Here is a 144,179-nt window from a genome sequence, read left to right as displayed (position 1 = left end):
CTCAACATTTGTTTGTTTTGGCCTGAACAAGGACAGAAACTGTTTCCAGGCCAACCAGCATGCAAAATAAAATAAAGGGACCAATAAAGGCTCCATTTAAAAAAAAAAACACATTCTGACAATTATTGATGGTTCAAGCAAGTTGTATTTAAAGGGGAAGTGAATAAGAATTCAATATTACTCTGAAAATGTTTGAATTTACCTTGTAGTCCTCGATGAGTTCCCCTGTAGACTCCCCCAGGGATCCCATCAGGGCGCGAATACGGCCTCCCGTCTCGCTTCAATGTGTCACTGTTTTAACAGACAGAAGATATTGTGTAAGAAGTACTATAGAATTCACTACTCTATACATGTTGTCAATAGAAACAACATCAAATTCATACAAAACATGATCTAACTAACTAACTAAACTACTGGATCTGCATTGGTTGGTCCTCTGAGGGCATTACTCTTAACTGCTGGAGGTTAATCCACTTCAAAGTAAATGTATGCATTTGAAACTTAAGTCAGCCTTTCCCAAACTATGGGTCAGGACCCAAAGGGGTTACCTGGCTGAGTGGGAGGACAGAGGTGCTCAAAAGGTGCTCTCTAACTTAAGAAAAAGGCTGCCAAACTTCTCCTTATGAGCCGAGATAGATCCTTGTCTTCCTCAATCAAAGGTGAGGATCCTCCTCCTCAGTGTCAAACAATGGCTCATCCTGAGCAACAACTGGATCCGAGTATTTTTTCAATAGTTCATCTTTAAAGTCTTCAAGGCCATGTGGAGAATGTTCCTAGGTCTGTGCGAGGCGAAGGTTGAATATATGTTTGAGCTGAAGGTGCAGTTTTTGAATACACATGCAACTACTTCAAATCTCCTCAAATGGCTTACAAGATGTTCAAAATTGCCTCTCTGAATCAAAACAAGCGGAACTGTACAGGACACAACTGAAAGATAGAATCTTTTGATGTCACTGCCTCAGGGTGCTGCTGGATAAATGAATATTAAGGGCATTGAACGTCTTAAATGAACATGGGCAATCCTTATAAAGGCAAGGCACTGTCTGGCCACGGCTAACCATTCCATGTCTTAGTCTGTAGTGTTTCAACAGTTCTGTCCGTGTGTCAGCTTCAAATCTACATGTTTTACAAGGCCATTTCATCTTTTTTAAATCTGAAAAATACAGACAGAAATAAATCAAACTTCATCTGAACTAGATTTTCATGTCAGTATAAAGTGAACTTAAAACTAAGAATGAGAGGTACCTAGGTTTTTAGATTTACCTTACATTAGCCGTTCAAATCAAATACTGTAGCAGGAGAACTTTTCCGGTGGAGGCTGTAAAATACAAAGAAATCTATTAATGCATCATACTCAAAGTTACTTTAATGCCAGGGATAATGGAGAAGCAGCATTTCTTGGGCTATATTCATATCACTAGAATAGATATAACATCAGATTGTCCTTTCAACTTTTGTATACATTACATTTTATGTAATTTTTTTTTACCTGAATAGCCAGATGGCTTTGCTTGTGACACAGCTTGCTGTAGTTGCTGCTTGAGAGGGCACTGTGTCAACTGTAGAAAGTTGCTGCTTGGGCTTAAGGACGAAAAACACAAGAAAAATTAATACATTAAAACTACAGAATCATGTAACCAAAATAACTGTGCCACTGTCAAACCAATGTATTTTTTATAGTATGCTGTCAAAATATTTGAAAATATCGCTCTGATCTTAAAAATTACACATCTTTCATACAGAATCGGAACCATTTCCACATATGTTAAATCTTAAATTAAGAAAATCCTGCATTTTGCCGCTGTGATTCTGTTCCTCTCCTCAAAAAAGCAGTAGAGCATTGCTGGTCTAGATTCACGTTGTTGAGAGAGACCTGTCATATGTATCAAGAATAATGCAGAATCAAAATTTAAACAGGTAAACGGAATCAGAATAGAGAACAATGAGGCTTCAAATCATAAGCAAAATATAGACGAGGGAATTAGAAATAAAGGGATCCAAAGGTGATGGTCCTTAGGAAGCATGTGGAAGCAAATTATCACACCAAATGTTTTTGGATAGATCATTTTAATTTTTTCAAATTCCCATAAATTAATCTGAATTTCAGATACTTAAGGCTAATCAGTAGCTCTACAACTACTAAAAAAATGGAAACTGCATCATTTCAACAAGTGGTGGTTCTTTTAGTTGAAATATGACACATACAAAGCATTTTCATATATGGAATAAAAATATACAGCCACAGTAAGAATCAAATCTGAAATGCCAATAAATTAAATCATTTAACATGATAAATGTGAAAAGTCTCTCCTGTCCTCTGTTTGCTCTGCAGATGCATAGACTGTCTCAGTAAGATTTTAGATGTGTGGCAAACTAAGAGTACACTGCAAAATAACAAAAACGATAGCTTCCTCTTTAGCTTATTTATGATAATTAGCATCAGGGTTGTGGTGAGGTCTGGCAGAGGCTGCTGTGAAGCTCGGCCTCTCCAACCGACCTAGACACGCTGCAGATATTTGAACATTTTTTTTCTCCTCCCTTCCCCGCTCCTATGTGTAGCGTTGTGTACTCTGTCGTTGCCTTGTGTTAATTGTGCGAAGAAAACTCTAATCATTTTTGCAAACCCGCCATTTATTCACAGCATCTAGCGAAGGATTAATCATAGTCAGTCCCGGTTTACACACACACACACACACACACACACACACACACACACACACACACACAGACATAATGTTACGTCTCACTGCAAGTACAAAATAAAAAGAGGTTAGCTGGTTAGCTAGCGACACATTATATAAACAAATAAAGAAAACCACCGTCAACTTTACATTGAAAGAACGTGCTCGACTGTTCGGGAGCTATACGTTTCATAAACAGAGTCATTGTATAGAACTAAGATAATTAATAAAAACGATGGTGGAGCTGATAACTTGTGCACTTCCCAAAGGGACAGCAAGGCGTGACTGCTGTCCCCTCGGGTGCACGACCCAACTCCACAGGTACGTTGCGTTTAGGGACCGTAGTAAAATTAAGCTAGTGATACGTGATGTGGGTTCATATTATATTTTAACTCCGTTACATATGCAGGAAAAACCCTGAATGACTTACCTTCAAGATGATTGAGCTGCTCCTGCCTCCATTACACCTGACCGCCGTCGTTGTCTTCTCGTGTTTTGGCGGACAACGAAGCGCATGCGTCCCGTGTGCGCGTCACAGGGCGCATGCGCGGATTCAAAACACCCAACACTACCAAAACTTACTTGGTATTTCTAAGTTCATGTGCAATGACTATGAAACCTTTGAATATTATGTGAAAAAACATAATAAAACGTACTCTTCACATTCAGTTTATTTATTACATGAATGACATATATAGTTTTTACTTGAATAATTCCAGTTCTCACCGATACTTACAATTAGAAAATAAAAATTGTGACAGTTAGCCTAATAAATATTACTACACCACAAAATCATTTTTTTGAGTGTAGATGTCATCACTTTATCACTACTAACTAATTGATACATTAACAGCATCATTTGCTGAACTTATAAATGTCAGAGTGATGTTTTCCAAATGTTGGAGATGTGACTTTGGAGCAGCGGTGTAAATCTAACATGTTGTTTTCCTCACTAGGTAACACGATGGAAGATGAGATTACTGCCAGCAGTGCTGAAGTGTTTTCATCAGAGGGCCGTAGTGCTACTCTGTCCTGTACCTATTCAGTTAAAGCTGATCATCTCCAGTGGTATCGACAGGATCCTGGATCAGCTCCTCAGTTCCTTCTCCTGATCACTGATACAAAACCACCTTCAGTAGTGGAAGCAAAACCTCCTCACCCTCGACTGACTGCTATACTGAATGAGGAGAGAAATCAAGTTGATCTGAAGATCTCCTCAGCTAAGCTGTCTGACTCTGCTGTGTACTACTGTGCTCTGAGGCCCACAGTGACAGGAAACACCAAAACTCTGTACAAAAACCTTTGGAGCAAAGACAACACAATACTCCACAACGTCCACCAGAGGGAGACACACTCTGTTACACTTCAATATGATGTAGTCTAGAATCACTTTACCTTAGAAGTGTAACTGAGAGAAGAGAAACTACAGAGCTACGAGGAGACGGAGAGACTCAGGGAGGAGCTGAGCTGTTACTGAACTATAGAAGAGAGAGGAACTTCTAGATTCAAACAGAGTCAATACACACACATCAACATTACCTTTATTCAACATGCTGCCACTGCAGCATTGGGGGTTTCTCTGATGTTTCTCTCCATCCTCACAGGTATTTTAGTTCATGCAGCTTAAAAAGATTCTTGCAGAACTTTAATTCCAATACCATCTCAATGTGAATCATTCATTATGTCTTCTACAACATGAATAACAGAGTTATCTCTTCCTTTAGGAGTCAGCTGTGAAGAACTCACTCCAGTAGAGAAAGAAGAGAACAGTTTAGAAGACAGCTCTGTTACTCTGTCCTACAGATACTCAAAGGGTTCTGCTGATTATTTCTTCTGGTATCGACAATATCAAGGAAAACCACCAGAGTTCCTCATCTCTCATCTGGAATCAGGAGAAATAATGCAAAATACAAAGTCTGGACTGTCTGTTTCAGTGAGTGAGGATAAAACCAAAATGGATCTCCAGATCTCCTCTGCTGCAGGGCCAGACTCTGCTGTGTACTACTGTGCTGTGAGGCCCACAGTGACAGCAAACCCACAGTCTCTGTACAAAAACACAAGCTGACACACTGCCAAGCTGCTGGAAGCCTTTTTTCTACCCTGTTGTAGTGAACCTTGTAGCTCCACTAGAGGGTGACATTTGTTGAGCTGTTCCTGTCCAGAGTAACAATGTACAGTTGACATTTTCCTCTGTCTTCTCCTCTCAGCCTCATGAACAATGTTAGTCTAATGGCTTCATTTTCTCTACTTTTTCAGGATTAATAGCAGGAGACAAAATCTCTCCTGTAGAAGATGAAGTCAGTAAAAGAGAAGGAGAACCTGTCTCACTCAGATGTGACTTTGAGACAACGTATGATAGTCCTGTACTCCACTGGTACAGACATCATTCAGACCTTCAGGCGCCTCAGTTTATTCTCTGGAAAGGAGCAAGTCGTGGTGAATATATCCCAGATGAGCTGAAATATAAATCCAAAACATCAGTGAAATCGACTGAACTGACCATAAAGACCCTAACCCTGGCAGACACAGGTCTCTACTACTGTGCTCTAGAAACACAGTGATACAAAGTGTAGAAGAGGCTGTACAAAAACCTGAACACAGATATGGGACTACTCTTCAAAGAGGAGGGAAGTGGTATTCAAACCACAATATCTTATCAGATGGATTCTGATTATTCCAGTTTTATCAGAGTCCCTGTGGTTCCAGCTGCTAGTGTAACACTGTGGGAGGACTCACATGAGCAGCAAATCCACATCAATGACAAACCAACTGCATGTCTAAGTAGAGACCAGAGGGAGTGCACCACTCTTTTTTTCATTGGTGCGTGACAAAGCAAAAACAGGAAGCATGTGGACAACTGGATGCCATGCAGGACTCTTAGAGGGACTACAAGTCTCTCTTGTAAACCTGCTGGGTTAAGATGAGTTCTTTTAAGGTGAATGAAAAGCTCGATACTGCAAAGTAGGTCATCCAATCAAATCCAGTTCTGCCACTGTTTACCTTTTACTTCATTTTTTTGTGATAAAAGTTTAATTTTAATTTTTATACTAAGAAAAAATATCAATGTAAATATGTTCACAAACAGTTCCAAACAACACACTGGGACATACAAATGCGTCCCAGGGCCACAGAATCACAGAGAGGAAAAATAGGAGGGAGGGGGATAAAACAACACATTCAGAAACAGACTGACACAAGACAAGGGACCAATCACAAACACACAAAGAAAAGGCTACAGCATTGTCATCAAGGACTCAGCAGAGCTGTGCCACGTCTCCAAAGTCTTCCCCGGGGCTCCATCCACACGAGCCGTCAAAGGTTCCATGTACGTGATATAAAAAAACAAACAGATCCATGAATGAACAGATAAGTTCTGAAGTGGCTTCCAAAGGGTCTCCATCATCCTCTTAGCAGCTGGAAGTCCAGCAAACACAGCACGTTAGAGCTTTAGAGAGCTGGAAGGTCGACAGATCATTCAAAATCAAAACATTGACAGTAACAGGCCCAGTAACGTTAATCAAGGTGGACATGTTGGATTCAATACTGTTCCAGAACTGACCAATGGGAGAGCACTCCCAGAACATGGGAAGATATGTGCCTTATGCTTTAATTGGGCAGAAAGTGCATAAAGGGCTGTTAATTATTTTTATGTGATGCATTTTCATGGAGGTGAGACATGTCCTATGAATGAAATTGTAGTGGATTGCAAGATAATTCTGGGATGTCAGCGCCTACATTATGCCAGTCGAGATCGATACCCAGGCTCGGGCAATCACGTGCCCAGATCCTCTTAATATGAAGGGCAGAGCGTCCAGATTTCACCAAGAACTGATAAAGCTTTGACACCACAAAATTAATCCTGGGTAAAACATTAATTTTAACCAGTGAGATACAGGCTTGAATCGACATGGGGAGACCTATCCTTCTTTCCATGTCTTTCAAATCATTGTTCAGGGCAACAGAAGAGTTTTGTTTAATGATCTGGTTTAAGCAGGGGAAGACCTCAATGCCTAAATATTTAAACTGCTTAACAATTGGGATGTTGGCAGAGACGGTTGAGTTGCGGGCAGAATCATTTAAATTAAGTAGTGCAGACTTTGACCAGTTCATTTAAAGCCTGATAAGCTTCCATACTCCTCGCATAATGACAGAAGGTGAGGAAGAGACAGAGGGGTTTTCTAAAAAGATCAAAACATCATCCACAAATAGAGAGAGATGATGCCGTGTACTACAAATGCATGTTGGTGAGGCCATAATCAATTGGAACCTTGGCGGAAAGATCTAGAGACGGGAAATATAAGAGGAAGTGGGTCCGGTTAAGACTCGGACTGAGGGATTAGAATACAAAGCTTTGATCATGCCAATGAAAGATTTACCAAAGCCCATCACCTCTAAGACTGACCATAAAAATGCCCTCTCAAGTCTGTCAAAGGCTTTTATTGCATCAAGGGAAAGAAGTGACATTGGGTTCTGACTGTCTTCTGCCACATCAACAATGTGGAGAAGGCGTCTAACATTGTCTGCTGATGGTCTTGTTTTTATGAATCCTGTTTGGTCAGGGTTCACTAATTTTGACATATGGGACTGCAAAGATTTCTATGTGGGCGTTAAGCAGACGGCTGAAAGCCAGAACATTAGGAAAATGATTCTTATATTTTTTTCAGGAGTAAGGAAGGCTGTGTTAATGTAGCACCTGGAATTAACCTTATCGAAAGTATTTTGTTCGGTTTACAGACAACACATAATTTAGCTGCATTCTGTTTAGTAATGCATTGAAGTATGTAGTTCTATTATAAATTATGCAGTTCTTCATCCTGCCAGTAGGGGGCTAGCTGTGTAGTGGTTTGTGGTTCAAACTTACTGTAATACATTGTAAGAAGAAGACACTTTTGGCAGAGAAGTTGAGGCCGTGTAGAAAAGGAGAGACACGTTTGGTGTGTGTCCGCGGTAGTGAACTCGAACTCGCTGTGTGAACAATCCTACTGTGAAGGAATAAACTGAACTTTTATACACTACTATCAGCGTCTCCGTCTGAGTGGTGTAACATTAACATCCCTTGAGAATTCAACCCTTTTCAATAGATAAGTTAATCATGTCAAGAAGGAAAGGGTCCAACAGATCCCCAAAAGTTGCCGAAGATTCAGGGGGAATCCCATCAAATCCCGGTGATTTTCCTTTTTGCATATTCTGTACTGCCAGGCTTAATTCTTAAATAGAAACTAATTTGTCCAAGCCAGCTGATTCCTCTGCTGATAACTGAGATAAGTCAAGCTGATTTGACCAGCTGTCACAGTTTATCCAACGTAACCTCAGATTCGTTCAGATTGGAATAAAATGTCTGAAAGGATTTATTGATATCGACAGGGTTAGTTCTAATATTACCATCTGAAGATTAAATAACGGGAATGTCTTCAAAATCGTCACTGGTTCTTAATCTCATAGCAGGAAGGTGACTAGGTCTAGCGCCCTGAAAGCTTCTTCTTCTTCTTCTAGTCCTTAAAAATAGCAAAGTCGGTAGCCATTGCTAATTAGCACCACCTCTGTTCAGGGGAAGACTGCAGCTAGAAACAGTTAGGGCGCTGTCTTGATGTCACATTTGGGCTTAGCTGCGGCAACTGGGGGGGGCCTCCAAATTAACATATATAGATATTAACATTAATATCTACCTATCTAGGCTTACTCCACCCTAAGTCAAATTCCTCGTTTGTGTCCTCAAACCTGGCGAATAAAGCTGATTCTGATTATAATTGCTTAATATTCTATGCAAAAAATGTATGTATAAAGGTTTAGGCCACCCTACATGTTATTTTAGGAGCAGTTTTATATGCAACTTCATTTTATAAAATAATGTAGAAGGGGGGACCCTGATCAGTCTCTTTCAGTTAAGCTTGGCTTGGCTTAAAAAATGTTAAAGACCTCTAGAACAAAGACAACATGATAGTCCACAACGTTCACCAGAGGGAGACACACACTGTTGAACTTTATATTAAATAATTTTCATGATGTAGGTTTGTAAGAAGTGTAACTGAGAGAAGAGAAACTACAGAGCTACGAGGAGACGGAGAGACTCAGGGAGGAGCTGAGCTGTTACTGAACTATAGAAGAGAGAGGAACTTCTAGATTCAACAGAGATCAATACACACACCATCAACATTACCTTTATTCAACATGCTGCCACTGCAGCATTGGGGGTTTTCTCTGATGTTTCTCTCCATCCTCACAGGTATGATAGATTATGCAGCATTGAGAAATTTTATTCTAATAACATCTGAATGTGAATCATTAATTGACTCTGTTTCTATAGGAAATAACAGAGTTATCTCCTCCTTTAGGAGTCAGCTGTGAAGAACTCACTCCTGTAGAGAAAGAAGAGAACAGTTTAGAAGACAGCTCTGTTACTCTGTCCTACAGAAACTCCAAAATTTCATCTAATGATTATTACTTCTGGTACCGACAATATCCAGGAAAACCTCCAGAGTTCCTCATCTCTCATGTAGGATCAGGAAGAATATTGACAAGTCTAATCCCTGGACTGAAGATTGAAGTGAAGGACAAAATAATCCATATGATCATCTCCTCAGCTAAGCTGTCTGACTCTGCTGTGTACTACTGTGCTCTGAGGCCCACAGTGACAGGAAACACCAAAACTCTGTACAAAAACCTTTGGAGCAAAGACAACACAATACTCCACAACGTCCACCAGAGGGAGACACACTCTGTTAACCTTCAGAGTATTTCATGAGCCAGTCAGGATTCTTTTCACTAATGAAACCCAGTTGTGATGAAGACTTGGAGAAATGAAAGTAAGTCAACATCTGAGTCTCCTCCTCCTGACTGCAGAGGTGGCTTCATGACAGACAACTGTTTGATTCCAGCTGTGAACATCAGACCAAACAACTCACAACACTTATTCATCCTGAACCTTCAAAAACAGCATTTCACCTCTGCAGACATGGAAAAACTCACTGCAGTTCTGTTCTGCTTCTCTCTCATAGGTACGGATGGTTTGGATTATAAATCCTGAAATATAAAGACATTTTCAAGGTTTTACAGATCCAGTTCAGATTTAGATGGAGTTCAAAGTTACACATTTCTAAAGCATCAATCTATATTGCATCACTTTATCACTAATAACTGATCAATACATTGTTAACAGCATCATTTGCTGAACTTAAAAATGTCAGAGTGATGTTCTCCAAATGTTGGATATGAGACTTGGAGCAGCGGTGTAAATCTAACATGTTGTTTTCCTCACTAGGTAACACAATGGAAGATGAGATTACTGCCAGCAGTGCTGAAGTGTTTTCATCAGAGGGCCGTAGTGCTACTCTGTCCTGTACCTATTCAGTTAAAGCTGATAATCTCCAGTGGTATCGACAGGATCCTGGATCAGCTCCTCAGTTCCTTCTCCTGATCACTGATACTAAACACCTTCAGTAGTGGAAGCTAAACCTCCTCACCCTCGACTGACTGCTATACTGAATGAGGAGAGAAATCAAGTTGATCTGAAGATTCCTCAGCTAAGCTGTCTGACTCTGCTGTGTACTACTGTGCTCTGAGGCACAGTGACAGGAAACACCAAAACTCTGTACAAAAACCTTCAAGAGTATATGGCTGCAGCCTGGAGCGTCCCATGTCATCCGTCCCGTCTCATGCGGTCTGTCTCACGCGGAGGCGTGTCCAACGGTAAATCCAAGGGTCCAAAAATGTAAAATCGCGAATCATTTTTTTAAAATTCAGGAGCGTCGGCAATCATATAGATTTTTTAAGTAAACATGTCTATAAGATAAAATGCAGACTACCATACTGATGAATAAAAACACTTAAAATATCGTTTGTCTATAAAATAAATGCAGATTATAGGCAAACTAAAAAAATCCTTCTGCCATCTCAGAGTTTCTACTTTTCAAAATAAAAGCTTGCATCTGGAATAAAATACTAATATCTCTCTTACTTTTCAAAGTAAAAGCTCAAGCCAACTATTATGCTAATGAATAAAATATTTGGTGTGTTTTTAAATATTTAAAACTATATGTCCGTCACTATAAAATAAATGCAGATGATAGGCAAACAAAAAAATTCCTTCTATAGCTGCAACTTTATCCAAGTTGCAGCTGTAGAAGGAATTTCTCTCCCGACAGAGTTCATTTGGTGTTGTTTTAAATTTTTCCCCCCCTTTCATACTATACAACACAAACTACAATAGAACCGCTGGCGGAGGTGGAAGAAAAATTCAATCGCATCCTGGCCCAAGACCGTGGCAGCAGAGATACGCAGTCGAATGCAGGACGGGTCCCAGAGACCCGAAGGCCGAGGCCACGGTAGTAGAAAACTACAACCGCATTCTGCCCCGGGTCCCAGAGACCCGACAGCATTCTGCCCCGGGTCCCAGAGACCTGACAGCATTCTGCCCCGGGTCCCAGAGACCTGACAGCATTCTGTCCCGGGTCCCAGAGACCTGACAGCCGAGGCCGACAGCCGTTCTCGCCATGCTGATAATCAGTTTAATTTGCAGCCATGTCCCAGTGAAGTGTGAAAACAATATAGAATATACAATTAAAAAGTCTTGGAAAGCGTGTAACATGTTTATTTTTGTAGTCTTGTTGTGTGTGCAGATCGTGGATTGTCTTCCTCCTCAGGAGATCCTGCTGTTAGTCGCATAAACGGCTGCGTCGCTGATACAGGTTTCATCAGAAGTAACAACACAAGCATAACATTCAGAAATGAACAAACTACATGTAGGCTATGGCAAAATGGTTACTTTAACAGTTTTAACGTTTTTCAATTGATTGCAACAAATGTGGTCACGAATTTACCCGTGACTCCATCTGGAAAATTATTTGCGATATCGTAATTTTGACCCTCTGGATTTACCGTTGGACACACCTCTGTATGAGACGAGACCGTATGAGACGGGACGGATGACATGGGACGCTCCAGGCTGCAGCCATACCCGTCTCAAAACCTTTGGAGCAAAGACAACACAATACTCCACAACGTCCACCAGAGGGAGACACACTCTGTTACACTTCAATATGATGTAGTCTAGAATCACTTTACCTTAGAAGTTGTAATGGGAAAATTACATAGACAATGATTTCAAACATAGACAATGATTGTTTATCTGTGTTTATTCAGTTGTACTCATTCAAAAGTAAATCTTTCTTACAAGGTAGATCCTCCACATATGCCTGTCCCCTGTTTCACACTTGCCCAATAAACAACGTATCTACTTCCTCTGACACCTCCTGTTTTAGGGCCCACTTTCTCTCAGGGACAGCAACAAGTGTGACTCTGTTTATCACCGAAATAAACAAATGGCACACAGATGCAGGCGCCCGTGAGATAGGCAAAGTTCAGGTTGCCCAAACTCTAGGTCAGAAGCGGCGCTAAACTATGCAAAAGATAAATCTCTGAACTTCTAAGGTAGAATGACAGCGACGGACATCTGTTAATGCGTCAACAGATGTACAGGGTCGGCAACTGGCTCCGGGAAGTCTGAAGAAATGAGATGAAGTGTTTTGTTTGGGTTCAAAGTGTTTTTACAGACATGATAGGGGTTTTGCTTCTGTTGGGGCAGGAGAGAATATAAGGAGTGGTTTAGTGTTACACGGACACCAGAATGCGTTACTCTGTTTCATTGTGAACTGCGATTCTCGTCATTTTGTTTGATTGTTCTCTCGAGAAAATAATTAAACTCTTTCACCGAATATCCAAACTTTTAATCCAGTCTACAGCCTGTGTTTTATTTTTGTTTCAACAAGGTCTCTTCTTCATCACAAATTCCTCCCTCGCTGAACAGAAACTTCCACAACAAAGTGTAACTGAGAGAAGAGAAACTACAGAGCTACGAGGAGACGGAGAGACTCAGGGAGGAGCTGAGCTGTTACTGAACTATAGAAGAGAGAGGAACTTCTAGATTCAACAGAGATCAATACACACACCATCAACATTACCTTTATTCAACATGCTGCCACTGCAGCATTGGGGGTTTTCTCTGATGTTTCTCTCCATCCTCACAGGTATGTTACATTATGAAGGATGAAAAGGTTCATGCAGAACTTAAATCCCAATACCATCTGAATGTGAATCATTCATTATGTCTTCTACAACATGAAATAACAGAGTTATCTCTTTCTTTAGGTATCAGCTGTGAAGAACTCACTCCAGTAGAGAAAGAAGAGAACAGTTTAGAAGACAGCTCTGTTACTCTGTCCTACAGATACTCCAGACAAGCAACTGGTGCTGATTATTTCTTCTGGTATCGACAATATCCAGGAAAACCACCAGAGTTCCTCATCTTTCACTTTGGAACACAAAATGCAACAAAGTCTGGACTGTCTGTTTCAGTGAGTGAGGATAAAACCAAAATGGATCTCCAGATCTCCTCTGCTGCAGGGCCAGACTCTGCTGTGTACTACTGTGCTGTGAGGCCCACAGTGACAGCAAACCCACAGTCTCTGTACAAAAACACAAGCTGACACACTGCCAAGCTGCTGGAAGCCTTTTTTCTACCCTGTTGTAGTGAACCTTGTAGCTCCACTAGAGGGCGACATTATCAAGTAGGAGGTGCACTACTTGTGCACTGTGTTCAACCATTCAGTCAATAAGAAGTGGAGCTGTGAAGAGAACAATTCTCAGACTGGATGTTGAACATCAGCTAGTTTCTCCTGTTGATTTAACCTTGTTGTAGAGATGGAACATTGGCTGGGATATTCTTGCTGCTCTTTTCTTTGGTAAGATACAAAGAGGTTTTAATGCAGAAAGAAGCAAAAACAGATCATTTGTGTTGGTATCTCGTACATGCTAAATAACACGTTATGTGGTTTTCTCTGAAATAAAACAGAAGTAAGGGACAATCCAGATTATTTACTCTTTAATCCTACTGTTCTTTAATCAATCATCTTTATTGATTCATCTCTTCCTCTGCATGTTCTCTTCTTCCCCAGAGTGTAAAGGAGAAGACAGAGTGATCCAGCCACCAGGAGATGTCATTACTACTGAAGGAGAGATACTTACTCTTGGCTGTACATTTGAGACCAGTGACCGAACTCCCACTTTGTTCTGGTACAAACAAGAAGAAAATGATTTCCCAAAGATGCTGCTGCAACGCTTCTCTGTAAAAGCTGGTAATTCTAAAGAGAAAGAGAGAGTTGATGCTACAATAAAGGATAAGTCCTTTCCTCTGGAGATCCAGGAGCTTCAGCTGTCAGACTCTGCTGTGTACTACTGTGCTCTGCAGCCCACAGTGACAGGAAACACCAAAACTCTGTACAAAAACCTTTGGAGCAAAGACAACACAATACTCCACAACGTCCACCAGAGGGAGACACACTCTGTTAACCTTCAATATGATGTAGTCTAGAATCACTTTACCTTAGAAGTGTAACTGAGAGAAGAGAAACTACAGAGCTACGAGGAGACGGAGAGACTCAGGGAGGAGCTGAGCTGTTACTGAACTATAGAAGAGAGAGGAACTTCTAGATTCAACAGAGATCAATACACACACCATCAACATTACCTTTATTCAACATGCTGCCACTGCAGCATTGGGGGTTTTCTCTGATGTTTCTCTCCATCCTCACAGGTATGTTAGAGTATAAAGCTTCAAAAGGTTCATGCAGAACTTTAATTACAAAACCAGCTGAATGTGAATCATTCATTATGTCTACTACAACATGAAATAACCGAGTTATCTCTTCCTTTAGGAGTCAGCTGTGAAGAACTCACTCCAGTAGAGAAAGAAGAGAACAGTTTAGAAGACAGCTCTGTTACTCTGTCCTACAGATACTCCAGACAAGCTACTAGTGGTGATGATTTCTTCTGGTATCGACAATATCCAGGAAAACCACCAGAGTTCCTCCTGTACATTTCAGGGCTTGGTTTTACGAGACCAGGAGAGTCTCTCCAATCAGACTCTAGGTTCTCTACTAAACTGTCTGAAGAAAAGCATGGTGTGGATCTCCAGATCTCCTCTGCTGCAGTGCCAGACTCTGCTGTGTACTACTGTGCTGTGAGGCCCACAGTGACAGCAAACCCACAGTCTCTGTACAAAAACACAAGCTGACACACTGCCAAGCTGCTGGAAGCCTTTTTTCTACCCTGTTGTAGTGAACCTTGTAGCTCCACTAGAGGGCGACATTATCAAGTAGGAGGTGCACTACTTGTGCACTGTGTTCAACCATTCAGTCAATAAGAAGTGGAGCTGTGAAGAGAACAATTCTCAGACTGGATGTTGAACATCAGCTAGTTTCTCCTGTTGATTTAAACCTTGTTGTAGAGATGGAACATTGGCTGGGGATTATTCTTGCTGCTCTTTTCTTTGGTAAGATACAAGAACAACGTTTTATTGTTTTCTAAAGATTATATAAACTGCAGTTCAGAGCAGAAATCTCTCAACAGTTGAGCTGTTCCTGTCCAGAGTAACAATGTACAGTTGACATTTTCCTCTGTCTTCTCCTCTCAGCCTCATGAACAATGTTAGTCTAATGGCTTCATTTCTCTACTTTTCAGGATTAATAGCTGGAGACAAAATCTCTCCTGTAGAAGATGAAGTCAGTAAAAGAGAAGGAGAATCTGTCTCACTCAGATGTGAATAGAGACAACGTATAGTGATCAAACCTTCACTGGTACAGACATCATTCAGACCTTCAGGCACCTCAGTTTATTCTCTGGAAAGGAGCATTAAGTGGGTGAATATATCCCAGATAAACAGAAATATGAAACCAAAACATCAGTGAAATCAACTGAACTGACATAAAGACCCTAACCTGGCAGACACAGGTCTCTACTACTGTGCTCTAGAAACACAGTGATACAAAGTGTAGAAGAGGCTGTACAAAAACCTGAACCCAGATATGGACTACTCTTCAAAGAGGATGGAAGTGGTATTCAAACCACAGCTTGATATCAGATGGATTCTGATTATTCCAGTTTTATCAGAGTCCCTGTGGTTCCAGCTGCTAGTGTACACTGTGGGAGGACTCACATGAGCAGCAAATCCACATCAAGAAAAACCAACTGTATGATGGTTCAAACACAAGACACCATGACAACAGATACATGGACAATGACTTACATACTAGCATGCAAGCTAGCAAAGTTCATGTAATAGCATCTTCACAGACATCAGTTTCCTAGTGCTTCACAATCAAATAATACAGCAAAAAATTACCAATCCAACATAATCATCAACAAAGCAGAAGTGAAAACACTACACAAAATTAAAAAGAAAAACAGTAGCAGTCACAGGTTTAAAATGCTACCTAAACGCCTGCGTGAACAGATGGTTTTTTGGCTGCTCATTAAAAAAAAGGCCACGGCGTCCAATGACTTTAAGCGTATTGGAAGACTATTCCACAGCTTAGGAGCCACCGACTGAGAGGAACAGTCTCCTCCAGTTTTAAAACCAGTCCAAGGTACACTCAAATGGCGTTTTTCCATTAAGGGTACCTGCTCGCCTCGACCGTGGTACCCCGTCCTTCTTCCTCCATTGCAGATTAGAACTGCCTCATGCGTGAGTCGAGCCGTGGCTGGTCGTCATAGCGACTGCTGCCGGACCTAACGCGACACACACAGAAGGTGTGTTTTGATTCTCGTTTCCACAGACAGAAGCAAACTGAATTTAGCCCCCCCGCCGTCTGTCCGTAGCAATGATGATGCAGTGATTAGTGACGATTCTCTCCGACCAATCAATGGGATCTCCTCAGCATATTTGAACCTCGACTGAGGTAGTACTACAAAAAATACCTGTTAGCAGGACTTTGTTTTTTCGTAATGGAAAATTTTAGAAAATGTAACTCTCTAAGGTGAATATTTTTGAACCTTTACTGGCTTATAGTAACCATCTTCACGAACCCAGAGCCACATACCTCCCCAGCTATCTTCAGACACTCAAGACTAAACTTCCCCCTTTCCTGTCTTGACTGCTTCCTTCCCTTCATAGGTCAGGTAGAGTTTTAATGAGCTTTGAGACAGTGTAGCTGTTTGGGGCATTGGAGCAAGGAGGGGAGATTTCTATGGAAAAAGTGAAGACTGTGGAGTTCGCTCTTCAGTCAATCTCTGTACCTACTGCAGTGTGTTGGCTCCATGCGCAAGTCAAAATATATTGAAAATGATTCCAGTGACTCTTGTCGTCTTTTGGTAATAATTTAAGTATGCTAAGGACCGTGCAGCAGCATTCTGAACTGTTTGTCATTAGAGTACAGAATGGATTAAGACATGTAAAAAGAGACTTGCGCAGTCTAATCGTGACAAGATAAGGTAGGTATGAGCCTCTCCTTTCATTTTTGACACGGACCAGAGTTTGCTATGTTTCTCAGGGGGAAGAAACATGATCGAATGAATGTCTAATATAGGCATCAAAAGCTGTTGATTGGTCATAAATCACTAAGAAGAGATCCGACTAGATCTAGAAGATTAGGACCAGGCTCCCAGGATCTGCTGATCGCTGATTGGAAGTTATCAGGGACACATAAAAAAAACAAAAAAACAAAACTCCTGTTTCGTCTGCATTAACTGCAAGCAATTGTTTATTCAACAAGTTTGTAATTGCATTTAAACTGTAATCATAGTTTAGTACAGTAAGTTTATTAAGCCCTTCAGGTTTAAATAAAAAATACAGCTGGATGTCATCTGCATAGAGATGATAAGATATGTTCTGAAGCTATGATGATCTGTCCTAAGGAATGAGTTTTGAATTCACGGCACGAAAACCCACAAAAATCTAATCAAATCTAATCAGTTCATCCTTTAGTTCAAGTGAATGTTTATTCAAAGATGAAGAAAGTTGGTCAGACATTGCTGAGATATGAGTTCATGAGGAGAAAGGGATGGACTGACGACCCCCCCACCCCCCCAACAATCCTTTCAGTTACTGCCATCAGGTCGACACTAGAGGTCTCTTTGCACGGAAAACACGTAAGGAACCTTCATCCCACTGCCATGAGCACATGAAAGCCAAACATAGACGGAGTCCAACAGCTCCACTCAGACTTCTTCTTGCTCTGTTTTTGCATTTTGTAGTCTGCACAGTCAATGATTGTTTACTGTTTCTATATGTACTGTATCTTTATGTTCTTATAGGTATCTTATGTCATTTGAGCATGCCCTGTCAAAGACAAATATCTGTAACATGACACAGAAAATAAAGTTTTTCTTGTCTTAATACTATAAAAAAATTTTATAAGAACTACCAAGCAGGGTAGCAGGTTCACAGACATTTTTATGTTGGGGAATAAACAAGAAACAAGCCACATGAACATTTTAAAGATCACTTCATACAAGACATGTTACACCGAGAAAGGAGAGAGGACCAACATGTGTGTGGTGTAAGTTGTCAGCAGGGGAATAACCCAGGGCGTGTGAATGAGCCCTGTCACTGTGATCAGTTCCTCCTTCTAATCCACCAACTTAGTGTTGATGAAGACCTAAACAGAGAGATCCCAGCCTTCTTTCTACTTGCTGTAGCTCAGAGTTACTCCACACTGCAGATATGACGCCTCTGTTAATCTCAGTGCTGCTGGCTGCTAGAGCTTGGTATGAACACAACTCTGTTTCTTTGATATCAATCCAACATTGATATGATTCTTTAACAGCACACTGATTCTGTTTGTTGCTGTTTTACAGAATGCAGAGCACAACCAGACAACGTGCTGCAACCAACAGGAGATGTGACTGCTACTGAAGGAGAGGCAGTAACACTTGGCTGTCAATATAGCAGCAGTTCAACTAATGATTATCTCTTCTGGTACAAACAGGATGGAAACAACAGACCCAAAATCATTCTGATGCGCGTTCAAGGGGATGAAGGGAACACAGCGGACGAGTTCAGGGACCGATTTTCATCTACACTCAATTCCAAGATAAGATCAGTTCCTCTGAAGATCTCCTCAGCTGAGCTGTCTGACTCTGCTGTGTACTACTGTGCTCTGAGGCCCACAGTGACAGGAAACACCAAAACTCTGTACAAAAACCTTTGGAGCAAAGACAACACAATACTCCACAACGTCCACCAGAGGGAGACACACTCTGTTACACTTCAATATGATGTAGTCTAGAATCACAATTTATTTTAATTATAGCAGGTATGTTACATTCTGCTCCTCAGCTTCTAGGCGCCGCTGCATCACCTCCTCTTCAGCTGGAGAGTTTGCCTCTGCGTTTGTGGGCTCACAGTTTTATGTAAAGAATGGTCTGGTCTCTCCCTCTTCCCCAGATAACATTCTCTCTGAGTTCCAATCCACATGCACTGAAATCCTAGACTCTATTGCCCCTTATCGTATTAAAGCTGTTAAACCTAAGGAGGACCCCTGGCTAAATGACACCACAAGGGCCCTGAGGCAACACTGCAGACAAGCTGAACAAAGATGGAAGAAAGACAGTGTACAGGTGTCCCTGGGTGTATTAAGGGACACTCTAGCCACATACCAGAATGCTGTGAAGGTGGCGAAGAGACAGCATCTCTTTCTGTCATAGCTAGCAGTTGCCATGAACCTAGATTTTTATTTAATATTACTAACTCTGTCATAAATCCATGCTCCTCTGGTTCATTTCCTAACTGTCAAATAGGAGCTTTCTTTATGATTAGGGACCTATTCTCATTAGTGCTCCTCTCTTGTGGGGTACCACAGGGATCAATTCTTGTCCCTATTCTGTTTTCTTTGTACATGCTGCCTTTAGGGGCAATTAAAGGAAAGCACAACCTGTCTTTCATTGCTATGCAGTGATTTGCAAATCTATTGCCTATGAAATCAAATGACAATGTCGCACTAGACTCCCTGCTTAGTTGTATCGTGAATTAAGTAAAACAGAGTATTATTTCAGTACTCCAGGCATGAAGAATGGTCCAGCTTTGTGTTTGAGAGCTTGGCATCTTACACTAGATCAGCTGTCAAAAACTTGGGGTTACACTTTGTGGCATTGCAGCATGAAATTTTGATAAGCAGATCAGTAACGTTGTTAAAATGAGCATTTTCAAACTTTGCCTGCAGCTAAGTTAAGCCCTTTCTGAGCAGACACAACCTAGAAAAGGCCATTCATGCTTTTACTAGTTCAAGGTTGGAGTACTGTAACGCTCTCTATGTGGTGTGTGTGTGTGTTTGTGTGGTTTGTGTATGTCTCTATGTTAGTGTGAATCAGACCTCCATCTCACGTCTTCAAATTGTTCAGAATGCTGCTGCTCGCTTTTTAACAAACACATCTAGACGTGCACACATCGTTACATTTTAAAGATCACTTCATAAAAGACAGATACACTGAGAAAAGAGGAGAGGACCAACAAGTGTGTAGTGTAAAGTTGTCAGCAGGGGAATAACCCAGGGCTGTGAATGAGCCCTGTCACTGTGATCAGGTTCCTCCTTCTAATCCAACTTAGTGTTGATGAAGACTAAACAGAGAGATCCCAGCCTTCTTTCTACTGCTGTAGCTCAGAGTTACTCCACACTGCAGACATGACGCCTCTGTTCATCTCAGTGCTGCTGGCTGCTATGAGCCTTGGTATGAACACAACTCGTTCATTGATATCAATCCAACATTGATATGATTCTTAACAGCACACTGATTCTGTTGTTGCTGTTTACAGAATGCAGTGACAAACAAGACAAAGTGCTGCAACCAACAGGAGATGTGACTGCTATGAGGAGAGGCAGTAACACTTGGCTGTCAATATAGCAGCAGTTCATCTAATGATAATCTCTTCTGGTACAAACAGGATGGAAACAACAGACCCAAATTCATTCTGATGCGCGTTCAAGGGGATGAAGGGAACACACCGGACGAGTTCAGGACAGATTTCATCTACACTCATTCCAAGTTAAAGTTCAGTCCTTGAAGATCTCCTCAGCTAAGCTGTCTGACTTGCTGTGTACTACTGTGCTCTGAGGCCCACAGTAACAGGAAACACCACAAACTCTGTACAAAAACCTTTGGAGCAAAGACAACACATACTCCACAACGTCCACCAGAGGAGACACACTCTGTTAACTTCAATATGATGTAGTCTAGAATCACTTTACCTTAGAAGTGTAACTGAGAGAAGAGAAACTACAGAGCTAGGAGGAGACGGAGAGACTCAGGGAGGAGCTGAGCTGTTACTGAAATATAGAAGAGAGAGGAACTTCTAGATTCAACAGAGATCAATACACACACCATCAACATTACCTTTATTCAACATGCTGCCACTCAGCATTGGGGGTTTTCTCTGATGTTTCTCTCCATCCTCACAGGTATGTTAGTTTGTACAGTTTGAAAAAGTTAATGCAGAACTTTAATTACAAAACCATCTGAATGTGAATCATTCATTATGTTTCTAGAACATAAATAACAGAGTTATCTCTTCTTTAGGAGTCAGCTGTGAAGAACTCACTCCAGTAGAGAAAGAAGAGAAACAGTTTAGAAGACAGCTCTGTTACTCTGTCCTACAGATACTCCAAAATTTCATCTAGTGATTATTTCTTCTGGTACCGACAATATCCAGGAAAACCACCAGAGTTCCTCATCTCTCATGTAGGATCAGGAAGAATATTGACAAGTCCAATCCCTGGAGTGAAGATTGAAGTGAAGGACAAAATAATCCATATGATCATCTCCTCAGCTAAGCTGTCTGACTCTGCTGTGTACTACTGTGCTCTGAGGCCACACAGTGACAGGAAACACCAAAACTCTGTACAAAACCTTTGGAGCAAAGACAACACAATACTCCACAACGTCCACCAGAGGGAGACACACTCTGTTACACTTCAATATGATGTAGTCTAGAATCACTTTACCTTAGAAGTGTAACTGAGAGAAGAGAAACTACAGAGTACGAGGGAGACGGAGAGACTCAGGGAGGAGCTGAGCTGTACTGAACTATAGAAGAGAGAGGAACTTCTAGATTTCAACAGAGATCAATACACACACCATCAACATTACCTTTATTCAACATGCTGCCACTGCAGCATTGGGGGTTTTCTCTGATGTTCTCTCCATCCTCACAGGTGTGTTAAATTGCGCAGTTTGAAAAAGTTCATGCAGAACTTAATTACAAAACCAGCTGAATGTGAATCATTCATTACGTCTAATACAACATGAAATAACAGAGTATCTCTTCCTTTAGGAGTCAGCTGTGAAGAACTCACTCCAGTAGAGAAAGAAGAGAACAGTTTAGAAGACAGCTGTTACTCTGTCCTACAGATACTCCAGACAAGCAGCTGGTGCTGATAGATTCTTCTGGTATCGACAATATCCAGGAAAAACCCCAGAGTTCCTCATCTCTCATTTAGGGACAGGGAATGCTGACAAGTCCAATCCCTGGACTGTCTTCTTCAGTGAGTCAGGATAAACCAAAATGGATCTGAAGATCTCTCAGCTAAGCTGTCAGACTTGCTGTGTACTACTGTGCTCTGCAGCCCACAGTGACAGGAAACACCAAAACTCTGTACAAAAACCTTTGGAGCAATGACATCAAATACTCCACAACGTCCACCAGAGGGAGACACACTCTGTTCAACTTCAGAGTATTTATGAGCCAGTCTGGATCTTTGCACCAATGAAACCAGTTGTGATGAAGACTTGGAGAAAAGAAAGTAAGTCAACATCTGAGTCTCCTCCTCCTGACTGCAGAGGTGGCTTCATGACAGACAACTGTTTGATTCCAGCTGTGAACATCAGACCAACAACTCACAACACTTATTCATCCTGAACCTTCTAAAACAGCATTTCACCTCTGCAGACATGGAAAAACTCACTGCAGTTCTGTTCTGCTTCTCTCTCATAGGTACGGATGGTTTGGATTATAAATCCTGAAATATAAAGACATTTTCAAGGTTTTACAGATCCAGTTCAGATTTTAGATGGAGTTCAAAGTTACACATTTCTAAAGCATTAATCTAGATGTCATCACTTTATCACTAATAACTGATTAATACTTTGTTAGCAGCATCATTTGCTGAACTTAAAAATGTCAGAGTGATGTTTTCCAAATGTTGGAGATGTGACTTTGGAGCAGCGGTGTAAATCTAACATGTTGTTTCCTCACTAGGTAACACGATGGAAGATGAGATTACTGCCAGCAGTGCTGAAGTGTTTTCATCAGAGGGCCGTAGTGCTACTCTGTCCTGTACCTATTCAGTTTAAAGCTATAATCTCCAGTGGTATCGACAGGATCCTGGATCAGCTCCTCAGTTCCTTCTCCTGATCACTGATACAAAACCGCCTTCAGTAGTGGAAGCAAAACCTCCTCACCCTCGACTGACTGCTATACTGAATGAGGAGAGAAATCAAGTTGATCTGCAGATCTCCTCAGCTAAGCTGTCTGACTCTGCTGTGTACTACTGTGCTCTGAGGCCCACAGTGACAGGAAACACCAAAACTCTGTACAAAAACCTTTGGAGCAAAGACAACACAATACTCCACAACGTCCACCAGAGGGAGACACACTCTGTTCAGGACAATCACAAAATGTTGAGAGTTCCTCAACAGATGATGAAGAGGAAGGAGCAATGATGTGAAGGCCCAGATCCCTCAGAGTATCAATGCTCTTCCTCTCTCCCCCCCTCTCACTGCAGACATGAAACACTGGCTGACTAACATCCTGATTCTGACTCTCTGGCTAGGTAACTATTGAAACATACTGATTGTTCTCCTTTAATCAATCATCTTTATTGATTCATCTCTTCCTCTGCATGTTCTCTTCTTCCCCAGAGTGTAAAGGAGAAGACAGAGTGATCCAGCCACCAGGAGATGTCATTACTACTGAAGGAGAGACACTTACATCTTGGCTGTACATTGAGACAACTTATACAGGTCCCACTTTGTTTGGTACAAACAAGAAGAAAATGATTTCCCAAAGATGCTGCTGCAACGTTTCTCTGTAAAAACTGATAATTCTAAAGAGAAGAGAGAGTTGATGCTACAGTAAAGGATAAGTCCTTTCCTCTGAAGATCTCCTCAGCTAAGCTGTCAGACTCTGCTGTGTACTACTGTGCTCTGCAGCCCACAGTGACAGGAAACACCAAACTCTGTACAAAAACCTCTGGAGTAAAGACAACACAATACTCCACAACGTCCACCAGAGGGAGACACACTCTGTTAACCTTCAGAGTTATTTACGAGACAGTGTTGATTAATTTCATTCATTATCAGGCTGTTACAAAAAGTCCATAAAGACTCTTCAGTTGATCCAGAATTTTGCAGCACGTGTTCTGACAGGAACCAGGAAAAGAGATCACATCTCTCCTGTTTTAGCTTCTCAGCATTGGCTTCCTGTAAAATCCAGAATAGAATTTAAAATCCTTCTCCTGACCTACAAAGTCTTCATGGTCAGGCACCATCTTATCTTAAAGAGCTCATAGTACCTTACTACCCCACCAGAGCACTACGCTCCCAGAATGCAGGGTTACTGGTGGTTCCTAGGGTCTCTAAAAGTAGAACGGGGGCCGGAGCGTTCAGCTATCAGGCTCCTCTCCTGTGGAACCAGGTTCCAGTCTGGGTCCAGGGACCAGAGCGTTCAGCTATCAGGCTCCTCTCCTTTGGAACCAGGTTCCAGTTTTGGTTCAGGAGGCAGATACCGTCTCCACATTTAAGAGTAGGCTTAAGACTTTCCTATTTGATAAAGCTTATAGTCAGGGCTGGCTCAGGAGAGTCCTGGACCATCACTTAGTTACGCCGCTTTAGGCCTAGACTGCTGGGGGACTTCCCGTGATGCACTGAGCACCTCTCTCCTCCTACTTCTCTCATCTGTATACAACCTCATCCCATTAATACATGTTACTAACTCGACTTCTTCCCTTTCCAGAGTCTTGTGCTCGTTCATATCACTGATTGATCAAAGGGGCATCTCAGCGGCAGACAAGTTGTACTATCTGAAAAGATATGCAACGGGTCCAGCTCGAAAATGCCTTGAAGGGACTTTCTTTAGAAACCATGAAGAGGCTTACAAGGACGCTTGGGACAAACTAAATCAAAGGTACGGCCAGCCAGTCGTGATTCAGAAGGCATTCAGAGAAAGGCTATCAAACTGGCCTAAAGTGCAGTCTAGAGATGCTGATGGAACAAAGGGCATTTGCAGATTTCATAAATGCATGCATGCTTGCAATGCCTCTTGTAAAGGGTCTACAAATACTCAATGACAGCGAAGAAAACCAGAAACTGCTGCACAAACTACCAGACTGGATAAACGCAAGATGGAACAGGCAGGTAACAAAAACTTTAATGGAGGGCGGGAGTTTCCAAGTTTACTGCTTTTGCCTCCTTCCTCTCAGTAGAAGCTGAAGTCGCCTGCAACCCAGTCACCTCCATTTCTGCACTTCGCGGCACTGAAACAAACAGCGACAGAAGGAACACAAAGGAAATCAAAAAAAACTTATAGCGTAGCTATAATCAAAATAGTGTTTAATACTCTATTGGCCTTTACAAAATAATATGTAGTGAAGTGTATAATTAGGTGTATATATTGGCCAAAATAGATGCTTCACACACATATTCAATCTAGCAGCGCAAATCTATACATTCACCTCAATTTAAAGACTAGTATCACCAGTTCAGTACATGACACAGTGTCTAGCCCTGTGGATCTCATTCATCGCGTTGTATATTAGCCATTAAAGAATTCTTAGATAACAATTTGGTAGCAGAGTTTTGATAGTTACCTCACCTATATGTTGAGGAACAAATTGGTGACAACTCACCAGAATGTTTTCAATGATGACTACTAACAAGACATGTTACACTGAGAAAGGAGAGAGGACCAACATGTGTGTAGTGTAAAGTTGCCAGCAGGGGGAATAACCCAGGGCTGTGAATGAGCCCTGTCACTGTGATCAGGTTCCTCCTTCTAATCCACCAACTTAGTGTTGATGAAGACTAAACAGAGAGATCCCAGCCTTCTTTCTACTTGCTGTAGCTCAGAGTTACTCCACACTGCAGATATGACGCCTCTGTTCATCTCAGTGCTGCTGGCTGCTATGAGCCTTGGTATGAACACAACTCTGTTTCTTTGATATCAATCCAACATTGATAGGATTCTTTAACAGCACACTGATTCTGTTTGTTGCTGTTTTACAGAATGCAGAGCACAACAAGACAACGTGCTGCAACCAACAGGAGATGTGACTGCTACTGAAGGAGAGGCAGTAACACTTGGCTGTCAATATAGCAGCAGTTCATCTAATGATTATCTCTTCTGGTATAAACAGGACGGAAACAACAGCCCCAAATTCATTCTCAGCCGCTTTAAGATCGGAGAGGGGAAAACAGAGCACGAGTTCAGGGACAGATTTTCATCTACACTCAATTCCAAGATAAGATCAGTTCCTCTGGAGATCCAGAAGCTTCAGCTGTCTGACTCTGCTGTGTACTACTGTGCTCTGCAGCCCACAGTGACAGGAAACACCAAAACTCTGTACAAAAACCTTTGGAGCAAAGACAACACAATACTCCACAACGTCCACCAGAGGGAGACACACTCTGTTACACTTCAATATGATGTAGTCTAGAATCACTTTACCTTAGAAGTGTAACTGAGAGAAGAGAAACTACAGAGCTACGAGGAGACGGAGAGACTCAGGGAGGAGCTGAGCTGTTACTGAACTATAGAAGAGAGAGGAACTTCTAGATTCAACAGAGATCAATACACACACCATCAACATTACCTTTATTCAACATGCTGCCACTGCAGCATTGGGGGTTTTCTCTGATGTTTCTCTCCATCCTCACAGGTATGTTACATTATGCTGCATGAACAAGTTTTACTCAATAACATTTAAATGTCACTCTTGTATCAAGTCTTCTACAACATGAAGTAACAGAGTTATCTCTTCCTTTAGGAGTCAGCTGTGAAGAACTCACTCCAGTAGAGAAAGAAGAGAACAGTTTAGAAGACAGCTCTGTTACTCTGTCCTACAGATACTCCAAAGGTTCTGCTGATTATTTCTTCTGGTACCGACAATATCCAGGAAAACCTCCAGAGTTCATCATCTCTCATTTAGGAACAGGCGGAATAATGAAAAATCCAATCCCTGGACTGTCTTCTTCAGTGAGTGAGGATAAAACCAAAATGGATCTGAAGATCTCCTCAGCTAAGCTGTCTGACTCTGCTGTGTACTACTGTGCTCTGCAGCCCACAGTGACAGGAAACACCAAAACTCTGTACAAAAACCTTTGGAGCAAAGACAACACAATACTCCACAACTTCCACCAGAGGGAGACACACTCTGTTAACCTTCAGAGTATTTCATGAGCCAGTCAGGATTCTTTTCACTAATGAAACCCAGTTGTGATGAAGACTTGGAGAAATGAAAGTAAGTCAACATCTGAGTCTCCTCCTCCTGACTGCAGAGGTGGCTTCATGACAGACAACTGTTTGATTCCAGCTGTGAACATCAGACCAAACAACTCACAACACTTATTCATCCTGAACCTTCTAAAACAGCATTTCACCTCTGCAGACATGGAAAAACTCACTGCACTTCTGTTCTGCTTCTCTCTCATAGGTACGGATGGTTTGGATTATGAATCCTGAAATATAAAGACATTTTCAAGGTTTTACAGATCCAGTTCAGATTTTAGATAGAGTTCAAAGTTACACATTTCTAAATCATCAATCTAGCTGTCATCACTTTATCACTAATAACTGATTAATACATTGTTAACAGCATCATTTGCTGAACTTAAAAATGTCAGAGTGATGTTTTCCAAATGTTGGATATGAGACTTTGGAGCAGCAGTGTAAATCTAACATGTTGTTTTCCTCACTAGGTAACACGATGGAAGATGAGATTACTGCCAGCAGTGCTGAAGTGTTTTCATCAGAGGGCCGTAGTGCTACTCTGTCCTGTACCTATTCAGTTAAAGCTGAGAATCTCCAGTGGTATCGACAGGATCCTGGATCAGCTCCTCAGTTCCTTCTCCTGATCACTGATACTAAACCACCTTCAGTAGTGGAAGCAAAACCTCCTCACCCTCAACTGACTGCTATACTGAATGAGGAGAGAAATCAAGTTGATCTGAAGATCTCCTCAGCTAAGCTGTCTGACTCTGCTGTGTACTACTGTGCTCTGAGGCCCACAGTGACAGGAAACACCAAAACTCTGTACAAAAACCTTTGGAGCAAAGACAACACAATACTCCACAACGTCCACCAGAGGGAGACACACTATTAAACTTTAAGACAATCACAACAACTCAAGAAACATCAGAAACATGCACCAAAGGTCTGTAGGCACATCAACACAGCATCAACATCTATACTCAAACAACAGCAATACAAATGTTTAAAATACCGCAATAACTTTATCTCTCCTAAACAGTAAGAAGAAACACTCGCCCATTACTTGTAAATGAAATCCGTCCTCCAATCCTTTCTGATGAAACGTTCATTGACCTCCTCATACAGTTGAGCGTCCTGCTAAAGATGAATGAGCAGCTCCTTCTCTATGGCATTAGATGCTGGTGCAGAGAGTCCTGTTTGTCCTGTTGCATTTTTGAACACGTTGTGATGCGCTCGAGAGCTGTTTCGGGAAATGTTTGCTTCAACTTGGTAAACAGCTGTGCGTCAAGAAATGCAGTAGTTGCTGGTGACCCTCAAATCGATTCCTGATTTCGGTGATAATGCTGTCGATTAGCGCTGTGTATAGCTGTCTGTTGTGCGTGTGCGGGTCTGTTCGGTCTAGCTGCGCTCGGCTGAACCGCGACCTCCCTGGTCCTCTCATAGATGGCATCTGTTTCCACGCTCACCTTCAAGTGCCCACCAACCTGGAGTTGAAGTTCCATCTCACCTGAGAGACCCGTGAGGTTCTTTTGCAAAACTCATCCAACAGCTTTGTTTCGCGTGGGAGAACGTGTAGAAAATGCAGACAATCCTTCCAGATTTGCAAAATAGATTTTGAAGTCCTTTATTGTTGACGCTCCCTGAGACATCACAAGGTTTCATGTATGTGCATAACCGTACACAATCAGAGCCTGAGTTTTTCTTTTTTTACGGGTGCGTACGCCATTAAGTCCCGATGCCATGACAGCGGCTCCGTTATAACACTATGTCACTATCTTTGATTTGCAGTCGTAGCTGCCCAACACTTCAAGTACTGAAGCTGCTAGATCATGAGCTCTTTTTCTTTCTGTGACATTCTCAAACTTAAAAAATCTCGCTTTTACTCCGGTGTCAGTACCAAAATACAAAAGACAGCTGTGACGTGAAATTGTTGGTCTCATCCACCATAACTGTGACAAACTTGGTGTTGTTGATCTCTTTTTGAAGGCATCATTTAGCACGTCAGCAACCGCACTTATGAGACCATGTTGAATTTTCCCAGATGTTCCTGTAAAAACGGTGGCCGTGGCCAGGTAGTGTCGGAGGTCAGCATCATACTCTAATAACAGAGATAATATTTCCAAATGATTACCTTGATTCAGGGACTCTTTCCCCTCGTCATGTCCCCTGGAAGACAATTCTTACTTTCCCAAAAAGATGACACAATCAATGAGGTGCTTCAGTATGTCCCGTTTCTTCTCACTCTCTCATTGTGCCGGCTCGTCTCTCATCTCTGCTGCTCATCCAGTTGCAAATCCAGCCTGGACTCGGCAAAGGTCTTAATGTACACCATCGTGAGGGGTCGCTCGGATGCCTGAAGTTTGCTAGCTGCCCTGGTGACCCTATTAAGGCTGTTAAAACCTGTGTTGTTCCATGTTCCCTGTCTGGTATTAAAAAGCAAACACAGCCAGCAAAATAGCTTGTTCCGCTTGGTGCTAGCTGTTAAAACCTTGGCAAGCCTTGGTCAGCCCCTCCAGTTTAGGTGTAGGTCTTCATCTTAAAACAGCTATTCTTCTCTCCAAATGATTGCCTTGAAAAAGTCACATGAAGGAGATCGGAAACAGGATTGTTAGGAGGTGTGATGGCAGCGGCCATAGCTAGTTAACTCTTGGTTCACTCACAACCCGCTAAAAGGTTCAAGCTTTGATGACATCAGCGGGGGCTAGCGCCGACACAATGCTGGGCCCCTAGGGAATTCAGTCACTATGCACCAAATTTGATTGGCTAACGACACACGTCACTCAAAGTTCTAATCAAATGGGAAATGGCAGGTTCAATGAAGGGCTAGCAATGCTACTAGTGCTGGTCCACGGAGCTGTGATGCATTTAGATGACATGGAAAAATCAGCTACCACATTCTTTCTGGAAATATAATCGTACTGTACTGAAAAAGTAATTGATTTTTTCACACATTAATTTAATTATTTTGACAGGGCCAGCAGAGAAGGCCCTGACAGCCCAACACCATTTTAACCTTTCAGCAAAAAGTTATTCTCTGGTCCCGCCCACAGACCTTTAACTCAACCAATGAGATGATTTGTGTCTCCAGAGCAGAAATGTCTGAGGAAGTAAACGCCCAATCAGCTGGATGTTGAGAAGAAGGGCTGCACATCAGAGAGGCTGTTTAGTTGTTCATTCTACTGCAGTGGAGGAACATTGCTCATCTGCTGTCTGTTTGGCTTTAACAACTCCAAAGACATGTTGCTTTACCTCTTTTTACTCTTCTCTCCCTTTATAGGTGAGTGTTAGAACAGAGATCACAGTCTCATCTAAGCTGCTGTATTAACCACATATTTCACAACTAGAGGTTCATCTGTGGAAGGTAATGATAACTGACGTGAATAATACTCATTTTGCAGCCCTGGGTTCCATGAACAGCATAAAGCCAGAAAGTAGTGAAGACCATGTTGCAGAGGGCAGAACCATCAACCTGACCTGTACATATGAGGGAGCTATCTACAGTATCCAGTGGTACCGACAATACCAGAGATCCAGACCAGAGTTCCTGCTCTACATCACAGAGGGAGGATCAATTCATCCAACTGGTTCTGATTTCTCAGCTCACAATAACAAGACAAGGAAACGTGTTGATCTGGAGATCATCTCAGCTAAAGTCACAGACTCTGCTGTGTACTACTGTGCTCTGAGGCCCACAGTGACAGGAAACACCAAAACTCTGTACAAAAACCTCTGGAGCAAAGACAACACAATACTCCACAACGTCCACCAGAGGGAGTCACACTCTGTTACACTTCAATATGATGTAGTCTAGAATCACTTTACCTTAGAAGTGTAACTGAGAGAAGAGAAACTACAGAGCTACGAGGAGACGGAGAGACTCAGGGAGGAGCTGAGCTGTTACTGAACTATAGAAGAGAGAGGAACTTCTAGATTCAACAGAGATCAATACACACACCAGACTACTTTATCCAGCATGCCGTCATTGGATCATTTTGTGTTTTTTCTACTTTTCAGTTCAATTATAACAGGCAAGTTATATTCTGCATTTTCTAGGTTTGATTCCAATGTTTCATAACTGAATCTTTTCTCGAAACCTTTATAAAAATAAAATTTGTCCAACTGTTACATCTAATAACAGAGTTATCTCTTCCTTTAGGAGTCAGCTGTGAAGAACTCACTCCAGTAGAGAAAGAAGAGAACAGTTTAGAAGACAGCTCTGTTACTCTGTCCTACAGATACTCCAGACAAGCAACTGGTGCTGATCGATTCTTCTGGTATCGACAATATCCGGGAAAACCTCCAGAGTTCCTCATTTCTCATTTAGGAACAGGAGGAACACTGGAGAGTCCAATCCCTGGACTAAAGATTGAAGTGAAGGACAAAATAATTCATATGATCATCTCCTCAGCTGAGCTGTCTGACTCTGCTGTGTACTACTGTGCTCTGAGGCCCACAGTGACAGGAAACACCAAAACTCTGTACAAAAACCTTTGGAGCAAAGACATCACAATACTCCACAACGTCCACCAGAGGGAGACACACTGTGTTACACTTCAATATGATGTAGTCTAGAATCACTTTACCTTAGAAGTGTAACTGAGAGAAGAGAAACTACAGAGCTACGAGGAGACGGAGAGACTCAGGGAGGAGCTGAGCTGTTACTGAACTATAGAAGAGAGAGGAACTTCTAGATTCAACAGAGATCAATACACACACCATCAACATTACCTTTATTCAAAATGCTGCCACTGCAGCATTGGGGGTTTTCTCTGATGTTTCTCTCCTGCCTCACAGGTATGTTAGATTATGCCTTCATAATAAGGTTCATGCAGAACTTAAATCCCAATACCATCTGAATGTAGATCATTCCTTTTGTCTTCTACAACATGAAATAACAGAGTTATCTCTTCCTTTAGGAGTCAGCTGTGAAGAACTCACTCCAGTAGAGAAAGAAGAGAACAGTTTAGAAGACAGCTCTGTTACTCTGTCCTACAGATACTCCAGACAAGCAACTGGTAGTGATCAGTTTTACTGGTATCGACAATATCCAGGAAAACCTCCAGAGTTCATCATCTCTCATTTAGGAACAGGAGGAATATTGCAAAATACAAAGTCTGAACTGTCTGTTTCAGTGAGTGAGGATAAAACCAAAATGGATCTCCAGATCTCCTCTGCTGCAGGGCCAGACTCTGCTGTGTACTACTGTGCTGTGAGGCCCACAGTGACAGCAAACCCACAGTCTCTGTACAAAAACACAAGCTGACACACTGCCAAGCTGCTGGAAGCCTTTTTTCTACCCTGTTGTAGTGAACCTTGTAGCTCCACTAGAGGGCGACATTATCAAGTAGGAGGTGCACTACTTGTGCACTGTGTTCAACCATTCAGTCAATAAGAAGTGGAGCTGTGAAGAGAACAATTCTCAGACTGGATGTTGAACATCAGCTAGTTTCTCCTGTTGATTTAAACCTTGTTGTAGAGATGGAACATTGGCTGGGGATTATTCTTGCTGCTCTTTTCTTTGGTAAGATACAAAGAACAACATGGTTTTATTATTTTCTAAAGATTTATATAAACTGCAGTTCAGAGCAGAAATCTCTGACCAGTTGAGCTGTTCCTGTCCAGAGTAACAATGTACAGTTGACATTTTCCTCTGTCTTCTCCTCTCAGCCTCATGAACAATGTTAGTCTAATGGCTTCATTTTCTCTACTTTTTCAGGATTAATAGCTGGAGACAAAATCTCTCCTGTAGAAGATGAAGTCAGTAAAAGAGAAGGAGAACCTGTCTCACTCAGATGTGACTATGAGACAACGTATGATAGTCCTGTACTCCACTGGTACAGACATCATTCAGACCTTCAGGCACCTCAGTTTATTCTCTGGAAAGGAGCAAGTCGTGATGAATATATCCCAGATGAGCAGAAATATGAATCCAAAACATCAGTGAAATCAACTGAACTGACCATAAAGACCCTAACCCTGGCAGACACAGGTCTCTACTACTGTGCTCTAGAAACACAGTGATACAAAGTGTAGAAGAGGCTGTACAAAAACCTGAACACAGATATGGGACTACTCTTCAAAGAGGAGGGAAGTGGTATTCAAACCACAGCTTGATATCAGATGGATTCTGATTATTCCAGTTTTATCAGAGTCCCTGTGGTTACAGCTGCTACAGTGCCTTGCAAAGGTTTTGGGCCTCCTTGAACGTTTCAACCTTTTGCCACAATTCAGGCTTCAAACATAAAGATATAAAACTGTATTTTTTTGGTGAAGAATCAACATCAAGAGGGTCACAACGATGAAGTGGAACAAAATGTATTGGATATTTCAAACGTTTTTAACAATAAAAAAATTGGGCATGCAAAATGATTCAGCCCCCTTGAGTTAAGACTTTGTAGCGTCACCTTTTGCTGCCATTACAGCTGTAAGTCGCTTGGTGTATGTTTCAGTTTTGCACATCAAGAGACCCATTCTTCCTTGCAAAACAGCTGGAACTCAGTGAGGTTGGATGGAGAGCGTTTGTGAACAGCAGGTTTCAGTTCTTCCCAAAAATTCTCGATTGGATTCAGGTCTGGACTTTGACTTGGCCATTCTAACACCTGGATACGTTTATTTGTGAACCATTCCGTTGTAGATTTTGCTTTATGTTTTGGATCATTGTCTTGTTGGAAGACAAATCTCCGTCCCAGTCTCATGTGTTTTGCAGACTCCATCAGGTTTTCATCCAGAATGGTCCTGTATTTGGCTCCATCTACCTTCCTTGTCCCTGCTGAAGAAAAGCAGACCCAAACTATGAGGGTGCCCCCCATGTTTGACAGTGGGGATGGTGTGTTGAGGGTGATGAGCTGTGTTGCTTTTAAGCCAAACATAACATTTTGCATTGTTGCCAAGAAGTTTGATTTTGGATTCATCTGACCAGAGCACCTTCTTCCACATGTTTGGTGTCTACCAGGTGGCTCGTGGCAAACTTTAAACTAGACATTTTATGCATCTTTAAGAAATGGCTTTCTTCTTGCCACTCTTCCATAAGGCTAGATCTGTGCAGTGTACGACTGATTGTTGTCCTATGGACAGAGTCTCCCCCCTCAGCTGGAGATCTCTGCAGTTCATCCAGAGTCATCCTTGGCCTTGGCTGCTTATCTGATTGGTCTTCTCCTTGTCTGAGCTGAAGGTTTAGAGGGACGGCCGGGTCTTCGTAGATTTGCAGTGGTCTGATACTCGTTCCATTTCAATATTATCGCTTGCACAGTGCTCCTTGGGATGTTTAAAGCTTGGGAAATCTCTTTGGATCCAAATCCAGCTTTAAACTTCTCCAGACCAGCATCTGGGACCTGCCTGGTGTGTTCCTTGTTCTTCATGATGCTCTCTCTGGCTTTAAACGGACCTCTGAGACTATCACAGAACAGGTGCATTTATACAGAGTCTTGATTACACACAGCTGGATTCTAGTTATCACCATCAGTCATTTAGGACCACATTGGATCATTCAGAGATCCTCACTTAACTTCTGGAGAGAGTTTGCTGCACTGAAAGTAACGGGGCTGAATAATTTTGAACGCCCAATTTTTCAGTTTTTTATTTGTTGAAAAAGTTTGAAATATCCAGTAAATGCCATTTTGGTTGCATTAAAAACGTTTGTGACTGTTTTTAAGAGAGAGGTTGGAGCTAGGGAGGAGCGAGGGAGGAGACCGACTGAAGCTGTGAACGCTGTATACACCCACCTGCAGCTGCTGCTAACAAAGTTAGCTTAGCTAGCTAAATGTACATACATGTCCAAAGTCATTTCACAAATAAGAGGAGTTACACCACGGGGGTAATCGAGCATCCAGAAAGCGTACAACCTTTGGGGAAATTCTAATGCTAATAAGCGATCACCCACTGTTAGCATCCCATTGACTCCCATTCATTTTGGCATCAATTTGACAGCTAATGACTTCACATCTGAAGCTTCTAAAGACTCTATTTGTCCGTTGTTTATTTCTAAAGAAAAACAATGTATAAAAGGCTCCATTACCTTGTGTCTCATGTTTCGGCTCTGTAGACAACATTATTTGGAAAATAGGCGATTGTGTCATAACCACGCGACTTACTGTCGCATAGTAGAGAATACCGTATAGTCAGAAGAGGCTGGCAGGCAGTCAGTGGGAAATGGAGACATAAAGTCAAAGGAGAAGCCCTTAGAGAGTCCATGACAGCACGGAAAAATATATTTCAGCAACGTGTTGTTCCTTTCCTTGTCCGGCTGACTCCTGCTTATCTTCCAGAGGGATACTGCCCACGCTGGCCTGTTCGGCCGGTGGAGAGCTCTCGACATCCTCCTGGGCTGCCTGAGGGGCTCTATCTTCACCGGTCAGTTTGGCCTCCTGAAGCATCAGTCTTTGCTGCTGACTACAGCACTCCAGTCCTCAAGTGAACACTGGCCCCAGTTCCTGAGTGGCCATTGCTACTGGTCTCTAGTGCCCTCCGTTCCGCGGCCCCATGGACTTTTTTTCCTCCTCCTGAGCCCTGCTGCTCTCCTTGGATCGTTTTCCTTACGTGTTTTGTTTCGACTGTCTGGTCGGTTTGCCTTCTGCTTTCAGAACACTTGTTATTGGTTTGTACTTTGTTTTCTTTAATAAATTATCAAGCTCAAAATACTTTGCCTGTTCTATCTGCATTTGGGTCCAACGTCCAGTGCCGTTCCGTGACACAACCACCTGTAAGCAACAGCACTTCTGCAGCTTTGAGGAACTTCTGCATTTGCATCAATTCGCTGAACAGGATAATCTGGCCATTCATTTTCAGGTCAATGGTTGTAATATGAATTCTCAGTTTATTTTCAATCTTGTTGTTGAGAAGTATTCAAGGGGACATGACGGGGTCACAACAGTTACCACCTTTTAAACATTAGGGAACAAAAGTAATCTGCACCAGCTGTAAAACAGGAACCATGTCAGCTGAAACTTTTAATGATGACAATGGGAAGGAGAAGTAACAGTAAGAAAGGAGAGAGGACCAACATATGTGTAATGTAAAGTTGTCAGCAAGGGGAATAACCCAGGACTGTGAATGAGCCCTGTCAATGTAATCAGGTTCCTCCTTCTAATCCATCAAGTAAGGGCCCCATCTGGCACCAGGAGCAGCTACAACATCCACCAGAGGGAGTCACACTCTGATAACCTTCAATATGATGTAGTCTAGAATCACTTTACCTTAGAAGTGTAACTGAGAGAAGAGAAACTACAGAGCTACGAGGAGACGGAGAGACTCAGGGAGGAGCTGAGCTGTTACTGAACTATAGAAGAGAGAGGAACTTCTAGATTCAACAGAGATCAATACACACACCATCAACATTACCTTTATTCAACATGCTGCCACTGCAGCATTGGGGGTTTTCTCTGATGTTTCTCTCCTTCCTCACAGGTATGTTAGATTATGAAGCGTGAACAAGTTTTATTCCAATAACATCTGATTGGGAAATTTTTTAAGTATTATACAACATGAAATAACAGAGTTATCTCATCCTTTAGGTATCAACTGTGAAGAACTCACTCCAGTAGAGAAAGAAGAGAACAGTTTAGAAGACAGCTCTGTTACTCTGTCCTGCAGATACTCCAGACAAGCAAAATATGATGATTATTCTTCTGGTATCAACAATATCCTGGAAAACCACCAGGTTTCCTCATCTCTCATTCAGGAACAGGTGGAATATTGCAAAATACAAAGTCTGGACTGTCTGCTTCAGTGAGTGAGGATAAAACCAAAATGGATCTCCAGATCTCCTCTGCTGCAGGGCCAGACTCTGCTGTGTACTACTGTGCTGTGAGGCCCACAGTGACAGCAAACCCACAGTCTCTGTACAAAAACACAAGCTGACACACTGCCAAGCTGCTGGAAGCCTTTTTTCTACCCTGTTGTAGTGAACCTTGTAGCTCCACTAGAGGGCGACATTATCAAGTAGGAGGTGCACTACTTGTGCACTGTGTTCAACCATTCAGTCAATAAGAAGTGGAGCTGTGAAGAGAACAATTCTCAGACTGGATGTTGAGCATCAGCTAGTTTCTCCTGTTGATTTAAACCTTGTTGTAGAGATGGAACATTGGCTGGGGATTATTCTTGCTGCTCTTTTCTTTGGTAAGATACAAAGAGTGTTTTAATGCAGAAAAAAGCAAAAACAGATCATCTCTGTTGGTATCTCGTACATGCTAAATAACATGTTATACTCTATAAACCTACTGCTCTGCTTTAAATCAATCAATTTTTATTATTCATCTGTTCCTCTGCATGTTCTCTTCTTCCCCAGAGTGTAAAGGAGAAGACAGAGTGATCCAGCCACCAGGAGATGTCATTACTGCTGAAGGAGAGACACTTATTCTTGGCTGTACATTTGAGACCAGTGACACATTTCCATATTTGTTCTGGTACAAACAAGAAGTCAATGATTACCCAAAGTACATGCTGAAGCGTTATTCAAGCACAAAAGACAATGCTCCAGAGTTCCAGAAAGATAGATTTGATGCTAGAATCAACAAGACATCAGTTCCTCTGGAGATCCAGAAGCTTCAGCTGTCAGACTCTGCTGTGTACTACTGTGCTCTGAGGCCCACAGTGACAGGAAACACCAAAACTCTGTACAAAAACCTTTGGAGCAAAGACAACACAATACTCCACAACGTCCTCCAGAGGGAGACACACTCTGTTACACTTCAATATGATGTAGTCTAGAATCACTTTACCTCAGAAGTGTAACTGAGAGAAGAGAAACTACAGAGCTACGAGGAGACGGAGAGACTCAGGGAGGAGCTGAGCTGTTACTGAACTATAGAAGAGAGAGGAACTTCTAGATTCAACAGAGATCAATACACACACCATCAACATTACCTTTATTCAACATGCTGCCACTGCAGCATTGGGGGTTTTCTCTGATGTTTCTCTCCATCCTCACAGGTATGATAGATTATGAAGCTTGAAAAATGTAATCACTACAACATCTTAATGTGGATTATTTATGGAGTACTGATTGAAGATTATACAATAAGAACTAACAGAGTTAACTCTTCCTTCAGGAGTCAGCTGTGAACTTACTCCATCAAAGAAAGAAGAGAACAGTTTAGAAGACAGCTCTGTTACTCTGTCCTACAGATACTCTGAAATGTCATCTAGTGATTATTTCTTCTGGTACCGACAATATCCAGGAAAACCACCAGAGTTCCTCATCTCACACTCTGCTTCAGGACAAGTAGGAAATGAAGTAAACCCTGGACTGAAGATTGAAGTGAAGGACAAAATATCCATATGATCATCTCCTCAGCTAAGCTGTCTGACTCTGCTGTGTACTACTGTGCTCTGAGGCCCACAGTGACAGGAAACCCACAGTCTCTGTACAAAAACCTGACAGCTCCTCACTGAACACACACACACTTCAGCTCCTTCTATTCAACAACAGTGGCAACAACTGGACACTGACAACATAATTTACTGAATAAATGCAATATTTTATGGTCTTCACTGATTATTTGTGGTTACAACTTCATGAAAAAGATGTAATCCAGTTCATTGTTGTTGTGAATCTTGATTTTTGTTTAGACAAGAAAGTTATTTTTCTCTACAGTTTGTTTGTCATTGTTGATACGTGTTACTTAACAGAAATGCTGTTGTCTTCTCAAACACAATCCTTGAAACTCATGACAATAATTTAAATATGCTAAATGTTATATAAATGTGTAGATTCCCTTAACCAGCGGAGCAGACTTGAGTCACAAATGTGATGACTTTAGACTCTACTCGAGAAGAAAAGACTTGCACCTCCACCTGGACTTCCACACCAGTGACTCATGACTTCACTTGGACTTGACCTTTTGACCTGAAAGACTTGACACCTTTCCCCAAACTTAGAGAGGAAAAAGTATGTTATTTTAAACGTGTCTGAAATAAAGTTACTCAACTGCATTTATAAAAAAAGAAAGTGTTCCATCTCTCTGCGGTCCAGTTCTTGTTTTCAACCTGAGTTAGAGGAACGTTCATTCAGACTTTTATTTTCTCTTTCACACAAGCATTTACAGATTATTGATCCATAAAGTAAGTCACTACCCTCACTACTAACCCTAGAACTCTAGGACCTGATCAAAGCAGAGTGTCACAACGTCCTGGGATTGGGAGGACCGGCGCCCTGATCTAAACCAGAGTGGTTGTCTGTTGTTGGACTTCTGTGGTAGTCATGGATTTCCCATAACAAACACCGTGTTCAAATATAGGGTGCTCATAAGTGGACTTGGTACCAGAGCACCCTAAGGTTCTCATAAGTGTATGTGGTGCCAGAGCACCCTAGGCCAAAGGTCAATGATTGATTTTATAATCGTTTCATCTGATTTGAGGCCGTATGTTCTGGACACTCGGGTGAAGAGAAGGGCAGAGCTGTCAACTGATCACCATCTGAACCTTGTAGCTCCACTAGAGGGCGACATTATCAAGTAGGAGGTGCACTACTTGTGCACTGTGTTCAACCATTCAGTCAATAAGAAGTGGAGCTGTGAAGAGAACAATTCTCAGACTGGATGTTGAACATCAGCTAGTTTCTCCTGTTGATTTAAAGCTTGTTGTAGAGATGGAACATTGGCTGGGGATTATTCTTGCTGCTCTTTTCTTTGGTAAGATACAAAGAGTGTTTTAATGCAGAAAAAAGCAAAAACAGATCATTTCTGTTGGTATCTCGTACATGCTAAATACGTTATATAATTTTTTCTGAGATGAAACAGCAGTAATGGAAATTCCAGATTATTCACTCTTTTAACCTAATGTTCTTTAAACAATCATTTTTACTAATTCATCTCTTCCTCTGCATGTTCTCTTCTTCCCCAGAGTGTAAAGGAGAAGACAGAGTGATCCAGCCACCAGGAGATGTCATTACTACTGAAGGAGAGATACATACTCTTGGCTGTACATTTGAGACCAGTGTTAGCTCCAATGCATATTTGTTCTGGTACAAACAAGAAGTCAATGACTCTCCTAAATTTATTTTGAGACGTGATACCATTGGAACAAAATCTAATGCTCCAGAGTTCCAGAGAGACAGATTTGATGCTAAAATCAACAAGACATCAGTTCCTCTGGAGATCCAGAAGCTTCAGCTGTCTGACTCTGCTGTGTACTACTGTGCTCTGAGGCCCACAGTGACAGGAAACACCAAAACTCTGTACAAAAACCTTTGGAGCAAAGACAACACAATACTCCATAACGTCCACCAGAGGGAGACACACTCTGTTACACTTCAACATGATGTAGTCTAGATTCACTTTACCTTAGAAGTGTAACTGAGAGAAGTATAAAGCTTATATTTAGGGAGTGAGGAGTCGCAGCATTCGCCTAGACTGGTGGGGGAGGGTGTATAACCACAGACATGGCACCCCTTCACTTCTCTGCTTCTCTTCATGATCGTCAGATTAATTTACCATATAATCAATAATATAATTAAACTGGAGAGGGACGGCAGTAGAGCCCGATCCAGCAGAGGAGAGTTCTAGCCTGACCAGGCTCCTCTCTTTACCCTGTCTCTCTTAACCCTCTGAGCCTCTGAGTGTAATATCAATAATTATGACATTATTATGTTATTATTGGCATAAGTAAATGTCATGAGAGCAAAACGTCTTGACTTTTTTTGAAAGAATGCATGTATTTTGTCAACTGTATAAGTTATAATGATTATTTCTTCACAGTGTGACTCCCAGGACATATGAGAAGTGTTTTAGAGGTTTTACTTATATGTCTGTGATATCAATACATATCTGGAAGATTCATTTATTTATTTATTTATTTATTCATCTTTAAGGCCCTACAACCATTTTTAACATGCAAGTGACCTCACTGCAACCCAAATATTCCAATAACCCAGTTTGTCCTAAAAAAAATGATGTTCATATCTTGACTGTAGACAACAGGGTTGATGTTTTACAAGTTATTATATAAAATAAATCCAGACGGAAATTAAACTGTAAAAATGGCCTCAGGGCCCAGAGGGTTAATTATGCTGTAATAGTTTTAGACTGCCGGGGGACTTCCTTTGACACACTGAGCTCCTCTCTCCTCTATCTTTCCATTTGTGTGCATCCATGTCCCAGAAATGCCTGGTACTAACCTAGCTCTGGGGAGTCATTCCCCGGAGTCCTTATGTTCTTTTCCCCCAGCATGTTTCCTTGGATCAGGTAGAATCCAAAATCCTGGATGCAGCTGTCACTCTGTTCCTGCTCCACATCCTGCGATTCCCTGTTACATCCTGCTATTCTTTGCTTTGCCTTGTAATGCCGTGCAGTGCCCTGCTATGCCTGCTACTCTCATCCAGATCCAGTCCTACCACATCTTTAAATTATTAGTAGTCCTTTCGGTGCTTTAGTCCTGTTTTTTCAGGTAAAATTAGGTGACTGTATAGACGGCTAAAAGCGAATGAGGGGGCACCAGTTGTGCTAATGGAGGCTTAGCTAGCTAACATTACAAGTGGCTGATGTTCTGACTCGGGTGTCTGGGTCTGTTGCCCAACGGTTCAGAAAACTGTCGTTAGCCTCCTTAGCACCGGAGTTAAGTGTTAACCTGGCTGGTTGCTAGCTGCTGCGGGCTGGCTGTGGATGTGCCCCCCCCCCTCCGGGCTGTAATGGAGTCAATGGTTGCTACCTGCTGGGGGCTGACTGTGGATGTTGTATTACTTCTCCCACAAAAAAAAGAATCGAGGTTTGTATCAAAATCATGGGTCAAAAATAGTGAACACTATCAATCCAAAGTTTGGTGTATTGTTACACCCCTAGTCTCAAGATAACTCTTGTTATGAATTGATACTATAAATAAAATCGAATTGAAAATGGTTTAAATGCCCCAGTCTGTTAACCAGAGGAAGCTTAACAGAGAGGTGAAGATACAGATCTAGGAGGAGAGGGAGAGACTCAGGGAGGAGCTGAGCTGTTACTGAACTATAGAAGAGAGAGGAACTTCTAGATTCAACAGAGATCAATACACACACCATCAACATTACCTTTATTCAACATGCTGCCACTGCAGCATTGGGGGTTTTCTCTGATGTTTCTCTCCATCCTCACAGGTATGTTACATTATGAAGGATGGACAAGTTTGATTCAATAACATCTAAATGTTAATCATTTTAGCCTGTTTCTACATCTAATACCATAGTTATCTCTTCCTTTAGGAGTCAGCTGTGAAGAACTCTCTCCAGTAGAGAAAGAAGAGAACAGTTTAGAAGACAGCTCTGTTACTCTGTCCTATAGATACTCCAGGACTATAAATGCTAATGATGATTTCTTCTGGTATCGACAATATCCAGGAAAACCTCCAGAGTTTCTCCTGTACATTTCAGGGCTTAGTGTTACAAAAAGCGGAGAGTCTCTACAATCAGACACAAGGTTCTCTACTAAACTGTCTGAAGAAAAGCATGGTGTGGATCTCCAGATCTCCTCTGCTGCAGTGCCAGACTCTGCTGTGTACTACTGTGCTGTGAGGCCCACAGTGACAGCAAACCCACAGTCTCTGTACAAAAACACAAGCTGACACACTGCCAAGCTGCTGGAAGCCTTTTTTCTACCCTGTTGTAGTGAACCTTGTAGCTCCACTAGAGGGCGACATTATCAAGTAGGAGGTGCACTACTTGTGCACTGTGTTCAACCATTCAGTCAATAAGAAGTGGAGCTGTGAAGAGAACAATTCTCAGACTGGATGTTGAACATCAGCTAGTTTCTCCTGTTGATTTAACCTGTTGTAGAGATGGAACCTTGGCTGGGATTATTCTTGCTGCTCTTTTCTTTGGTAAGATACAAAGAACAACATGGTTTTATTATTTTCTAAAGATTATATAAACTGCAGTTCAGAGCAGAAATCTCTCAACAGTTGAGCTGTTCCTGTCCAGAGTAACAATGTACAGTTGACATTTTCCTCTGTCTTCTCCTCTCAGCCTCATGAACAATGTTAGTCTAATGGCTTCATTTTCTCTACTTTTTCAGGATTAATAGCTGGAAACAAAAATCTCTCCTGTAGAAGATGAAGTCAGTAAAGAGAAGGAGAACCTGTCTCACTCAGATGTGACTATGAGACACGTTTAGTAATCCTGAACTGCACTGGTACAGACATCATTCTGACCTTCAGTCACCTCAGTTTATTCTCTGAAAGAGCAAAAAGTGTGAATATATCCCAATGAACAGAAATATGAAACTAAAACATCAGAGAAATCAACTGAACTGACCATAAAGACCCTAACCCTGGCAGACACAGGTCTCTACTACTGTGCTCTAGAAACACAGTGATACAAAGTGTAGAAGAGGCTGTACAAAAACCTGAACACAGATATGGGACTACTCTTCAAAGAGGAGGGAAGTGGTATTCAAACCACAGCTTGATATCAGATGGATTCTGATGATTCCAGTTTTATCAGAGTCCCTGTGGTTCCAGCTGCTAGTGTGACACTGTGGGAGGACTCACACGAGCAGCAAATCCACATCAATGACAAACCAACTGCATGTCTAAGTAGAGACCAGAGGGCGTGCACCAGAATTTTTTTTTCATTGATGCTTGACAAAGCAAAAGCAGGAAGAATGGGGACAACTGGATGCCATGCAGGACTCTCAGAGGGACTGCAAGTCTGTTTTGTAAACTTACTGGGTTAAGAGGAGTTCTTTTAAACTGCTTAACAATTGGGATGTCGGCAGAGACGATTGAGTTGCGGCAGAATCATTTAAAGGAAGTAGTGCAGACTTTGACCAGTTCATTTTAAAGCCTGATAAGCTTCCATACTCCTCGCATAATGACAGAAGATTAGGAAGAGACAGAGGGGTTTTCTAAAAAGACCAAAACATCATCCGCAAATAAAGAGAGAGGGTGCCGTGTACTGTGAATTTATATTTGTGAAACCAAAGTCGATTGGAACCTTAGCGGGAAGATGTAGAGACTGGAAATAAAAAGAAAGTGTGTCCGGTTAAGACTCGGGCTGAGGGATTAGAATACAAAGCTTTGATCATACCAATGAAAGATTTACCAAAGCCCATCACCTCTAAGACTGACCATAAAAATGCCCACTCAAATCCGTCAAAGACTTTTATTGCATCAAGAGAAAGAAGTGACATTGGGTTCTGATTGTCTTCTGCCACATCAACAATGTGGAGAAGGCGTCTAACATTGTCTAATGCTAGTCTTGATTTTATGAATCCTGTTTGGTCAGGGTTCACTAATTTTTACATGTGGGACTCAGAACGACGGGCTAGGAGGTTTGCAAAGATTTCTTTGTCGGAGGCTGAAAGCCAGAGCACTAGGAAAAGGATTCTAATCATTTTTGAGGAGAAAGGAAATTAAGGCTGTAATAACATCCCTTGAGAATTCACCCTTTTTAATAGAGAAGTTAATCATGTCAAGAAGGAAAAGGCCCAACTGACCCCAAAGAAGTTGCCAAAAATTGAGGGGGAATCCCATCAAAGCCCGGTGATTTTCCTTTTTGCAAATTCTGTAAAGCCAAGCTTAATTCTTCAATAGAAACGAATTTGTCCAAGCTAGCTGATTCCTCTGCTGATAACTGAGATAAGTCAAGCTGATTTAACCAGCTGTCACAGTTTATCCAACGTAACCTCAGGTTTATACAGATTGGAATAAAATGTCTGAAAGGATTTATTGATATCGACAGGATTAGTTCTAATATTACCATCTGAAGATTTAATAGCGTCTTGTCTTCAAAATCGTCACTGGTTCTTAATCTCATAACAGGAAGGTGACTAGGTCTAGCGCCCTGAAAGCTTCTTCTTCTTCTTCTAGTCCCCTAGTCAAATTCCTCGTTTGTGTCCTCAAACCTGGCGAATAAAGCTGATTCTGATTATAATTGCTTAATATTCTATGCAAAAATGTATGTATAAAGGTTTAGGCCACCCTACATGTTATTTTAGGCACAGTTTTATATGCAACTTCATTTTATACAATAATGTAGCAGGGGGGCCCTGATCAGTCTCTTTCAGTTAAGCTTGGCTTGGCTTAAAAAATGTTAAAGACCTCTAGAGCAAAGACAACATGATGGTCCACAACGTTCACCAGAGGGAGACACACACTGTTGAACTTTATATTAAATAATTTTCATGATGTAGGTTTGTAAGAAGTGTAACAGAGAGAAGAGAAACTACAGAGCTACGAGGAGACGGAGAGACTCAGGGAGGAGCTGAGCTGTTACTGAACTATAGAAGAGAGAGGAACTTCTAGATTCAACAGAGATCAATACACACACCATCAACATTACCTTTATTCAACATGCTGCCACTGCAGCATTGGGGGTTTTCTCTGATGTTTCTCTCCATCCTCACAGGTATGTTACATTATGCAGCATTAAGAAATTTTATTCTAATAACGTCTGAATGTGAATCATTAATTGAGTCTGTTTCTATAGGAAATAACAGAGTTATCTCTTCCTTTAGGAGTCAGCTGTGAAGAACTCACTCCAGTAGAGAAAGAAGAGAACAGTTTAGAAGACAGCTCTATTACTCTGTCCTACAGTTACTCCAGACAAGCAGCTGGTAGTGATCAGTTTTACTGGTATCGACAATATCCAGGAAAACCTCCAGAGTTCCTCATATTTCACTTGGGATCGCAAAATGAAACAAAATCTGGACTGTCTTCTTCAGTGAGTGAGGATAAAACCAAAATGGATCTCCAGATCTCCTCAGCTAAGCTGTCTGACTCTGCTGTGTACTACTGTGCTCTGCAGCCCACAGTGACAGGAAACACCAAAACTCTGTACAAAAACCTTTGGAGCAAAGACAACACAATACTCCACAACGTCCACCAGAGAGAGACACCCTCTGTTAACCTTCAGAGTATTTTATGAGCCAGTCTGGATTCTTTTCACCAATGAAACCCAGTTGTGATGAAGACTTGGAGAAATGAAAGTAAGTCAACATCTGAGTCTCCTCCTCCTGACTGCAGAGGTGGCTTCATGACAGACAACTGTTTGATTCCAGCTGTGAACATCAGACCAACAACTCAAAACACTTATTCATCCTGAACCTTCTAAAACAGCATTTCACCTCTGCAGACATGGAAAAACTCACTGCAGTTCTGTTCTGCTTCTCTCTCATAGGTACGGATGGTTTGGATTATGAATCCTGAAATATAAAGACATTTTCAAGGTTTTACAGATCCAGTTCAGATTTTAGATAGAGTTCAAAGTTACACATTTCTAAAGCATCAATCTAGATGTCATCACTTTATCACTAATAACTGATTAATACATTGTTGACAGCATCATTTGCTGAACTTATAAATGTCAGAGTGATGTTTTCCAAATGTTGGAGATGTGACTTTGGAGCAGCGGTGTAAATCTAACATGTTGTTTTCCTCACTAGGTAACACGATGGAAGATGAGATTACTGCCAGCAGTGCTGAAGTGTTTTCATCAGAGGGCCGTAGTGCTACTCTGTCCTGTACCTATTCAGTTAAAGCTCAAAATCTCCAGTGGTATCGACAGGATCCTGGATCAGCTCCTCAGTTCCTTCTCCTGATCACTGATACAAAACCACCTTCAGTAGTGGAAGCAAAACCTCCTCACCCTCAACTGACTGCTATACTGAATGAGGAGAGAAATCAAGTTGATCTGAAGATCTCCTCAGCTCAGCTGTCAGACTCTGCTGTGTACTACTGTGATCTGAGGCCCACAGTGACAGGAAACACCACAACTCTGTACAAAAACCTGACAGCTCCTCACTGAACATAGACACACTTCAGCTCCTTCTATTCAACAACAGTGGAAACAACTGGACACTGACAACATAATTTACTGAATAAATGCAATATTTTATGGTCTTCACTGATTATTTGTGGTTACAACTTCATGAAAAAGATGTAATCCAGTTCATTGTTGTTGTGAATCTTGTTTGAATCTCTTGTTTAGACAAGAAAGTTATTTTTCTCTACAGTTTGTTTGTCATTGTTGAAACGTGTTACTTAACAGACATACTGTTGTCTTCTCAAACACAATCCTTGAAACTCATGACAATAATTTAAATATGCTAAATGTTATATAAATGTGTAGATTCCCTTAACCTGCGGAGCAGACTTACATCACAAATTGATGACTTTAGACTCTACTCGAGAAGAAAGACTTGCATTTCCACTTGGACTTCAACACCAGTGACTCATGACTTCACTTGGACTTGACCTTTTGACCTGAAAGACTTGACACCTTTCCCCAAACTTAGAGAGGAAAAAGTATGTTATTTTAAACGTGTCTGAAATTAAGTTATTCAACTGCATTTAAAAAAAAGAAAGTTTCCATCTCTCTGCAGTCCAGTTGTTGTTATCAACCTGAGTTAGAGGAATGTTCATTCAGACTTTTATTTTCTCTTTCACACATGCATTTACAGATTATTGATCCATAAGTAAGTGACTACTTTTACTTCTAAATCTAGAACTCTAGGACCTGATCAAAGCAGAGTGTCACAACGTCCTGGGATTGGGAGGACCGGGTCACTGATCTAAACCAGAGTGCTTGTCTGTGTTGGACTTCTGTGCTAGTCATGGATTGTCCATAACAAACACAAAGTTCAAACATAGGGGGCTCATAAGTGTACGCGGTACCAGAGCACCCTAGGCCAAAACGTCTATGATCGATTTTATAATCGTTTCTTCTGATCTGAGGACGTATGTTCTGGACATTCGGGTGAAGAGCGGGGCGAAGCTGTCAACTGATCACCATCTGAACTTTGTAGCTCCACTAGAGGGCGACATTATCAAGTAGGAGGTGCACTACTTGTGCACTGTGTTCAACCATTCAGTCAATAAGAATGGAGCTGTGAAGAGAACAATTCTCAGACTGGATGTTGAACATCAGCTAGTTTCTCCTGTTGATTTAAACCTTGTTGTAGAGATGGAACATTGGCTGGGGATTATTCTTGCTGCTCTTTTTCTTTGGTAAGATACAAAGAACAACATGGTTTTATTATTTTCTAAAGATTTATATAAACTGCAGTCAGAGCAGAAATCTCTGACCAGTTGAGCTGTTCCTGTCCAGAGTAACAATGTACAGTTGACATTTTCCTCTGTCTTCTCCTCTCAGCCTCATGAACAATGTTAGTCTAATGGCTTCATTTTCTCTACTTTTCAGGATTAATAGCTGGAGACAAAATCTCTCCTGTAGAAGATGAATTCAGTAAAAGAGAAGGAGAACCTGTCTCACTCAGATGTGACTATGAGACAACAGATAGTGATCCCAACCTTTACTGGTACAGACATCATTCAGACCTTCAGGCACCTCAGTTCATTCTCTGGAAAGGAGCAAGTAGTGGTGAACATATCCCAGATAAACAGAAATATGAATCCAAAACATCAGTGAAATCAACTGAACTGACCATAAAGACCCTAACCCTGGCAGACACAGGTCTCTACTACTGTGCTCTAGAAACACAGTGATACAAAGTGTAGAAGAGGCTGTACAAAAACCTGAACACAGATATGGGACTACTCTTCAAAGAGGAGGGAAGTGGTGTTCAAACCACAGCTTGATATCAGATGGATTCTGATTATTCCAGTTTTGTCAGAGTCCCTGTGGTTCCAGCTGCTAGTGTAACACTGTGGGAGGACTCACATGAGCAGCAAATCCACATCAATGACAAACCAACTGTATGAGGGTTCAAACACAAGACACCATGACAACAGATACATGGACACTGACTTACTTACCAAATCCTCTTCAAACCCTGAGGATCATTAGATCACAATGAGCTCCTTCCATCAAGGCTGCTCTGCATCTCAAATAGGTCCCATACATGAGTAGAGAAATGCAGACATCAAAGCAAAATTCAACTAATGTTTCTTAAAACAAGAATTTTGTGAAAACAGGAGTTTCCCCAACAACTTCAACATATTTGCACTTGACCTCTCATGGCTGCAGAAGATCTGAAGATACTAAACTTTCTCTTAATAACCAAATAACATTCTGAAAGTGCAAAAAAAATAAAGTTGCAAAATTCTTGCAATATGTATAGCCCAGCAATGTGAGAAGTTCCTCTTTTTCCTTGTGTTACCCGTCCAAAACTGGATTCATGGCAGCTAGACATTCTGATCCAACACTCGTTGGCTCTTTGACATGAAGTCCAGTTGTAAGAAAAAATACATTATCAATAATAGACAGATACCACTTAACTTATATCAAAGTTCATTTTACTTGTTAACACAAGGACATAGTGTAGTCCACACTACAGAATTGTACAGAAAATGCCCATCTGGAAGCTCTCAACAGTTGCTTATTCATACAAAGTGGATGCTAATAGAAAGTCATAACAAAGTGGATGTTGTCAGTTTATCTCATTGGGCCTGCTCTGCGATGTTGGGTATTATTTAGGCTCCTTGCCGCCATGAGACAAATGAGCATTGCAGATTGAAAACGTAGCTGAACTTGAATGGCCTTCATTTGACTGAAAGTCCTGCCAAACATCACTTTATGCTCACAAGTTCCACTTTCACTTTCTCACAGCCTACTGCTTTGACCGCTGCACCTACATAAAAACCATCCCGTAATGACCAACAGAGGCATTACGTCGACAAGCGTAGGCCACATGGTGCAGGCCTAGGGTTCGGTTGAAACTTAACTGTCAAAAAGGCCAACATTCAGCTGAGTCCGAAGCCCAGTCCTGGATTCGGAGCATCCCTGATGAACAGGTAAGCATTGAAAGGTATTTTACGCGTAAAGGTTTTATTGCGCTCAAACCACCCACACATGCTTTAGCAGTTTTGCCGCGGATCGTGTGAAGGCGGCTTGAGTTTGGATGGTGTTGGAAGACGCAGCCCAGGCAAGGGAGCAGGAAGCAGCCTTGAGAAGGGAAGAGATGGCAGCGACTGCTGCCTTCAACCAGGCCTTCCTTGGGACTCTGAGCCAGCTTGTGCAGGCCATGCACAGCAAGCGGGACCCTGTTTCTCCACCCCTGGACTAGACAGTACACCGGTTATGGATAAAGTCACCCCCAGACTTTCTTCTACTCACATACTGTACAATATTTTATATTTACTACCTTTTAAGAACAACAATTCTGTGCTATATCATTACTTCACATCTGCCATTTCCAATATTGCACACTGTTCCTTATAAAAAACAACCAAGACAATGTATCTCGTACATTCCTGCCTCCTTCTTCTGCACCCTGTGACAGTGTCACCACCGGCTCTGCTGGACCAGATGCATCCCAGTCATTGGCATAAGCTTCTCCATGAGTCTCAAAAAGATTATACAAGGCACAGCAGGTCAGAGCCATAGATTTCCCCAGTTTTAGTTTGTTATCACTGTCATCTTTTGATAAGGCAACGGCTCATTCTCTTCAGTCTACCAAAAGCATTTTAAACAACATCCTGTGTCCTGGAAATTTTCTTGTTGTAGATCTGCTATTCTGCTGAGAGGCGTCCAGTATCATTGAATGGTTTTAGGAGCCAGTTCTGCAAGGGATAGGCAGAATCCCCCAGGATGTAGTAGCCAGCATTAACCCCACGTTGTTCCTGGCGGAAACAGAAAAGTAGTTGCCACGGCTCACTGACTCCCACAATTGGGACAGTCTCAAAACACGAGCATCATGGAAGCTGCCAGGCAGTCCTCCAAACACGTTCCAGAGAAGTCCATCAACAACACCCTGAAGGATGATGGGGTGCCACCTTGTAAGGTTGAAATCATGCCGAGAATCAAAAACAGCACATCTTGGACGTCCTCCATTGTGTGTAGCATGACAGACAGTAAAAAAGAAGGTGCGTAGCGGTTGTGAGTTGCGTTTAAATTTACGTCATGGCGGTTTCCTGCTGCGTTGCTATGATTACCAGCCACGCTGAGGCGGGACTAAACTGCAATGGGAAACAGACGCACAGTGCGTTGAGTTTACCAGCAGTGGATAAACGCCATACAAGTCCATATCTTTAACTGTCTATGTGTAAAAATGTGGAAACTGTAAGGTTAGCCAGAAAAACGAGGCTTGACACTGACGTTAATTAATGTTATCTAACTATTAGAAAGAGTATAATGCAGGTTAGGTTGTAATAACTGCAATAACGATAACAACAATAACGTTTTATCACAAAAATATTAACATTATGGTCTAGCTAACTACTAAAAGTGCATTTTTAGACAGGTGTGAGAAAAAAATTATACTGATGTTCAATTTGCATTTCTCTATAGCCTACATTAAGATACATTTCTCACTATTACAATATGTTTTACAGTCTGGATCATTGGTTGGAAAGGTGCAACCATAATTCCCTCTAATCTGCAACAGCTGTAAAACAGCAACATTTGTTGGTAAATATTCATGAGGACGTAGCACGTTCACAACAGTTGCCACCTTTTATACGTTCAAGAACTAAAGGAAATCTGCACCAAATATAAGGAGGAGACGGAGAGACTCAGGGAGGAGCTGAGCTGTTACTGAACTATAGAAGAGAGAGGAACTTCTAGATTCAACAGAGATCAATACACACACCATCAACATTACCTTTATTCAACATGCTGCCACTGCAGCATTGGGGGTTTTCTCTGATGTTTCTCTCCATCCTCACAGGTATGTTGGATTATGAAGGAAGGACACGTTTATTTGAATTACATTTGAATGGAAATCATTGAGTTTTAAAAAACATGAATTAACAGAGTTATCTCTTCCTTTAGGAGTCAGTTGTCAAGAACTCACTCCAGTAGAGAAAGAAGAGAACAGTTTAGAAGACAGCTCTGTTACTCTGTCTTACAGATACTCCAGACAAGCAGCTGGTGATGATTATTTCTTCTGGTATCGACAATATCCAGGAAAACCACCAGAGTTCCTATCTCATCTCAGGGATGAACATTACAAAAAAAGCAGAATCTCTGACATTGGAAACAAGGTTCTCTACTAAACTGTCTGAAGAAAAGCATGGTGTGAATTTCCAGATCTCCTCTGCTGCAGAGCCAGACTCTGCTGTGTACTACTGTGCTGTGAGGCCCACAGTGACAGCAAACCCACAGTCTCTGTACAAAAACACAAGCTGACACACTGCCAAGCTGCTGGAAGCCTTTTTTTCTACCCTGTTGTAGTGAACTTGTAGCTCCACTAGAGGGCGACATTATCAAGTAGGAGGTGCACTACTTGTGCACTGTGTTCAACCATTCAGTCAATAAGAAGTGGAGCTGTGAAGAGAACAATTCTCAGACTGGATGTTGAGCATCAGCTAGTTTCTCCTGTTGATTTAAACCTTGTGTAGAGATGGAACATTGGCTGGGGATTATTCTTGCTGCTCTTTTCTTTGGTAAGATAAAAAGAGTGTTTTAATGCAGAAAAAAGCAAAAACAGATCATTTCTGTTGGTATCTCGTACATGCTAAATAACATGTTATACTCTATAAACCTACTGCTTTGCTTTAAATCAATCATTTTTTATTATTCATCTGTTCCTCTGCATGTTCTCTTCTTCCCCAGAGTGTAAAGGAGAAGACAGAGTGATCCAGCCACCAGGAGATGTCATTACTACTGAAGGAGAGACACTTACTCTTGGCTGTACATTTGAGACCAGTGACACATTTCCATATTTGTTCTGGTACAAACAAGAAGTCAATGATTACCCAAAGTACATGCTGAAGCGTTATTCAAGCACAAAATACAATGCTCCAGAGTTCCAGAAAGATAGATTTGATGCTAGAATCAACAAAACATCAGTTCCTCTGGAGATCCAGAAGCTTCAGCTGTCTGACTCTGCTGTGTACTACTGTGCTCTGCAGCCCACAGTGACAGGAAACACCAAAACTCTGTACAAAAACCTTTGGAGCAAAGACAACACAATACTCCACAACGTCCACCAGAGGGAGACACACTCTGTTACACTTCAATATGATGTAGTCTAGAATCACTTTACCTTAGAAGTGTAACTGAGAGAAGAGAAACTACAGAGCTACGAGGAGACGGAGAGACTCAGGGAGGAGCTGAGCTGTTACTGAACTATAGAAGAGAGAGGAACTTCTAGATTCAACAGAGATCAATACACACACCATCAACATTACCTTTATTCAACATGCTGCCACTGCAGCATTGGGGGTTTTCTCTGATGTTTCTCTCCATCCTCACAGGTATGTTAGATTCTGATACATGAACAAGTTTTACTCAATAACATTTAAATGTCACTCTTGTATCAAGTCTTCTACAACATGAAATAACAGAGTTATCTCTTCCTTTAGGAGTCAGCTGTGAAGAACTCACTCCAGTAGAGAAAGAAGAGAACAGTTTAGAAGATAGCTCTGTTACTCTGTCCTACAGATACTCCAAAGGTTCTGCTGATTATTTCTTCTGGTACCGACAATATCCAGGAAAACCTCCAGAGTTCATCATCTCTCATTTAGCAACAGGCGGAATAATGAAAAATCCAATCCCTGGACTGTCTGTTTCAGTGAGTCAGGATAAAACCAAAATGGATCTGAAGATCTCCTCAGCTGAGCTGTCAGACTCTGCTGTGTACTACTGTGCTCTGCAGCCCACAGTGACAGGAAACACCAAAACTCTGTACAAAAACCTCTGGAGCAAAGACAACACAATACTCCACAACGTCCACCAGAGGGAGACACACTCTGTTAACCTTCAGAGTATTTCCTGAGTCAGTCTGGATTCTTTTCACTAATGAAACCCAGTTGTGATGAAGACTTGGAGAAATGAAAGTAAGTCAACATCTGAGTCTCCTCCTCCTGACTGCAGAGGTGGCTTCATGACAGACAACTGTTTGATTCCAGCTGTGAACATCAGACCAACAACTCACAACACTTATTCATCCTGAACCTTCTAAAACAGCATTTCACCTCTGCAGAGATGGAAAAACTCACTGCACTTCTGTTCTGCTTCTCTCTCATAGGTACGGATGGTTTGGATTATAAATCCTGAATATAAAGACATTTTCAAGGTTTTACAGATCCAGTTCAGATTTTAGATGGAGTTCAAAGTTACACATTTCTAAAGCATCAATCTAGATGTCATCACTTTATCACTAATAACTGATTAATACATTGTTAACAGCATCATTTGCTGAACTTAAAAATGTCAGAGTGATGTTCTCCAAATGTTGGATATGAGACTTTGGAGCAGCGGTGTAAATCTAACATGTTGTTTTCCTCACTAGGTAACACGATGGAAGATGAGGTTACTGCCAGCAGTGCTGAAGTGTTTTCATCAGAGGGCCGTAGTGCTACTCTGTCCTGTACCTATTCAGTTAAAGCTGATAATCTCCAGTGGTATCGACAGGATCCTGGATCAGCTCCTCAGTTCCTTCTCCTGATCACTGATACAAAACCGCCTTCAGTAGTGGAAGCAAAACCTCCTCACCCTCGACTGACTGCTATACTGAATGAGGAGAGAAATCAAGTTGATCTGCAGATCTCCTCAGCTAAGCTGTCAGACTCTGCTGTGTACTACTGTGCTCTGCAGCCCACAGTGACAGGAAACACCAAAACTCTGTACAAAAACCTTTGGAGCAAAGACAACACAATACTCCACAACGTCCACCAGAGGGAGACACACTCTGTTACACTTCAATATGATGTAGTCTAGAATCACTTTACCTTAGAAGTGTAACTGAGAGAAGAGAAACTACAGAGCTACGAGGAGACGGAGAGACTCAGGGAGGAGCTGAGCTGTTACTGAACTATAGAAGAGAGAGGAACTTCTAGATTCAACAGAGATCAATACACACACCATCAACATTACCTTTATTCAACATGCTGCCACTGCAGCATTGGGGGTTTTCTCTGATGTTTCTCTCCATCCTCACAGGTATGCTAGATTAAGAATCTTGAAAAACGTAATCCCTACAACATATTAATGTGGATTATTTATGGAGTATTGATTGAGTCTAAAACAATAAGAAATAACAGCGTTATCTCTTCCTTCAGGAGTCAGCTGTGAACTTACTCCATCAAAGAAAGAAGAGAACAGTTTAGAAGACAGCTCTGTTACTCTGTCCTACAGATACTCTGAAATGTCATCCAGTAATTATTTCTTCTGGTACCGACAATATCCAGGAAAACCACCAGAGTTCCTCATCTCACACTCTGCTTCAGGACAAGTAGGAAACAAAGTAATCCCTGGACTGAAGATTGAAGTGGAGGATAAAATAATCCATATGATTATCTCCTCAACTAAGCTGTCAGACTCTGCTGTGTACTACTGTGCTCTGAGGCCCACAGTGACAGGAAACACCAAAACTCTGTACAAAAACCTTTGGAGCAAAGACATCACAATACTCCACAACGTCCACCAGGGGTAGACACACTGTTACACTTCAATATGATGTAGTCTAGAATCACAATTTATTTTAATTATAGCAGGTATGTTACATTCTGCTCCTCAGCTTCTAGGAGCCGCTGCATCACCTCCTCTTCAGCTGGAGAGTTTGCCTCTGCGTTTGTGGGCTCACAGTTTTATGTAAAGAATGGTCTGGTCTCTCCCTCTTCCCCAGATAACATTCTCTCTGAGTTCCAATCCACATGCACTGAAATCCTAGACTCTATTGCCCCTTATCGTATTAAAGCTGTTAAACCTAAAGTGGACCCCTGGCTAAATGAAACCACAAGGGCCCTGAGGCAACATTGCAGACAAGCTGAACGAGGAAGCAAGAAAGACAGTGTACACGTGTCCCTGGGTGTATTAAGGGACACTCTAGCCACATACCAGAATGCTGTGAAGGTGGCGAAGAGACAGCATCTCTCTTCTGTCATAGCTAGCAGTTGCCATGAACCTAGATTTTTATTTAATGCTACTAACTCTGTCATAAATCCATGCTCCTCTGGTTCAGCTCATAACTGTCAAATAGGAGCGTTTCTTTTATGATTGGGGACCTCTTCTCATTAGTTGCTCCTCTCTTGTGGGGTACCACAGGGATCCATTCTTGGCCCTATTCTGTTTTCTTTGTACATGCTACCTTTAGGGGCAATTAAAGAAAAGCAAAACCTGTCTTTTCATTGCTATGCAGATATTTGCAAATCTATTTGCCTATGAAATGCCTACAGCTTTGAGTTTGAGAGCTCTGGCATCTTGCACTAGATCAGCTGTCAAAAACTTGGGGATTACTTTTGATTGCAGCATGAAATTTGATAAGCAGATTAGTAACGTTGTTAAAAAGCATTTTCCAACTTTGATTGCAGCTAAGTTAAGCCCTTTCTGAGCAGGCACAACCTAGAAAAGGCTATTCATGCTTTTACTAGTTCAAGGTTGGACTACTGTAACGCTCTCTATGTAGGTGTGTGTGTGTGTGTGTGTGTGTGTGTGTGTGTGTGTGTGTGGTGTGTGTATGTCTCTATGTTAATGTGAATCAGACCTCCATCTCACGTCTTCAACTTGTTCAAAATGCTGCTGCTCGCTTTTTAACAAACACATCTAGACGTGCACACATCGTTACATTTTAAAGATCACTTCATAAAAGACAGTTACACTGAGAAAAGAGAGAGGACCAACAAGTGTGTAGTGTAAAGTTGTCAGCAGGGGGAATAACCCAGGGCTGTGAATGAGCCCTGTCACTGTGATCAGGTTCCTCCTTCTAATCCACCAACTTAGTGTTGATGAAGACTAAACAGAGAGATCCCAGCCTTCTTTCTACTTGCTGTAGCTCAGAGTTACTCCACACTGCAGATATGACGCCTCTGTTCATCTCAGTGCTGCTGGCTGCTATGAGCCTTGGTATGACACAACTCTGTTTCTTTGATATCAATCCAACATTGATAGGATTCTTTAACAGCACACTGATTACTGTTTGTTGCTGTTTTACAGAATGCAGAGCACAACAAGACAACGTGCTGCAACCAACAGGAGATGTGACTGCTACTGAAGGAGAGGCAGTAACACTTGGCTGTCAATATAGCAGCAGTTCAACTAGTAATTATCTCTTCTGGTACAAACAGGATGGAAACAACAGCCCCAAATTCATTCTGATGCGGGTTCAAGGGGATGAAGGGAACACAGCGGACGAGTTCAGGGACAGATTTTCATCTACACACAATTCCAAGTTAAAGTCAGTTCCTCTGAAGATCTCCTCAGCTGAGCTGTCTGACTCTGCTGTGTACTACTGTGCTCTGAGGCCCACAGTGACAGGAAACACCAAAACTCTGTACAAAAACCTTTGGAGCAAAGACAACACAATACTCCACAACGTCCACCAGAGGGACACACTCTGTTAACCTTCAGAGTATTTCATGAGCCAGTCAGGATTCTTTTCACTAATGAAACCCAGTTGTGATGAAGACTTGGAGAAATGAAAGTAAGTCAACATCTGAGTCTCCTCCTCCTGACTGCAGAGGTGGCTTCATGACAGACAACTGTTTGATTCCAGCTGTGAACATCAGACCAACAACTCAAAACACTTATTCATCCTGAACCTTCTAAAACAGCATTTCACCTCTGCAGACATGGAAAAACTCACGCAGTTTGTTCTGCTTCTCTCTCATAGGTACGGTGGTTGGATATGAATCCTGAAATATAAAGACATTTTCAGGTTTTACAGATCCAGTTCAGATTTTAGATGAGTTCAAGTTCAAATTACACATTTCTAAAGCATAATCTAGATGTCATCACTTTATCACTAATAACTGATTAATACATTGTTAACAGCATCATTTGCTGAACTTTAAATGTCAGAGTGATGTTCTCCAATGTTGGAGATGTGACTTTGGAGCAGCGGTGTAAATCTAACATGTTGTTTTCCTCACTAGGTAACACGATGGAAGATGAGATTACTGCCAGCAGTGCTGAAGTGTTTTCATTCAGAGGGCCGTAGTGCTACTCTTCCTGTACTATTCAGTTAAAGCTAATAATCTCCAGTGGTATCGACAGGATCCGGATCAGCTCCTCAGTTCCTTCTCCTGATCACTGATACAAAACCGCCTTCAGTAGTGGAAGCTAAACCTCCTCACCATCGACTGACTGCTATACTGAATGAGGAGAGAAATCAAGTTGATCTGAAGATCTCCTCAGCTCAGCTGTCTGACTCTGCTGTGTACTACTGTGCTCTGCAGCCCACAGGACAGGAAACACCAAAAACTCTGTACAAAACCTTTGGAGCAAAGACAACACAATATCCACAACGTCCACCAAGGGGAGGGACACCACTCTGTTACACTTCAATATGATGTAGTCTAGAATCACTTTACCTTAGAAGTGTAACTGAGAGAAGAGAAACTACAGAGCTACGAGGAGACGGAAGAGACTCAGGGAGGAGCTGAGCTGTTACTGAACTATAGAAGAGAGAGGAACTTCTAGATTCAACAGAGATCAATAACACAACCATCAACATACCTTATTCAACATGCGCCACTGCAGCATTGGGGGTTTTCTCTGATGTTTCTCTCATCCTCACAGGTATGTTACATTATGCTGCATGAACAAGTTTTATTCTAATAACATCTGAATGTGAATCATTAATTGAGTATGTTTCTGTATAAAATAACAGAGTTATCTCTTCCTTTAGGAGTCAGCTGTGAAGAACTCATTCCAGTAGAGAAAGAAGAGAACAGTTTAGAAGACAGCTCTGTTACTCTGTCCTACAGATACTCCAGACAAGCAACTGGTAGTGATCAGTTTTACTGGTATCGACAATATCCAGGAAAACCTCCAGAGTTCATCATCTCTCATTTAGGAACAGGAGAAATAATGCAAAATCCAATCCCTGGACTGTCTGCTTCAGTGAGTGAGGATAAAACCAAGATGGATCTCCAGATCTCCTCTGCTGCAGTGGCAGACTCTGCTGTGTACTACTGTGCTGTGAGGCCCACAGTGACAGCAAACCCACAGTCTCTGTACAAAAACACAAGCTGACACACTGCCAAGCTGCTGGAAGCCTTTTTTCTACCCTGTTGTAGTGAACCTTGTAGCTCCACTAGAGGGCGACATTATCAAGTAGGAGGTGCACTACTTGTGCACTGTGTTCAACCATTCAGTCAATAAGAAGTGGAGCTGTGAAGAGAACAATTCTCGGACTGGATGTTGAACATCAGCTAGTTTCTCCTGTTGATTTAAACCTTGTTGTAGAGATGGAACATTGGCTGGGGATTATTCTTGCTGCTCTTCTTTGGTAAGATACAAAGAACAACATGGTTTATTATTTTCTAAAGATTTATATAAACTGCAGTTCAGAGCAGAAATCTCTCAACAGTTGAGCTGTTCCTGTCCAGAGTAACAATGTACAGTGACATTTTCCTCTGTCTTCTCCTCTCAGCCTCATGAACAATGTTAGTCTAATGGCTTCATTTTCTCTACTTTTTCAGGATTAATAGCTGGAGAAAAATCTCTCCTGTAGAAGATGAAGTCAGTAAAAGAGAAGGAGAACCTGTCTCACTCAGATGTGACTATGAGACTGATTACAACAATGTCTACCTTCACTGGTACAGACATCATTCAGACCTTCAGGCGCCTCAGTTTATTCTCTGGAAAAGAGCAAAAAGTGGTGAATATATCCCAGATGAACAGAAATATGAATCCAAAACATCAGTGAAATCAACTGAACTGACCATAAAGACCCTAACCCTGGCAGACACAGGTCTCTACTACTGTGCTCTAGAAACACAGTGATACAAAGTGTAGAAGAGGCTGTACAAAAACCTGAACACAGATATGGGACTACTCTTCAAAGAGGAGGGAAGTGGTATTCAAACCACAGCTTGATATCAGATGGATTCTGATCATTCCAGTTTTATCAGAGTCCCTGTGGTTCCAGCTGCTAGTGTGACACTGTGGGAGGACTCACATGAGCAGCAAATCCACATCAATGACAAACCAGCTGTATGTCTAAGTAGAAAACAGAGGGCGTGCACCGCTTTTTTTTTCATTGGTTCACAACAAAGAAAAAACAATTTCAATTCAATTTTAATTTTATTTATAGTATCAATTCATAACAAGAGTTATCTCGAGACACTTTACAGATAGAGTAGGTCTAGACCACACTCCAGAATTTACAAGGACCCAGCAGTTCTAGTAGTTTCCTCCAGAGCAAGCAACAGGGCCACAGTGGAGAGGAAACACCTCCTTTTAGGCAGAAACCTCGGTCAGACCCAGGCTCTTGGTAGGCGGTGTCTGACGGGCCGGTTGGGGTTAATGAAGAGTGGAAATAATAATAATAATAATATAATAGAAAACATTAGTAGTTTGTAGCAGTTCTTTGTAGTAGTTCATGGCATAGCAGGACGCTCTGGGGCATTACAAGGCACAGCAGGACATAGCAGAACGTAGCAGGACGTAGCAGGACACAGCAGGACGTAGCTGGGCACCGCAGAGCGTAGCAGATGAACATGGCATCGCAGCACGTGTAGCGGGACCATGGCGACAGCTGCTACCCTGATTTTGGAGCCTCTCTGATCCGAGGGAACATGCTGGGGAAAAAAGAACATAAGGACTCCTCAGAGCTAGGTTAGTAACACGCATTTCAAACAGGAAGCATATGGACAACTGGATGCCCTGCTGGACTCTCAGAGGGACTGCAAGTCTCTCGTGTGAACCGAGACGGGTATGACTGCAGCCTGGAGCATCCCATGTCATACGTCCCGTCTCATACGGTCTCGTCTCATGCCGAGGCATGTCCAACGGTAAATTCAGAGGGTCAAAAATACGAAATTGCGAATAATTTTCCAGATGGAGTCACGGGCAAATTCGTGACCACATTTGTTACAATCAATTGAAAAACGTTAAAAACTGTTAAAGTAACAATGTTGCCATATATATAGTCATTTCTGAATGTTGATGAAACCACAATCAATGACGCAGCCGTTTCTGCCAACTAACGGCAGCATTTGCTGATAAAGGATAACAAGGATCTGCACACAGCAAGAACAAGAATACAAAAATAAACATGTTACACTCTTTCCAAGACCCATTTTAATTTTATATCCAATATTGTTGTCAAACTTCACTGGGACAGTGCTGCAAATACAACTGCTCATCAGCATGGCGAGAGCCTTCCACTGTATGCTCTACTGGCGCTGCCTCGGCTGTTGGGTCTCTGGGACCCGGAGCAGAATGCGGTCACAGTAGTACAACTGCATTCTGTCCCGGCCGGGGCTTTGTACTACGGTTGCGTTGTACTACTGCGGCATCGGCCTTCGGGTTTCTGGGACCCGTCCTGCATCCGACTGCGTATCTCTGCCGCCACGGCCTTTGGCCAGAATGCGATTGTAATTTTCTTCCACTTCCGCCAGCGGTTTCATTGTATTTTGTGTTGTATTGTATGAAAGGGGGAAAAAATTTAAAACAAAACCAAATGCTTGACCTCTGTCGGGAGAGAATTCTTTTAGTTTGCCTATAATCTGCATTTATTTTAGAGACGGACATATATTTTTAAATATTTAAAAACACACCAAATATTTTATTCATTAGCATGATAGTTGACATGAGCTTTTACTTTGAAAAGTAAGAGAGATATAGTAGGCCTATTTTATTCCAAATGCAAGCTCTTATTTTGAAAAGTACGAACTTGGGATGGCAGAAGGATTTTTTTAGTTTGCCTATAATCTGCATTTATTTTATAGACAGACATTTATTATAAGTGTTTTTATTCATTAGTAGGCTATGATAGTCTGTTTTTTTAACTAAACATGTCTATAAGATAAATGCAAACATATTTTATTCATTTATGATTGCCGGTAACGGCAATCATAAATGAATAAAATACTTTTAATATGTGGTGTTTTTTTTAATTAAACAGTAACGGCAATCATACAAATTAATAAAATAATTTTAATATTAAAATTATTTTATTCATTAGCATGATGACGCAGGCTTATTTTATTCCAGGCGAAAGTCTGCATTTATCTTGTCAACACAATCATAACATTCAGAAATGAGCAAACTATATGTACGGCAAAATTGTTGAACATTTTTGATTGCAACAAATAGGTCACGAATTTACCCGTGAATACATCTGGAAAGTTATTCGCAATTTCGTATTTTTTACCCTCTGTATTTACCGTTGGACACACTTCCGCGTGAGGCGAGACCGCATGAGACGGGACGGATGACATGGGACGCTCCAGGCTGCAGCCATATACTCTTGTGTGAACCGGCTGGGTTAAGATGAGTTCTTTTAAGGTGAATGAAAGGCTTGATACGGCAAAGTAGGTCATCCAATCAAATCCAAGCATTGACGGCAATGCTGCCGCCAGTTCTGCCATTGTTTACCTTTTTCTTTATTTTTTGTGATAAAAGTTTAATTTAAATTTTTATATTAAGAAAAAATATCAATGTAAACATATTCACAAACTGTTACAAACAACACGAATGCGTCCCAGGGCCTCAGAATCACAGAGAGGAAAAATGGGAGGGAGGGGGATAAAACAACACATTCAGAAATAGACAGACACAAGACAAGGGACCAATCACACACACAAACAAAAGAAAAGGCTACAGTATTGTCATCAAGGACTCAGTAGAGCTGTGCCAAGTCTTCCCCGGGGCTCCATCCACACGAGCCGTTGAAAGTTCCATGTACGTGATATCTAAAAAATAACGGATCCATGAACGAACAGATAAGTCATGAGGTGGCTTCCAACGGGTTTCCATCATCCTCTTAGCAGCTGGAAGTCCAGCAAACACAGCACGTTAGAGCTTTAGAGAGCTGGAAGGCTGACAGGTCATTCAGAATCACATCATTGACAGTAACAGGCCCAGTTACGTTAATCAAGGTGGACATGTTGGATGCAATACGGTTTCAGAACTGACTAACGGGAGAGCACTCCCAGAACAAGTCAAGAGAAACTACAGAGCTACGAGGAGACGGAGAGACTCAGGGAGGAGCTGAGCTGTTACTGAACTATAGAAGAGAGAGGAACTTCTAGATTCAACAGAGATCAATACACACACCATCAACATTACCTTTATTCAACATGCTGCCACTGCAGCATTGGGGGTTTTCTCTGATGTTTCTCTCCATCCTCACAGGTATGTTAGATTAAGACGCTTAAAAAATGTAATCCCTATAACATCTTAATGTGGATTATTTATGGAGTATTAATTGAGTCTTATACAATAAGAAATAACAGAGTTATCTCTTCCTTCAGGAGTCAGCTGTGAACTTACTCCATCAAAGAAAGAAGAGAACAGTTTAGAAGACAGCTCTGTTACTCTGTCCTACAGATACTCTCAAATGTCATCTAGTGATTATTTCTTCTGGTACCGACAATATCCAGGAAAACCACCAGAGTTCCTCATCTCACACTCTGCTTCAGGACAAGTAGGAAACAAAGTAATCCCTGGACTAAAGATTGAAGTGAAGGATAAAATAATCCATATGATCATCTCCTCAGCTAAGCTGTCTGACTCTGCTGTGTACTACTGTGCTGTGAGGCCCACAGTGACAGGAAACACCAAAACTCTGTACAAAAACCTCTGGAGCAAAGACAACACAATACTCCACAACGTCCACCAGAGGGAGACACACTCTGTTAACCTTCAGAGTATTTTACTAGACAGTGTTGATTAATTTCATTTATTATCAGGCTGCTATCCAAAGTCCATAAAGACTCTACAGCTGATCCAGAATGCTGCAGCACGTGTTCTGACAGGAACCAGGAAAAGAGACCACATCTCTCCTGTTTCAGCTTCTCTGCATTGGCTTCCTGTAAAATCCAGAATAAAATTTAAAATCCTTCTTCTCACCTACAAAGCTCTTCATGGTCATGCACCATCTTATCTTAAAGAGCTCATAGTACCTTACTACCCCACCAGAGCACTACGCTCCCAGAATGCAGGGTTACTGGTGGTTCCTAGATTCTCTAAAAGTAGAACAGGGGCCGGAGCGTTCAGCTATCAGGCTCCTCTCCTGTGGAACCAGGTTCCAGTCTGGGTCCAGGGACCAGAGCGTTCAGCTATCAGGCTCCTCTCCTGTGGAACCAGGTTCCAGTCTGGGTCCAGGGACCAGAGCGTTCAGCTATCAGGCTCCTCTCCTGTGGAACCAGGTTCCAGTTTGGGTTCAGGAGGCAGAAACCGTCTCCACGTTTAAGAGTAGGCTTAAGACTTTCCTATTTGATAAAGCTTATACTCAGGCCTGGCTCAGGAGAGTCCTGGACCATCACTTAGTTACGCCGCTTTAGGCCTAGACTGCTGGGGAACTTCCCGTGATGCACTGAGCACCTCTCTCCTCCTCCTTCTCTCCATCTGTATGCAACCTCATCCCATTAATGCATGTTACTAACTCAACTTCTTCTCTTTCCCAGAGTCTTGTTCTCTCTCGCCCCTCTCCTCTCTCCTCCTTTCTCTTCCTGCAGGTGTTTCTGGCTCTGGAGTTATGGTCGGAGTCACCTGCTGCCTCCATGTTCCTGTTTCATACCCTCGGCTTTAATTCTCTCTTGCGTTCCCTCACCCCCAACCATTTGAGGCAGATGACCGTCCACCCTGAGCCATGGTTCTGCTCGAGGTTTCTGTTTCTTAAAGGAAATGTTTCCTTGCCTCTGTCGACTAGTGCTTGCTCTTAATGAACTGTTGGGTTTCTGTAAATAAGATCACAGAGTACGGTCTAGACCTGCTCGTTATGGAAGTCGCAATGAGATAACTTGCTGTGATTTGGTGCTATATAAATAAAATTGAATTGAATTGCATGTACTGTATCTTTGTGTGTATGGCAATGTCCTCTTTTTATATGAACTACCCAGGGAGCAAAAAGAATTTCAGCCCCAGGTGACAATAAATATGTATTGTATCTTTGAGTTTGACATCTCACAGCTGCAGAGGACCAGAAGATACTAAACTGTTGATTTGCAGTGAAAAGAACTTGAATTACCGCCTAGCAGATGTAAACCTCTACCAACCTCAAGATGCAGTTTACATCCTGTCTGTCCAAATTCATGAAATATATGTAGTGAAGTCTTTAAATAATTTAATGTGTATAATTAGGTGTATATATTGGCCAAACATAGATGCTTCACACATATCTTCAATCCAGCAGCACATATCTATACATTCACCTCAATTTAAAGACTAGTATCACCAGTTCAGTACATGACACAGTGTCTCCCCCTCTGGATCTCATTCATGGCGTTGGATATTAGCCATTAAAGAATTCTTAGATAACAATTTGGTAGCAGAGTTTTGACAGTTACCTCACCTATATGTTGAGGAACAAATTGGAAACAACTTACCAGAATGTTTTCAGTGATGACTACTAACAAAATATGTTACATTGAGAAAGGAGAGAGGACCAACATGTGTGTAGTGTAAAGTTGTCAGCAGGGGGAATAACCCAGGGCTGTGAATGAGCCCTGTCACTGTGATCAGGTTCCTCCTTCTAATCCACCAACTTAGTGTTGATGAAGACTAAACAGAGAGATCCCAGCCTTCTTTCTACTTGCTGTAGCTCAGAGTTACTCCACACTGCAGACATGACGCCTCTGTTCATCTCAGTGCTGCTGGCTGCTATGAGCCTTGGTATGAACACAACTCTGTTTCTTTGATATCAATCCAACATTGATATGATTCTTTAACAGCACACTGATTCTGTTTGTTGCTGTTTTACAGAATGCAGAGCACAACAAGACAACGTGCTGCAACCAACAGGAGATGTGACTGCTACTGAAGGAGAGGCAGTAACACTTGGCTGTCAATATACCAGCAGTTCATCTAATAATTATCTCTTCTGGTACAAACAGGATGGAAACAACAGACCCAAATTCATTCTGATGCGCTTTCAAGGGGATGAAGGGAACACACCGGACGAGTTCAGGGACAGATTTTCATCTACACTCAATTCCAAGTTAAAGTCAGTTCCTCTGAAGATCTCCTCAGCTAAGCTGTCTGACTCTGCTGTGTACTACTGTGCTCTGAGGCCCACAGTGACAGGAAACACCAAAACTCTGTACAAAAACCTTTGGAGCAAAGACAACACAATACTCCACAACGTCCACCAGAGGGAGACACACTCTGTTAACCTTCAACATGATGTAGTCTAGAATCACTTTACCTTAGAAGTGTAACTGAGAGAAGAGAAACTACAGAGCTACGAGGAGACGGAGAGACTCAGGGAGGAGCTGAGCTGTTACTGAACTATAGAAGAGAGAGGAACTTCTAGATTCAACAGAGATCAATACACACACCATCAACATTACCTTTATTCAACATGCTGCCACTGCAGCATTGGGGGTTTTCTCTGATGTTTCTCTCCATCCTCACAGGTATGTTAGATTATGAAGCATGGACACAATGTATTCAATAACATCTGAATGTGAATCATTAATTGAGTATGTTTCTGTATAAAATAACAGAGTTATCTCTTCCTTTAGGAGTCAGCTGTGAAGAACTCACTCCAGTAGAGAAAGAAGAGAACAGTTTAGAAGACAGCTCTGTTACTCTGTCCTACAGATACTCCAGACAAGCAGCTGGTGCTGATCAGTTTTACTGGTATCGACAATATCCAGGAAAAACACCAGAGTTCATCATCTCTCACTTAGGAACAGGAGCAACAATGAAAAGTCCAATCCCTGGACTGTCTGCTTCAGTGAGTGAGGATAAAACCAAAATGGATCTCCAGATCTCCTCTGCTGCAGTGCCAGACTCTGCTGTGTACTACTGTGCTGTGAGGCCCACAGTGACAGCAAACCCACAGTCTCTGTACAAAAACACAAGCTGACACACTGCCAAGCTGCTGGAAGCCTTTATTCTCCCTGTTGTAGTGAACCTTGTAGCTCCACTAGAGGGCGACATTATCAAGTAGGAGGTGCACTACTTGTGCACTGTGTTCAACCATTCAGTCAATAAGAAGTGGAGCTGTGAAGAGAACAATTCTCAGACTGGATGTTGAACATCAGCTAGTTTCTCCTGTTGATTTAAACCTTGTTGTAGAGATGGAACATTGGCTGGGGATTATTCTTGCTGCTCTTTCTTTGGTAAGATACAAAGAACAACATGGTTTTATTATTTTCTAAAGATTTATATAAACCTCAGTTCAGAGCAGAAATCTCTCAACAGTTGAGCTTTTCCTGTCCAGAGTAACAATGTACAGTTGACATTTTCTCTGTCTTCTCCTCTCAGCCTCATGAACAATGTTAGTCTAATGGCTTCATTTTCTCTACTTTTTCAGGATTAATAGCTGGAGACAAAATCTCTCCTGTAGAGGAGATAAGTCAGTAAAAGAGAAGGAGAATCTGTCTCACTCAGATGTGACTATGAGACAACGTATAATAGTCCTGAACTCTACTGGTACAGACATCATTCTGACCTTCAGGCACCTCAGTTTATTCTCTGGAAAAGAGCAAAAAGTGGTGAATATATCCCAGATGAACAGAAATATGAATCCAAATCATCAGTGGAATCAACTGAACTGACCATAAAGACCCTAACCCTGGCAGACACAGGTCTCTACTACTGTGCTCTAGAAACACAGTGATACAAAGTGTAGAAGAGGCTTTACAAAAACCTGAACACAGATATGGGACTACTCTTCAAAGAGGAGGGAAGTGGTATTCAAACCACAGCTTGATATCAGATGGATTCTGATTATTCCAGTTTTATCAAAGTCCCTGTGGTTACAGGTGCTATAGTGACACTGTGGGAGGACTCACATGAGCAGCAAATCCACATCAATGACAAACCAACTGTATGTCTAAGTAGAAAACAGAGGGCGTAGACCAGTCATTTTTTTTTCATTGATGCTTGACAAAGCAAAAGCAGGAAGAATGGGGAAAACTGGATGCCATGCAGGACTCTCAGAGGGACATCAAATCTGTCTTGTAAACTTACTGGGTTAAGAGGAGTTCTTTTAAACTACTTAACAATTGGGATGTCGGCAGAGACGTTTGAGTTGCGGCAGAATCATTTAAAGTAGTGCAGACTTTGAACAGTTAATTTTAAAGCCTTATAAGCTTCTATACTCCTCGCATAATGACAGAAGATTAGGAAGAGACAGAGGGGTTCTCTAAAAAGACCAAAACATCATCCGCAAATAGAAAGAGAGATGATGCCGTGTACTACAAATGCATGTTGGTGAGGCCATAATCGATTGAAACCTTGGCGGGAAGATGTAGAGACTGGAAATAAAGAGGAGGTGGGTCCGGTTAAGACTCAAGCTGAGGGATTAGAATACAAAGTTTTGATCATGTCAATGAAAGATTTACCAAAGCCCATCACCTCTAAGACTGACCATAAAAATGCCCACTCAAGTCTGTCAAAGGCTTTTATTGCATCAAAGGAAAGAAGTGACATTGGTTTCTGACTGTCTTCTGCCACATCAACAATGTGGAGAAGGCGTCTAACATTGTCTAATGCTAGTCTTGTTTTTATGAATCCTGTTTGGTCAGGGTTCACTCATTTTGACATATGGGACTGCAAAGATTTCTATGTGGGCGTTAAGCAGACGGCTGAAAGCTAGAACATTAGGAAAATTATTCTTATATTTTTTTCAGGAGTAAGGAAGGCTGTGTTTACATCCCTTGAGAATTCAACCCTTTCAATAAAGAAGTTAATCATGTCAAGAAGGAAAGGGTCCACAGATCCCAAAAAGTTGCCGAAGATTCAGGGGAATCCATCAAATCCCGTTGATTTTCCTTTTTGCAAATTCTGTAAAGCCAAGCTTAATTCTTCAATAGAACGAATTTGTCCAAGCCAGCTGATTCCTCTGCTGATAACTGAGACAAGTCAAGCTGATTTAACCAGCTGTCACAGTTTATCCAACGTAACCTCAGGTTTATACAGATTGGAACAAAGTGTCTAAAAGGATTATTGATTTCGACAGGGTTAGTTCGAATATTACCATCTGAAGATTTAATAGCGGGAATGTCTGGAAAATCGTCACTGGTTCTAATCTCACAGCAGAAGGTGACTAATAATAACAATACATTTTATTTATTATGCCCTTTACATTTCAAATGAAATCTTAAAGTACTAGGACTAGGTCTAGCGCCCTGAAAGTTTTTTCTTCTTCTTCTAGTTCGTACAAATAGCAAAGTCGGTAGCCGTTGCTAATTAGCACCACCTCTGTTCAGGGGAAGACTGCAGCTAGAAACAGTTACGGAGCTCTCATGATGTCAAAATTGCGCTCAGCTGCGGCAACTGGGGGGGCCTCCAAATTAGTCTTAATTTTTGTAGTCTTAAAATGAATCTAGCATATTATAGCAAAACAAAATCTCACTGATGATAGGGTTACTGGCCAATAGGTGATGTAGTCATTCCCAGATACAGATTTTATGAATCATGTTTTAACATGAAAACCTGATTTATGTTTTGAGGCTATTATATGTCTTAAAATTCTTTGCAAAAAAGGTATGGTAAAGGTTTAGGCCACCCTACGTGTTGATTTAGGCACAGTTTTATTTGCAACTTCATTTATACAATAATGTAGCAGGGGGGCCCTGATCAGTCTCTTTCAGTTAAGCTTGGCTTGGCTTAAAAAATGTTTAAAGACCTCTAGAGCAAAGACAACATGATAGTCCACAACGTCCACCAGAGGGAGACACACACTGTTGAACTTTATATTAACCCTCTGAGCCCGAGACACTCGCCCACGAGTGAAAAAGCACCTCTGATTCATAGTTTAATACTTTTGAACCATACAGTGATTTACTCACTTTTGGTTTCGTTTGAATCCTGACGTTTTCGGCTTTACGGAGGTCTTTTCCGGGTCTTTCTAGCCTCTACAGGGGGGTTTCTATCCAGCCTGGAACTTCAGCCTCTTTGGGCTTTAATCCATACTGTTACATCCAACACTTCCAAGATTGATCACTTTATATCCATAATTCATCGCGTTTGGCTCATTTCTGCCGCTGGCTCGCTCCTCCGCGTCTGCCCTGTCTCTCCCATCTATTGTTTCAGGAAGTACATGCCCATATATGGGAGATAAGTCACCCTCTTGTATGGAAGGCCAGAGGGGACCAAAATGCCTATATACTCTATTGAAGGCCAAATTATGCAATATTTAGGCAAGGCAAGGCAGCTTTATTTGTATAGCACATTTCAGCAACAAGGCAATTCAAAGTGCTTTACACAAATCAGTTAACAGATAAAACACAAGTAAAAACAGTAAAAATCACAAGCATTAAAAACCGTAAAACACATGAATAGACAGTTAAAAACAAAGAGAAACATAAACACAAGAATATAAATTTACAGTGCAGCATAAGAAATTTAAAGAAATGATTAGTCATTTAAAGAAAGGCAGCATCAAATAGAAAGGTCTTCAGCCTTGATTTAAAAGAACTGAGAGTAGCAGCGGATCTACAGGTTTCTGGGAGTTTATTCCAGATATGAGGAGCATAGAAACTGAAAGCTGCTTCACCTGTTTAGTTCTGACTCTGGGGACAGAAAGCAGACCTGTCCCAGATGACCTGAGAGGTCTGGGTGGTTCATAGTGTAGTAGCAGATCAGCAATATATTTGGACCTAAACCGTTAAGTGATTTATAAACTAGCAGAGTACTTTGAAATCAATTCTTTGAGACACAGGAAGCCAGTGTAAAGACTTCAGAACTGGAGTGATGTGATCCAGTCTCTTGGTCTTAGTGAGGACTCGAGCAGCAGCGTTCTGAATCAGCTGCAGCTGTCTGATTGATTTTTGGGAGACCTGTAAAGACCCGTTACAGTAGTCAAGTCTACTGAAGATAAAGGCATGGACAAGTTTTTCCAAATCCTGTTACACATAAGTCCTTTAACCCTTGATATATTCTTAGGTGATAGTAGGCTGACTTTGTAATTGTCTTAATGTGGCTGTTAAAGTTCAGGTCTGAGTCCATGACTACACCAAGATTTCTGGCTTTGTCTGTTGTTTTAACATTGTTGTTGAAGCTGAGCGCAGACTTTTAATCGTTCCTCTCTTGCTCCAAAAAAACACCACCTCAGTTTTCCTTCATTTAATTTCAGAAAGTTCTGGCACATCAGCCGTTAATTTGTTCGATGCACTTAGTCAGTTTTTGTATTGGACTATAGTCCCCTGGCGATAAGGTTATGTAATTTGTGTGTCGTCCGCATAACTATGGTAACTTATTTTTTTCTCCATAATCTGAGCCAGTGGAAGCATGTAGATGTTAAACAGAAGAGGCCCCAGAATGGAGCCTTGCGGAACTCCGCACGTCATATTTGTACGCTCAGATGCATATTACCTATTGACACAAAGTAATCCCTATTTTAGGTAGGATTCAACCAGTTTAGTACTAAGCCAGAAAGGCCAACGCAGTTTTCCAATCGGTCTAGTAGTATGTCGTGTCGACCGTGTCAAATGCAGCACTGAGATCAAGTAATACTAAGATTGAAATTTTGCCATTATCTGTGTTAAGGGGATGTCATTAAAGACTTTGACAAGAGCCGTTTCAGTGCTGTGGGGTGGTCGGAAACCCGACTGAAAGGTATCAAAACTGTTGCTTAGTGACAAGAAATGGTTGAGGTTGTTGAAAGACTACTTTTTTCAATGATTTTACTTAAAACGGAAGGTTTGATATTGGCCTATAGTTGCTCATTAGTGACTTGTCTAGGTTGTTCTTTTTTAAGAGTGGCTTGATTACTGCAGTTTTCAGGGCCTGTGGAAAGATACCTGAAAGAAGAGATGTGTTCACAATCTGTAGAAGATCAGAAGTCAAACAATTGGAAACATTTTTGAAAAGTCCCGTGGTGGTAGAACATCAAGGCAACAGGTCGAGGTTTTCAGATGTTGAATAATGTCCTCCAGGTTTGTATGGTTGATCGTGTGAAATTCTGTCATATTGGAACTATTTTTGCTTGAACACTGTGACAACACATATCCTGGACTTGATATGGAGGCACTGACTGTTTGTCTAATCTTTTGAATTTGTCTTTGAAGAAGGAGGCAAAGTCATTGCAGGCCTTGGTAGATAAAAGTTCAGATGCTACTGGTACTGGAGGGTTTGTTAACCTATCAACAGTAGCAAACAAAGCACGGAATATTATGTTTCTAGAGATAATATCAGAGAAAAAGGACCTTCTTGCATTCCTCAGTTCCAAATTATAAATGCGAAGTCTCTCTTTATAGGAGTTATAATGGACCAGGAGATTTGTTTTTCGCCACCTTCGTTCAGCTTTCCTACACTCTCTTTTTCTGTTCTCACCAGTAGGACATTTCTCATGGAGATCTTTTCTTACCAGATACAACTTTGACCTTAGTGGGAGCAATGGCATCAATAACATTGTAATTTTACAGTTGAAATTATCTACAAGCTCAGTGACTGAGAGCCCAGAGAGGGCTGGGTGTGGAGGAGAAAAGCTGTATAAATGTGTCACTGGTGTTTCAGTGATATACCGTTTTCTGATTATCTTTGTTTGGACACTTTTGGGCACAGAGATAGTGCCGTTAAAGAAAACACAGGAATGATCTGAGAGAGCAACGTCAGTCACCACAACCTTGGAAATGTTCAGACTTTGGAGACAATCAAGTCCAGAGTGTGCCCCTTATTGTGGGTGGGCTCCGTCACATGCTGAGTCAGTCATAGTTCTCAAAAAACACAACACAGCTCTTTGGTCCCCCTGTCCTGGGGGCTGTCAACATGAATGTTAAAATCACCCGCAATGATTACACAATCAAGTTAATGCAGATAATAGACAGCAGTTCAGTGAAGTCATCAATGAAGGTTGCAGAATATTTAGGTGGCCTGTAGATATTTAGAAACATCGCTTGAGGGGAAGATCTTAATTGAAGAGCAACATATTCAAAAGAAACAAAATTTCCATACATATTTTCGTACAGTGGAATGAGTCATTAAACAAAATGGCGACTCCACCTCCTTTCTTATTCACTCTATTCTCACTCATAAAACTGAAGTTAGGGGGAGCTGACTCGATGAGAACAGCAGCGCTGTGTTATGGTCTAACCAGGTTCAGTTAAAAAAATAAAATCTAGATTGTGCTTAGTAATAAAATCATTGATTAAAAATGATTTTCCTGCCAAAGACCTGACGTTTAGTAAGGCTAGGTTAGTGTGTTTTCATTTTTTGGGACAGGCTGTAGCTGACGAGGAATGGATGCTAAATTGCTAAGTTTGCAGTTAAGTGCTTATTCACCATTCTTTTCTATTACCTATCACAACAGAAATTGAGGAAGAATTGAATCCACAGGGCCCGGGCTTGTCTTGAAAAGAGTCATTAGTATCACTAGTCCTGCAGCCAAGGCCCGGCACATATCAGATAGTGCTTGCCAGATTTTGCACACAAGCGTCCTTATCAGTCTGGGGGGAAGGAGTTTTCTGACATCCTGGTAGTGGTGCTTGGCGTTTTTACTTTTGCCCGGGGTGAGCCATGGGGGTAGGAAGGGGTGCATAATTGATGGGGGAAAGGGAAAGGGTGTGTGGGGGAGACATCAGTAGAGACAGCGATGAATCCTCAGAAGGTTCGGGGTTGGGAAGGTTTGAGGGGTGCTGGACGGGTGAAGAGGGGAGTGGAGGTTTCGTGTCTCTGCTCTCTGGTCTCCCATGGTCAAATCTTTGCACAGGCGGGGGCTGTGCTGGATCACTGCCGCACTTTATTGTGTCTTCCTTTTGTTTTGTGACCTTGGCAGAGGGAGCAGATGTGTAGCGCAGAAAGTAAAGCAGATTAGAGAGTGAACAGCTTTACTCCTGGCTTGTTAAGGGAAAGTCTATCTGCTTTAAAAAGATGTCTGCGCTCCCAGAAAATGTAAATTGTCAATGAACTTCAGAGAGTGGACGGTACATTCAGTTGAAAGCCATTTGTTTAGTCCCAACAGTCGGCTGAATCTCTATCTCCTCTTCTGACTGACGGTTATAGGACCACTGATAAACACATTTGCGCTTAGGGGGTGACTGTGTCAAGCAGTTCCCTAAAGTCCAGTTTCAGCAATTCAGACTGTTGCTTACAACATCATTTGACCCTATATGCAGAATAATGTTCTTCCACAGTTGGGTGTGCTGCCACGATATCTGGGATTTTTTGGGTCAAGTCAGACACCATGTCTTTTGGGAAAACATAGGCTGTGTCTCAAATCGCGCACTTCCCTTAGTGCACTTACAGAAGTACACTTCGTGCACTACGTACTGTCTTGCATAGTGCGTAAATTTGGACAGAGGAGTGGTTTTTCTCAAATCGCGCACTTCCATGTGCACTTACCGGAAATGACGATCACATTTCATCCCTTCTTCTTCTGTACAATTGGGAATTTCCCCAGGAGAGCATTCCAGTCAGCTGCTGTGTTTCGCGAAAAAATAATTCCTGCTTTGTTTTTGATATTTTAACAACAATAAATGTGATATATTTATTTGCTCCGTGTCACGCCAGGATGACGATTGCGACACCGCCGTCATGTCACCCCCCCCATTAGCTTCAAACAGTATACACAACTGTATCGTATTATTCGTTCTTGTTACTGCACTCTTAATTCATTAATTATACCCATTCTTTGCAGTCCACTCTTTTAAGTATATACTATGTTTCTGCTCTAAAATAAGTAAAGTAATATTCATTCATTACGTTACTGTTCATTTTAAGCTCAACGTTTTCATGAGGACACTGTTGCCCATAGATAGACTGTTGTTATGAAGCATTACCCCTACAACTTACCTAATAGACAAACATCATTACATCTTGTATATAAGTTGTATTTTGTTCTAAATGGTCTTCATACAGTGACAATACAATAGTGAAAGCAGAGGTAACAGACCTGACATTTAAATAGACCCATTCCTTCAATCATAATATGTTGCTACAGTCATGCAACGGTAATACAAAAGATAACAAAGTTAAATACTTTTAAATAATTTTATTTAAAAATGTGCTTGTAGTCTGCAGGCTCCCCCCAGGCGTAGCTAGTCTGAGGGGGGACAGGGACATGAGGGGGGATTCCAGACTCTCAGGGGATCCTTCTACGGTCTGATGGCCATCGTCACCCTAAATGACGGACCTCTATTCCTCGTTTGTCCCTGAAGAGACGGGTTATACAGGATAATCATCAGGGGGAGGCAGTAGATACAGGATATACATCAGGTGGAGGCAGAAACAGTGGATACGTTTTAACATTACGCTACTGTTAACGTTACTGGCAATCAGCTGATCGCTATTTCGCTGAGCTAACGCTCACGTCGGATTATGTACAACTTGTTAAGATCATACATAACACTAAAATCGTCTACAATGGGACAAAAGTTTAACACAAACAACAGTATACTACTACAACACATGTAACGTTAGCTTATAACTTATTTGCCAATATGGTTAAAACTGCCGCGCTTTAGCTAGCTAAGGTTGGCTTGCTAGCACGTCAAATTACGGTACTAATAAACGTTATAATTCGTGGTACAAAAATTATTATCGACTGTAAAATTAACCAAATATATATTTACAAGTGGCTTATATGTATAGCAAAAAGACTCACGTTTCACTTTGTATTGCTCCGTCGGTCTCGCTGTCGCGTCTTCGGCCGCCGCTGTCAAAAGTTTTCAACGTTGTTAGCTCCGCCCCTTCCGCTACGTAGCCAAGATGGCGACCGTTGAGTGTGGAAGTGTCCATCCATCCACACTTAACTTTGTGACCGGTTTGAGTGCACCATCCGGGTATTTTAAGTACACTTCATTTGACCGTACTTCGACAATGTGAACGCACTATGTACTCAAATAGTTAGTATTTAGTACAGAAGTGCGCGATTTGAGACACAGCCCTTGTATTTTTGGTGTTTTTTACTGTTTTTTAAATCTTTTACAGCAGAGTCACCCACAATCAGGGTTTGAGGCCCATTGTTAGCTTTTTACTTTTTGAATTGCTCTCAGTCCTTACCCTGCTGTGTGGTGATGAGACCAGTCCCGTCATCAGATGGCTGTCCAGCGTCCTGCAGCAGAGGAGCAATCTGTTATCCAGTTGCCACCAGGTTGTTGGGGGGGCATTTTGTTGCTTATTTTCCCTTTTGCAGCTGTCCACGGCTGTGTCCTACTAGGTACAGGGGTTGAAGAGGCGCTCTGCCCAGATGATAATGCAGGCCAGCCGTCATATCACAAACCTCAGGGCGCTGTGCCCGGCCCGTTAGTCGTCCTCCCATTTCCCAGGAAAATGATTTACTCTTAGGCTTCGCACCAGACGAGTTCCAGGAGGACCGCCACTTGTTGATTTATTACCAGTTCCACCTCCTGTTTCTTTGTAGTCTTGTTGGTGCTAATTGCCGTGTGTTAGCATACTTCTGTCCATTGTTATGGGTCCATGGTAAAGTGGTGTCATTTCCACAAGATCCGTTAACTTCACGTTCACTTCTAGAAGGTGAACCTTGGTTTCCAGAAGTGCAATCTTCTGAAGGAGTTTGTAGTAGTCTTCTACGGAGAAAGGAGGCATCTTGCTGCTAATTAGCTTTAGCAACAATCACTGTAGGACAGGCTTGAGCTATTGGTAGGCCACGCTCACGCAGAAAAATTTAAAATATGGCAATAGCCTACTATGTCTACAAAAAATGTATAGTCCATGTTTTTGAAGTGTCCAAGAGCCGCTGCTCATAGTTTCTCAAGGAAAAGCACGATTATCAGCAAAATATGCAAGCAGAAGCAGGAGCAAGCAGCAAAGCGTCTGCACTGTAAGAAGCAGGAAGCAGGTTTAGACACATAGTTGCTTGTATAACATTGCTGTGGTGTAATATGAATAAATATGACATTATTATGTTATTATTGGCATAAATAAATGTCATGAGAGCAAAACGTCTTGACTTTTTTGGAAAGAATGCATGTATTTTGTCAACTGTATAAGCTATAATGATTATTTCTTCACAGTGTGACTCCCGAGACATATGAGAAGTGTTTTAGAGGTTTTACTTATATGTCGTGATATCAATACATATCTGGAAGATTCATTTATTTATTTATTTATTTATCTTTAGGCCCTACAACCATTTTTAACATGCAAGTGACCTCACTGCAACCCAAATATTCCAATAACCCAGTTTGTCCTAAAAAAATGATGTTCATATCTTGACTGTAGACAATAGGGTTGATGTTTTACAAGTTATTATAAAATAAATCCAGACGGAAATTAAAACTGTAAAAATGGCCTCAGGGCCCAGAGTGTTAAATAATTTTTATGATGTAGGTTTCTTAGAAGTGTAACTGAGAGAAGAGAAAACTACAGAGCTACGAGGAGACGGAGAGACTCAGGGAGGAGCTGAGCTGTTACTGAACTATAGAAGAGAGAGGAACTTCTAGATTCAACAGAGATCAATACACACACCATCAACATTACCTTTATTCAACATGCTGCCACTGCAGCATTGGGGGTTTTCTCTGATGTTTCTCTCATCCTCACAGGTATGTTAGATTATGAAAAAGTTTATACCGTTATCAACATTAATTGTGTCTTCTACAACATAAATAACAGAGTTATCTCTTCCTTTAGGTTTCAGCTGTGAAGAACGCACTCCAGTAGAGAAAGAAGAGAACAGTTTAGAAGACAGCTCTGTTACTCTGTCCTAAAGATACTCCAAAATTTCATCTAGTGATTATTTCTTCTGGTACCGACAATATCCAGGGAAACCTCCAGAGTTCCTCATCTCTCATGTAGGATCAGGAAGAATATTGACAAGTCCAATCCCTGGACTGACGATTGAAGTGAAGGACAAAATAATCCATATGATCATCTCCTCAGCTAAGCTGTCAGACTCTGCTGTGTACTACTGTGCTCTGCAGCCCACAGTGACAGGAAACACCAAAACTCTGTACAAAAACCTTTGGCGCAAAGACAACACAATACTCCACAACGTCCACCAGAGGGAGACACACAATGTTCAGGACAATCACAAAATGTTGAGAGTTCCTCAACAGATGATGAAGAGGAAGGAGCAATGATGTGAAGGCCAGATCCATCAGAGTATCAATGCTCTTCCTCTCTCCCCCCCTCTCACTGCAGACATGAAACACTGGCTGACTAACATCCTGATTCTGACTCTCTGGCTAGGTAACTATTGAAACATACTGATTGTTCTCCTTTAATCAATCATCTTTATTGATTCATCTCTTCCTCTGCATGTTCTCTTCTTCCCCAGAGTGTAAAGGAGAAGACAGAGTGATCCAGCCACCAGGAGATGTCATTACTACTGAAGGAGAGACACTCACTCTTGGCTGTACATTTGAGACAACTTATCCAAATCCGACTTTGTTCTGGTACAAACAAGAAGAAAATGATTACCCAAAGATGCTGCTGCAACGTTTCTCTGTAAAAGCTGATAATTCTAAAGAGAAAGAGAGAGTTGATGCTACAGTAAAGGATAAGTCCTTTCCTCTGGAGATCCAGAAGCTTCAGCTGTCTGACTCTGCTGTGTACTACTGTGCTCTGCAGCCCACAGTGACAGGAAACACCAAAACTCTGTACAAAAACCTTTGGAGCAAAGACAACACAATACTCCACAACGTCCACCAGAGGGAGACACACTCTGTTACACTTCAATATGATGTAGTCTAGAATCACTTTACCTTAGAAGTGTAACTGAGAGAAGAGAAACTACAGAGCTACGAGGAGACGGAGAGACTCAGGGAGGAGCTGAGCTGTTACTGAACTATAGAAGAGAGAGGAACTTCTAGATTCAACAGAGATCAATACACACACCATCAACATACCTTTATTCAACATGCTGCCACTGCAGTATTGGGGGTTTTCTCTGATGTTCTCTACATCTTCACAGGTATGTTAGATTATGAAGAATGAACAAGTTGTTTTCCAATAAACTCTGTGAATATTGTTTTAATTCTTCTACAACATGAAATAACAGAGTTATCTCTTCCTTTAGGGATCAATTGTGAAGAACTCACTCCAGTAGAGAAAGAAGAGAACAGTTTAGAAGACAGCTCTGTTACTCTGTCCTACAGATACTCCAGACAAGCAACTGGTGGTGATGAGTTTTACTGGTATCGACAATATCCAGGAAAACCACCAGAGTTCATCATCTCTCATTTAGGAACAGGAGGAACAATTAAAAGTCCAATCCCTGGACTGTCTGTTTCAGTGAGTGAGGATAAAACCAAAATGGATCTCCAGATCTCCTCTGCTGCAGTGCCAGACTCTGCTGTGTACTACTGTGCTGTGAGGCCCACAGTGACAGCAAACCCACAGTCTCTGTACAAAAACACAAGCTGACACACTGCCAAGCTGCTGGAAGCCTTTTTTCTACCCTGTTGTAGTGAACCTTGTAGCTCCACTAGAGGGCGACATTATCAAGTAGGAGGTGCACTACTTGTGCACTGTGTTCAACCATTCAGTCAATAATAAGTGGAGCTGTGAAGAGAACAATTCTCAGACTGGATGTTGAACATCAGCTAGTTTCTCCTGTTGATTTAAACCTTGTTGTAGAGATGGAACATTGGCTGGGGATTATTCTTGCTGCTCTTTTCTTTGGTAAGATACAAAGAGTGTTTTAATGCAGAAAAAAGCAAAAACAGATCATTTCTGTTGGTATCTCGTACATGCTAAATAACACGTTATAGGGTTTTCTCTGAAGTAAAACAGCACTAAGGGAAAATACAGATTATTTACTCTTCAATTCTACTGCTCTGCTTTAATCAATCATCTTTATTGATTCATCTCTTCCTCTGCATGTTCTCTTCTTCCCCAGAGTGCAAAGGAGAAGACAGAGTGATCCAGCCACCAGGAGATGTCATTACTACTGAAGGAGAGACATTTACTCTAGGCTGTACATTTGAGACAACTGTTCCACCTCAAACTTGGTTTTGGTACAAACAAGAAGAAAATGATTACCCAAAGATGCTGCTGCAACGTTTCTCTGTAAAAACTGATAATTCTAAAGAGAAAGAGAGAGTTGATGCTACAGTAAAGGATAAGTCCTTTCCTCTGAAGATCTCCTCAGCTAAGCTGTCTGACTCTGCTGTGTACTACTGTGCTCTGAGGCCCACAGTGACAGGAAACACCAAAACTCTGTACAAAAACCTTGAGACGGGTATGGCTGCAGCTAGGAGCGTCCCATGTCATCCGTCCCGTCTCATGCCGAGGTGTGTCCAACGGTAAATTCAGAGGGTCAAAAATACAAAATTGCAAATAATTTTCCAGATGGAATCACGGGTAAATTCGTGACCACGTTTGTTGCAATCAATTGAAAAACATTAAAACTGTTAAAGTAACAATTTTGCCATACATATAGTTTGCTCATTTCTGAATGTTATACTTGTGTTGTTCCATATTAACGTAGCTACATCTGATGAAACCTGCATCAGCTACGCAGCCGATTCTGCGACTAACGGCAGGATCTCCTGAGGAGGGAGAACAAGGATCTGGTTCTGCACAGGATCTCCTGAGGACGGAGAACAAGGATCTGCACACAACAAGAACCAGAATACAAAATAAACATGTTACACTCTTTCCAAGACTCTGTACTTTTTATTTTATATCCTATATTGTTTTCACACTTCACCGGGACAAATACAACTGCTTATCAGCATGGAGAGAGCATTCGACTGCTATAGCTCTACTACTGCGTCCTTGGCTGTCGGGTCTCTGGGACCCGGGGCAGAATGCTGTCGGGTCTCTGGGACCCGGGGAGAATGCTGTCGGGTCTCTGGGACCCGGGGCAGAATGCTGTCGGGTCTCAGAGACCCGGGGAAGAATGCTGTCGGGTCTCTGGGACCGCGGCATCGGCCTTCGGGTCTCTGGGACCCGTCCTGCTTTTCTGCTGCCAAGGCCTTAGACCTGAATGCGATTTGTAATTTTCTTCAACCCCAACATTCAGAAATGAGCCAACTATATGTAGCCTATGGCAAAATTGTTACTTTGTTTGCAAAAAAAGTCACAAATTTACCCATGACTCCATCTGGTAAATTTTTTGAGATTTCGTATTTTTGACCCTCTGAATTTACCGTTGGACACACCTCCGCATGAGATGAGACCGCAGGAGACGGGACGGCTAACATGGGACGCTCCACGCGGCAGCCATACACTCTTGAAAACCTTTGGAGCAAAGACAACACAATACTCCACAACGTCCACCAGAGGGAGACACACTCTGTTAACCTTCAACATGATGTAGTCTAGAATCACTTTACCTTAGAAGTGTAACTGAGAGAAGAGAAACTACAGAGTGTGATGGGAAAATTACATAGACAATAATTTCAAACATAGGCAATGTTGTTTTATCTGTGTTTATTCAGTTCTTACTCATTCGTAAAAGTAAATCTTTCTTACAAGTTAAACCTCCACATATGCCTATCTACATGTGTCCTGTACTTCACATGTTGTCTCATAAACAATGTGCCTGCCTCCTACAGATACCTCCTGTTTGGGGCCTTCTGTCTTTTGGGACAGCAACTGGTGTGACTGTTTATCACCGGAATAAACAAATGGCAAACAGATGCAGGCAAAGGTCAGGTTGCCCAAACTCTAGGTCAGAAACGGAACTAATCTAGATAGATAGATAGATAGATAGATAGATAGATAGATAGATAGATAGATAGATAGATAGATAGATAGATAGATGTTTATTGATCCCAAGAAAAATGGGAAATTCCTGTGTCACAGCAGCAAAATCAGTCACAAAGCACAAATATAAATATAAATGAAATACTAGGAAAAATATACATACATACATACAATATACATGAAATAATAATATGAATAAAGTAAAAAGAACAAATATTTGAATATGTACAGGATGGGGGAACAAAAATGTGCAAACTGCTTAAATAATATGCAAAAATGTAAAATTTAAATAAAACCAAATGTCCAGGTTGCATTAGTGCAGTAGTGTGGTGTCCAAAAGTCTCATCTACTACCCAGTGATGACGTGTTAAAAAGTGTTATTGCTTGTGGAATGAATGATTTCCTGTAGCGGTCCGTGCGGCATCGAAGCTGTCGGAGCCTCTTAGAGAAGCTGCTCCTCTGTTGGACCAGTGTGGGGGGGAGAGGGTGGTCAGGGTTATCCAGGATAGATAACAGTTTGTTCAGTGACCTCCTCTCCACCACAGCTTCAAAAGTGTCCAGTTTGCAGCCGATCACGGAGCCAGCCTTCCTGATCAGTTTGTTCAGTCTGTTTTTATCGCTGGCTCCGATGCTGCTGCCCCAGCAGATGGCGGAGGAGAACAGAGTGCTGGCCACAACAGACTGGTAGAAGATCTCCAACTATGGAAAAGATAAATCTCTGAACGTCTAAGGTAGAAAGACAGCAACAGCCATCTGCTGACGCAATAACCATAAGGACAGAGACAGCAACTGGCTCCGTCAAATCTGAAGAATAAGATGAAGTGTTTTGTTTAGAATCAAAGGTTTTTTTTCCAAACATGATAGGGCTTTCCTGTTGGGGCAGAAGAGGATAAAAGGGTTTGTCTTGGGATACGCGGTCACCAGAATGTGTGGTGTCACTTGTTACTCTGTTTCATTGTGAACTGCTATTCTCGTCATTTTGTTTGATTGTTCTCTCGAGAAAATAATTAAACTCTTTCACCAAATATCTAAACTTTTAATCCAGTCTCTAGCCTGTCTTTATTTTTGTTTCAACAAGGTCTCTTCTTCACAACAAATTCCTCCCTCGCTGAACAGAAACTTCCACAGACTCAGGGAGGAGCTGAGCTGTTACTGAACTATAGAAGAGAGAGGAACTTCTAGATTCAACAGAGATCAATACACACACCATCAACATTACCTTTATTCAACATGCTGCCACTGCAGCATTGGGGGTTTTCTCTGATGTTTCTCTCCATCCTCACAGGTATGTTACATTATGAAGCTGGAAAAGGTTCATGCAGAACTTTAATTCCAAAACCAGCTGAGTGTGAATCATTCATTATATCTTCTACAACATGAAATAACAGAGTTATCTCTTCCTTTAGGAGTCAGCTGTGAAGAACTCACTCCAGTAGAGAAAGAAGAGAACAGTTTAGAAGACAGCTCTGTTACTCTGTCCTACAGATACTCCAGACAAGCTGCTGGTAGTGATCAGTTTTACAGGTATCGACAATATCCAGGAAAACCTCCAGAGTTCATCATCTCTCATTTAGGAACAGGAGGAATGCTGACAAGTCCAATCCCTGGACTGTCTTCTTCAGTGAGTGAGGATAAAACCAAAATGGATCTGAAGATCTCCTCAGCTAAGCTGTCTGACTCTGCTGTGTACTACTGTGCTCTGCAGCCCACAGTGACAGGAAACACCAAAACTCTGTACAAAAACCTTTGGAGCAAAGACAACACAATACTCAACAACGTCCACCAGAGGGAGACACACTCTGTTAACCTTCAGAGTATTTTATGAGCCAGTCAGGATTCTTTTCACCAATGAAACCCAGTTGTGATGAAGACTTGGAGAAATGACAGTAATTCAACATCTGAGTCTCCTCCTCCTGACTGCAGAGGTGGCTTCATGACAGACAACTGTTTGATTCCAGCTGTGAACATCAGACCAACAACTCACAACACTTATTCATCCTGAACCTTCAAAAACAGCATTTCACCTCTGCAGACATGGAAAAACTCACTGCAGTTCTGTTCTGCTTCTCTCTCATAGGTACGGATGGTTTGGATTATAAATCCTGAAATATAAAGACATTTTCAAGGTTTTACAGATCCAGTTCAGATTTTAGATGGAGTTCAAAGTTACACATTTCTAAAACATCAATCTAGATGTCATCACTTTATCACTAATAACTGATTAATACATTGTTAACAGCATCATTTGCTGAACTTAAAAATGTCAGAGTGATGTTTTCCAAATGTTGGATATGAGACTTTGGAGCAGCGGTGTAAATCTAACATGTTGTTTTCCTCACTAGGTAACACGATGGAAGATGAGATTACTGCCAGCAGTGCTGAAGTGTTTTCATCAGAGGGCCGTAGTGCTACTCTGTCCTGTACCTATTCAGTTAAAGCTCAAAATCTCCAGTGGTATCGACAGGATCCTGGATCAGCTCCTCAGTTCCTTCTCCTGATCACTGATACAAAACCACCTTCAGTAGTGGAAGCTAAACCTCCTCACCCTCGACTGACTGCTATACTGAATGAGGAGAGAAATCAAGTTGATCTGAAGATCTCCTCAGCTAAGCTGTCTGACTCTGCTGTGTACTACTGTGCTCTGAGGCCCACAGTGACAGGAAACACCAAAACTCTGTACAAAAACCTTTGGAGCAAAGACAACACAATACTCCACAACGTCCACCAGAGGGAGACACACTCTGTTAACCTTCAACATGATGTAGTCTAGAATCACTTTACCTTAGAAGTGTAACTGAGAGAAGAGAAACTACAGAGCTACGAGGAGACGGAGAGACTCAGGGAGGAGCTGAGCTGTTACTGAACTATAGAAGAGAGAGGAACTTCTAGATTCAACAGAGATCAATACACACACCAGACTACTTTATCCAGCATGCAGTCATTGGATCATTTTGTGCTTTTTCTACTTTTCATTTCAATTATAACAGGCAAGTTATATTCTGCATTTTCTAGGTTTGATTGCAATGTTTTATAACTGAATCTTTTCTCGAAACATTTATAAAAATGAAATTTGTTCAACTTGTTATCTCTTCCTTTAGGAGTCAGCTGTGAAGAACTCACTCCAGTAGAAAAAGAAGAGAACAGTTTAGAAGACAGCTCTGTTACTCTGTCCTACAGATACTCCAGACAATCAGCTGGTGGTTATCGATTCTTCTGGTATCGACAATATCCAGGAAAACCACCAGAGTTCCTCCTGTACCTTTCAGGGCTTTATACGAGACCAGGAGAGTCTCTACAATCAGACACAAGGTTCTCTACTAAACTGTCTGAAGAAAAGCATGGTGTGGATCTCCAGATCTCCTCTGCTGCAGTGCCAGACTCTGCTGTGTACTACTGTGCTGTGAGGCCCACAGTGACAGCAAACCCACAGTCTCTGTACAAAAACACAAGCTGACACACTGCCAAGCTGCTGGAAGCCTTTTTTCTACCCTGTTGTAGTGAACCTTGTAGCTCCACTAGAGGGCGACATTATCAAGTAGGAGGTGCACTACTTGTGCACTGTGTTCAACCATTCAGTCAATAAGAAGTGGAGCTGTGAAGAGAACAATTCTCAGACTGGATGTTGAACATCAGCTAGTTTCTCCTGTTGATTTAAACCTTGTTGTAGAGATGGAACATTGGCTGGGGATTATTCTTGCTGCTCTTTTCTTTGGTAAGATACAAAGAACAACATGGTTTTATTATTTTCTAAAGATTTATATAAACTGCAGTTCAGAGCAGAAATCTCTCAACAGTTGAGCTGTTCCTGTCCAGAGTAACAATGTACAGTTGACATTTTCCTCTGTCTTCTCCTCTCAGCCTCATGAACAATGTTAGTCTAATGGCTTCATTTTCTCTACTTTTTCAGGATTAATAGCTGGAGACAAAATCTCTCCTGTAGAAGATGAAGTCAGTAAAAGAGAAGGAGAACCTGTCTCACTCAGATGTGACTATGAGACTGATTACAACAATGTCTACCTTCACTGGTACAGACATCATTCAGACCTCCAAGCACCTCAGTTTATTCTCTGTAAAGGAGCAAGAGACTCTAGCAGTATTAAATATATCCCAGATGAACAGAAATATGAATCCAAAACATCAGTGGAATCAACTGAACTGACCATAAAGACCCTAACCCTGGCAGACACAGGTCTCTACTACTGTGCTCTAGAAACACAGTGATACAAAGTGTAGAAGAGGCTGTACAAAAACCTGAACACAGATATGGGACTACTCTTCAAAGAGGAGGGAAGTGGTATTCAAACCACAGCTTGATATCAGATGGATTCTGATTATTCCAGTTTTATCAGAGTCCCTGTGGTTCCAGCTGCTAGTGTGACAGAGCGTGTGTGATGTCATCCATTAGTTTGAGCAGAGCTGCTCTGAGTCGACTAGTTTGCCGTTATGGGCGCTGCCATCTTGGTTGCATTAAAAACAGTTGTGACTGTTTTTAGGAGAGAGGGTGGAGCTGGGGAGGAGCGAGGAAGGAGACCGACTGAAGCTGTGAACACTGTACACACCCACCTGCAGCTGCTGCTAACAAAGTTAGCTTAGCTAGCTAAATGTAAATACATGTCCACAGATAAATCACATATAAGAGGAGTAACACCACGGGGGTAAGCGAGCATCCAGAAAGCGTAGCTCCTAGGGAGAAATTCTAATGCTGACAAGCCATCACCTCCCGATAGCATCCCATTGACTCCCATTCACTTTGGCGTCAATTTGACAGCAAATGACTTCACATCTGAAGCTTCTAAAGACTCTATTTGTCCATTTTTTTATCTAAAGAAAAAACAATGTATAAAAGGCTCCATTACCTTGTATCTCATGTTATGGCTCCATAGACGACATTTTTATAAAAATAGGCTAACGATTGTGTCATAACCACGCAACATATTGTCGCATAGTGGAGAATACCGTATAGTCAGGAGAAGCTGGCAGGCAGTCAGTGGGACATGGAGGCATAAAGTCAAAAAAGAAGCCCCTAGAGAGTCTATGACAGCACGGGAAAATATATTTCAGCAACGTGTTGCTCCTTCTCCTGGTCTAGCCAACTCCTGCTCCCAGTGTTTTGTCAGTGGTCCGACCGACTTCTGACCCTGTTGCCTGATGGGTGGACCCACCGACTTCTCTTCGTTTCACCTTGTTGGCTGACCCGGGCTTGGCGGACCCTTTGCCTGTCTCGAGCCCAGCTGAGCTGTCGCCTGCTTGGCCCTCAGAGGGGTTCTGCCCTCGCCAGCCACCCCGGCTTCCGGAAAGTGTCAGCCTTTGCAGACGACCTCCTGAGGGGATTTGCCTTCACAAATATGAGTCCAAGAGGCTTTGCCCTCTCCACCGGGCGCGTCAGAAACCTAGCCGTCCTGTGTGGCTGCCGGTGGGATTCCGCCGTTGTTATAGGTCGCCAGAAGGATTCTGCCTTCACAGTTCTGCTCGACCTCCAGAGTCCGTTCCACGCCCCCATGGACTTTTCTTTCCTCCTCCTGAGCCTTGCCGCTCTCCTTGACGGTTGTTCTTACTTGTTTTTGTTTCGACCCTCGGGTCAGTTGGCCTGCTGCTTTCAGGACTCTTCTTATTGGGTTGTACTGTGTTCTTTGTTTAATAAAGTATCAAGCTTAACGTACGTTGCCTGCTCTATCTCCATTTGGGTCCAACCTCCAGTGCTGTTCCATAACACGACCACCGTAAGCAACCGCATGTGTCACACCTCCTGGTATTCAGATATAAAGCAGGTTTAAGGAGTCTACCCCTGAAGGAATTCAGGTAGATGCAGCTTTAGTGCACTTCTGCATTTCAATCAATTTGTTGAACCGGAAAATCATTCCATTAATTCTATGGTCAATGGTTGAAATATTTGACTATGAGACAACGTATAATAGTCCTGTACTCCACTGGTACAGACATCATTCAGACCTTCAGGCACCTCAGTTCATACTCTAGAAAGGAGCAAGTAGTAGTGAATATATCCCAGATAAAAAATACGAATCCAAAACATCAGTGAAATCAACTGAACTGACCATAAAGACCCTAACCCTGGCAGACACAGGTCTCTACTACTGTGCTCTACAAACAGTGATACAAAGTGTAGAAGAGGCTGTACAAAAACCTGAACACAGATATGAAATCACTGGTAGTTTATATTTCTTAACATCATAGTGACGACACAAAATCAGTACAATCCTCGTATGTGTCCTCATACCTGGCGAATAAAGCTGATTCTGATTCTGATTCTGATTCTTTAAAAGCTAGAGGATCTACCAACTTAGGACAGGGTCCGTACACCTTTTCCAACGTCAAATTTAGGCACTTTCCAGGTCCATTTTAAAGCTTTTTCCAGCACCTTACACCACTGTAAATTACAAACTAATTAGTAGTCAAAATTATTATTGAGTTTTATTGTCACATTAAAAGACATAATGCTGTAAACGGCTCAAATTGTGTTTTCTAATCGCAGAAGGACAAGTTATTTAAACAAAACAAGTTTTATTTTCAAAATGTATCACTGTCTGAGTAGACTTTGGTTGCTATCTAACCTTTAAAGAGAAATATTTGACAGGCCTTTGTTATGGAACACATTCTTGTATATAAAAGTTTCAACTCTGAGACACAGAAAAATAACCTGAAGTTCCATTTTAACCCAGAAGACTCTGACCCTGGAAAAAAGCCTAAATCCATTAAAAAAATGTATTTCATTGCCAAGACATATACATGTATCTGCTGGAATAGAGCAGTGTAAATATTATATGAGGCCATCCTCAACATAACAGTGGGCTACTAGCTATGAAGTTAGTGATGTTCACTCAGCGGTTTGTTGTTAAACTGTGTAAAGAGAGCGGTGCCGTTAAATCACCGGTTTCAGGTACGGTACCGTCTGGATGGTTACCAAGGTAACGGTAGGTAGCTGACATTAGCTGATAAATCTAGAAGAAACACTGCAATACTAACATTACATTATCACACCAAGCAGGACCGGAATAACAGTTTCATGTGCCCTGGGCAACAAGACTAAAGACCACCCCCCCGCGCCCAAAAGCAACAGACACAAAGTCACGATCATAAAGAACATTTAGCCTTTACTTCCATGATAACCAATCAGACTTCTGCATGGCTCAGTGGAGATGGATGTATTTACAATCAGCTACACACTGATAAAGAGCATTCAAGAGACAAAACAGATGCTCAAACGTTTAAGAGAATCACACAGCAACACAACCAACATCAAAAAGATCAACTAATATTATATCCTTTGGCTCCGCCCACTGACCTTTAACTCAACCAATGAGATGATTTGTGTCTCCAGAGCAGAAATGTCTGAGGAAGTAAAAGCCCAATCAGCTGGATGTTGAGAAGAAGGGCTGCACATCAGAGAGGCTGTTTAGTTGTTCATTCTACTGCAGTGGAGGAACATTGCTCATCTGCTGTCTGTTTGGCTTTAACAACTCCAAAGACATGTTGCTTTACCTCTTTTTACTCTTCTCTCCCTTTATAGGTGAGTGTTAGAACAGAGATCACAGTCTCATCTAAGCTGCTGTATTAACCACATATTTCACAACTAGAGGTTCATCTGTGGAAGGGAATGATAACTGACGTGAATAATACTCATTTTGCAGCCCTGGGTTCCATGAACAGCATAAAGCCAGAAAGTAGTGAAGACCATGTTGCAGAGGGCAGAAACATCAACCTGACCTGTACATATGAGGGAGCTATCTACAATATCCAGTGGTACCGACAATACCAGAGAACCAGACCAGAGTTCCTGCTCTCCATCACAGAGGGAGGATCAATTCATCCAACTGGTTCTGATTTCTCAGCTCACATTAACAAGACAAGGAAACGTGTTGATCTGGAGATCATCTCAGCTGAAGTCACAGACTCTGCTGTGTACTACTGTGCTCTGAGGCCCACAGTGACAGGAAACACCAAAACTCTGTACAAAAACCTTTGGAGCAAAGACAACACAATACTCCACAACGTCCACCAGAGGGAGACACACTCTGTTACACTTCAATATGATGTAGTCTAGAATCACTTTACCTTAGAAGTGTAACTGAGAGAAGAGAAACTACAGAGCTACGAGGAGACGGAGAGACTCAGGGAGGAGCTGAGCTGTTACTGAACTATAGAAGAGAGAGGAACTTCTAGATTCAACAGAGATCAATACACACACCATCAACATTACCTTTATTCAACATGCTGCCACTGCAGCATTGGGGGTTTTCTCTGATGTTTCTCTCCATCCTCACAGGTATGTTAGATTATGCATCTTGAAAAATGTAATCCCAATAACATCTTCATGTGGATTATTTATGGAGTACTGATTAATGATTATACAATAAGAAATAACAGAGTTCTCTCTTCCTTTAGGAGTCAGCTGTGAAGAACTCACTCAAGTAAAGAAAGAAGAGAACAGTTTAGAAGACAGCTCTGTTACTCTGTCCTACAGATACTCCAGACAAGCAAACAGTGGTGATGAGTTTTACTGGTATCGACAATATCCAGGAAAACCTCCAGAGTTCATCATCTCTCATTTGGGAACAGGAGGAATAATGAAAAGTCCAATCCCTGGACTGTCTGTTTCAGTGAGTGAGGATAAAACCAAAATGGATCTCCAGATCTCCTCTGCTGCAGGGCCAGACTCTGCTGTGTACTACTGTGCTGTGAGGCCCACAGTGACAGCAAACCCACAGTCTCTGTACAAAAACACAAGCTGACACACTGCCAAGCTGCTGGAAGCCTTTTTTCTACCCTGTTGTAGTGAACCTTGTAGCTCCACTAGAGGGCGACATTATCAAGTAGGAGGTGCACTACTTGTGCACTGTGTTCAACCATTCAGTCAATAAGAAGTGGAGCTGTGAAGAGAACAATTCTCAGACTGGATGTTGAACATCAGCTAGTTTCTCCTGTTGATTTAACCTTGTTGTAGAGATGGAACATTGGCTGGGGATTATTCTTGCTGCTCTTTCTTTGGTAAGATACAAAGAGTGTTTTAATGCAGAAAAAAGCAAAAACAGATCATTTCTGATGGTATATCGTACATGATAAATAGCACGTTATATGATTTTCTCTGAAATAAAACAGCAGTACAGGAAATCAGATTTACTCTTTGAACATGCTGTTCTCCTTTAATCAATCATATTTATGATTCATCTCTTCCTCTGCATGTTCTCTTCTTCCCCAGAGTGTAAAGGAGAAGACAGAGTGATCCAGCCACCAGGAGATGTCATTACTACTGAAGGAGAGACACTTACTCTTGGCTGTACATTTGAGACCAGCAGAGCAAGTCCCAATTTGTTCTGGTACAAACAAGAAGAAAATGATTTCCCAAAGATGCTGCTGCAACGTTTCTCTGTAGAAGCTGATAATTCTAAAGAGAAAGACAGATTAAATGCTACAATCAACAAGACATCAGTTCCTCTGGAGATCCAGAAGCTTCAGCTGTCTGACTCTGCTGTGTACTACTGTGCTCTGAGGCCACAGTGACAGGAAACACCAAAACTCTGTACAAAAACCTTTGGAGCAAAGACAACACAATACTCCACAACGTCCACCAGAGGGAGACACACTCTGTTACACTTCAATATGATGTAGTCTAGAATCACTTTACCTTAGAAGTGTAACTGAGAGAAGAGAAACTACAGAGCTACGAGGAGACGGAGAGACTCAGGGAGGAGCTGAGCTGTTACTGAACTATAGAAGAGAGAGGAACTTCTAGATTCAACAGAGATCAATACACACACCAGACTACTTTATCCAGCATGCCGTCATTGGATCATTTTGTGCTTTTTCTACTTTTCATTTCAATTATAACAGGCAAGTTATATTCTGCATTTTTTAGGTTTGATTGCAATGTTTCAAAACTGAATAATTTCTTGAAACTTTCGTAAAAATGAAAGTTGTCCAACCTTTACATCTAATAACAAAGTTATCTCTTCCTTTAGGAGTCAGCTGTGAAGAACTCACTCCAGTAGAGAAAGAAGAGAACAGTTTAGAAGACAGCTCTGTTACTCTGTCCTACAGATACTCCAGACAAGCTGCTGGTAGTGATGAGTTTTACTGGTATCAACAATATCCAGGAAAATCACCAGAGTTCCTTATCTTCATCTCAGGGATGAACATTACAAAAAAAGCAGAATCTCTGACATTGGACACAAGGTTCTCTACTAAACTGTCTGAAGAAAAGCATGGTGTGGATCTCCAGATCTCCTCTGCTGCAGTGCCAGACTCTGCTGTGTACTACTGTGCTGTGAGGCCCACAGTGACAGCAAACCCACAGTCTCTGTACAAAAACACAAGCTGACACACTGCCAAGCTGCTGGAAGCCTTTTTTCTACCCTGTTGTAGTGAACCTTGTAGCTCCACTAGAGGGCTACATTATCAAGTAGGAGGTGCACTACTTGTGCACTGTGTTCAACCATTCAGTCAATAAGAAGTGGAGCTGTGAAGAGAACAATTCTCAGACTGGATGTTGAACATCAGCTAGTTTCTCCTGTTGATTTAAACCTTGTTGTAGAGATGGAACATTGGCTGGGGATTATTCTTGCTGCTCTTTTCTTTGGTAAGATACAAAGAACAACATGGTTTTATTGTTTTCTAAAGATTTATATAAACTGCAGAAAATAGTCCAGATTATTTACTCTACTGTTCTGCTTTAAATCAATCATCTTTATTGATTCATCTCTTCCTCTGCATGTTCTCTTCTTCCCCAGAGTGTAAAGGAGAAGACAGAGTGATCCAGCCACCAGGAGATGTCATTACTACTGAAGGAGAGACACTTACTCTTGGCTGTACATTTGAGACCACTGCCTCCTATTCTTATTTGTTCTGGTACAAACAAGAAGAAAATAGCTCTCCAAAGTTTATGCTAAGTGTCTACTCTGGAGCAAAAGATGCTGAAGATATTCCCAAAGGAAGAATTTATTCTACAGTCAAGGATAAGACAGTTCCTCTGAAGATCTCCTCAGCTAAGCTGTCTGACTCTGCTGTGTACTACTGTGCTCTGCAGCCCACAGTGACAGGAAACACCAAAACTCTGTACAAAAACCTTTGGAGCAAAGACAACACAATACTCCACAACGTCCACCAGAGGGAGACACACACAAACTTAAACTATAAAATTAAAAGAAAAAGCTCCTAGAAGGAATTTCTCTCCCGACAGAGTTCAAGTATTTGGTTTTGTTTTTTAAAAAAAATCCCCCTTTCATACAATACAACACAAAATTCAATAGAACTGCTGGCGGAGGTGGAAGAAAAATTCAATCGCATCCTGGCCCAAGACCGTGGCGGCAGAGATACGCAGTCGAATGCAGGACTGGTCCCAGAGACCTGAAGGCCGAGGCCGCGGTAGTAGAAAACTACAACCGCATTCTGCCCCGGGTCCCAGAGACCTGACAGCATTCTGCCCCGGGTCCCAGAGACCTGACAGCATTCTGCCCCTGGTCCCAGAGACCCGACCGCGTTCTTCCCCGGGTCCCAGAGACCCGACAGCGTTCTTCCCCGGGTCCCAGAGACCCGACAGCATTCTGCCCCTGGTCCCAGAGACCCGACCGCGTTCTTCCCTGGGTCCCAGAGACCCGACAGCATTCTGCCCCTGGTCCCAGAGACCCGACCGCGTTCTTCCCTGGGTCCCAGAGACCCGACAGCATTCTGCCCCTGGTCCCAGAGACCTGACAGCATTCTGCCCCGGGTCCCAGAGACCTGACAGCATTCTGCCCCGGGTCCCAGAGACCTGACAGCATTCTGCCCAGGGTCCCAGAGACCTGACAGCATTCTGCCCCGGGTCCCAGAGACCTGACAGCATTCTGCCCAGGGTCCCAGAGACCTGACAGCATTCTGCCCCGGGTCCCAGAGAGCCGACAGCCGAGGCCGACAGTCACTTTCGCCATGCTGATGAGCGGTTGTATTTGCAGCAATGTCCCAGTGAAGTGTGAAAACAATGTAGAATATACAATTAAAAAGTCTTGGAAAGCGTGTAACAGGTTTATTTTTGTAGTCTTGTTGTGTGTGCAGACCGTGGATTGTTATCCCTCCTCAGGAGATCCTGCCGTTAGTCGCAGAATCGGCTGCGTCGCTGATGCAGGTTTCATCAGAAGTAACAACACAAGCATGACATTCAGAAATGAACAAACTACATGTAGGCTATGGCAAAATTGTTACTTTAACAGTTTTTTAATGTTTTTCAATTGATTGCAACAAATGTGGTCACGAATTTACCCGTGACTCCATCTGGAAAATTATTTGTGATATCGTAATTTTGACCCTCTGGATTTACCGTTGGACACACCTCTGTATGAGACGAGACCGCAGGAGACGGGACAGATGACATGGGACGCTCCAGGCTGCAGCCATACCCGTCTCGTCATAACTCAAAAAATATATAACAATAATGCTGTCTCACATTTAACAACATTGAACATTGTTTCAGGTAGACATGTAAGATGTTTTCATTTAAAAACTTATTTAAACCTGCTTCTCCTCCCCATGGGTCCAGATTGTGATTTTACTGTTTTACTGGTACTGGCTGATATATGATGAACCTCATTTTTAAAGAGGAATAAACTCAAGGTGAAGGAAAAATATTAGATTGTTTGATTTCTAATCCTGGTCACTCCCTCAGACACCTGACCAATGGACACTACGTCTCAATATTCTTATTCTTATGGGCGGATTCAATCTTAATGTAATTCTTATCAATACAGATTGGGCCTTATCCAAGGAAACCATCTTTGATATTTTTAGACCATCCAGCGCCCACGTAGTTTAAATAGCAAAATTCACCAGCGTGCATCTGTGCACCCATGGGCTTGCAGGGTACTCGTTCAGGTGCATTCTGGGAGTATCGCTATCTTGAGGCAGCAGAAAGTGATCGCGCCACTGACCAACAAAAACCTCTAAAGTCACTCACGCAGCATTTCATCGTTATTTTAACAGATACCTAGTAAACTGGGACTAGGCTCATGCACAGTGCACACACACTATGCTTGTTACACACACACACACACACACGCAGAAGATTACATAAAAATACGAGGGTGCAAATCCTCCATCATAACAGCAATGCTCCGAGGTCCAAATGTGCCTGGCTGTTAAAGGGAACGGGAGATGACCTCGGATTGGTTGAGTGGATGTTACGCCCAGAACACACCTCTGATTAATAAAGACACTAAGAAGACCCCGTGAGGACCATGTGCCCAGCGCACAGACCCTTTTTTTCCAGCGTTAAACGACCAAAAGTGGATTTGAACACGCCCTAAACGCACCTGCGCTTAGATCGTTAAAATAGGGACCATTGAGATATCGTAAATACTTCGGGGCTGGGTATCGATACCAATTCAACAACTTGGATAACAGTTATGATACAATTCCACAAAACCTTTAACAAAAATAATTTACAACATAATGTTTTATATATGTTCCATCTCTGACTGTGTGAGCCGTTCTGTGTGTAATGTAAAGTTTTCCTGAGTGTCTCTACGATGTGTAACATTAGACGGCCAATCACAGACATTATTAAGTCCGGGTAAAAGCATGCTGCGTGCCAACAGGCTCACCTATGCTAATAATATTTAATAACCAGGCTTTTTTTTTCATAGTTCATACTAAGGAGGCAATTCGGTCGGTGGGTTAAGACATATTAAATTTGGGACGCAGCCTTATTTAAAAAACTATTGAGAAATTGTGAAAGGACAAAACAAACCATGTTGGGCTATTCTAGTAAATTAAATACCTGCCAAATAAAAAATACTTACACGCATAAACATATACAGTAGATTCTTCATAACCAACAATGTGTGGAACGTTGCTAACGTCAGTACACAGGTCAAAAACACAACATTCAATTTATTTCTTAGAGAAATAGTAATTAAATATCAGTTTGCCCTGAACTGGACGACGAAGTGAAACGCAGCTCACAGGTGTGCTCTGTTCCTGCGTCTCTACAGGCTTCCACCAGTCAAATTTAAGACTTTTTAACAACATTATGTATGAAATGCAAGACATTAATCATAATATCAACTTAGTCTTAAATTCAGATTTGTCAAGCCATGTATCGCTTAAAAAGGTGAATTCTGGCCAATTTTTAAGTTAATCTTGATCGCTATAAAAATGCAGATAGAGTCAAAAGAAGAATAAACGAGCAGAATCGGTGCGGTGAACACGGAGGAGCTGCAGCTACGTCCAGGAGCTTCCACTGAGCCACAACCACGTGGTCGGGGCCAGTTTTAGAGTCTCTGTGGCTCTTAACAGACACAAAATGCAATTATAATGTCTGTATCGGAACATCTCAATAAATACCTTATAAATAATATACATACATACATACATACATACATACATACATACACATATATAGTATATATACATACATACACACACACACACACACACACACACACACCACACACAGTACGCCATCACAGAGACAGAGGACGGGGACAAATGTTAGAACGCCAACACAAAGACAGAGGATAGGAATGGACATCCAGCTGAAAAGAAGGACATCTGGCGGCACCGGGGTGATCCCAGGACTGGAACATGGTGGTCTTGATTCATTTATGTCCCTTCTCTCTCTGTCCCTCACTTACTCTCTCTCTTTATTCTTTCTTCTTGGAGCAGACTACAACGGACAGTTAGGACTGCAGAAAGGATCATCGGTGCCAACCTGCCCTCCGTCCAGGACTTATACACATCCAGAGTCAGGAACCGGGCAGGCACCATCACTGCAGACCCATCTCACCCCGGACACAACCTGGTCCAGCTTCTGCCATCTGGGGGGCGCTACAGAGCCCTGTACGCCAAAACCAACAGACTCAGGAACAGTTTCTACCCACAGGCCATCTCTCTGATGAACAGCTGACTACTGACCCACAGAGTCAGGTTCAGTTCTGGTCCATAACCCAGTAACACTGTCTTTACAACACCTGTTCATTGGTTCCACTACTATTCCATTTATTTGTTATTTATTCATCATTCTCATTTTCTATTTCACATCTATTCATATGTTCATACTGTTCATATTGTAATATAATAACATAATACTATTTATCCCAGTATCCTTACACTATGCTCCATATTTAAATAATTTCTATTGAACTCTTTGTTTACTCATGCCTCTATATTGTTCTGTTAGAGTGTGTATATATTAGTATGTATATTAGTAGTATATATTAGTATGTATATATTGTGTATATATTAGTTTGTTATATTGGTGTGTATATATTGTGTATATATTGGTGTGTATATATTAGTATGTGTATATTGTGTATATATTAGTATGTATATATTGTGTATATATTAGTGTGTATATTGGTGTGTCTATATTAGAGTGTCTATATTAGAGTGTCTATATTAGTGTGTATATATTTGTTTTGGTAGTTGTGTATGTGTAAGCACAGTGTAAGCAACGATGCTCCAAACAAGAATTCCTCGTATGTGTCCTCATACCTGCAGATAAAGCTGGTTCTGATTCTGGTTCTGATTCTGGTTCTGATTCTGGTTCTGATTCTGGTTCTGATTCTGGTTCTGATTCACACTGTAGTGTGTTGGACAATAAGTTTGAGCTTTTGCCCCCGGGGGATAAATAAAGTTATTTGAATTTTATGTTTTCTTAAAAATAAATTACTTACCAGCCATCTTGCATATTCTGGCATTTTCAATGAACATTTCATTCATGTAATTCAACAGAGACTACCTTCGTCATTCAGGGCCTGTTGATTTGTGTATCAGTTTCTGAGAAAAGCCACAAGATGGCGCTGGTGTCCCATCAAAAAACAAAACAACAGGTCCCCAGTACACCCCCCACAGGAGAGTCCTGTCAGCATCTCAGAGGTGTGTCCTACAGAAAACTACAAAACCTTTACCTCATGCTGTTAAAGCCATGCTTTTATCATTTTTATTGGGTTTCTGTAAATAACATCCCAGAGTCCGGTCTAGACATGCTCTTTATGGAAAGACCTGGGAGATAAATAACATCCCAGAGTCCTGGTCTAGACCTGCTCTTTATGGAAAGACCTGGGAGATAAATAACATCCCAGAGTCCGGTCTAGACCTGCTCTTTATGGAAGACCTGGGAGATAAATAACATCCCAGAGTCCTGGTCTAGACCTGCTCTTTATGGAGAGACCTGGGAGATAAATAACATCCCAGAGTCTGGTCTAGACCTGCTCTTTATGGAAGACCTGGGAGATAAATAACATCCCAGAGTCCTGGTCTAGACCTGCTCTTTATGGAGAGACCTGGGAGATAAATAACATCCCAGAGTCCTGGTCTAGACCTGCTCTTTATGGAAAGACCTGGGAGATAAATAACATCCCAGAGTCCTGGTCTAGACCTGCTCTTTATGGAGAGACCTGGGAGATAAATAACATCCCAGAGTCCGGTCTAGACCTGCTCTTAAGGAAAGACCTGGGAGATAAATAACATCCCAGAGTCCGGTCTAGACCTGCCCTTTATGGGAAGACCTTGGATATAAATAACATCCCAGAGTCCGGTCTAGACCTGCTCTTTATGAAAGACCTGGGAGATAAATAACATCAGAGTCCTGGTCTAGACCTGCTCTTTATGGAAAGACCTGGGAGATAAATAACATCCCAGAGTCCTGGTCTAGACCTGCTCTTTATGAAAGACCTGGGAGATAAATAACATCCCAGAGTCCGGTCTAGACCTGCTCTTTATGAAAGACCTGGGAGATAAATACATCCCAGAGTCCGGTCTAGACCTGCAATTTATGAAGACCTGGGAGATAAATAACATCCCAGAGTCCTGTCTAGACCTGCTCTTTATGAAAGACCTGGGAGATAAATAACATCCCAGAGTCCGGTCTAGACCTGCTCTTTATGGAAAGACCTGGGAGATAAATAACATCCCAGAGTCCGGTCTAGACCTGCTCTTTATGGAAGACCTGGGAGATAAATAACATCCCATAGTCCGGTCTAGACCTGCTCTTTATGAAAGACCTGGGAGATAAATAACATCCCAGAGTCCGGTCTAGACCTGCTCTTTCCATCCTGTCTTATGGGTCTACAGTAGTCCCGGTTCCTTGGGTGTTTCTAGTTCTTTCAAGACTATTAACATTTTGTAGCCTTTTTATTCAAACTTAAAATGAATGTGCCTTCTGGCTGCACCACAGATGCATTCTGGGATAGTGGAAAAATGCTCTGGTTGTTGGCATCTCTTTAAACCAATCACAACGGTGTCGGGTGTCTCTGCTAAATCTCTCAGGAAGGACCTTGTTCTGGTGGAACATGTGCCCCCCCCAGCAAAAAACGCCACATCCAAAATTAAATGAAGTTAACCCAGCACAGTAAGGTGAGACATTTACATGGTTACACTTCGTTGGCTCTTCCCGGTCTTAGAGTCCAGACCAGGTTTGTATTAGACAGCCAGAGCTTCTTTAATTAATTTAATTTGTTGATTAATCCGCTGTGGGGAAATTACAATTTACACTCTGCGTACACAATTTTTTGGTCCACATGGGGACCTGAACCAGTCCCCATGTGACCCTCCGGTTCCCAACCCAACTCCCCACGGACTGAGCTACTGCCCCCGACTCCTGTCTTTAAGTTAGATACAAGTCAAGGTTTTGGTTTTACCACGTCGGCCTGAATCAGACAATACACAGCCAATGTAGTGAAATCCGTTCAGTTCTGGTCTTGACTAGCGTCCCTGTGACGCACTTTCCGGTCTTTTCGCGGTACTTTACATTTCCGATCATCACCAAAATGTTATCAGAATTGATCTGTACCCATCTAACAATCTACGTATGAATGTTCCTATGTGGACACGGACATTTAGATGTCTCATTGGTGTATGAGATGAGGGATAGACATAAGACGCCCGGGCGATGATCTTTGCTCCTAAAAGTTTCTAATTTTACTGAACTGGACATTAAGCAGCTCTTATTGCATAATTCAGAGTTATTGAAGCACGGTATTGGGAAGGACAGGAGTAAGATCCGGTAGTTTTGACAGCGTTGATGGGACTCTCTTTAACTAACGGTCTGTAGCGGTGTCCGGGTGGGTCCCGCACGGCTGATTTACCGACGATAGCGGACTTTAGCCCGCTCTTGTACAGTAAAAGCTAAAGTAAAGAGTTAAAACTAGATACTCTTAGAAAGGTAAGAAGTCACACAATAGTTTTACACCATTACAGTAACTTTAAATATAAATAGATATACATATTTATTTATATTTGTATTTTAACAGATATTTTGAGAGAACGTTAGCCTGTTTCCAAACGTGGACATCTTGAAAATGAAATCCAGAGTCTTCTTAATCACAAGAACAGTCCCAAACACTCTGTGTCCCACTCTCACCTTCTTCAACCAATGCCTCACAAACCTGTTAAACATGTGGCCTCCTGATCTTCGTCTACACCTGGGCCCATCGTCCAACTCCTGCCACCCTTGTTGCAACAGACCCATTTCTCCCAGACATGTTGACGTAGAGTAGGGAAAGCACAGGTGTTCAAACCCATTAACGATGGCTGCGTTCCAATTAGGAGAGGCCCTGGTGTTGAGAGCGCTGACTCAGTGAAACAGATCATTGAGACATTTAATGGAACTGAGCCATTGTCAAGGTGATTAATGTCAGCTGTGCTTTCCTACTATGACAAGTCAAAGTGTCTGCTGTGAAAGGTCCATGTGAGAATAAACAGTCATCTTACCTGGAAGACTAAGTAGTCTCAACGAATAGAGAAGAATGTTGTTGAGATTAGTCTGTAGCAGTATGGCAGCCTGAAAAGAGAAGTGAGCTTTAGAAAAACTGGGTGTGCCATATTTCATGTCAGATAGCATCTCAGTAATATATATTTTATGAGGCCTACACATAAACTCGAGGTGGGAAAACACAAGGAGGGAAGTTAAAGAAGACACGACAGGGGAGAGAGAAACTACAAGAGAGACTTGTCTATTTATTTATCTTGATTTCTTTTTCTCCCAGCTGGTCTGGAACTCTATCCCCCCATGGTGCTTTGGTCTTTGTTATGAGTGGCGATGTATATATGTCATGGTTTTTCTTCTTCCGGGAATCCTCACTCCAGAATCTCGACACCCTCTCTTCCCTGGATATGAACGTCTGCCATCAGGGACGAGAGTCTTTGAGATGTCAAACACAGATTATCTTTATTCCAACATCCAGCGGCTGAACACCAACAGTAAATCTGCTAAGTGCAAAACATACAGCAGCACCTTTTACACATTGCACTTTGATTATTATAGTCACTATTTAACCCTCATGTTGTCCTTGGGACAAATTGACCCATTTTCAGTTAATTTGTCTTTTTATGTCACAAAAAATGGGCCGTTGAAATAAGCGCTGCAAATGTCAACATTAAAAATATCCAAAAACATCAAGAAAAGTACCCACAGCATTGAAAACGTGACAAACATCTTGGGAAAAGCAATAATGTTTATTGTGTTTGTCATGTTTGACGGGAAGACAACACAAGGGTTGAGGTGTTGTCTTGTCTTTACAGTCCTGTGTGTCCTTCATGTCCCTAGATGTTTGATCTGATGTTGATGATTTCATGTTGATTTTAAAATGCTTTCTCTGTTTCATGTTTGTGTTGTGAAGCAACAGGTTGTGTCTCTATGCCTGAGACAAATATCTATAAGGACAACAGAGTGTTCCATGTCCCTGCTTCATTGAGGACTTGCTGGTGTGAGAGCAGCAGTCCTTGAGAAAGGTCACAAGATGGCGCAGTCGTCCCAAGGAAACACCAACAGGAAGCCTGCAGAACCCCCCCCTGCTGTTCACATGACAACCATGCCGTCTGAGCCGAGGACTTATTGGTGGATGGGGCATTCATAACATAAACATATTCCAGCACAATGTCACTACCCACCTCCTCCGTATATATGACGGTTACAACCCCCAAGATGATCAAAACTGTATATATTTTACATAAATAAATACATTTGCACCATAACGTGCTAAATGTTGAAGGAAAATTCCCCAGGATGCAGAAAATGTGTTTGATCTGAAGTTGGATATGCAAAAAAGAAATCTATTTTGCTCAAAAGTGGAGATCCCAACTCCTCTTTTCATACATATACACATAGAAAGTGATTTATGAAAACATATACATATACATGCAAAGGCCTTGCACATACAGCTGTGTTCAGAGTAACAGCAGTCCAACATCACTAACCTCATTAATCATATTTTCTGGTAGAAGTGATATTTCTACATGGTTAATAATGTCCTAGTAAGTGTTGTAGTCCTAGAAAACAGTCATGACATGCATGCTGGGGGGCATGCTCAACGGACTCCTCTGTCCCTCATGTCATCAGACTCTACAACTCCTCACTCGGGGGGGAATTATGGTAAATAGGGTAAAGAGGACAGTAGAGGACAGTAGAGGACAGTGGAGGACAGTGGAGGACAGTAGAGGACAGTGGAGAACAGTAGAGGACAGTGGAGGACAGTAGAGGAAGGAAGGAAGAGAAGGACCACTCACTCCCTCACTGTGCAAACAATTAATCAATAATCTACTCACATACATACCTGGACACTCTAACTGTTTTTAAGTTATAATTTATGGTAAAGGCCATTTCACACTGAAATACTCAACAAAATGGCTCGTCCCAGCCATTTCTCTGAGGAACAGAGGACTTTGATTAAAAAGTTGATTGGAGAGGGGAAAACATATAAAGAAGTACAGAAAATGATAGTCTGCTCAGCCAAAATGATTTCAGATGTCTCGGCATCTAAAGCCTCAACGACGTGGGGAAAACAGTCAACTACCGTTGGACTGGAAGGAAGAAAAGACTCGACCAATGATCAGCTCCAGGAACATCAGAGGAGACTTAGAGTTACCTGTGAGGACTGTAAGGATCAGAAGGAGGCTGTGTGAAGCTAAGCTATCAGCTATTAGCCCCCCCCCCCTCCCCAGGCAAGGTCCCATTGCTGAAAAACAGACATGTACTGAGCAGGACACACTGACTGGCCAAAGGAGAAATGGAGCAACATTCTGGGGACTGATGAGAGCTAAATTGGTCTTTTAGCTGATGCACTGAATTCCAGCCCCCGTCCACTGTGGAGACAGTAAAGCATGGTGGGTATGGGGGTGTTTCTCATACTGTTGTGTTGGGCCTGTTTATCACATACCAGGGATCGTGGATCAGTTTCAGTCCATCAGAGTACTTCAGAGGTCATGGTGCCTCATGCTGAAGAGGAAAGGTCTTTGAAAACCAGACAAGGACCCAAAACACACCAGGAAGGAGCAAGTCTTGGTTCCAGATGAACCAGATGGAAGTAATGGAGGGGCCAGCCCAATCCCCAGACCTCAACCCCATAGAAACCTGTGGGGGGGACATCAGAAATGCTGTTTTTGAGGCCAAATCCAGTAGAGCAGAAGAATTATGGGATGTAGTCGAATGGTCCGGGGCTGGATCACCTGTTCCCAGGTGACTCCATGCAACACTGATGTGAAGAACTTCTCACAAATAATGCTTATACAACTAAATATTAATGCAGTGATTCAAAGTAAAACAAAAACCTGGAGACATTCATTTCAGTTTAATAAACAGTAAATGGTTGAGTTTGTAAATATTGCATAATACTGCAGTATACTGCATAATATTGCATAATACTGCATAATACTGCATAATTCTGCATAAAATAACAGCCTAGTATTCATTTTTCTTCACTTTCTGTAAAGATAGAACACAAACATGATCAGTTTTGGTCATATGTTGATTTGTAATTGAATGCGCAGTGATCCCTATATATATATATATATATGTATATATATATATATATATATACATATATATTATATATATATATATATATACATATATATATACATATATATACCTCAATGCAATTCTATTATGGAATTAAAAGCTATTCTAAGGATTTTGAGCATTATTATATATATTATAGTTATTATTGTGAACACACTGTATGTGTATATGTTTTAATATATTATTTTCTTATGGGCACAAACAGCTGCAGCTTGTTTTTTTTCCAGCGGAAGTCTTCTTTGGTGGTGTTTTTTCTTCTTCTCTGCCCCCGGATGTTTGTCAGATTGTGACCTCAAAGCGCGCCACGCTGCTGCAGCCTCGTTTCTTCTTCTTCTTCTTCTTCTTCTTTTTAACCTCATGCGCATCCTGCTGCTGACTTCCTGCCCGCGGTGAAGCTGCAGAAACCAAACAAACAAATGATTTTCCATCTCGGCAGAGGGAAGTGGTTTGGGTCAGACCAGGGCCGACCCCACCCCCATCAGCGTGATGATGAGTCTTACATCTGTAAAACAACTTCATAACCCAACAACCCCAATAGTGAAAGAAAAGCAACAAATAAACATGAGTGATGTCACACTGGAGGAATTACAGCAGAGGGGGAGGGAAATGTGATGAGTTGTAAAATAATTTATAATTTGAGCATAAAGAAGTATATCAATGTGTTCCTACGTACCAGTAGAGGGTCCTGTGGCCCAGAGGACATCTGGGTCCGGGTTCTCGCTACAGAGAGGGAACCTGGGTCTGCCAAAGAGGTTTACACTGGACCGAAAGGTCTTTGTCCTCCAGCTGTGACCCTGCTGCCCCGGGGGACAGAGAGACAGCAGGACAGAGTAGTATATAGAGACAATAGTACAGAGTAGTATGTAGAGACAACAGTAGAGAGACAACAGTACAGAGTAGTATGTAGAGAGACAACAGTACAGAGTAGTATATAGAGAGACAGCAGGACAGAGTAGTATGTAGAGAGACAATAGTACAGAGTAGTATGTAGAGAGACAATAGTACAGAGTAGTATATAGAGAGACAACAGTACAGAGTAGTATGTAGAGAGACAACAGTACAGAGTAGTATGTAGAGAGACAACAGTACAGAGTAGTATGTAGAGAGACAATAGTACAGAGTAGTATTTAGAGAGACAACAGTACAGAGTAGTATTTAGAGAGACAACAGTACAGAGTAGTATGTAGAGAGACAACAGTACAGAGTAGTATATAGAGAGACAACAGTACAGAGTAGTATTTAGAGAGACAACAGTACAGAGTAGTATGTAGAGACAGCAGTACAGAGTAGTATGTAGAGAGACAACAGTACAGAGTAGTATGTAGAGAGACAACAGTACAGAGTAGTATTTAGAGAGACAACAGTACAGAGTAGTATGTAGAGAGACAACAGTACAGAGTAGTATGTAGAGAGACAACAGTACAGAGTAGTATGTAGAGAGACAACAGTACAGAGTAGTATGTATAGAGACAGCAATACAGAGTAGTATGTAGAGACAGCAGTACAGAGTAGTATGTAGAGAGACAGCAGTACAGAGTAGTATGTAGAGAGACAGCAGTACAGAGTAGTATGTAGAGAGACAACAGTACAGAGTAGTATTTAGAGAGACAGCAGTACAGAGTAGTATGGAGACAGCAGTACAGAGTAGTATTTAGAGAGACAACAGTACAGAGTAGTATTTAGAGAGACAGCAGTACAGAGTAGTATGTAGAGAGACAGCAGTACAGAGTAGTATGTAGAGAGACAACAGTACAGAGTAGTATATAGAGAGACAGCAGTACAGAGTAGTATGTAGAGAGACAACAGTACAGAGTAGTATGTAGAGAGACAACAGTACAGAGTAGTATGTAGAGAGACAGCAGTACAGAGTAGTATGTAGAGAGACAACAGTACAGAGTAGTATATAGAGAGACATCAGTAGAGAGTACTTAGAGAGTATAATGATAGACGGGGGGTGGGGGGGGGGGGGGGGTTGAGGGGTCAAACAACACAGGACTTTTACCCAGTAAGACGGGTTCATGTCATGTTCCTAGACCTACCTGTACCCCCAAAGACACCTGTCCTAATCCTGCTTTCTGACAGAGTGACAATGTGTTGGGACAGTCCCACTGATGGACGTGAACTGGAGTAGCTGTACTACACACCCTCTCAAGGACAGATGGACCAACACACGCCGGGCACGAGACGCAGTGTCAGGTGGTCTCTGGGGTCAGGTGGTCTCTGGGGTCAGGTGGTCTCTGGGATCAGGTGGTCTCTGGGGTCAGGTGGTCTCTGGGATCAGGTGGTCTCTGGGGTCAGGTGGTCTCTGGGGTCAGGTGGTCTCTGGGATCAGGTGGTCTCTGGGGTCAGGTGGTCTCTGGGGTCAGGTGGTCTCTGGGGTCAGGTGGTCTCTGGGATCAGGTGGTCTCTGGGGTCAGGTGGTCTCTGGGATCAGGTGGTCTCTGGGGTCAGGTGGTCTCTGGGATCAGGTGGTCTCTGGGGTCAGGTGGTCTCTGGGGTCAGGTGGTCTCTGGCCTGTCCAAGGTCCCGGGTTGAAAAGCCTTCTTTCTGCATTATTTTCCATTATATTTTCCTGAATTTTGTGTTTTCCTTCACATAAAAAAAGTCGTTTCCACCTCAATTTGATGCACAAAACATGTTTGGAAATGCAAGAAACTGAAGTGTTAAAATCTCCTACACACACACACACACACACACACACACACACACACACACACACACACACGTCTCGTCTGTATTTCTGAGGTGGAAACTTGGTTTGAGCCTAAATATGTAGATAATATGTAGATAATATGTAGATAATATGTAGATAATATGTAGATAATATGTAGATAATATGTAGATAATATGTAGATAATATTCCAGTTTCCCCTCTTATTCTGAAAAGACATCTTCTTCTACAGATATATATGTATATATATACATATACACATATATATGTATATTTACTGTAAAGGATGCATTGTTCTGTATATATATATAATATCAATGCATTTCTTTCATCACATTATTATTATAAATATACTCAGGGTGCAATTGGCGTGGAATTTCCCTCTTTCTGGTCTACTTGTCCCAGCCTCTGCTGCATTATTATATAAAAAGAAACCCCCCCCCCCCCAATCAATACTATTACCAGCAGACCATGACACCGTGGAACAGCTGACAGGAGGACTGTCTGTTTATGAATCAGAGCAATAACTGGAGGAGTATGTGCATTAAACCGTGGTTACTATGAAATACATAAGAACTTAATCAAACTAAACTGATGAGTCACTGTTTTCTCTTGACTTCTCTTCATAGTGATTAGTCATGATTATTGGCTTTAGTTACATTTTGAATCAGGTCGAGTTGAAGTCGTCTTCCATGTCCCGGGGACGTGGTGTCCCCCGGCCTCGGAGCAGCTGTCTGTCCCACCTGGATATCTAGAGACATATGTCTGATTATGGTTTATATTTAGTGTGAACTGTCTTCTCACGCTGACACCTGATGATGCAGCTTCACCTGACCTCCATCTCCCCGGCCCCCCCCCTCCCACACACACACACACACACACACACACACACGCTCGTGCTTCCTGTCCCCGCCTGTGACGCGGTGTCTCTGCAGCGAGAGACCACATCCTGGAGCGGAGGCAGGAGAGTTTCCAGCCGCAGCAGCAGCAGCCAATCACGTCGCAGATACCAACGCCCCCGCAGGGTGACACATATCGAAAAATAAAAAAAACGTCTACAGAGCGATGAACCAGAGAGATTTAGATTTATGATAACATAACTAATTTAAAGTCTACTTTTATCTACTTTATGTATTTATTTAATCTCATTTAATGCTTATTAATTCTGTTTCTCTGATCCTTAGATTAAATAAGACCCGGGACATATTCGGGGTTTTAAAAACATTCTGAGATAACATTTTCCTTCATAATCTATTATTAACATCGTCTTTATCTCCATTCCACCAGCTGAGATAACATCTATGTTCAGGGAACATCAGTCTCTACAGGACGCAGCTACACATGGACCTGGGTTTAGTCATAAGTTATAATTCATCTTAATAATCACTATGGAAACAACATAATAATAATAACATTAATAATTTATACTGTTTATTAATTACAGTTTACACTGTTTATTAGTAATCACTACACACATGCCTGTAATACACACATGCTCAGGACCTAATCATTAATAAGAGTCATGTCCAGAGTAATGTTCTGAGTCAGGAAGACGTGTTTATCTCAGGAAATAAGGAAAGACGCTGGTAGAAGGTTAAAATTAGAAATGGGTCAATTTGACCTGAATACCGTAGGAGGGTTAAATGATCTGCACTGTTGTTAGTTTTAATCAACGTGACCTTTGACCTTATGTTCAGGGTAACAGCTGAGTGGGACTGCTGCCGATGAAGAAGAGGGACGTGGTTTTGGTTTCTGGTCTAAGGGACATGAAGCCGGTCCAGTATGGACCTGTTGGTTCTCCATTCACTTACACACAGATACATGGAAGATAGGGTCAGAGTTACAAACATAGTCTCACACACACACACACCACACACACACACACACACACACACACACCACACACAACACACACACACACACACACACAGAGAGAGAGAGAGACACACACACACACATAAATACACACACACATACATAAATACACACACACATACATACATATGCACATACACAGAGAGACACACACACACACACAGAGAAAGAGACACACACAAACACACACACACACAGACACACACACACGCACAGACACAAACATACACAAAGACACACACACACACAGACACAACACACACACACACCACACACAAAACACACACACACACACACACACAGACAGACACACAACAAACAGACACACACACACACACACACATACACACAAACACACACACACACACAGACACACACACACAAACAGACACACACAACAGACCACACACACACACACACACACACACACACAGAGAGAGAGACACACAACACACACATAAATACACACAACATACATAAATACACAACATACATACATATGCACATACACAGAGAGACACACACACACACAAAAACACACACACACAGAGAAAGAGACACACACACACACACACACACACCAGACACACACACACGCACAGACACACACATACACAAAGACACACACACACACACAGACACAAACACACACACACACACACAAACACACACACAACACACACACACACAGACAGACACACACACACCACAGACACACACACATACACACAAACACACACACACACAGACAGACACACACAAACAGACACACACAAACAGACACACACACACACACAATGATAAAGTCAAAGATATTAGATTTTTTCATTAAACTGAAGCGTGTCTATAACCTCTACATGTCGGGCCCTTGATGTGATTCTTACTTCCAGTGGGGCCCTCAGTGAGACTGAGTTTGACCCCCCCCCCCCGTTGACAGATGTTTCCAGAAGAGCAAAGGAATCAAATTAGCTGTACATGAAATATGAAAGCAGCACAAAAACATCGATCCCACAACGTTAAAACCAGTAAACCATGTGTAGAGTCTCTCTGGGTATAATGACACACACACGCACACACACACGCACACAGCTATTTATTTTGATGTGATTTTATTTTATTTATCAGTTTATTTGTCAGAGACAATGCAGCGCATGATATTCCATACATGATAATATCAGTCAGGGCCATGACATCATGTGTAGATGTGTTACATGAAGTCAGGGCCATGACTACATGTGTAGATGTGTTACATGAAGTCAGGGCCATGACTACATGTGTGGATGTGTTACATGAAGGTTTCTAACCAATCGGCTGGTCTGCAGCCCCAGTCCCAGCCAGGCTTTTCTAAAAATATAATCTGAATATATAAGGTCTCTGTGTCTTTATCAGTTCTTCCAGAAAACCCTGAGTCTTTTAGTGATTGTAGGGTTAGGGGTCACATTCACAGCAGATATATTTCCATTGGTATGAACAAAAACAACAAACTGAGAAAGAAAGATAGCAGACAGAATACGTAGAAAGAAAGAGGTGAAAGAGGGAAAGAGGTGAAAGAGGGAAAGAGGTGAAAGAAGGAAAGAGGGGAAAGAAGGAAAGAGGTGAAAGAAGGAGAGAGGTGAAAGAAGGAAAGAGGTGAAAGAAGGAGAGAGGTGAAAGAAGGAAAGAGGTGAAAGAAGGAGAGAGGTGAAAGAAGGAAAGAGGTGAAAGGAGAGAGGTGAAAGAAGGAAAGAGGTGAAAGAAGGAGAGAGGTGAAAGAAGGAGAGAGGTGAAAGAAGTAAAGAGGGGAAAGAAGGAAAGAGGTGAAAGAAGGAGAGAGGTGAAAGAAGGAGAGAGGTGAAAGAAGGAGAGAGGTGAAAGAAGGAGAGAGGTGAAAGAAGGAGAGAGGTGAAAGAAGGAGAGAGGTGAAAGGAGGAAAGAGGTGAAAGAAGGAAAGAGGTGAAAGGAGGAAAGAGGTGAAAGAAGGAGAGAGGTGAAAGAAGGAAAGAGATCCTGGTCCTGGGGTCTTTTCATAGTTCTTACTTCCTGATTGAAGTGCTAACCATTAACCAATGAGGTGATTGGCCAGGTGACCCACGCACCGGCCAATCAGATGGTGCAGATCCATTGTTACTGTCAGCCATGTGACTTTCTGTCAGAGTGTTGTGTTTTATGCAGAGAACCCAGATCAGTGTGTTTAAACAGCTCCATTATGAATCACAACATGTGTGTAGAGGTGTGTGAGACGTTTGGAGGTTTGTGTCTCTGTGTCACTTTAATTAAAGAGGCCGCGTCATTTTACTGTGTTAGCAATTAGAAACCCTGCAAACAGTGTGTGTGTGTCTGTGTGTGTGTATGTGTGTCTGTGTGTGTGTATGTGTGTCTGTGTGTGTGTATGTGTGTCTGTGTGTGTGTATGTGTGTCTGTGTGTGTGTGTGTGTGTGTGTTTGAGATTCTCTGCAAACTGTGTGTGTGTGTGAGATTCTCTGCAAACAGTGTGTATGTGTGTGTGTGTGTGTGTGTGTGTGTTTGTGTGTGTGTGTGTGATTCTCTGCAAACAGTGTGTGTGTGATTCTCTGCAAACAGTGTGTGTGGTGTGTGTGTGTGGTGTGTGATTCTCTGTGATTCTGTTTGTGTGAGGAACTGTTTAGAGTGAAGGATGAATTCAGATATTAAAGTTAGAATCACTGCACGGGGGGGGGGGGGGGGGGGAGCAGTGACACAGGTTAGAGTCTGACCTGCGGCTTTTTGCTGTGTGACCCATACAGACATGGGGGGGGGGGGGGGGGGGGGGCCATGGTCTGTATCTTGTTAAATATGTGTTAATTTGCAATAAAAAAAAAACAGAGCAGACATCTGAACATTGTAAAAAGCCAGGTTCAATTTCTTCTTTTTTCTGTTATTCTGGTGACATGTTATTATATTAGAGTCAAAGGTTTTATACGGGGGGGGGGGGTGTAGTTCAGATCTGTGTGTAATGTGTGTAATATAATATAAATAATCATTGTTATTACTGCAAAAATGTGGTGTCAACAGCCCCAAAAACTGCAGTTTTTTGCATAAAATGTTACATTAATCAGGCTGTGAATGATATTTGAGCAAATCCCTGTGTACACCCCTCCATAATATAATATACTGTACATCAGATATTACTGGTGAGTAGAACATAAACCCCCCCTCCCAGTTAATTACTTACATTAAGACATATCTTTTTGGATTTAAAGTTTTCTGAAATGATATATTAAGACATGCTGATGAGGCATTATCTAACGCTGACTGGTGCTGAATGTCAGCTGCAAATACACAAAGTGTAGTAAAATAAAGACCTAAACGTGTATTTGGGATGTTTTAATTCTCAACAGTCTGAAAGAAGAGTTGACAAAAGTAAAATAGTCAAAAAAGTTAAAGTTGAAAAATGATGGTTTTCCCCTAAAAATGGTTTTTGATGATTCAGTAGTCTGTTAATATCAGATACGTCAGGATCTCTAACAGGGGACTAACTAAAACAGGAAATATGAATCCAAACACAGCCACTTTCAGTGTGTCGTCTTTATTTATAATATGTTGTTTTATATTTCAACAGCAGGAATCATCACAGCAAACACAGAGTCAAATCAACAGGAAGTGGTATCTACATCAGCAGGACAGGAAGCAGCGCCGCTCACACGGCAAAAACAATAAAGTTTAAAAAAATAATCAACAGCTGCTGTTATTATACATGAAAGAGACGGAGAGATGAAGCCGGGCGACGATTCGTTCATGTGATCAGGAAGTGGTCATGTGACCCCATCATCCTCCTCCATCATCTTCCTCCATCATCTTCCTCCACCATCTTCCTCCATCTCTCCTCCATCATCTTCCTCCATCATCTTCCTCCATCATCTTCCTCCATCATCTTCCTCCATCATCTTCCTTCATCATCTTCCTCCATCATCTTCCTCCATCATCTTCCACCATCTTCCTCCATCATCTTCCTCCATCATCTTCCTCCATCATCTTCCTCCATCATCTTCCTCCATCATCTTCCTCCATCATCTTCCTCCATCATCTTCCTCCATCATCTTCCTCCATCATCTTCCTCCATCATCTTCCTCCATCATCTTCCTCCATCATCTTCCTCCATCATCTTCCTTCATCATCTTCCTCCATCATCTTCCTCCATCATCTTCCTCCACCATCTTCCTCCATCATCTTCCTCCATCATCTTCCTCCATCATCTTCCTCCATCATCTTCCTCCATCATCTTCCTCCATCATCTTCCTCCATCATCTTCCTTCATCATCTTCCTCCATCATCTTCCTCCATCATCTTCCTCCATCATCTTCCTCCATCATCTTCCTCCATCATCTTCCTCCATCATCTTCCTCCGCCCAAGGTCTGCAGGCGTCCTACAAAATAAAACAGGAAAAGGCTTTTTAATGAAGGTGACACCCCCAGAGACCCAGATGGAGATAAAGGGTTACTTTGACACCCCCATAGCAGGTCGCAGGTCCCAGGTTTCAGGTCCCAGGTCCCAGGTCCCAGGTCCCAGGTCCCTGGTCCCAGGTCCCAGGTCGGGACCATAACCTTTCTAAAGACACAAGTCTTTTTCCAGCTATAACTTTGTAGTAACACCACGTAACACTAACTTTTAACTTTAGTTTTAGTTATTTTTGGAATTTATGGTCAATAAACCTCATTTATAGGAACTTATACCTAATGTTTGAGTTAGAAAAGCAGAAATTAGGAATTATTGAGACTAAAATTAAAGGAATGGATGTTGATGATAATCACAGACTGGAATATGTCAACTTTTACTCAATACTATTTATATTAATACCAATACTACTTTATATATAAATACATATAATACTACTACTATTTCAACAACACTTCACTTTGTTTTACAATGCTATAAAATAGAATAAGACCCAAAATTAATGAAAGTAGAGATTTGTACTTGGCAAAGAGCGTTGGAATCAATCATGTTATTTTGGGGAGTTATAATTGTGTTGTTATAGGATATACAGTATAATTATATACATATGATGTAATAACTGGGTAGAGAGTGTGTAGTTGTGTACTCACACTGACTGATCCACAGCCGCACCGTCAGCAGGACGTTGAAGACCACGGTCTTCAGGAAGAGCAACCTGAGGCCAAGGACCATCAGAGCCACGAAGTTCATCCTCGGATCTGCAGACACATATCATCATCATCATCATCATCATCTCATCATCATCATCATCATCATCATCATCAGGAGTCTTAAAGCTGTTCAGTGAGATTAGTACCAACCTGGTCTCAGTTCGTCCTTACAGGTGTCAGATGGAGATTCATTCTCGGCTGGAAGATATCAGACAAACAGGTGTTTATTAGTTATGACAGTGATTGGGGGGGGGGGGAAGTAATTTACAATAAAGATTTTGATTTACTCTTTTCTATTTGGGTTATTTACTACTTTACTACCCTTATTTACTACTTTACTACTTTTTTTTTGTACTATGGCAACCGCCCTTTACTTTACAACACCTTTTATTTAATGTACTTTACATTCATTCAGTACCTTTTATTTAATGTACTTTACATTCATTCAGTACCTTTTATTTAATGTACTTTACATTCATTCAGTACCTTTTATTTAATGTACTTTACATTCATTCAGTACCTTTTATTTAATGTACTTTACATTCATTCAGTACCTTTTATTTAATGTACTTTACATTCATTCAGTACCTTTTATTTAATGTACTTTACATTCATTCAGTACCTTTTATTTAATGTACTTTACATTCATTCAGTACCTTTTATTTAATGTACTTTACATTCATTCAGTACCTTTTGCCCATTGTCTGTGTGTTAACGTGTATTTTTTTGTTTTTTACTGTAAAACTGCTGCTGTAACGAGGGAATTTCCCACTGTGGGATGAGTAGAGTTTTATCTAATCTATTTTCCATAACCAGTGGCAAGCCTGATTCTGTACTTTTATGATAAAAATGATTTAACCAGACAGTTTCCACTTACCATTGCCACATTGCTGCTCTTGATACGCATCAGATAAGAAGGCCAGCTGGTTGTAGAGCGAGTCGTCTGATGGCCGGACCGCCGGTGTCTTGTTGTTGAAGAGATCCGGATAGTCCACCTCTGCTTTGTGGCTTCTGGTGAACGAAGTGGCCAGACATGCCGTGTCGTTTGTATTTTTATCTACCAGTAGTTTGTAGTAGGACGGCTGGAGATCCTCAGCTGAAAAACACAAAAGGATAACTCATAAACACAAAAGATAATGCTCAAAAATCACTAACGAGGATTTTTGCCTCGCGTTGTTCGATGTGTGTGATCATGATGGAACAGATGAAGAAACAAGAGCAATCGTCACTCACAGACACACTGTGATTGAAACACACTCTAAAAAGGCTGCGAACTCTCCACCACTGGCACACTCAGATTATTATTCTTAATTCTTCTTCTTCTTCTTATTATTATTAAGTGTGTGACAACATTATGGGATGGATCCCTACAGAGATAGACCTTTTAGTTAAAGAGTAAGATCCTTTTAGTTTAACATGAAACAGAAATCACCATCACCAAACCCACCAGACTCCATGTAAATAATCACTAGTTTTAGTGTGTCTAGAGCAGCATATCTCCACCAGACTCCATGTAAATAATCACTACTTTTAGTGTGTCTAGAGCAGCATATCTCCACCAGACTCCATGTAAATAATCACTACTTTTAGCGTGTTTGATGCAGCATATCTCCACCAGACTCCATGTAAATAATCACTACTTTTAGCGTGTATAGAGCAGCATATCTCCACCAGACTCCATGTAAATAATCACTACTTTTAGCGTGCATAGAGCAGCATATCGCCACCAGACTCCATGTAAATAATCACTACTTTTAGCGTGTATAAAGCAGCATATCTCCACCAGACTCCATGTAAATAATCACTACTTTTAGCGTGTATAAAGCAGCATATCTCCACCAGACTCCATGTAAATAATCACTACTTTTAGCGTGTATAGAGCAGCATATCTCCACCAGACTCCATGTAAATAATCACTAATTTTAGCGTGTATAGAGCAGCATATCTCCACATGTAAATGGGTGAATTAAGAGTTTATTCCAACCAGACCAGAGTGGTGATTGGTGGAACAGTGGACAGATGAACCCAGACGGCTTTTGGTAGTTTTATTTAGTTTCCGTCAATTATATTTGCATAACATTTTTAACAACTATTTTTGTTCCAGCGCAAAATTTGTCTCTTGCGCTACCAGTCCACATTCCCTATGGACTGAGCTACTGCCACCCCCCAAATATATATGTGTATATGTATATGTAAATATGAGTTCAGTTACAACTAAAATACAGTCTTACACTTACTCGTCTGAATAACAACTTCAATTCCAGATCCAAATGTAGTCCGGATGTTGTTGTTCACACAACGACTTATCTGGCAGCAAAAACTGAGCGTTTTCATTCATTTAACCTGTTGTTGAAGTGTTTGAATTAACTAACATGAGAAAGTATTGAACTCACAGCACTGAATCAAGTCGTGTTGACGCTTGTAAGATATTCATCATAGATATTAATACCAGCTAGGTGATTCTGCAACAACAGAACGTCCTTGAATTAGGTTTTTAACCCAGAACAGATCCGTGCTGCGTTACGCTTCATGTAATCTTTTCTAACTTTTGAATAACGAAGACACTTACGTGGCAGGACCACCACTCTGGTTCCAGATCCAAAGAAGATTTTGAAGTTGTTGTTATTCACACAGGAACTAACCCCGTTACAGAAACCTTCGCTGCACTGTTTCTTTTGTATTTTTACAAATAACTACGAGTTATAATCTGTTGTCATATGCAGAAATCGCAGGGTCGCCACCCCCCAAAATATATTAAAAACAACACTGAGAATTGTAATATAATGATATATGATAAAACCCTCGTGTTGTCTTCCCGTCAAAATTAAAATCAACACTTTTATTGAGCTTTTAATTCAACGTTATATATCTTATGATATATATACTGGACTATTTATATATATATAAACTAATGTATTTTTACTTTTGTATCTTGTGTTCTGTTTAATTGTTTGTATTTTACGATGAATACATAAAATACTGTGAATTAAGTACCTTTAGTACCTTTACTGTAAAATAAATTCACAGGAACTTGCTGGACAATCGTTACGGTAAGTTACTGTCAATTTGACGTTAAATTTGCTACAGTGTATTTTATAACTTGTACTTGTTGTACTGCAGTGATTCGGGTCAGATATCCGTATAAATGTAGTGTATGAAGAGACTTACTGGTGTGAACTGTCAGCTTGGTGCCAGATCCAAAAACCAGTTTGTCGGCTGCGTAGTTCACACAGAGTCACGCTGCAGCGCAAATACCCCGAGGAACAACATCCTTCATTTGGATTATTACAACCGTCTTTAAGAGCTTCAGCTACATTAGGGTGAAAAGTTAATGAAATAATTTGCATTTAGTATTAAAACTCTTTCTTTGGACCCTCATCAGACCAACACAAGCCTTAAATGTTGTTTTTATATGACTTAGGGCTAAGATTGGTTCCTTTTTTATGCATAAAATTCCTGTTGAATAATGAGCAGCTAAATTTACAATTTCAATGAAAACTAAATACAATTTACAGGATTTTTTCCTCACGTCTTTACATGATAGTGAATTGAATACGTGTTGAATCAGTTCTGTTGGAGGAATTGTAGATTTGTTGGTTATGTTTTGGAAGTGAAATGTGATCTTTTTGTAGATTCATGTTCAAATTTGAAAATGTGAACATGATGAACATGTGTATTTGTTAATATTTACATATAAAAAGGACTGATGAACATGTTTTAAATCATGTATTTTTTCGGATTCTTCTACAAGACAACAAACTGAAAGCTTCATAAACGGTTCCTCCAACGATGAAACTTCTTGTTCTCATAAGATTTAAAGGAAGAAATAAATAAAAACTGATTTTACTCACAGCCGTGGACGAGGAGTTTTATTCCTGATCCAAACTGGAGTTTTTGGAAACCGCTCGCAGTCACACAGCTCAGGAAGGCTAATCAATAACTCCGAACCTCCTTTACAAACTCTTATACTTCACAACTACACACTTTTTATGTATTTAATTTTGGTAAATTTGTGGTTTTGCTTCAGTAACGTCTAATGAAAACTGGAGAAGTCATATGCCGATGATAGGCTTCTATTTACCCCAATAAGATACGATGATAGGCTTCTTTTTACCCCAATAAGATATGATGATAGGCTTCTTTATACCCTAATAAGATATGATGATAGGCTTCTTTTTACCCCAATAAGATATGATGATAGGCTTCTTTATACCCTAATAAGATATGATGATAGGCTTCTTTACACCCTAATAAGATATGATGATAGGCTTCTTTACACCCTAATAAGATATGATGATAGGCTTCTTTATACCCTAATAAGATATGATGATAGGCTTCTTTACACCCTAATAAGATATGATGATAGGCTTCTTTTTAATATCGCAGTTATAAAACACTTACATTTGAAAGTTTTAGAGAAAATCCGCAAGATTAAGGGGATTTTGTTGATTGTGGTATGTCAATGTGAAGGGAAAACTGTTTGGAACAACCTTTGCTAAAGATATAGTTAAATATATAGATTATATTATAGATAAATAAAGGTTTTTGACTCACTGGGTTCGATAACTAATTTGGTTCCTCTTCCAAAGAGGAGCTTTCTGAGTCCAGAGTCAGTCACACAGTTCTCAGCTACGAGACAATAACCCGAGCTCCAGCTTTGGCTTTTTGGATTTTCTAGCTACGAGTTATCAATACTCAGATATGAAAGGTGCACTCTCTCATTTGTGTTATTGTAATAACATTTAGTCTTTTTCAATCAGGAGATGCTAGATTGCTTTTGTCCATGGCAGTGTTATCTCTAGCTTCGTGGACGACTCCGGTGAACTTATTTGACGGGTGTTTTGGGAGTTTTTCCTCAAGAAAATGTGATTTTTTTAATAAAAATGCAATTTCACATTATGTTTGACCCTTATTATTAGAGCAGAGACAGTAAAGAACAGTAAAAAACAGACATTTGCCTGAAAAATGTCTGGTCAGCATTAGATAATGGGCTTTTTAGTGAGTTTCTTTGGAACTTATGAAAAGATTATTATTACATTTCTGTCTAAAACACTGGAAAAGCTAGTAGATAATAAATGAATAGCACTCAGGAATCTTAAAGAGAAAACCTACAAAAACAATCATTTGATCTGAGGAAAGTTGTGTTACTTCCTTCAGTTAAAACTTGTGTTGTCTTCCAGAAAATCAACACTGTTATTGATGCTTTTTATCAGTGTTTTTAAGTTTTCCTTAAGTTTTCGTCCCTTTATTTCATTTGCCAAATCTACCAAATTCTGCTTTTAGTGTCGCGTATGATTGCACTTTGAAAAACAAGTTTCTATCTTTTTAGTTTGGAGCACAACTACGCGGGCTGATGTTTATTATGAATCTGCTCGCGAACATTTCCTAAACCATAGAACCAGGTATAAAAAGCTGAGTCATATTAAATCAACGATTAGTTGTTACAAAGGAAGAAAGCATCGTACCTGACCCCACTACAACGTTGGTTCCAGACCCAAAGACGAGCTTAGCGTTGGAGTTTCCAGTCACACAGTGAGAAACCCGACGTCGTAAACCCCGAGACCAACGGCGGCGTCTCCACATTAAGAGCCAGGCTTTTATTGTTCAATCTCTTTTTGTCACTTTCAATATTTATCAAAGAAATCACTACAATTTCACTTTTAATTTTATTTATAGTATCAATTCATTCATTTAAAAAAACCTAAGGGTTGACGGGGACAGTCTTATTTTTGCTGTTTTTAAACCCTGTGTTGTCTCCCGGGTTGAAAAACGGACAACGATTTGACATTTTCGTCCCTTTTTCAAACTTATTTTAGTTTTCACTACCACCACCTTACTAGTTTTACACTACTTCTGGAATACATGGTCAATAACGCTACTTTATATAGAATTATACCTACTATTACAGTTAAAATATAGAAATTATGAATTATTTTTACTAATAGTCAGAGGAACGAAGGTGATCAGTTGTATTTCCAAAGAGCGTTGGAAGGAATCCATTTTTATGATAATTTGGTTAAAAAGTAAGTCATATTTCATATATAGACATTTTTTTAAAGGGTCAGATTTGAGCCGAGGGTTAATGACGACCTTTGGACACTATTGGTTCTCAGACTGCACAGTATATGCAGAGTATATGCACAGAATATCTTTATCACCATCGCAATATCAACTGGCTCAAGTAACACATCGCAGAAGACACTCAGAGATTTTTGTGTTAGTTGAAACTAAATATCTGCATAAAACTGCATGTTTAACATTCAATCTGTCCAATAAAAGAGAAATCATTCCCTTTCATTCGTTTTAAGCTCAACCAGCAGTTGGTTGTGTTAGAGCAGAACACTGAGAACACTAATAAATCACTTTATCGCTATATTGTTATCAAGATATCCAACATTATGATGTATTCCACTCATATCGTGTAGCCCTAATTCGTACGCCTTTTTACTCTTTAGCACGTAGGCCTACAACTCTTTTGGAGATTGTTGGGTACGCAGCTTTCAAAATAAATCTACAAAACCAAAGTCATTGGATCGTAACAGCAAGCGTGTCGGGGGTTTAGCTTCCCTACTCAGCTCCTCGTGGCTTTTAAAGAATTCATATAGTCTCCAATGTTTATGGATAATTAACTTCACTGGCTAAAAGTAATTGAGATTACACATGAGTACCACTAACTCAAATATTCAAGACATGCATCAACAACAATGTTGTTTTGTAGAAATAAAACAACAAAAATTACACACAGCTGAGTGTGGTGAGTTACATCAACCATCATTTCTCGCAAACTAATAAAATATCTTACTTGATTCAACTTTGAGTTTGATCCCAGAACCAAAGACGAGTTTGGAGTTTCCAAAGTTAGTCACACAACGAGAACGCCCGGCGCGTAAACCCTGAGATCAACCACAGCAACGAGTTCCTCATCAAGACTTTAAAAGACGGGAAAATACTCCTTTAGCTTGATAGGATTTCCATATTAAGTTTGGAACAATCATGTTGGGAAGTTACAACCATTAAAGCAAATTTGAGAAACTTCCTAAAGATGTTTCTTACAAAAGTCGGAAGTCGGATTCATGGATTCCCTTTGAAAGGATCACATATACTCTTATTAATATGCATAACATCCCTTAAAGGATACCTTGCCAAGTCATATTGCAGATCTAATTGGAGTTGATATGCCACTGGTCACCAAGACACTTTTATTTGAGTAGGGTTTTCTTTAGTTTGTAAGTGGATGGACTTTTATTTATGTCTTTGTAAGTTTTTTTGTATTTTTGAAAATAACAACTGCTATAGTCATATGTACATCATATATGTAGTCGCATGTACACATATGACTAAAAACATCAAAGTAGGGTTAGGGTTTATAAAAGAACACAAAAGGCCAGAAATGTCCCGATTCCAGGCGTGGAAGGGAGTGTACCGTCCTCAAGTTGAGTTAAATGAAGAGAATAAAGGAACGTACTTAACTCAACGGTGAGTTTTGTCCCAGAACCGAAGAAGATCTTGTTGCCGAAGCCATTCACACAGTAAGAGTCCCGCTACTTAAAACCCCCACCAGCTCTGAGAAGAGCAGAGTTTTCACCAGAAGAGTTTTTTGCAGTTTGGATCGCTTTAATGGACTTTTTCCCGTGTAATTAAAACGTTTTTTACACTTTTTTGTACATTTGCGTGACACTTAGTTTGTATTTTTACTGACAGACTTTATATAACTGTATGATTGCAGGGTTCTGTTACACATATTAATGGCTTTTAAGTTAATGTTGAATTCATATTTTCCTTCATGTGGCGTCTACTGCTCCATAATCACATGAATTGAAGACCTTTTTAAAGTATTGCTTAAAATGAATCAGATATGTAATATTGTAAGGAATGTAATGCTATGTATACTGTATGTAATACTCACTGCTTTCTACTCTTAGTCTGGTCCCTTTTCCCAAAACGAGCCTCCGGTCTCCTCCGGCAGTCACACAGACCACCTGACCTCAACAACAACTACGTGGACTCTTTCATTGCCAAGATACACTAATTACAGCAAAATAGACATTTCTATTTGCAAATTATGATGTGAGGGGAAACCATTACACTAAATAACATCATTTGATTCTTAATTCCTGCAGATATTTGTAGAAAAATGACATCCAGCTGAACTAATGTCAGACATGTGGCTGCATTGTGGTTTTTGTGTCTAATCGTCATACTTCATCAATCCTGCGTCTGAGAAATTAGAATAAAAGAACTGGATGTCAGTACAACTCGAGGTACATATTTTATAATATATCTCGTATTACTTACTGGAGACGACTGTGAGCATGATGCCAGACCCAAAGATGAGTTTGGATGCTGCAGAGTTTGTCACACTCTGAGAAATCCTAACACAGAAACCCAGACCTGGACCCTGTAGTCTCCAGAGTCATTTCTAGATCACTTTAAAAGTATGTTATTAACTTGTGCAATAGGCCAATGTGCAATAACAATCACCCTCTTAATACCTGAGTAATCCTTAATACTCAATACTCCATACCTAGGAACCTAATACCTAGGAACCTACTACTTAATACTCCATACCTAGGAGCCTAATAAATAATACTTCATACATAGGAACCTAATACTTAATACCTCATCCCTAGGAACCTAAAAATTAATACTTTATACATAGGAACCTAATAAATAATAATACAAATAATAGACTAAACCAGTTTTTCCACTTGCCTAATGTCGTGTTTCATTGTATACTAGGCCACATACGTAGTTAAATATGAATCTATATCTACATATATAGGCTAAAATGTAGGTGTGTTTTGTGAATAAAGAGTAGAATGCATTTAGAATAAATGAAGGATATTTAGCAGCCCTGCAGTTTGCTACACATCTTATCTAAAAAAAAAACTAACAATTAAAACTGTCAATCAAAACATTTCTGAATATTAAATCATGAAAATATGAATCTTACCAGAGTCAACAGTGAGTCTGGTCCCACTGCTGAAATAAAGCTTATTGATCCCCTGGTTATTCACACTGCCACTCGTCTGGTGACAGAAACTAAGGCAAATCATATTTTGCTTTAAATGTTATTTTTTATATATTATTTTACACGTTTGTATATTTTGTATATACATTTCTTTGCTGTAAATGTTAATTTGTCATTGTCATTTCCAAAAGGGGAAATATTACATTATAAATATATACATACACATATATGTGCCAACTCAAATTGAATATTTAGAGGATTTTACAGATTTGTGTTGTTGATGTAGATGTTAATTAGCAGATGTGCATCTTTCCATGAATTAGAAGAGTGGCCATTATCATTTATCCTCTCACCCCCCCCCATCATCCTCATGCACCCTGAGTTATATTCTGTATGTTTTCACCTATGTCCAGAAACAATTTAACTATAGTTTAGCTATTGGGAATTTGTATTTATGCGTCCACATAAGTCTGCATAAAAGGTCCCATGAATACACACAGGCGCTTAATGCCTAATTAAAAAGAAATGCTGTGTATTAAAGTACTTACTGGAGTGTACTTTCAGAGTAGTACCCGAGCCAAAGATGAGTTTATTAACTCCAGAGCCAGTCACACTCCGACTACTCTCAGCACAGAAACCTACACCTACATCCAACATGTTATTCATATTCATATTAACTCAAGATCTTCAGGGAATTAACTCAACTGGAATAGGGATAAAACGTTGAAACATAAAGGTACTCAAATATATAAATGCATGTGTAAGAAAAGTCCTCTGGTGAGGAAGTTCTGACATTTATGAAGTTTTTTTCATTTCATAAAAGAAATTGTGATGATTTTTTGACGTTTTTTTCAAGTTTTTTTTTCCAACGTTCTGTTTTTATAACTGAAGCTGCACATTATTTTCATCTTTTAATTATGCGTAAAAAGTCCAGGTGATGGGTGGCCAGAAGCGTTTCTGTTATTTTAAGGATTTCATTCTTAGAGTGCATTATAAAAGGTAAAACCCTGGTTGTTAGTATGTTCACATTTAATAACAATATTTTCTGTTAGATAGTATAATAACCGTATATATATACGGTTATTATACTATAGTACAGTAACAGTAAATAGGATATAACAGTGTAAATGTATTGCATGTGTCTGACTTAAGACGTATATGTACTGTATGTATGTGTGTACATAGACATACATTTTAAATTTGTTCTAACTAAATAAAATGAAATGAAAAGGAAAAATGTTTTGCAATTTTGAGAAATGTAAAATTCCTTTTTCTGATCCCAACATGTTTAATGAACTTTGTGTTGAAGGTAAATATTATTATGCAGTCTGTCAAGAAAATATCTTTACCTTTCACTATGAATAACACTAATATTTATACTGTAATATATATACTGAGATATATTTAATAGGCTCTTCCAACAATCTGACTTTCACCATATGCGATAACAAAGAGCTAATATAGACTAATAATTAAATATTGAAGTGTTATGATACTCACTGGCCTCGACAGATAGTTTTACTCCTTTCCCAAACAATATTTTCCAGGCCGCCCCCCCAGAGCCAGTCACACAGGGTTTCTGCTCAGAGCAATAACTACAGCGCCCCCTCATCTGCACACACTCGGATTAAATTTGTATTTTAGACATAATTGGCGTTCATTGGGTGTAGATGGGGTTAAATGTTCAACAAAAAGCATTTAGAGAGTCTTCGGACTGCATGAAAGTAGTTTACATTACCCAATAAAGAGCTTTAAATCCACCGAGGATCAAATTCAATGGAAACTAAAATGGAAAACCAGTTTTTACCGAGTACCGGTAACTGAATTTAAATCATTTTTGTGAAGTGTGTTTGCACTCTAATAAAATAAATTGAATTATATAAAATAAACATATGCTGTATGACTGAAAATACAAAATAATATGAAGTTAAAATTAATAGTAATGGATTATTCCTACTCACCGGTTTCTACAGTTAGTCTGGTTCCTTCTCCAAAAACCAGCTTCAAGTTTCCTGATTGTGTCACACAGCTAATCTGACTTTAACAAGAACGGCTTCTGCTTCAATTAGCTCTAATTAACTCTAATTAACTCTAATTACAATTAACTCTAATTACACAACTTAATACAAACCAATGCAAATGTCTGATTAAAATGTAAAACCATTGAACATATTTTGCACATCGGTTCTGTAATTTGCAAATAAAATCTCTTTCCTAATTAGAGGAAATCCGGTCTTGGTGCTCAGAACTAACGCATTTGTCTTAATTTAGTTTTAATTATGCGAGTTATTGACACTTACAGGTTTCTACCGTCAGTCTGGTTCCTTCTCCAAAAAGCAGCTTAAACGTTCCTGATCCAGTCTCTCACAGTGGAGAGGACTTTAACAACAACTGCTTCTACTTAAACCAAGCGACACAAATCAATAACTACCATATAAATCAAATCAAAGGTACAAAGGGTTACGAATTTGTTGTACTAAAAGAGAGATTCATCATAGTATGACGAAGGCACTTTCTGTCGGTTTTTGCAACTTTTCTACAAAGTTTTTATCGCTTTCTACAAAGTTTTTGTCCTTTTCTATGAAGTTTTTGTCCTTTTTCTATGACGTTTTTGTCACTTTCTACGAAGTTTTTGTCCTTTTTCTATAACGTTTTTGTCACTTTCTATGAAGTTTTTGTCCTTTTTCTATGACGTTTTTGTCACTTTCTACAAAGTTTTTGTCCTTTTCTATGAAGTTTTTGTCCTTTTCTATGACGTTATGTCACTTTCTATGAATTTTTTTACTCCTTTTCTAAGTTTGTGTCCTTTTCTATGACATTTTTGTCAATTTCTTCTACGAAGTATTACCTCTGAGCCGATATGAGCATTTTTTAACTGATGGGGGGTCGACAGTCACCTGATCCTTTTACTCCGATCATTACGTCAGCTGAGCAGAATTTACCCTGGCATTACTTATCAATGTGGCTGAAATGTCAGCGTGTGGTGACAGTATTTATAAATCAAATAAGTGTAAACAGAGTTACACAATTGTTTTACCAAAAGAACAATTTATCAAGGTGATAAGAAGGCAAAGTTGTCAAGTGAATATTGAACATATTATATCCATACAGACATTGTAGAAGAAGCCTTGTCATCTTTGTTTTCTGATAACATGGTTTGTCTGCCTGCGTGTATGTGTGAAATTTTAAGTTTATGTTTCAGCAATAAAAGCACTAAAAATTAGATATTTAGTGTTAAAAAATAATATTTACTCACTTGAGTCAACGGTGAGTTTTGTGCCTGAACCGAAGACGAGTTTCCCAAAAGAGTCAGTCCCACTGCGACACACACAGCCACGCAAACCCACGAGACAACGGCTACCAAGACGCTGCTGTGTCACTACATCCAGCAGATTTCATAACACGGTTTCCTTCAGGATATTTTATGGAAATCAGCCAATGCTAATATTCAAAGCAAGTGCAGGAATAAGGCTAAAACGTGACTCGACTCATTTCACTGACCGTACAGAACAATAATCAATAACTGTGATCAATCAATAACTATAACTGATAAACCCAAACCATCTCCATGCCATCCCTGATGATGTACATTATGTAACAACACAAACAGGTTAAATCTTCCATCAAAAACCTAATTTTCACAGTTGTGAAGCTGCAACAAATTGAACTGCATCATCTGCAAATCATTCAACTTTTAGACACGAAATTGGGATGAAAGTGTAATTATTTGTTCTTCTTTTGAGTTGTTGAATTACAAACCTACTGGCGACATTAACGCTGGGATGGTTTTCTAAATGGTCCAAAAAACAATATAATTATTTCCATAAATCAGGAAAAAATGGCTTTAACTCGGGACAAACGCCAGCATAGCGCACTAGAATAACGTTTAATTTGACAGATGTGTGTTGTGGAGACTCACGGTTCTCTACAGTTAGTTTCATCCCTTTTCCAAAAATGATCTTCCAGTTTCCAGACGCAGTCACACCGACAGATGGATCTGAACAATAACTATCAGCCACTCACAGAACTCAAATCATACATCACAGATCAGTGATTATTCAAAAAATAACTACGGACTGGATTACGTTAAATTAGTTTCAGGCTCTAATGAAAGATGTTGTTGAAATGTTAAAAAGTATTAACCCTCATATGGTGTTCAGGTCAAATTGACCCGCTTCTAATTTTTACAAGAAGAAATATGGTCCAAGTTCCATGTTTTCTACCTGAAATCAGCGTCTTTCCTTATTTCCTGAGATAAACACGTCTTCCTGACTCAGAACATTATTCTGGATGTGACTCTTATGTTGTTTCCATAGTGATTATTAACATGAATTATGACAAAAACATCCATTTTTAATTGTGTGCTAGTAGAGACTGATGCATTTCCTGAACATATAGGTTATCTCAGCTGTTGGATATTGAGATAAAGACGATATTTTTTAATAGATGAACTGTAGAGATACTTTAAAAATATCACATTATACTCACTGGAGTCCACAGATAACCGGGTCCCTTCACCGAAAACTAGTTTTCTGGCTCCAGTCTGAGTCACACAGAGTTACTGCTCTCAACAATAACTCGGAGATTATTACTCAACAATAACTTCACATGTATACATATATATACACATGTACAGTATGTATGTATATATATATATATATATATAAATATACATATAGGAGAGGTGTCTTTCCTCTCCTGCATTGTAATTACTTTTCTTTATACTTCATAGTTTTTGCAAATAAACTGAACTAAATCATGTAAAGTTATATTATGGAAACTGTAGATTTGACAGAAACAGAAAGCATTCAAATGATAATCTCCATACTCACTCTTCTCTACAGTTAGTTTAGTTCCTTCGCCAAAACTGATTTTGTTGTTCCCAGAAAGAGTCACACAGCAGATGTGATCGGGACAATAACTACAGGACTTATTCCTTCAGGAACATCACTCTTTATAGATGGCAAAATAAAAAAGTTAAAAACAGAAACAGTACATCAGTATTTGGCTTGGTAGGATTTGGACTTAATAATTTTTATAAGTGACATGTTGGTGTATTTTTTTTTTTATTGCCACGTCTGCAACAACTTAAAGGGTAACGTGTTATTTCACGACCTGGACCCTTTTATCTTATGTTTTGTGTGTAAGTGATGGATGGGAACAACCATCTCTGACATCGGTCCAGTATTAATCAGTAAGCGTCCACTGAAAGTTGTGTTGTTGCTGCAGACAGACTCAGATTATTATTCTAAGTGTGTGACAACATTATGGGATGGATCCCTACAGAGATAGACCTTTTAGTTAAAGAGTAAGATCCTTTTAGTTTAACATGAAACAGAAATCACCATCACCAAACCCACCAGACTCCATGTAAATAATCACTACTTTTAGCGTGTATAGAGCAGCATATCTCCACCAGACTCCATGTAAATAATCACTACTTTTAGCGTGTATAGAGCAGCATATCTCCACCAGACTCCATGTAAATAATCACTACTTTTAGCGTGTATAGAGCAGCATATCTCCACCAGACTCCATGTAAATAATCACTACTTTTAGCGTGTATAGAGCAGCATATCTCCACCAGACTCCATGTAAATAATCACTACTTTTAGCATGTATAGAGCAGCATATCTCCACCAGACTCCATGTAAATAATCACTACTTTTAGCGTGTATAGAGCAGCATATCTCCACCAGACTCCATGTAAATAACCACTACTTTTAGCGTGTATAGAGCAGCATATCTCCACATGACTCCATGTAAAAAATCACTACTTTTAGCGTGTATAGAGCAACATATCTCCACCAGACTCCATGTAAATAATCACTACTTTTAGCGTGTATAGAGCAGCATATCTCCACCAGACTCCATGTAAATAATTACTACTTTTAGTGTGTATAGAGCAGCATATCTCCACCAGACTCCATGTAAATAATCACTACTTTTAGCGTGTATAGAGCAGCATATCTCCACCAGACTCCATGTAAATAATCACTACTTTTAGCGTGTATATAGCAGCATATCTCCACCAGACTCCATGTAAATAATCACTACTTTTATCATCGTAAAACACGCTTCATTCAAAATGGACAGAGACTAAATAAAACTACCAAAAGCCGTCTTGGTTCATCTTTCCACTGTTCCACCAATCACCACTCTGGTCTGTTTGGAATAAACTCTTAATTCACCCATTTACATGTGGAGATATGCTGCTCTTCAGTTTTTGTGTATGTGAGAAAACATTTGGAGATGTTAAAAAGTGATTTCTTTTTCCAAATAAAACAAGTGTAACTTGACTTACTGGCTTCAACGTTCAGCCTGATCCCCGAACCAAAGATCAGTTTGTAAGTTCCAGTATTCACACAACACAAAACACTGTTACACAAACTCACTCAGTCAGAAACAGGGAAACCTGACACTAACATAAACTTAATCAGAATTAAACACAGATCTGTGATCAACATAAACATTGACTCTGCATTTTTTATTACTCAGTATCTTTACAACTTTGCCATTTTGTCGATTTTCCTTTTTGCCGTCCAATTTCAACAAGAAATGAGTTTACCAAAGTCTTTAGTTAGTGTTAATATATGATTACAATAGTAGATAAATGTCTGAAATGAAATGTTGTAACATCACTTTTATAGTTTGCACATATCTTTCTGACCTTTGCCGCTTTTGACATTTGACATTTTTTATGCTTGTGTCATTTTTGTCTTTTAATTTTTATTTTTTTCAACGTTTGCTGCGATATAACAGTGAACTATGATCAACATACAAATGGAACATATCTGCATGTATTTATGTTGTTTTGGGGATAAATGAATCTTATCTTAACATATACGTCTTATTAAAGTGGTTTAGTGTTGATTACTGTAGTCGGTGTTTTGCTGTGAAGTTAGCATTTAAAGACGCGTCATTCATTTATAATCAATAAAAAAAGTATACAAGTAAATACATATAATCAGTTCCTTCACTGTCGGCATCTTTAATTTCTCTTTTGTTATCTCCTACTCCGAATACTTCATAAATATTCAAAAACAAAAGTTAAGAAATGAACCAAATTTCATTTCCAAATCTTAAAATATAAAATTGTGTAGTAGATACAGATTGTTTTTTTGTTTTTTTTAGGGCTACATGAAATTTGCAGATTCAGAATTCTGCAGAATTTTCCACCATTTTTCGTAACATTTATCTAACATTCTTCTGACTTTTTTTTTACACTTCTTTCCACGTTTTTATTGCTTTTGCACATTATTTTTTGCCGCTGAGTGACAATCAAGATAATTATTTATCAATACTCACAGGGTTCAACATTTAGTCTGGTTCCTCTTCCAAAGATCATCTTAGCTGCTGCTCCAGTATTCACACAACATGAAGCATCGTAACATTAACTCCACCAGACTACATTTATAAATCATTAATGTATTTCTGTTGATTTGTTGTCACTTTTTTGTAACTTTTTTGTCGGTTTTATGTCACTTTTTGGTCATTTTTTGGTCACCTTTTTGTTGATTTTATGTCATTTTTTAGTCAGTTTAATGTCACTTTATGTCTTTTTTTGTTGCTTGAATCTTTTGTGTTCTCTAAATATCACAAGTGGAGTTAATTCTTGAAGAAGCTTCATATAAATAATGTTAATGATGTAAATCAGTTACTCACAGGGTTCAACATTTAGTCTGGTTCCTCTTCCAAAGATTATCTTATTTAGATTAGCATTCACACAACACAAAGCATCGTAACATTAACTCACCTCAACCAGACTCCATTCATAAAAACATAATTTTAACATTTAACTGAATGATTAAATTAGACATAAAACAAAAGTTGAGTTAATTTTTGAACAAAAATGTTTCCCTGGTCCCTAGATGTTGATTTGGTTTGGATTCAACATTTTGGTCACTTTTGTGTTAAAGAAAGACAGTTAGTTACTCACAGGGTTCAACATTTAGTCTGGTTCCTCTTCCAAACATCATCTTAGTATTCCCGACATTCACACAACATGAAGCATCGTAACATTAACTCAACCAGACTACATTTATAAATCACTGATGTCTTTGTTTTGATTTTTTGTCGCCTTTTCAACCGTTTTTTATTGTTTTGTCTTTTTTTTTGTCACTTTTTGGTCAATTTATGTCACTTTTGTGTTGCTTGAATTTCCACTTTTGTCTTCTCTAACTAGCACAAGTGGAGGTAAATCTTAAAGATGCTTCATATAAATAAAGTTAATGATGTAAATCAGTTACTCACAGGGTTCAACATTTAGTCTGGTTCCTCTTCCAAAGATTATCTTATTATATCCTCCAACATTCACACAACATGAAGCATCGTAACATTATCTCAGCCAGACTCCATTCAGAAAAACATGGTTTTAAATAAAGACTTTGTCACTTTCTTCCGCTTTTTAGCCACGTTTTCATAATTTTCATTGTCTTTTTTGCAGTTTTTTGTAGCTTGAATCCTTTCCATCACTGTCAGCATCTTTTTTTTCTCTTTTCTTATCTTCTACTCTGCTTTTATTAATATTCAGTCAAACAAAAAGCTGTGAAGTTAGTTTTTAAAGATGCTTTTTTTAAATTATATAAAAAACTAAAACTTCAGATTCAAGTGTTTCCCCAACAATGTAACACTGAATCTTATTTTGTGCTGATTTAATGAGCCTCATGTACATTTTAATATTTTAGTATCAGTTACTCACAGGGTTCAATGAATAGTCTGGTTCCTTTTCCAAAGATCATCTTATATCCTGCTCCAGCATTCACACAACATGAAGCATCGTAACATTAACTCAACCAGACTTCATTCAGAAAGAATGCTATTTTAGACATAAAGACCCCAATCTTATTTTAAATATCGGCCTTTAGGAATTTCTTTATGGTCATAATGTTTAACCCTCATAAGGAAATAGTTTTTCCACTTTTGATTTATTTGCTCTGTTGTTTGTGAATGAAATGCATCTGAAAATATTTGACAAAACGCCAATAAAGCAACAAAATGGAGGAAAATCAACTGAAAAATATATCAGAAAGGCGACGAAGACTGTCCCAAAAATATGAACTCAACTAAACTACAATTAGAAAAACACAGTTTCCAGATATTGATTGTTTTGATTGGATGTTTTCGTCATTTTCTTCAGACGTTTTAGTTCTTTATTCTGTCATTTATTTGACTTTCTGTCAATTTTTATGTTTTTCTGTCACTTTATTTTGCCAAATGATTTTAGTTTCTTTTGTTCCGCTTTTGAGTTTTTCTAAAAGCACATGTAAAGTTATTTTATAAGATGCTTCATATAAATAATGTTAATGATGTAAATCAGTTACTCACAGGGTTCAACATTTAGTCTGGTTCCTCTTCCAAACATTATCTTATATCCACTTCCAGTATTCACACAACATGAAGCATCGTAACATTAACTCCATTTACAAATCACTGCATTTCTTTGTCTCTTTTTTGGTCATTTTTGTCGTATTTTCGCAGTTTGTTGTTACTTTAATCATTTCTATCGACAGAATCTTTTTATTTCACTTTTCTTATCTGTACTCTGTTTTATAAATATTCAGTCAATAAATAATTAAAAAATATTAAAAATAATTTTTTAGGTCCACACACTTTTTATTCTATTTTTTTGTCGTTTTTTATCAATTGTCGTTTTCTTGTCACTTTTTGCAGATTTTCCATCTAGATCAACGCTAAAAACTTTTAAATATTTTTAAAAATTGCAGATTATATTGTAGATGTAAATCAGTTACTCACAGAGTTCGACGTTCAGTCTGGTTCCCCTTCCAAAGAGGATTTTAAATCCACCATCATACACACAACATGAAGCATCGTAACATTAACTCAACCAGACTACATTAATAAATCACTGATGTATTTGTTTCGAATTATTGTCGCCTTTTCATCAGTTTTTTATTGTTTTGTCTCTTTTTTTGTCACTTTTTGGTCAATTTATGTCACTTTTTTGTCACTTTTTGTTTGGTTTCATGTCACTTTTTGATTGGTTTTATATAAGTTTTTGCCACTTTTTGGTCAGTTTTTGGTTGGTTTTATGTCACTTTTATTTCACTTTTATTGCCACTTTTCTGTTGGTTTTATGTCACTTTTTGCCACTTTTTGGTCAGTTTTACATAACTATATATCACTTTTTGGTCGGTTTTATGTCACTTTTTTGTTGCTTGAATCATTTCCACTTTTGTGTTCTCTAAATATCACAAGTGGAGTTAAATCTTAAGATGTTTCATGTAAATAAGTTAATGATGTAAATCAGTTACTCACAGGGTTCAACATTTAGTCTGGTTCCTCTTCCAAAGATCATCTTATTATTTCCATAAGTCACACAACATGAAGCATCGTGACATTAACTCAACCAAACTACATCTATGAATCACGGATGTATTTCTGTTGACTTTTTGTTGCCTTTTCATCTCTTCTTTGATTGTTTTGTCACTTTTGGTCTGTTTTAGGTCACTTTTTGTCACTTTTTGGTCACTTGAATCAGTTCCACATTTGTCTTCTCTAACCAGCACAAGTGGAGTTAATTCTTAAAGATGCTTCATAATTTCTTTTTTTTTAAAGATTATCTTATTTCCAACATTCACACATGAAGCATCGTAACATTAACTCAACCAAACTCCATTCAGAAAAAGACCTATTTAACATTTAACTGAATGATTAAATTAGACATAAAAAAAAGTTGAGTTCATTTTTGAACAAAAGTTTGGTCACATTTTTGTTGCCCGAACTAAAAAAGTAAGTTAGTTACTCACAGGGTTCAACATTTAGTCTGGTTCCTCCTCCAAACATCATCTTATATCCTCCTCCAGCATTCACACAACATGAAGCATCGTAACATTAACTTCATAAAGAAAAATGTCGTTTTTTGAACGTTTTTGTAACTTTTGTCGAACTTTTTGTTGCTTTTCGGAGTTTTTTGTCACTTTTTCAACGTTTCTATCTTTCAAACTGAGCTCTTTAACTTTAGACATCACACTTTCTTTCTTTGTCTTTTATCTTCCTGTCTGGTTTGTTTGTTTTCCATTAAAATACGTTTCCATATGTATATTATTTATGATTTACTCACAGGGTTCAACATTTAGTCTGGTTCCTCTTCCAAAGATCATCTTAAATCCTCCTCCAGTAGTCACACAACATGAAGCATCGTTACATTAACTCAACCAGACTCCATTCAGAAAAACATCATTTTAAGGTGTTTTTTTGCTTTAAAGCTTAGCGTTTTAACTTTAAAGAAACATTTCAACTTATTTTAAGCTGAACGTTAACGCATCTTCACCTGAAGCAGAAACACAGAAAACACTAAATTCTTCTTCTGGATCAACGGTGAAAACCTTTAAATAATCTACAGGTTATATTTTGGGGTTTCTGGGTAATAAATCAGTTACTCACAGGGTTCAACATTTAGTCTGGTTCCTCTTCCAAAGATCATCTTATGTCCAGTAGTCACACAACGTGAAGCATCGTAACATTAACTCAGAGACAAACTACATTCAGAAAAACATGGTTTTAACGTTAGAGACTTTGTCACTTTTTTCCGCTTTTTAGTCACATTTTTATTTTTGTCATTTTCTTATTTGCAGCTTTGTTGTCTCTTGAATCATTTCCATCGCTGTCAGCATCTTTGTATTTCTCTTTTCTTATCTTCTACTCTGGTTTTATTAATATTCAAACATGAAGCTATTAAGTTAGTTTTTAAAGATGCTTTTTATAAATAATATGAAAAACTAAATCTTTAGATCCAAGGGTTCTTGGTTTGTGGCGATTTAATGAGCCTCATGTTAATAATATTTTAGATTTATATCAGTTACTCACATGATTCAACATTTAGTCTGGTTCCTCTTCCAAAGATCATCTTATTCCCAACATTCACACAACATGAATCATCGTAACATTAACTCAACCAGACTTCATTGAGAAAAACATGGTTTTAACATTAGACTTTGACACTTTTTTGTTGCGTTTTTGTTGCTTTTTTCAACTTTTATGTGTTTTCTGTTGTTTAAATCATTTCCATCACTGTCAGCTGTTAACTTCTCTTTTTTATCTTCTACTTTAATTTTTGGAAATATTCAGTCAATCTCTGTAAAGTCACTCTAATATAAATTATAATGATTTATATTCTACTCACAGGGTTCAACATTTAGTCTGGTTCCTCTTCCAAAGATTATCTTAGTTCCAGTATTCACACAACATGAAGCATCGTAACATTAACTCACCTCCACCAGACGACGTTTACAAACCACTGATGTGTTTTTGTTGATTTTTGTCACTTTTTTGTCACTTTTGGTCAGTTTTATATCAGTTTTATGTCTCTTTCATGTCACTTTTCTTCACTTTTATGTCTCTTTTTTTGTTGCTTGAATCATTTCCACTTTTGAGTTCTCTAAAAGCATAACTGGAGTTAGTTGTCTAATGTAAATAAAGTCATGTAAATAAAGTTAATGATGTAAATCAGTTACTCACAGGGTTCAACATTTAGTCTGGTTCCTCTTCCAAACATCATCTTAGTATTTCCTCTAACATTCACACAACATGAAGCATCGTAACATTAAGTCAACCAGACTCCATTCAGAAAAACATGGTTTTAACATTAGAGACTTTGTCACTTTTTTAAAAACTAACTGCTGTGAAGTTAGTTTTTAAAGATGCTTTTTTAAAATTATATAAAAAACTAAAACTTCAGATTCAAGTGTTTCCCCAACAATGTAACACTGAATCTTATTTTGTGCAGATTTAATGAGCCTCATATTAATAACATTTTAGATTTATATCAGTTACTCACAGGATTCAATGAATAGTCTTGTTCCTCTTCCAAATATTATCTTATCCCCCACATTCACACAACATGAAGCATCGTAACATTAACTCCACTCAACCAAACTCCATTGAGAAAAACATAATTTTAACAGTGGACTTTGTCACTTTTTTGCTGCTTTTTTTTAACTTTTCTGTGTTTTTTGTTGCTTGAATCATTTCCATCGCTATCAGTAGCTGTTAACTTCTTAATACTTTTTATCTGCTACTTTTATTTTGGAAATATTCAGTCAAACTCTATCAAGTTAAAGTCGCTCTGATATAAATACGTATTATAATGATTAATATTCTACTCACAGGGTTCAACATTTAGTCTGGTTCCTCTTCCAAAGATCATCTTAGTTTGACTTCCAGCATTCACACAACATGAAGCATCGTAACATTAACTCAACCAGACTCCATTCAGAAAAACATGGTTTTAAAAATCACTGATGTATTTTTGTTGACTTTTTTTGCCTTCTTGTCCCTTTTTTGTCACTTTTCTGTGGGTTTTATGACACTTTTTTGTTGAATTTGTTCCTTCACTGCCAGCATCTTTAATTTTCTTATTTCCTACTCTGAATACTTTATGAATATTCAAAAACAAAAGTAAAGAAATTAACCAAATTTCTTCTTAAATTCTTAAAATATAAAAGTGTGATTTCTTTTTGTTTTTTTTTGTTTGTTTTTTGTCATTTTTAGGGCTACACAAAATCTACAGATTCAGAATTCTGCAGAACTTTCCACAATTTTCCTTCACTTTTATTGAAAAATGTTCTGGCTTTTTTGACACTTTTAAGTTTTTCATTGCTTTTGCCCATTATTGTTAAATTGTATCGACTCCGCTGAGTGACAAACAACATTATTATTTATTAATACTCACAGGGTTCAACATTTAGTCTGGTTCCTCTTCCAAAGATCATCTTATATCCTGAATTCACACAACATGAAGCATCGTAACATTAACTCAACCAAACTACATTTACAAATCACTGATGTAATTTGGTTGATTTTTTGTCACTTTTGACATTATTTTTGCCTTTTTATCGACTCCGCTGAGTGATGAACTGAACCAAACCTCATTTAGAAAACTATGGTTTTTAAATGTGAGCTGCAATCTGCACATTTTAAACCTTTGATAAACTTCTTTATTTACAGCTTTCCTGAAATGTTCACATATGTAATATAATATATATATATATATATATATATTTATAATATGTAAATGAAGCATTGTCTAATGATAACTTCTGGTGAATTTTGGAGGAATCTATAGACACAAATACACAGAGTGTAGTAAAATCAATGTTTTCTTTCCATTAGTCTGAAAGAAGACATGTTGTGGAAGAGAAATATCACAAAAACTAAATTGACACGTTGCAAAAGCAGCAATCGGCGCAATGACTATGTTTTGTCAGACTTATTATTATTATTATGCCTGTTTTTTGTCCGGCTACTAGTCCCGGAGCGTTGCCAACACTCGCAAAGAAAATACATCAAAACGTGTGTAATGATCTGGAATGGCGGGCTATGACTTTTCAATGAGATTTGCCGCGTGGTTTTCACGAAATAGCCAAAAAACCATAGCAACAAGTTCTGACAAAAACACACACCTATCAAGAGACTCTTCACTGTTGGCTCTATACTCGCTAAAAGTATGTTTATTAAATAAAGTCTGGTTGGTTTAGCTGTTTCTGAGACACAGAACGGTCTAAATTGATTTTTAAAGGTCTATATCTGAAGGGATAAGACACTTAACACTTATTGTTTTTAGTTTTATTGTTATTAGGATGTGCACTAAGTAGTAAGCACACTGTTACACTTTCTGCAGAGTGTTCTAGTTATGTTTATGATACTTACAGGACTCAACGTTAAGTCTGATTCCTCCTCCAAAGATGATCTTATCATATCCAGTATTCACACAACATGAAGCGTCGTAACATTAACTCAACTCCACCAGACTCCATTCACAAATCACTGCATTTTTTGACACTTTTTCTCAATGTTTCTCTGCTTTTTTGACTTTTTTTGTCACGTTGTTATCACTTTTTGGGTAATTTGTGTTGTGTTGTTGCTTTAAAAAAAAACTTTTGTCCTTGTATTATTCATCCAGTTATTCATGTTTTTGACGGGATTTTGTCACTTTAATGTCACTTCCGTTTAGCATTTTTATCATTTTTTTAATCATATTTGTGCAGCTTTTTTTGTCTCTTGAATTATTTCCATCACTGTCAGCATCTTTTTATTTTATTTTTTTATCTTTTATTGTGTTTCTATTAATATTCAGTCAAACAAAACTGTAAAGTTAGTTTTTAAAGATGCTTTTTATAGATAATATAAAAAACTAAAACTTCAGATTCAAGTTTTTCCCCAACAATGTAACACTGAATCTTATGTTGTGCTGATTTAATGTGCCTCATATTAATATTTTAGTATTAGTTACTCACAGGGTTCAACATTTAGTCTGGTTCCTCTTCCAAAGATCATCTTATATCCTCCTCCATCATTCACACAACATGAAGCATCGTAACATTAACTCAACCAGACTTCATTCAGAAAAACATTGTTTTAACATTTAAAACTTCTAAAATGTCTAAAGTTTCCTGTAAAGATACTAAAAAAAGTGTTTTAGTGTTGAATCTTAATTGAGGTAATTATGCAACGTTTTTGTCCCTTTTCATTAAATATAATATAAATAATGTTTGTACATTTTAATACTCACAGGGTTCAACATTTAGTCTGGTTCCTCTTCCAAAGATTATTTTAAATCCTCCTGCTCCAGTATTCACACAACATGAAGCATCGTAGCATTAACTCCACCAGACTCCATGCAGAAAGAATGTTATTTTAGACATAAAGACCCCAATCTTATTTTAAATATCGGCCTTTAGGAATTTCTTTATGGTCATAATGTTTAACCCTCATAAGGTTCAATTTGACACGTTTTAAAGACAATTCTTCAACAAATAGTATTTCCACTTTTGATTTATTTGCTCTGTTGTTTGTAAATGAAATGCATCTGAAAATATTCGACAAAACGCCAATAAAGCAACAAAATGGAGGAAAATCAACTGAAAAAATATCAGAAAGGCGACGAAGACTGTCCCAAAAAATATGAACTCAACTAAACTACAATTAGAAAAACACAGTTTCCAAATATTGATTGTTTTGATTGGATGTTTTCGTCATTTTCTTCAGACGTTTTAGTTCTTTTTCCTGTCATTTATTTTACTTTCTGTCACTTTTTTCTCCCAAATGATTTTAGTTGCTTTTGTTCCACTTTTAAGTTTTCTAAAAGCACAAGTAGAGTTATTTTTATAAGATGCGTCATATAAATAATGTTAATGATGTAAATCAGTTACTCACAGGGTTCAACATTTAGTCTGGTTCCTCTTCCAAAGATTATCTTTTGATTTCCTCCATACACACAACATGAAGCATCGTAACATTAACTCAACCAAACTTTATGCATTTTTTGCGTAATTTTCTGACTTTTTCATCAGTTTTCTGACGTCCTATCCATGTTTTTTCTTCTTTTATTACTGTTTTTATGGTTGTTTTTGTTATGACTTTTGTCACTTTATTCTACATTTTCCCCTTTTATAACTTTTATAACTTCCAGGCCGATCTCTTTAACTTTAGACAAACATTTGAGGTAAAAACTAAGAAAGTTAAACATCTGCAGCGCAGCAGAAACTCAGGAAGACGATAAATTCTAATAAAATGAATCAGTTACTCACAGAGTTCAACATTTAGTCTGGTTCCTCTTCCAAACATCATCTTATAATTTCCGGTTCTAGTCACACAACATGAAGCATCGTAACATTAACTCCATTTACAATTCACTGCATTTTTTTGTCTCTTTCTTGTCTCTTTTTTGATCATTTATGTCGTATTTTTGCAGTTTGTTGTCACTTGAATCATTTCCATCGTCAGAATCTTTTTATTTCACTTTTCTTATCTGCTACTCTGCTTTTATAAATATTCAGTCAATAAATAATATAAAAAAAATTAAAAAATAAACATTTTTAGGTACACACAAACTCTACAGACACAGAATTCTGCTAAAATTAGCTTTTATGATTTTTGTTGTCACTTTTTATTCTATTTTTTTTTTTTTTTATCAATTGTCGTTTTCTTGTCACTTTTTGCGGATTTTCCATCTAGATCAACGCTAAAAAAGTTTTAAATTTTTTTTTTTAATGCAGATTCTATTTTAGATATAAATCAGTTACTCACAGGGTTCAACATTTAGTCTGGTTCCTCTTCCAAAGATCATCTTATATTGATTTGCACCTCCAGTCACACAACATGAAGCATCGTAACATTAACTCAGATACAAACTGAACCAGACTCCATGCATAAAAACATGGTTTTAAGGTTTAAGTCTTCTGCTGGTACGATTATATTCCAGTTACATAAATAACAACCTATTTATATTATTATTATAGAACTGAAGCATTAGATTCAGACACAAAACCAGGTTGAGTTCCTCTTTCTACTAAATGTTCCCTGTTCTCTGGATGCTGATTCTTTGGATTTGACGTTTTCTGTTTTTTTGTCAATTTTTCATTTTCTTAAAACTACAAGTGAAGTTATTTTATAAGATGCTTCATATAAATAATGTTAATGATGTAAATCAGTTACTCACAGGGTTCAACATTTAGTCTGGTTCCTCTTCCAAAGATTATCTTATTCACACCTCCAGTAGTCACACAACATGAATCATCGTAACATTAACTCCACCAGACTCCATTGAGAATAACGTAGTTTTAACGTTAGACTTTAACATTTATTTGCAGCATTATTGTCGTTTTCTTGAGCTTTTCTTGATGTTTCTGTTGCTTGAATCATTTCCATCACTGTTGTTAACTTCTCTTTTTTATCTTCTACTTTTATTTTGGAAATATTGAGTCAATCTCTGTGAAGTTGCTCTGATATAAATACGTATTATAATAATTTATATTAATACTCACAGGGTTCAACATTTAGTCTGGTTCCTCTTCCAAAGATTATCTTATTTCCAACATTCACACAACATGAAGCATCGTAACATTAACTCAGAGACAAACTCAACCAGACTCCATTCATAAAAACATGGTTTTAATGTTTAAGTCTTCTGCTGGTACGATTATATTCCAGTTACATAAATAATAACCTGTTTATATTATTATTATAGAACTGAAGCATTAGATTCAGACACAAAACAAGGTTGAGTTCCTCTTTCTACTAAATGTTCCCTGATCTCTGGATGTTGTTCTTTGGATTTTACATTTTCTGTTTTTTTTGTCACTTTTTTATTTTCTTAAAACTACAAGTGGAGTTAGTTTAATTAGATGCTTCATATAAATAATGTTAATGATGTAAATCAGTTACTCACAGGGTTCAACATTTAGTCTAGTTCCTCTTCCAAAGATCATCTTATTCACACCTCCAGTATTCACACAACATGAATCATCGTAACATTAACTCAACCAGACTTCATTCAGAAAAACGTTGTTTTAACGTTAGACTTTGACTTTTTTTGCAGCATCATTGTTGTTTTCTTGAGCTTTTTTGACGTTTCTGTTGCTTGAATCATTTCCATCACTATCAGCTGTTGTTAACTTCTCTTTTTTATCTGCTACTTTTATTTTGGAAATATTGAGTCAATCTCTGTAAAGTTGCTCTGATGTAACTACGTATTATAATGATTTATATTAATACTCACAGGGTTCAACATTTAGTCTGGTTCCTCTTCCAAAGATCATCTTAGTTCCTCCTCCAGCATTCACACAACATGAAGCATCGTAACATTAACTCAACCAGACTACATTTATAAATCATTGATGTATTTTTGTTGATTTTGTCACTTTTTTTGTCCCTTTTGACATTATCTTTGCCTTTTTAGCGACTCCGCTGAGTGATAAACTGAACCAAACTCATTAGAAAACTATGATTTTAAACCTTTGATGAACTCCCCCAGCGGATTACTGATGTTAAGAGAAGTATTTTCTGTATTTACAGTTTCCTGAAATGTTCATATATGTAATAATATATATGTAATATGTAAATGAAGCGTTATCTAATGATAACTGAATTTTGGAGGAATCTACAGACACAAATACACAAAGTGTGGTAATGTTTTCTTTCCATTAGTCTGAAGAAGACATGTTATGGAAGATAAATATCACAAAACGTAAGTTTAACGTTAGACTTTGATGTTTTTTTGCAGCATTATTGTCGTTTTCTTGATGTTTCTGTTGCTGAATCTTTTCCATCATTATCAGCTGTTGTTAACTTCTCTTTTTTTCTGCTACTTTTATTTTGGAAATATGAGTCAACTCTGTAAAGGTTATCTGATATAAATACGTATTATAATGATTTATATAATACTCACAGGGTTCAAACATTTGTCTGGTTCCTCTTCCAAAGATCATCTTTTCATATCCTGTATTCAAACTACATTTACAAATTATGATGTATTTTTGTTGACTTTTTTTTTGCCTTTTTGACACTATTTTGTCACTTTTCTGTGCGTTTTATGAAACTTTTTTTTAAAATCTAAAATGGTGTTTGGTACAGTAGATGTAGAATTTGTTGTCCACAACATTTTTGGCTGGATTTGTGTTGCTTTTATTTAACATTTTTCCGGCTTTTTTTTTACACTTCTTTCTACGTTTTTATCGCTTTTGCATATTTTATCAACTCCGCTGAGTGACGAACAAGATTATTATTTATCAATACTCACAGGGTTCAACATTTAGTCTGGTTCCTCTTCCAAAGATCATCTCATATCCTCCTCCAGTATTCACACAACATGAAGCATCGTAACATTAACTCAACCAGACTCCATGCATAAAAACATGGTTTTAAGGTTTAAGATTCTGCTGGTACGATTATATTCCAGTTACATAAATAATAACCTATTTATATTATTATTATAGAACTGAAGCATTAGATTCAGACACAAAACAAGGTTGAGTTCCTCTTTCTACTAAATGTTCCCTGGTCTCTGGATGCTGATTCTTTGCATTTTACATTTTCAGTTTTTTTTGTCACTTTTTCATTTTATTAAACTACAAGTAAAGTTAGTTTTATAAGATGCTTCATATAAATAAAGTTAATGATGTAAATCAGTTACTCACAGGGTTCAACATTTAGTCTGGTTCCTCTTCCAAAGATTATCTTATTTTGATTCACACAACATGAAGCATCGTAACATTAACTCCACCAAACTCCACCAGACTCCATTGAGAAAAACATGGTTTTAACATTAGAGACTTTGTCCCTTTTTGCAGTTTCTTGTTTCTTGAATCATTTCCATCGCTGTCAGCATCTTTTTATTTCTCTTTTCTTATCTTCTACTCTGGTTTTATTAATATTTAGTCAAACAAAAAGCTGTAAAGTCAGTTTTTAAAGATGCTTTTTATGTATAATATAAAAAACAGAAATTTCAAATTCAAGTGTTCTTGGTTTGTGCAGATTTAATGAGCCGTATATTTATAACAATTTAGATTTATATCAGTTACTCACAGGGTTCAATGTTCAGTCTGGTTCCTCTTCCAAATATTATCTTTTCATATCCAGTAGTCACACAACGTGAAGCATCGTAACATTAACTCAACCAGACTCCATTCATAAATCACTGATGAATTTTTGTTGATTTTCTTTGGCTTCTTTGTCACTTTTCTGTTGTTTTATGTCACTTTTTGTCATTTGAATCAGTTCCTTCACTGCCAGTATCTTTTATTTTCTTATCTCCTACTCTGAATACTTTATGAACATTCAAAAACAAAAGTAAAGAAATTAACCAAATTTCATTTTAAAATATTAAAATATTAAATTGTGTAGTAGACACAGATTGTTTTTTTTCCCGTTGTTTTTATGGCTACACGAAAATATGCAGATGCAGAATTTTCCACCATTTTTCGTCACTTTTAGTAAACATTTTTCTGGCTTTTTTGACATTTCTTTCTAAGTTTTTATGTTTTTTGCACATTATTGTTGCATTTTATTGACTACGCTGAGTGACGAACAATATTATTATTCATCAATACTCACAGGGTTCAACATTTAGTCTGGTTCCTCTTCCAAAGATCATCTTAGCTGCTGCTCCAGTATTCACACAACATGAAGCATCGTAACATTAACTCAACCAGACTCCATTTATAAATCATTGATGTATTTCTGTTGACTTTTGTTTGTTCTTTTGTCAGTTTTACGTCACATTTTATCACTTTTTTGCCAGTTTTTCATCAGTTTTACGTCACTTTTTCATCTCTTTTTGCCTTTTATCGACTCTGCTGAGTGACCAAACTCCATTTAGAAAACTATGATTTTATAAATGTGAGCTGCTCATTTTAAACCTTAGATGAACTTCCCCCAGCGGATTACTGACGTTAACAGAAGTATTTATATGTAAAACAATATGAATGTGTGATATGTAAATGAGGCAGTATCTAATGATAACTTTTGGAGGAATCTAAAGACACAAATACACAACATGTAGTAAAATCAATATTATCTGAAAGAAAACATGTCATGGAAGATAAAACTAAACTGACACGTTTTTGCGGAAGTTCAGATAAATCCAGCTTATTTTTCTGACTGTTTTGTATCACACAGGTTTGTTTTTAAAGATGCTTCATATAAAACATTTATTGTTTATAATACTCACAGGGTTCAACATTTAGTCTGGTTCCTCCTCCAAAGATTATCTTTAATCCTCCTCCAGTATTCACACAACATGAAGCATCAGAACATTAACTCATCTCCACCAGACTACAGTCACAAAAACATCGTTTCTAGATATTGTTTTGATTGGATGTTTTTGTTGTTTTTCCAGATGTTTTAGTTATTTTTTCTGTCGTTTCTTTGACGTTTTTGTCACTTTTTATGTTTTTATTCAGTTTTCATGTTTTTTCCAGATGTTTAAGTTGCTTTTGTTCCACTTTTGTGTTTTCTAAAAGCACAAGTAGAGTTAGTTTTATAAGATGCTTCACATGAATTAACATTTACACTTTGTCTGTTTTTATCATTTTTGTCTTTTTTGTATGTTAAGTGGCTTTTTTGTCACTTTTTTGTCTCTTTGTGGCTTTCTCACTATTTATTGTAAGATCTTTGGCTAACCTACATATTACTAAATAGATGCATTATATAATCTGAATCAGTTACTCACAGGGTTCAACATTTAGTCTGGTTCCTCTTCCAAAGATCATCTTATATTGATTCGTAGTCACACAACATGAAGCATCGTAACATTAACTCAACCAGACTTCATTCATAAAAACATCATTTTTTAGAATTGACGACAAACTAAAACACATATGTGCATTTCTTCCCTCAGTATCATGACTAAATTGCCTTTGCTGTGAGCTTTGCATGGACTCCATTCTTTTTTGTGGTAATTTGGTTGAAAACGCCATATTTCAGATCTAGACATTTTAAAAGGGGAGAAACAGGAAGATGATCTGAGGAAAGATACTAACACTGTTTTAGTTTTCAAACCTTTGATACGCTGATGATTCAACTTTTTATCTTTTTAATCGTCTATTCTCATTTTCTGTGAACGAGTTTTGTTAGTTAGTTTTAAAAATGTTCCATATTAATAAAATACATTTCTACTCACAGGGTTCAACATCTAGTCTGGTTCCTCCTCCAAAGATCATCTTCTGACCCGTAGTCACACAACATGAAGCATCGTAACAATAACTCAATTCAGAAAAACGTTTTTTATAACTTTCTTTTTAAAAATGGTGTCACTTTTTGAAGATTTTTGATGCTTTTTTGTAAAAACATT

The 144,179-nt window shown here is 39.9% G+C and overlaps 1 protein-coding gene, 2 long non-coding RNA genes and 19 gene segments (V, D, J or C); 19 read left to right on the top strand and 3 right to left on the bottom strand.

Annotated features, from left to right (window-relative positions):
• The window catches only part of LOC116677706 (uncharacterized), a 2,805-nt gene extending 1,233 nt beyond the window's left edge, over positions 1-1,572 (bottom strand). Inside the window, exons 1-2 of the long non-coding RNA XR_004329043.1 lie at positions 1,490-1,572; positions 1,264-1,318 (exon numbers count right to left, since the gene is read on the bottom strand). This is a non-coding gene — a long non-coding RNA (uncharacterized LOC116677706). The remainder of the gene's footprint in view (positions 1-1,263; positions 1,319-1,489) is intronic.
• Positions 1-4,418, top strand: part of LOC116677714 (T cell receptor alpha variable 41-like) — a 6,565-nt gene extending 2,147 nt beyond the window's left edge. Inside the window, 2 exon segments of the V gene segment in view lie at positions 3,638-3,959; positions 4,406-4,418. Of these exon segments, the coding sequence occupies positions 3,638-3,959; positions 4,406-4,418 (335 nt within the window).
• An 8,245-nt stretch (positions 4,419-12,663) lies between these two features.
• On the top strand, positions 12,664-13,308 carry LOC116677704 (T cell receptor alpha variable 3-like). The segment is given in 2 exon segments: positions 12,664-12,703; positions 12,825-13,308. Coding segments are annotated over 2 exon segments (360 nt in total).
• An 899-nt stretch (positions 13,309-14,207) lies between these two features.
• Positions 14,208-14,969, top strand: LOC116677698 (T cell receptor alpha variable 12-2-like). The segment is given in 2 exon segments: positions 14,208-14,268; positions 14,390-14,969. Coding segments are annotated over 2 exon segments (414 nt in total).
• A 7,371-nt stretch (positions 14,970-22,340) lies between these two features.
• Positions 22,341-23,222, top strand: LOC116677693 (T cell receptor alpha variable 21-like). The segment is given in 2 exon segments: positions 22,341-22,437; positions 22,702-23,222. Coding segments are annotated over 2 exon segments (507 nt in total).
• A 2,258-nt stretch (positions 23,223-25,480) lies between these two features.
• Positions 25,481-26,074, top strand: LOC116677695 (T cell receptor alpha variable 18-like; the record flags this gene model as incomplete). The annotated part of the segment is given in 2 exon segments: positions 25,481-25,634; positions 25,725-26,074. Coding segments are annotated over 2 exon segments (468 nt in total), but the record flags the coding sequence as incomplete, so codon positions are not given.
• A 264-nt stretch (positions 26,075-26,338) lies between these two features.
• On the top strand, positions 26,339-27,082 carry LOC116677697 (T cell receptor alpha variable 3-like). The segment is given in 2 exon segments: positions 26,339-26,377; positions 26,486-27,082. Coding segments are annotated over 2 exon segments (435 nt in total).
• On the top strand, positions 26,928-27,831 carry LOC116677705 (T cell receptor alpha variable 21-like). The segment is given in 2 exon segments: positions 26,928-27,151; positions 27,417-27,831. Coding segments are annotated over 2 exon segments (618 nt in total).
• Positions 27,832-30,056: 2,225 nt separating this feature from the next.
• Positions 30,057-31,097, top strand: LOC116677713 (T cell receptor alpha variable 12-3-like). The segment is given in 3 exon segments: positions 30,057-30,205; positions 30,327-30,642; positions 31,085-31,097. Coding segments are annotated over 3 exon segments (369 nt in total).
• A 382-nt stretch (positions 31,098-31,479) lies between these two features.
• LOC116677701 (T cell receptor alpha variable 26-2-like) lies at positions 31,480-32,412 on the top strand. The segment is given in 2 exon segments: positions 31,480-31,722; positions 31,845-32,412. Coding segments are annotated over 2 exon segments (402 nt in total).
• Positions 32,413-36,898: 4,486 nt separating this feature from the next.
• On the top strand, positions 36,899-37,877 carry LOC116677712 (T cell receptor alpha variable 18-like). The segment is given in 3 exon segments: positions 36,899-37,041; positions 37,211-37,555; positions 37,855-37,877. Coding segments are annotated over 3 exon segments (411 nt in total).
• A 1,551-nt stretch (positions 37,878-39,428) lies between these two features.
• Positions 39,429-41,293, top strand: LOC116677710 (T cell receptor alpha variable 18-like). The segment is given in 3 exon segments: positions 39,429-39,554; positions 39,766-40,107; positions 41,106-41,293. Coding segments are annotated over 3 exon segments (573 nt in total).
• Positions 41,294-41,756: 463 nt separating this feature from the next.
• On the top strand, positions 41,757-45,899 carry LOC116677696 (T cell receptor alpha variable 18-like). The segment is given in 2 exon segments: positions 41,757-41,989; positions 45,345-45,899. Coding segments are annotated over 2 exon segments (465 nt in total).
• Positions 45,900-51,286: 5,387 nt separating this feature from the next.
• LOC116677700 (T cell receptor alpha variable 3-like) lies at positions 51,287-58,827 on the top strand. The segment is given in 2 exon segments: positions 51,287-51,455; positions 58,359-58,827. Coding segments are annotated over 2 exon segments (402 nt in total).
• A 3,918-nt stretch (positions 58,828-62,745) lies between these two features.
• On the top strand, positions 62,746-66,494 carry LOC116677707 (T cell receptor alpha variable 26-2-like). The segment is given in 2 exon segments: positions 62,746-62,815; positions 66,148-66,494. Coding segments are annotated over 2 exon segments (402 nt in total).
• LOC116677692 (T cell receptor alpha variable 38-2/delta variable 8-like) lies at positions 65,094-65,939 on the top strand. The segment is given in 2 exon segments: positions 65,094-65,296; positions 65,387-65,939. Coding segments are annotated over 2 exon segments (549 nt in total).
• Positions 66,495-77,613: 11,119 nt separating the features above from the next.
• On the top strand, positions 77,614-78,151 carry LOC116677702 (T-cell receptor alpha chain V region CTL-F3-like; the record flags this gene model as incomplete). The annotated part of the segment is given in 2 exon segments: positions 77,614-77,728; positions 77,817-78,151. Coding segments are annotated over 2 exon segments (381 nt in total), but the record flags the coding sequence as incomplete, so codon positions are not given.
• A 4,236-nt stretch (positions 78,152-82,387) lies between these two features.
• On the top strand, positions 82,388-82,916 carry LOC116677703 (T cell receptor alpha variable 26-2-like; the record flags this gene model as incomplete). The annotated part of the segment is given in 2 exon segments: positions 82,388-82,478; positions 82,600-82,916. Coding segments are annotated over 2 exon segments (372 nt in total), but the record flags the coding sequence as incomplete, so codon positions are not given.
• Positions 82,917-83,060: 144 nt separating this feature from the next.
• Positions 83,061-84,175, top strand: LOC116677694 (T cell receptor alpha variable 20-like). The segment is given in 2 exon segments: positions 83,061-83,270; positions 83,536-84,175. Coding segments are annotated over 2 exon segments (471 nt in total).
• Positions 84,176-89,396: 5,221 nt separating this feature from the next.
• Positions 89,397-91,738, top strand: LOC116677699 (T cell receptor alpha variable 12-2-like). The segment is given in 2 exon segments: positions 89,397-89,474; positions 91,168-91,738. Coding segments are annotated over 2 exon segments (414 nt in total).
• A 19,880-nt stretch (positions 91,739-111,618) lies between these two features.
• LOC116677708 (M1-specific T cell receptor alpha chain) lies at positions 111,619-139,112 on the bottom strand (the record flags this gene model as incomplete). Its single annotated transcript, XM_032508012.1, is given in 5 exon segments — positions 111,619-111,878; positions 112,558-112,665; positions 112,768-112,815; positions 113,495-113,713; positions 139,050-139,112. Coding segments are annotated over 5 exon segments (440 nt in total), but the record flags the coding sequence as incomplete, so codon positions are not given.
• Positions 131,750-137,773, bottom strand: LOC116677709 (uncharacterized). Its single transcript, XR_004329044.1, has 4 exons — positions 137,700-137,773; positions 136,008-136,011; positions 134,472-134,475; positions 131,750-131,765 (listed from the first exon to the last, which is right to left on the bottom strand). It is a non-coding gene; the product is annotated as an uncharacterized LOC116677709 (long non-coding RNA).
• Positions 139,113-144,179: the final 5,067 nt, after the last annotated feature.

The sequence above is a fragment of the Etheostoma spectabile genome, unplaced genomic scaffold (assembly GCF_008692095.1).
Source record: "Etheostoma spectabile isolate EspeVRDwgs_2016 unplaced genomic scaffold, UIUC_Espe_1.0 scaffold00005622, whole genome shotgun sequence".
In the NCBI taxonomy this organism is placed as follows: Eukaryota; Metazoa; Chordata; class Actinopteri; order Perciformes; family Percidae; genus Etheostoma; species Etheostoma spectabile.
Note: the sequence above shows the minus strand (reverse complement) of the source record. Positions and strands in the feature narration are given on the sequence as shown.